The 144,179-nt window shown below is 43.1% G+C and overlaps 2 protein-coding genes, 2 non-coding genes and 1 pseudogene across 4 annotated transcripts; 2 read left to right on the top strand and 3 right to left on the bottom strand.

The window, feature by feature from the left end:
• The first annotated feature begins 42,500 nt into the window (after positions 1 to 42,500).
• Positions 42,501 to 42,573, top strand: TRNAT-UGU. Its single transcript has one exon. It is a non-coding gene; the product is annotated as a tRNA-Thr (tRNA).
• A 4,015-nt stretch (positions 42,574 to 46,588) lies between these two features.
• On the bottom strand, positions 46,589 to 73,312 carry HHIPL2 (HHIP like 2). The gene is made up of 10 exons (XM_035010082.1): positions 72,821 to 73,312; positions 67,779 to 68,431; positions 66,762 to 66,905; positions 63,832 to 64,163; positions 62,399 to 62,525; positions 56,140 to 56,285; positions 51,281 to 51,362; positions 48,169 to 48,251; positions 46,965 to 47,226; positions 46,589 to 46,764 (listed from the first exon to the last, which is right to left on the bottom strand). The coding sequence occupies exons 1-10, from the start codon at positions 73,199 to 73,201 to the stop codon at positions 46,749 to 46,751; spliced, it is 2,226 nt and encodes a 741-aa protein (XP_034865973.1). The 5' UTR covers positions 73,202 to 73,312; the 3' UTR covers positions 46,589 to 46,748.
• On the bottom strand, positions 65,032 to 65,139 carry LOC118014595. The gene has a single exon (XR_004680307.1). It is a non-coding gene; the product is annotated as a U6 spliceosomal RNA (small nuclear RNA).
• A 10,694-nt stretch (positions 73,313 to 84,006) lies between the features above and the next one.
• TAF1A (TATA-box binding protein associated factor, RNA polymerase I subunit A) lies at positions 84,007 to 122,439 on the bottom strand. Its single transcript, XM_035010083.1, has 11 exons — positions 122,344 to 122,439; positions 121,026 to 121,158; positions 116,421 to 116,590; positions 105,643 to 105,756; positions 100,096 to 100,294; positions 94,832 to 94,962; positions 93,545 to 93,703; positions 90,599 to 90,665; positions 89,596 to 89,719; positions 86,765 to 86,919; positions 84,007 to 84,221 (listed from the first exon to the last, which is right to left on the bottom strand). Exons 2-11 carry the CDS (start codon positions 121,144 to 121,146, stop codon positions 84,109 to 84,111), a joined length of 1,353 nt encoding a protein of 450 aa, XP_034865974.1. The 5' UTR covers positions 121,147 to 121,158; positions 122,344 to 122,439; the 3' UTR covers positions 84,007 to 84,108.
• LOC118014062 lies at positions 87,177 to 87,716 on the top strand (annotated as a pseudogene).
• Positions 122,440 to 144,179: the final 21,740 nt, after the last annotated feature.

Genomic DNA, 144,179 nt, shown 5'->3' with positions numbered 1-144,179 from the left:
GTCAGCTCAAGAAAACCCCTACGGGGGCGCCTGGGTGGCTCAGCTGGTTCAGTGTCTGCCTTCGTCTCAGGTCGTGATCCCAGGATCCTGGGATCGAGCCGCATCGCGCTCCCTGCTCAGCGGGAAGCCTGCTTCTCCCTCCCCCACTCCCCCTGCTTGTGTTCCCTCTCTCGCTGTGTCTCTGTCAAATAAATAAATAAAATCTTTAAAAAAAAAAATTCCTCCGGTGCTAGAATACTTCTAGACTGTGTATTTAGAGGAAGGAAGCTGCTTCCAGCCTCCCAACTGCTTTCACATCTCCCTGACATCCCTTCCCCACAAACGCATACACAAATAGAAGGTTTCTGACAAATGTCTATTGGCCTCTGGAGGAACTATGACCCTGTCTGCAGCAGGGCAGAGGTACCATTTGCATTTTGAATTATTTCATCAGGGCAAGAATTTCTGAGTGTGGTGTGTGGCATACCCATATAAAATATCCCTTGCAAGCATTACCTCTATTGTACAGACCGTGCAGACTCATTTATGGAGGAGAGCACTAACAGAAGTAGTAATATCAGGAGTACTTCTAGCTAAAAGCTACCACTTATTGGCTGCCTCCTACGTCTTAGATACTGTTCTGAGCACTTCACCTACATAACTCCCAATCCTCACATCCATCCTTCGGCCTAAGTTTTTGCTGCTTCTTCCACTGATGCAGAAATGACAGCTCAGAGAAGCTTGGGCACACCCACCAGCGGGGCGACAGAGCCAGGACGCAGGCCCAGCTCCATTTTGGTCCAAAGCCTGGGCTCTTCACACTGTGCCACATCCAACCCCTTCTCACAGTCAGAACAAGGTGGAAAAAGGAACGTGGATTCCAAGTCCAACGTGTCAGTTAGCTAAATCTCCTTGGATATAATTTATGACCCAACGTACTTGGTTGAAATAGAGTTGGCTTCTTTTCTGACTTTTTTTTCCTTGCAGACCTTTTGGCTCTCTTCTCTGAGTGCTTTTACCTGTTCTTAATCCACATTTAGCATGTGAGCATTTGCACAGAGTAATAATGCCCCTCATATGCATATTACCAAGGCACAAGTCAAAACGCTCTTGGGTATATTATCTGTCTTCCGTTGCTTGCTCTCTGCTTTGCCACTTCCATGTCTTTCTTTCCCTTCTTCTTTTCCCAATTCAGTCATGTAGAATAAATCGTGCACTTGTTCTGTAATTGAATATTAATCCACAGACAGAGGGTTAAGTCATACCGAATGTCAGGAGCACGGGTCCTCAGGAACCCTTCATCTCCTTCTATTCACAGTATGTTATGCACGTGAAGGTGTGAAATGTAGCCCCCAGAAGTCTGAGTTTAAAACTTTTTTTAATTAAAAATAACAACATAAGGGCTACTGGAAGTGGAGATTACCAAGCTATACACTATGCTATTTAATAATAGGCTCTGCATCTCCAGATTATCTTTCATTTTACGAAGCGACACACTTTATAAAATATTGATCTATTTATCATCCTACTTCCCTCTACCTGGAGCAATCCTACCCTTTTCCCTGCCTTAATTTCCCCTCCTTTGGCTAACCTCACTCATTCTGGGGGGCTCATGTTAGCTATCACTTCTCCCAGAAGTCTGTCAGCTTCCCAGGGCTGGGTTAGGAGACCCTCCTATGAGTCCCCAAAGCACTGTGTGCTCCTCCCATCATGGCTCTTTGAGGCCTCATTCATGGTCCTTCCCATCTCTACTCCCACCCAAATCCCAGAGGATATGCATGTCCGTGAAGATAAACCACCCATCTGATAATCCCAACAATGTGATCTTGAAATTCATGGATCTCCCTAACTCTACTCAGTTACTGCCCTGCATTTGGACCACCCATCCTCGTAACACTCTCGGTTCTGTCACCACCCAGAAAGCCTAAACTCCAATATTCTAGTCTCTGGCCATATTCGCCTACCCTCTGAGTTTTCCCACTTACCTGTTCCTCCCATTTCACTTGCTTTCTGGCCTCACAGAGTGTTCCAGTTTCTTGGCTTCCCCATTTTTCGCCCAGCAATGCTTTCCCTTCCCTGCTGATCCTACATGCCCAAGTGGGTTGTCTGAACTCTCCTCTGTCTGCAACCTTGATTACCTTGCATCTCTCTGTCTCTACCACATTGCTCAGGAAAATCCCAACCCTGAATCAACTCTCCAACCCCCCTTCTCCATCCCTATAGCCACCCAACAGCTGCACACTGCTGACAAAAGCCAGGATGTTCTCAGAGTTGGCTCCGCTACATATCCACGGCTTCAAATTTCATCTGAGCCTCTAGCACGACCCACTAACGCTTTGACTTGTTCTTGGCTCCCTCTTCCCTTCCCCACAACAGTCATTCCAAATGGTTACTCTTCTACTTGTAGCCTCAAATTTCTCTCTTTCAGTGAATGATCTTTCCTCATCTTTCGTCAGTGAAACTGAAATTATAAAATGGAATCTCCCTCATCTTTTTGCATGCCTATCTATTAATTCATTTACAACCGTATCAGTTTCGATACATTCCTCCAACCTCAGAAGATGTGGTATCGTTCCTCTCATTAATGGTCAATCTTCGACCCTGGACCTTGCTCCTATCTCCCTGGACACTGTCTCCTCCAGAACCCTTCCCCATAAGATATCCCCATGTTCTATCTCTCTTCCATTGGGGAAAATGAAAGAAACACAAGGCATCATCCAAGCCTCCAAATAATTTAAAATCTGCTTAGAGAGACGAGATTAAGAGACTTTGGGCCAAATAATAAAGCAGATGGATAAAATCCTGAACCTAATATAGTCTCATGAATCTACCCAATCATAAAAAGCCAATACTGGAAGGGATCACAGGTCATCTGATACACCTGTCCGAGGCAGGCATCCAGCTAAATGAACCAAGAAAGATAATTGTCTCACTCCCATTAAAAACCTCCAGGGACAGAAACTCCAAGTTTCCATCCCAAATTGGCAGTTGCAGTGCCCTTAAGAGCATTCAGAAGGGATATATTTTGATGGTGAGCCAACCCTTTCAACTTTCTCCTTTTTCATAAAATGCCTCATTCAAAAAGACCACAAGGCAATCAACTAAAATTACTTTCTGGAAATGAATAATGTGAAACTCTGGGAAAGTACAGTCAGCCTCAAAACTATCAGAGTTATAATAGATCAATTTCTTCTTGGAGGATTTAACGGCCTTTGCGAGATAACCTAAAAGAGTAGGGTGACCTTTGCCTGGTAGCTGAGGGTAACCTGAGCATTTCTAGAAACACACACACACACGCACACACATACACACAAGATTATTGCCCCAACCAGAATCTCTGATGTCCCTCCCTCCCTCTGCTTTTTCATTTCTCCTGTGGAAGCTCAGCCTGAAGCCTTGAAATTTGCCTGCTTGGTGGAAGTCATCCAAACCTATCCAGTGACTGACAGAGGCTTTGCATCAAGGTCTTTAACCCTGGACGGTCAGCCAAACCCAGTGTAGGAATCACTAGGCTGATGCTTTCCATTGGCTATGAAGCAACTCCCTTTTCTTCTAGCCTCCAGCATCACAAATATCCACAGATACACCCTGGAGCTGCAGAGTGAGGACCACTGCACAGAGGCAGCCAGAATCCCCCAAAGGAGAATCCTTCCAACGAATGTGAGGCCTTCTGTAATAGTCATTAGCAGAATAGAGCCATGTTCTAGAGTTCCTACTTATAAATATTCTCCTATAATACAGCCAAACTTTATGTCCAAGATATATATCACCCAAATTTTCCCCTCCAAGATATACAACCTCCAGATTTTTCTTCTTGGAAGGATTTTAGTCACTGAATGTATGAAGGGTTTAAGCTATTGGAAAACAGTGCAGTGCTGTATTTTAAAGAGCAGGGAACCAAATTAAGAACAGGACTGAGAATCTAGACCTATCTCTACCACTAATAGTATGACAATAAGTAAGTCCGAGTCATCTGTAACCATGACTACAAAATAGAGAAAAATTAAAGAAGAACTAGGGACATGGTGTGGGAAATTAGAAATAAAGATTACATACATATATATGACATTATTACTGATGCATATTTATAAAATGGACTTTATTTTTAATGACAATTTATTCATTCCAAATCATTAGCTCCCCTCATCAACCTGAGAAACATCATGGCCTGGAAGAAAAGGTACACTATCATCTCATTTCAGCAAGAAATGCAAGGCCCAGAAAAGCTAAGTGTCTTATCTAAAATCTCATAGCTTTTAAGTGGCTGGGTCCAAATCCCAAACCAGGTCTTCTGATTCAAATAAGGTTCATTCTCTATAAAAGGAAAATGTTACAGGTTCTGCATACTTATCAGTCAGTCTCTCCAACTATTGTCCTCCTAGAATATTCTTCCAAATTACAATACCACATGCATCTCATTAGCAAACTCTACCTCAAATTTAAAGCCTCCCTAAAACCTTCCAAGCTCTACCTGCTCTATCGGGTCCAGTGCTGAATATATGTAATTCTATAAAATTATCTGCATATATCATAGCTACTCAAGGAGAATGGAACAGGCACACTTGCTGGTATAACAGGTGTAGTTTGGTGATTTTGCTGGTAGCTCAGTATCCTATTAGAAATCCATACTTTGCATTAGGTATGACAGCTTCAGCGTGGTCTTCAAGAAAAATGGCCACTTTTCTAGACTATAATGGTTAGTTCTCCATGGAAAGAGTTTCAGACAAAATACTTTCACACAGAGGGACACCTGGGTGGCTCAGTCGGTTGTGTCCAACTCTTGATTTGGGCTCAGGTCTTGATCTTGGGGTCATGGGATCAAGCCCTGGGTCACTGGGCTCCCACTCAGTGAGGAGTCGGCTTCTCTCTCCCCTCTCCCATGGCCCCTCCCCCCCACTCACACACTCTCTCTCTCTAAAATAAATAAATAAATCTTTTTAAAAAATACTTTCATACAGACAGAGATTACCAACTTACTAAAGCTTACGTGAAGTTCTTTGGAATATAATTACCTATTGAAAAAATGGGTTAGAGCAGTGTTGTCCAGTACAAACATAACACAAGTAATTTTAAATTTTCTGGTAGCCACAATTTTTTTTAATTTTTTATTGTTATGTTAATCACCATACATTACATCATTAGTTTTTGATGTAGTGTTCCATGATTCATTGTTTGTGCATAACACCCAGTGCTCCATGCAGAACGTGCCCTCTTTAATACCCATCACCAGGCAACCCGTTTCCGTAGTGTAGCGGTTATCACGTTCGCCTCACACCCATCACCAGGCTAATCCATCCTTCCACCCCCCTCCCCTCTAGAACTCTCAGTTTGTTTTTCAGAGTCCATCGTCTCTCATGGTTCATCACCCCTCTGATTTCCCCCCCCCTTCATTCTTCCCCTTCTGCTATCTTCTTTTTTTTTTCTCTTGACATATATTGCATTATTTGTTTCAGAGGTACAGATCTGTGATTCAACAGTCTTGCACAATTTACAGCGCTCACCATAGTACATACCCTCCCCAATGTCTATCACCCAGCCACCCCATCCCTCCCATTCCCCTCCCCACTCCAGCAGCCCTCAGTTTGTTTCCTGAGATTAAGAATTCCTCATATCAGTGAGGTCGTATGATACATGTCTTTCTCTGATTGACTTATTTCGCTCAGCATAACACCCTCCAGTTCCATCCATGTCGTTGCAAATGGCAAGATCTCATTCCTTTTGATGGCTGCATAATATTCCATTGTATATATATACCACCTCTTCTTTATCCATTCATCTGTCGATGGACATCTTGGCTCTTTCCACAGTTTGGCTATTGTGGACATTGCTGCTATAAACATTGGGGTGCACGTACCCCTTCGGATCCCTGCATTTGTATCTTTGGGGTAAATACCCAGTAGTGCAATTGCTGGATCGTATGGTAGCTCTATTTTCAACTTTTTGAGGAATCTCCATACTGTTTTCCAGAGTGGCTGCACCAGCTTGCATTCCCACCAACAGTGTAGGAGGGTTCCCCTTTCTCCGCATCCCTGCCAACAACTGTCGTTTCCTGACTTGTTAATTTTAGCCATTCTGACTGGTGTGAGGTGGTATCTCGTTGAGGTTTTGATTTGGATTTCCCTATGCCGAGCGATGTTGAGCACTTTTTCCTGTGTCTTTTGGACATCTGGATGTCTTCTTTGGAAAAATGTCTGTTCATGTCTTCTGCCCATTTCTTGATTGGATTATTTGTTCTTTGGGTGTTGAGTTTGATAAGTTCTTTATAAATTTTGGATACTAGCCCTTTATCTGATATGTCATTTGCAAATATCTTCTCCCATTCTGTCGGTTGTCTTTTGGTTTTGTTGACTGTTTCTTTTGCTGTGCAAAAGCTTTTTATCTTGAAGTGCCAATAGTTCATTTTTGTCCTTGCTTCCCTTGCCTTTGGTGATGTTTCTAGGAAGAAGTTGCTGTGGCTGAGGTCGAAGAGGTTCCTGCCTGTGTTCTCCTTTAGGATTTTGATGGACTCTTGTCTCACATTTAGGTCTTTCAACCATTTTGAGTCTATTTTTGTGTGTGGTGTAAGGAAATGGTCCAGTTTCATTCTTCTGCATGTGGCTATCCAATTTTCCCAACACCATTTGTTGAAGAGACTGTCTTTTTTCCATTGGACATTCTTTCCTGCTTTGTCAAAGAGTAGTTGCTCATAGAGTTGAGGGTCCATTTCTGGGCTCTCTATTCTCTTCCATTGATCGATGTGTCTGTTTTTGTGCCAGTACCACACTGTCTTGATGATGACAGCTTTGTAATAGAGCTTGAAGTCTAGAATTGTGATGCCGCCAGCTTTGCTTTTCTTTTTCAACATTCCTCTGGCTATTCAAGGTCTTTTCTGGTTCCATACAAATTTTAGGATTATTTGTTCCATTTCTTTGAAAAAAGTGGATGGTATTTTGATAGGGATTGCATTGAATGTGTAGATTGCTCTAGGTAGCATTGACATCTTCACAATATTTGTTCTTCCAATCCATGAGCATGGAACGTTTTTCCATTTCTTTGTGTCTTCCTCAATTTCTTTCATGAGTATTTTATAGTTTTCTGAGTACAGATCCTTTGCCTCTTTTGTTATATTTATTCCTAGGTATTTTATGGTTTTGGGTGCAATTGTAAATGGGATCAACTCCTTAATTTCTCTTTCTTCTGTCTTGTTGTTGGTGTATAGGAATGCCACTGATTTCTGTGCATTGATTTCATATCCTGCCACTTGACTGAATTCCTGTATGAGTTCTAGCAGTTTTGGGGTGGAGTTTTTGGGTTTTCTACATAAAGTATCATATCATCTGCAAACAGTGAGAGTTTGACTTCTTCTTTGCTGATTTGGAGGCCTTTTATTTCTTTTTGTTGTCTGATTGCTGTGGCTAGGACTTCCAATACTATATTGAATAGCAGTGGTGATAGTGGACATCCCTGCCACGTTCCTGATCTTAGGGGGAAAGCTCTCAGTTTTTCCCCATTGAGAATGATATTCACTGTGGGTTTTTCATAGATGGCTTTTATGATATTGAGGTATGTAGCCTCTATCCCTGTACTCTGAAGAGTTTTGATCAAGAAAGGATGCTGTACTTTGTCAAATGCTTTTTCTGCATCTATTGAGAGGATCATATGATTCTTGTTCTTTCTTTTGTCAATGTATTGTATCACATTGATTGATTTGCAGATGTTGAACCAACCTTGCAGCCCAGGGATAAATCCCACTTGGTCATGGTGAATAATCCTTTTAATGTACTGTTGGATCCTGTTGGCTAGTATTTTGGTGAGAATTTTTGCATCCATGTTCATCAGGGATATTGGTCTGTAATTCTCCTTTTTGATGGGGTCTTTGTCTGGTTTGGGGATCAAGGTAATGGTGGCCTCATAAAACGAGTTTGGAAGTTTTCCTTCCATTTCTATTTTTTGGAACAGTTGCAGAAGAATAAGTATTAATTCTTCTTTAAATGTTTGGTAGAATTCCCCTGGGAAGCCATCTGGCCCTGGGCTTTTGTTTATTGGGAGATTTTTGATGACTGGTTCAATTTCCTTAGTGGTTATAGGTCTGTTCAAGGTTTTCTATTTCTTCCTGGTTCAGTTTTGGTAGTTGATACATCTCTAGGAATGCATCCATTTCTTCCAGATTATCTAATTTGTTGGCATATAGTTGCTTATAATATGTTCCTATAATTTTTTGTATTTCTTTGTTGTTGGTTGTGATCTCTCCTCTTTCATTCATGATTTTGCTGATTTGGGTCATTTCTCTTTTCTTTTTGGTAAGTGTGGCCAGGGGTTTATCAATCTTGTTAATTCAAAGAACCAGCTCCTAGTTTCGTTGATCTGTTCTACTGTTCTTTTGGTTTCTATTTCATTGATTTCTGCTCTGATCTTTATTATTTCTCTTCTCCTGCTGGGTTTAGGCTTTATTTGCTGTTTTTTCTCCAGCTCCTTTAGGTGTAGTATTTGAGACCTTTCTTGTTTCTTGAGAATGGCTTGTATTGCTATATACTTTCTTCTTAGGACTGCCTTTGCTGCATCCCTAAGATTTTGAACAGTTGGGTTTTCATTTTCATTGGTTTCCATGAATTTTTTGAATTCTTCTTTAATTTCCTGGTTGACTCATTCATTCTTTAGTAGGATGCTCTTTAGCTTCCATGTATTTGAGTTCTTTCAGACTTTCCTCTTGTGATTGAGTTCTAGTTTCAAAGCACTGTGGTCTGAAAATATGCAGGGAATGATCCCAGTCTTTTGGTACTGGTTGAGACCTGAATTGTGACCTAGGATGTGATCTATTCTGGAGAATGTTCTGTGGGCACTAGAGAAGAATGTGTATTCTGTTGCTTTGGGATGGAATGTTCTGAACATGTAGTGAAGTCCGTTTGGTCCAGTGTGTCATTTAAAGTCTTTATTTCCTTGTTGATCTTTTGCTTAGATGATCTGTCCATTTCAGTGAGGGGGGTGTTAAAGTCCCCCACTATTATTGTATTGTTGTCAATGTGTTTCTTTGCTTTTGTTATTATTTGGCTTATATAATTGGCTGCTCCCATGTTAGGGGCATAGATATTTACAATTGTTAGATCTTCTTGTTGGATAGACCCTTTAAGGGATATAGTGTCCTTTCTCATCTCTTATTACAGTCTTTCGATTAAAATCTAATTTGTCTGATCGAAGGATTGCCACCCCAGCTTTCTTTTGGTGTCCATTAGCATGGTAAATGGTTTTCCACCCCCTCACTTTCAATCTGGGGCGTGTTTGAGTCTAAAATGAGTCTCTTGCAGACAGCATATCAATGGGTCTTGTTTTTTAATCCTATCTGATAGCCTGTGTCTTTTGATTGGGGCATTTAGCCCATTTACATTCAGGGTAACTATTGAAAGATAGGAATTTAGTGCCATTGTATTGCCTGTCAGATGACTGTTATTGTATATTGTCTGTGTTCCTTTCTGGTCTATGTTGCTTTTAGGGTCTCTCTTTGCTTAGAGGACCCCTTTCAATATTTCTTGTAGGGCTGGTTTCGTGTTTGCAAATTCCTTTAGTTTTTGTTTGTCCTGGAAGCTTTTTATCTCTCCTTCTATTTTCAATGACAGCCTAGCTGGATATAGTATTCTTGGCTGCATATTTTTCTCATTTAGTGCTCTGAATATATCATGCCAGTCCTTTCTGGCCTGCCAGATCTCTGTGGATAGGTCTGTTGCCAATCTAATGTTTCTCCCATTGTAGGTTACAGATCTCTTCTGCTGAGCTGCTTTCAGGATTTTCTCTTTGTCTCTGAGACTCATAAGTTTTACTATTAGATGTTGGGGTGTTGACCTATTTTTATTGATTTTGAGAGGGGTTCTCTGTGCCTCCTGGATTTTGATGCCTGTTTCCTTCCCCAAATTAGGGAAGTTCTCTGCTATAATTTGCTCCAATATACCTTCTGCCCCTCTCTCTCTTTCTTCTTCTTCTTCTGGGATCCCAATTATTCTAATGTTGTTTCATCTTATGGTATTGCTTATCTCTCTAATTCTGCCCTCATGATCCAGTAGTTGTTTATCTCTCTTTTTCTCAGCTTCTTTATTTTCCATCATTTGGTCTTCTATATCACTGATTCTCTTTTCTGCCTCATTTATCCTAGCAGTTAGAGCCACCATTTTTTATTGCACCTCATTAATAGCCTTTTTGATTTTGGCTTGGTTAGATTTTAGTTATTTCTCCAGAAAGGGTTTCTCTAATAACCTCCATGCTTTTTTCAAGCCCAGCTAGTATCTTTAAAATCATGATTCTGAACTCTAGGTCCAACATCGTACTAATGTCCGTATTGAGTATGTCCCTGGCCGTTGGTACTACCTCTTGTTCTTTTTGTTGAGGTGATTTTTTCCACCTTGTCATTTTGTCCAGAGGAGAATAGGTGAATGAGAGGACAAAATGCTAACAGGGTAACAACATCCCCAGAAAATATACTCTAAACAAATCAGAAAAGACCTGAAACTGGGGGAAAAGAAAGGGAAAGAAAGAAAAAAGAAAAAGATAAAAACAAACAAAAACAGAACAAAACAAAAACAGAATATGATCAAATATGATCAGGCTGGTGCATAGATCAGTGCTACACACTAGATTTTGGGTGTATTTTGGTCTGTTAGAAGAAAGTGTCTCCCAAAATTTTAAAGAAAGAAAAACTTATATATGTACAAAAATAAGGGTTGATACAATGAAGGGATGGAATATGACTGTAAAGATGAAAATTATAAAAAAATTTATAAAAGGGGGCACCTGGGTGGCTCAGATGGTTAAGCATCTGCCTTCGGCTCAGGTCATGATCCCAGGGTCCTGGGATCGAGTCCCGCATCAGGCTCCCTGCTAGGCGGGGAGCCTGCTTCTCACTCTGCCTCTGCCTCTCTCTCTCTCTCTCTCTCTCTCTGACTCTCATGAATAAATAAATAAAACATTTAAAAAAAATTATAAAAGGAATTGATAAGAAGTTTGAAAAAAGAAAGAAGAGGATTTTTTTTAAAAAGGGGAGAGAATGTGATCAGGCAGGAGACTAGAACAAAGCCATACACTAGAGATTTAGGGTATATTTTGATCTGTTAGAAGAAACTGTATCTCAAAATTTTAAAGAGAGAACAACTTATATATATATGCCAAAAATAAAGGTAACTACTATGAAGGGATAGAATATGACTCTAAAAATGAAAAATAAAAATGTTTTTTAAAAAAGGGATTGATAAGATACTGGTTGAAAAAGGGAAAAAGAAAAATTCAAAGAAAAAAAAAAGACCGTTAAAAAAAATTAATTTTGAAAGACTAAAGAATCATGGTAAAAGAGCCATGGATTCTATGTGCAGTATTCCCCTAGCGCTGGCGTTCTGCCGTTCTCATTGATCAGTAAACTCGGTCTTGGCTGGCTGTTCTCGCTGATCTTCTGGGGAGGGGCCTGTTGCCGTGGTTTCCAAATGTCTCTGCCGGAGGCGGAAGTGCCCCGCCCTTGCCCCCTCCCGGCTAAGTCATCTGCTCGGGTTTGCTCTCCGGGGCTTTTGTTCCCTGCGAGCTTTCCGTACAGCTTTGGAGGCGGAGAGTGAAGATGGCGGCCTCCCAATCTCCGCCCCGGAGGAGCCGAGAACTCGGGGCCCGCTCCTCAGTGCGCCCCCAGAGAAAAGCCGTCCGTCACTCCCGTCTCCCCGGTCTCCGGCCGCACTCCGTGCTCACCCGGCCTGTGACCGCGCGTTTCTATCTCCGGCACCCGACCCAGTTTGGAGTCTCCAAACCCAGCAGATCCCTGCGGTGCCCTCCCGCGCGGCTCCTCCCGGGGGAGGAAGGTGAGTCTCCCCAGATCTGTCGCTTATTGGGTCCCTGCTGGAGGAGCAGTGGCCCGACTGTGCCGCGAGTCACGGTTTATGGCCACCCCGAGCTGAGAGCCCGCGCCTGGGCTCCGCCTCTGCAGCCGCCTTCCCCGCTCCGATCCCTGGGAGCTCTGCCGCCCTCAGGCACCCCCGGTCTTTCTGTGACCCCGAGGGTCCTGAGACCACACTGTCCCGGAGGGTTCCACCCCCCGCTTAGCCACCAGAGTGACGTCCCTCGGCGGAGCAGACTTTTAAAAGTTCCGATTTTGTGCCCCGCGGCTCTATCACTTGCCAGAAGTGGCTGACAGAGGCCCCCTCCCCCGCCGTCTATCCTCCCAAATATCGCCTTGATTTCACTTCTCCGCACGTCCTACCTTCCAGAAAGTGGTCGCTTTTCTGATGAGAGAGTTGTTGCTCTTCTTTTCTTCGATCTCCTGTTGAGTTCGTAGGTGTTCAGAATGGTTTGATCCCTATCCAGCTGAATTCCTGGGACCAGGCGAAATCCAGGTCTCCTGCTCCTCCGCCATCTTGCTCCGCCGGCCACAATTTTTTTTAAAGTATAAGGAAATAGACATGTCTGGCTGGCTCAGTCAGTAGAGCATAAGACTCGTGATCTCAGGGCTGTGAGTTTAAGCCCCATATTGGAGGTAGAGTTTACTTTAAAAGAAAATAAAAGGAAATAGGTGAAGTTAATTTTAGTAATATATGTTATTTAATTCAACATATCCAAAATATTGTCATTTCAAAATGTAATCAACATAAAAACTATTAACAAGATAGTTCACATTCTTTTTATTTTCATACTAAGCCCTAGAAATCTGGACTAGCCACATTTAAAGTGCTCAATAGGGGCACCTGGGTGGCTCGGTCATTAAGCGTCTGCCTTCAGCTCAGCTCTGGATCCCAGGGTCCTGGGATCGAGCCCTGCATCGGACTCCCTGCTCCGTGGGAAGCCTGCTTCTTCCTCTCCCACTCCCCCTGCTGTGTTCCCTCCCTTGCTGTGTCTCTCTCTGTCAAATAAATAAATAAAATCTTTTTAAAAAATAAATAAAGTGCTCAAAAGTCACACATTGCCAGTGGCTACTATACTAAACAGAGCAAGGTTAAAGATATCTACTCATCCAGAGGGATACTCATGGTGTGTTTTTAGGGGGGAAATGCAAGGAAGAGGATATTAGATAGTAAGAGCTCATGTTTGGGGGGAAAAAAACCTATGCATGTCAGGTATGTTTGTGGTGGCTTGTAGGAGCATGAGTTCATACAACAGGTTTTTAACACTGGTTATTTCAAAAGGATAGGATTTAAGGCAGCTGTGTTATAGACCAGCTGTTACTAGCCATTTTATATACATCTTTGTATTGTTTCACTATTACAATGATCCTATATTAATTTTGTGGTTTTTCCTTAATCTACTAAATAAATTAACAAAAGTTGGGGGGAGTATTTAAGAAGAGGAGAATCTTAGTTGATACAGCAATCAGATGGGAGACAAGCTTTCAGGTAAAAAGAAAATTAAAGAAAATTTATATTTGGGCGCCTGGGTGGCTCAGTTGGTTAAGTGACTGCCTTCGGCTCAGGTCATGATCCTGGAGTCCCGGGATCGAGTCCCGCATCGGGCTCCCTGCTCAGCGAGGAGCCTGCTTCTCCCTCTGACCTTCCCCCCTCTCATGTACTCTCTCTCATTCTCGCTCTCTCAAATAAATAAATAAATCTTTAAAAAAAAAAAAAAAGAAAGAGAATTTATATTTTACTCAACACACATAATGACAAAAACAAATCTGTTTGGAGATTGTGTAGAAAAATAGTAAGTTGTCATTTAAATCTTAGAATCAAAGAATATTAGGGAAGCAGAAGCCACCTCCTCCTCCTGCCGCATCAGAGGAACTCTCTTACCACACCCTGATAGGCGGACACTTGGTGTCTTTTGCCAGGAATCCCATTCCATCCCAACTGCCTACGCTCCTGACCAAGGTTCCACTCCACATTCAAATGAAAGCTCCAGAACTTAAAGAGTGAATTAATAACAGGGCAGAAGTAATAAGACAAAGTTCCAGTTAGACCAAGGCCACGGGATACTTTGAGGAATGGGAGGCAGACAGTAGGGTATCAGTATAGTTCTGAAGGTAGATGAGGATCACCAAGCCCAAGCCCATCCCAGTGGAGAGGGGCCAGGAACAGGCTAGAGAAAGGAGTTCAAGGAAGCCTCAGGATAGATCCTCAAGAATACCTTCACCACCACTCCTTGATAATTCTGCTGCCTTTTCCTGTAATTCACCAAATTATGGCATAATCTTTGCACAGTGTGAAGTGATGTGGAAAACTGTGTCAAGAATCCTGAAAATGCTGACAAAAATGTACCCTAAACACACAAATGATGACTCAGATGGTTCATGGAAACTAACTGGAAACAAGAATTGTCTAAATAACTGGTTCTTGATTCTACTTGTTTAGGAAAGCAGGCCCTTTAAAAACAGGATAGGATGTGAACCCTAAACTGCTCTAAAACAAATCTTAATTAAAAAAAAAAAAAAAAAGATAGCATGACAGCCCTTTTCTCACTCTGCTGAAATTCTTTTCCAAAGTCCTTTCTAGAAGATTATTCTCCATGTCCTGCTGTAATCAACCAAAGAGACTTCCACTTACAAATCAATTCATCCAGGGGCCATATCAAATGATGAGTTAATGTCTTTCACTTTGGCTGACTCTCGTACTAACATATGTAAAAGAAACTCCCCCCATGGTGAACTTGAGACTCAGTTTCAGAGTTCTGAAGGAAATAAATCAGCAGACACTGGTGATTTGTTTAAAATGTCAGCTGTATGGAATCAAGGTCTAAGGAAAAGAAGCATGGAGAGAGAAGCCCAACAGAAGATATGGATGAAGTATGACAGGTGGAAATGGGTAATGAGACATGTGACAGACATGTAGTTTGTTGTTTGAAATTAGTCAGAGCTCTCAGTGGCTATGTCTGTCTTCCAGAAAAAAAGAAAGAGAAATTGTACAAATAAAAACATTACTCAATATATATTATTTAAGACACCCACTTAGGGAAGAGCATTACTGTCATTGAGGTTTCATGACCCATGTCTTCCAGTATCCCCTTCTGGTAGTGTTATTGAGGCAATTTAAATCTTCCATGATGTCAAAACTTGATGGTAGCGTGATTAATTCCAAATAGCTCTTGATTCCCTTAGCAGCCCATTATGAATCCATCATACGTTAATCCATCCAAGGTCTTGAACATTTCTATAATCTCAGTCTGTGCTACATTTTAGAGAATAAAAACTCTAGAAAACAAACTCTATAAAGGCTTTGCTTGCATTTATCCTTAAACTGTCTATCTCAGGTTTTAAGGGTTGCCTCTAAATTCTGTTATTGTGAGACTTGTTATCAACTCCATGTTTGTTCCCTTTATAATTACTTTAACTTCTAGTGTACCGCCCTCAATCTGGATGTACAGGACAGCCAGAAAACCAGCCATACTGGACTGTTCTTCTGCCTAGAAGGTTTGCACAGTGGATGATTTTCTGTTAGAAAAGACTTCAAGAGTCTTAGCCTCAAGTTTCCATTTCATGTCAAGGTATGATGTCCATATGGAACTTCCAAGCAAGAATCAAAATAGAAGAGTGGTTACAAGAAACATAGCACCTATTCAACAAATTGCTTGCCAGACTAAGAGTATTAATCACCTGTCTCTAGCTCTTTATCTTCTTACCTCTCGGGTGGGGGGAGGGATTTTTTTCTCTATCCTTCTAGGTTCTGTTGGCTGGTCTATTAATTAAATTGGCATAAGACAGATTAATAGGAGAAAAACAAGTTTGATTATATATGTACAGGAGCCCCAAAAATATGAGACCCAAGGACAAGTCAGTCAGTTGAGAGTTATATGCCATCCTGAGCTAAGGAATGGGATAAGCACCTGGGTCTACAAAAGGAAGGAGAGTAATTCACAGGACAATAAGAAGATCAGATGTTTGCAGGGAAATCCAAATCAAAACCTCAATGAGATACCACCTCACACCAGTCAGAATGGCTAAAATTAACAAGTCAGGAAACGACAGATATTGGCGGGGATGCGGAGAAAGGGGAACCCTCCTACACTGTTGGTGGGAATGCAAGCTGGTGCAGCCACTCTGGAAAATAGTATGGAGATTCCTCAAAAAGTTGAAAATAGAGCTACCATACGATCCAGCAATTGCACTACTGGGTATTTACCCCAAAGATACAAAAGTAGGGATCCGAAAGGGTACGTGCACCCCGATGTTTATAGCAGCAATGTCCACAATAGCCAAACTGTGGAAAGAGCCAAGATGTCCATCGACAGATGAATGGATAAAGAAGAGGTGGTATATATATACAATGGAATATTATGCAGCCATCAAAAGGAATGAGATCTTGCCATTTGCAATGACGTGGATGGAACTGCAGGGTATTATGCTGAGCAAAATAAGTCAATCAGAGAAAGACGTGTATCATATGACCTCACTGATACAAGGAATTCTTAATCTCAGGAAACAAACAAAGGGTTGCTGGAGTGGTGGGGGGTGGGAGGGATGGGATGGCTGGGTGATGGACACTGGGGAGGGTATGTGCTATGGTGAGCGCTGTGAATTGTGTAAGACTGTTGAATCACAGACCTGTACCTCTGAAACAAATAATACATTATATGTTAAAAAAAAAAAGAAGAAGAAGAAGAAGAAGATAGCAGGAGAGGGGGTGGCGCCTGGGTGGCTCAGTTGGTTAAGGAACTGCCTTCAGCTCATGATCCTGGAGTCCAAAAATCGAGTCCCGCATTGGGCTCCCTGCTCAGCAGGGAGTCTGCTTCTCCCTCTGACCCTCCCCCCTCTCATGTGCTCTCTCTCTCTCATTCTCTCTCTCAAATAAATAAATAAAATCTTTAAAAAAAAAAAAGCATGAGGGGAAGAGTGAAGGGGGGGAAATCGGAGGGGGAGACAAACCATGAGAGACTATGGACTCTGAGAAACAAACAGGGTTCTAGAGGGGAGAGGGGTGGGGGGATGGGTTAGCCTTGTGATGGGTATTAAAGAGGGCATGTTCTGCATGGAGCACTGGGTGTTATACGCAAACAATGAATCATGGAACACATCAAAAACTAATGATGTAATGTATGGTGATCAACATAACATAATAATTTAAAAAAAAAAAAGAGATCAGACGTTTGGCAATTAGCTGTTTGCCCTGCCATACAGAGAGGTCTTTCAGATAAAAAGTTATCTTTGGTAATACTTCTCTTTCTGAGCCAAGCCTCTATATAATTTTTTTTTAGGTAGTTAAGGCAGTTAAAAGTTTTTCTTGAGTCTACCAGGTCTTGATTGCCTTCAGCTCAAAATAATCCATATGCCAAAGTGGCATATTTTGGGGTCATATTTTGCTCCCCCCACCTCCTACCCACCGTCTGGTTTAAGATGAGGTGTCACTTCCCCTAGAAAGCCCCATGAGCTCCCAGGTTTAGGTTGTATGCTCACATGGACCCCCCCTAGCAACTTCTCACTTGCTTTTTCATCACACCACATTATATTATAATTGCCTTTTGTTTATCTGTGGCATGTCCCCCAACCCAGATCAAAGTCCATGGCAGTCTTGTTCTTAGACATATGCCTGGTACCTAGCACAGTACCCCAGACAGACAGTGCAATAAATATATGAAGAATGCATGGATGAGCCACTTTATCATAAATAACAAACTTTTTACTTGCTGTAACAAAACTAGAAAATGTGCATCCTTTGTGGTTCTCTAAGCCATACGTGGCCACATCCCACGTGAACCTCCATTACAACTTCCACCCTTGCAGCACTTTAATACATCCCAGAAATTGATCAAATTTCAAAATGCATTAATGCAAATGAATACTTCACTGAAGATTTCATGGGAAGGCAGGGAAGAAAGTCTACATTTTCACAGCATAAGCAAAACTTTCTTTAAAATCTCCTGGATAGGGGCGCCGGACTGGCTCAGTTGAAAAAGCATACGACTCTTAATCTTTGGGTGGTGAGTTCAAGCCCAATGCCGGGTGTAGAGATTACTTAAAAAAAAAAAAAAAAAAAAAAACTTTAAAAAGTAAAATAACATCCCCTGGATACTTTTCTATTCTTTCCTATGAAATTCTCCTAGCACAGCCACTCTGCCCCCTTCTCTCCTCTCAGGCCACCTCTGCAGCTTCGGCAGCTCTACAGACAAGCCCGTCTCCTCACCCAGCCCTTCCTCAGTGTCCCTCCATCTCCATTTTTTAGGTGGAAAAGATTCGCTGTAATTTGCTTCTACTCCATCATCACCCAGCCCAACACAAAAACACTTCACCTTGGGATCCACCCTCATTAGAAAGCTGAACTAACTATACATAAAAATAAGTTATTTTTCCCTAAATCCTATTTTTTTAAGATTATTTATTTGAGAGAGAGAGGGCAGGGGGAGGGGCAGAGGGAGAGGGAGAGAAGCAAACTCCCCACTGAGCACAGAGCCCAACACAGAACTTGATCTCAGGACCCTGAGATCATGACCTGAGCTGAAATCAAGAGTGGGACACTCAACCAACTAAGCCACCCAGGTGCCCCCCTAAATCCTATTTTTAGATTACAAGCTTATACAGGGTTAGAGATCGTGTCCACTTAACCAGCCAGACCAATTCCATATCCAATCTACCTGATGCTGTCATCCAAGGGAAGGGTTCCTGCCTTCCCCTGGGGAAGCCTCAGCCCTCCTTTTAATGCCTTCCACCTGATTCAGTCAGACCCACCCAAGTGATCCAGCATAATCTTCCTTACTTAAAGTCACCTGACTAGGGTCATTAACTATGTCTGCAAAATACCTAGATCAGTGTTTGTTTTTTAAGTAATATCTACACCCAACATGGGACTCGAACTCACAACCCTAAAATCAAGCGTCACTCGTTCTACTGACTAAGCCAGCCAGGCCCCCCCCAGAAACACCTAGATCAGTGTCTGTTTGATTGCATGACTGGGGCCTAGAGCCTAGCCAAGCTGACACATCAGAGAAGCCATCAGGCCATAATAAAAATGAGATGGCAGCAGCTCTGTTGGCGTATTCCATGCTAAACACATATATTATCTCCTCTAACTTGTCCCCACCACCCAAAGGGATATTATCATCTTCATTTTACACACACTCTTCAAGGGATTATTGTTAAAATGCCATTGTAAGGCCGTGGCTTGTAGTTTGATTCATTTTACAGTTATTAGCTAACTGTTTTTATATCAGTACAGAGAGGAACGCGAATGACAGAGAGGAATCCTTCCGCCCGCATCTAGCGGGGGTGGACCTGGGAAAAGGCTCTCAGCAGGTACCTCAATATCCCTCCACCAGCAGCCAGGGGGCGCACCTCCCACCTCCCTATAAAAGCGCTCTTGCAGGGAGCTCAGAGGCAGAGAATTAGTGCAGAGACTTAGACTACCATTTCTTAGGAGCGGCAGTATTGACATTTGGGACCTGAGACCCTTGGTTGGGAGACTGTCCTGTGCACGAATATGATGTTTAGCAGTATCTCTGGCCTGTACCCTCTAAATGCCAGTAGCACCCCACCCCTCCAGTTGTGACAACCCAAAAATGTTTCCAGATGTTGCCAAATGTCTGGAATTGGGGGGGGGGGGGACAGCAAAATCCAGTTGAGAACCACTGGTGTAGACCAGCAATTCACACAGATGATGACTCCTATAAAGAAAGAGGCCAACTCAAAATAGAAGGCAGTAGTCTCTCTCTGGGAGAGCAGTCACCCTTTTGGAATACAGTGCTCTCTCTAGCATCCTTGGGCACCCTTCCCCTTTGCTGAGATAATATCCATTTATCCCTCAGACTCCCTGAGCCCGTGAAGTGTGGGAAGCCCTTCCACATGTCCCCTTTCTGAGGCATTCACTGCTTGGTTTCCTGGCCTGTGTCCCCACCTGACATATGTTCCACTCCAGCACTAGCTGTGTCTTACCCAGGACTCTAGATCTTCTCTGCCCATCATGGTGCCTAAGACTCGTGCTCAATTAATGCTCTTTTTCACATAAAACTAACTTCTAAATTTTATTGATTGTTTTTGCCCCGAGCCAGGCACAGGGTAAGTCTTTCTTAAGAAAGAATGAAAGGGGAATGACTGGGTGACTCATTCGGTTAAGTGTCTGCCTTGGCTCAGGTCATGATCCCAGGATCCTGGGATCGAGTCCTGCATCAGTCTCCTTGCTCAGCAGGGAGCCTGCTTCTCCCTCTACCTGAGACTCCCTCTGCTTGTGCTCTCTCTTTCTCGCTCTCTCTCTCTCTGACAAATAAATAAATAAAATCTTTAAAAAAAAAAAAAGAATGAATGAAAGAGTTAATTATAAATGAGGAATGAATGAGTGAATGTTGAATGGGAAATATAGAAGCTACACATTGTCAATCATGGTCAGAATTGTACTAATTATCTTAATACTGAGAGTATTCCTAAATACAATGTAAAGCCTAATAATTTCCAAAGAATTTGTACCCTAGTGTGATATTGTGACTTATAATAAATATATATTTTGGTCTTTGTCTATATAATAAATATAAATTTGGTTCCTTGTTCATAGATCCCAAAACACTTGGAATTTCCTGAGAAGAGCAATGGGAACATCTTTTTTTTAGAGAGAGAGAGAGCATGAGAGCATGGGGAGAGAGGGATGGGGTAAGGGCACAGCTAGAGAAAGAGAGAGAGAGAGAATCCCAAGCAGGCTCCACATCCAGCAGGAGCCTGTCGCAGGGCTTAATCTCACAACCCTGAGATTGTGACCTGAGCTGAAACCAAGAGTCGTATGCTTAACTGACTGAGACACTCAAGCACCAGAAGAGCATCTTTTGTTATATTTGGTCTTTTATCCTCAGTTCTTGAAATCCCTTCAGAGCCATAAAGGTAAAATGGGTGTCTTATTATTCACAACGAACCCCTTTCCACCATGACTGGGTTTATGTTAGTGAGGTGATTTTTGTTTTGGGGTTTTTTTTCTTTCAAATATTTATTTAAATTCTAGTTAGTTAACATACAGTGTAATAGGAATGTTGAAAAAGAAAACCAAAGCTGGTGGCATCACAATTCCAGACTTCACAAAAACAGACACAAAGATCAATGGAACAGAACAGAGAAGCAGAAATGGAGCCTCAACGCTATGGTCAACTAATCTTCGACAAAGCAGGAAAGAATATCCAAGGGAAAAAAGTCTCTTCAACAAATGGTGTTGGGAAAATTGAACAGCCACATGCAGAAGAATGAACCTGGGCCATTTTCTTATATCATACACAAAAATAGACTCAAAATGGATGAAAGAACTAAATGTGAGACAGGAATCCATCAAAATCCTAGAGGAGAACACAGGCAGCAACCACTGTGACCTCAGCCACAGCAACTTCTCGCTAGACACGTCTCCAAAAGCAAGGGAAGCAAAGGCAAAAATGAATTACTGGGACTTCATCAAGATAAAAAGCTTTTGCACAGCAAAGGAAACAGTCGACAAAACCAAAAGAAAACCCACAGAATGGGAGAAGATATTTGCAAATGACAAATCAGATAAAGGGCTAGTATCCAAAATCTATAAAGAATTTATCAAACTCAACACCCAAAGAACAAATAATCCAATCAAGAAATGGGCAGAAGACATGAACAGACATTTCTTCAAAGAAGACACACAAATGGCCAACAGACCCATGAAAAAATGCTCAACATCACTTGGCATAGGGAAATACAAATCAAAACCACAAAGACATACCACCTCACACCAGTCAGAATGGCTAAAATTAACAAGTCAGGAAACAACAGATGTTGGCAGGGATGCGGAGAAAGGGGAACCCTCCTACACTGTTGGTGGGAATGCAAGCTGGTGCAGCCGCTCTGGAAAACAGTATGGGGGTTCCTCAAAAAGTTGAAAATAGAGCTACCTTACAATGTAGAGATTGCACTACTAGGTATTTATTCAAAGGATACAAACGTAGTGATCCGAAGGGGCACCTGCACCCCAGTGTTTATAGCAGCAATGTCCACAATAGCCAAACTGTGGAAAGAGTCCAGATGTCCACTGACAGGTGAATGGATAAAGAAGATGTGATAGGGTGCCTGGGTGGCTCAGTCGTTAAGTGTCTGCCTTCGGCTCAGGTCATGATCCCAGGGTCCTGGGATCGAGTCCCACATCGGGCTTCCTTCTCAGTGGGAAGCCTGCTTCTCCCTCTCCCACTCCCCCTGCTTGTGTTCCCACTCTCGCTGTCTCTCTCTGTGTCAAATAAATAAATAAAATCTTTAAAAAAAAAAAAAAAAGAAGATGTGATATATATATATATATATATCACTACCTCTGAAACTAATAATACATTATATGTTAATTAATTGAATTTAAATAAATTTTAAAAATCATACAGTGTAATATTGGTCTGAGGGGTAGAATTCAGTTATATACAACACCCAGTGCTCATGATAACAAGTGCCCTACTGAATACCCATCACTCATCTAGCCCATCCCCCACCCGCCTCCCTCCATCAACCCTCAATTTGTTCTCTATCCTTAAGAGTCTCTTATGGTCTCTCTCTCTCTCCCTCTCTCTCTCTTAATGAAGTGACTTTTGGAACTAAGGATGGAGGCTGGTTGCCTGGGGAGCCAACCTGAGTAGAAGTTAGAACTTCCATTCTCACCTGCTGATTTCTGGGGAGGAGAGAGGGGCTGGAGGTTGAATCAATCACCAAAGACCAGTGACTTGCCTGGGTAACAAAGCCTCCATAAAAGCCCCCAAAAAAGGCCAGGATCCGAAGAGCTTCCAGGTTGGTGAATCAGAATGCTTCCATGTGCCATCATGCTGGGCCCAAATTCCGAAGGACAGAGGGTCATCCTGTCCTATGGATCTCTTCACCTGGCTGTTCATTCATATTTATGTCCTTTGTAATAAACTGCTAATCTAACGAGTACACTAGTGTCCTACGTCCCACGAGCTACTCTAGCAAAATAATCGGACCCATAGAGGGGGTCAGATGTACAGGGGACACCCCGGACCTGAGATGGTACCTGGAGTGGACGACTGAGCCTTTAACCTGTGGGATCTGACAGTATCTCCGGACAGATAGTTCCAGAATTGAGCTGAGCTGTAGGACACCCAGCTGGTGTCCCAGAGTTGCTTGGTGGTGTGGGGAAAGAACTCACACATTGCAATTGTCCCCAGAATTGGAACGACGAAATGCATCTTACATTAAAACTTCAGTGAACAAGATCTGTCCATCTGTAATGATACAAGGGGCCACTTCACGTATTTCATCTTGAGAAGTCATTATTAGGAATATCAATTACCACATTTCATTGATGGGGGAAGAGTCACTCAATATTCAGTCCTTGTTGATGGGATATCAGGTAAACAGCCTCTTCTGAGGCAAAGACATGGGTTCGACGCAAATTCAGTCACTTTTGAACACTTGAACCATAGCAAGAGGGTCACTGAATTTTCCCTCCCCCAAGAGTCAGTTCCTGTGGGCCCAAAGAGACCTTTTTATTTGGTACTTAGCCTGGCTTTTACACAAGGGACTAAAATGTTATATTATTTGGGCCAGATCCATCAAAACTAATGAGGCCTCTGAACTTTATGGCTCTTCTTCTCCATCATAGACTAGTATCGGTGACCTGTGAGTTCTCCCCTTCTGAGAGCTGCCCGGGGGCTCAGCCACGTAACTTGGGCATAACTGCCTCCCGGTCCCAAAACCAGCCCTGCCTTTCTGTGCAGATGGCCATGCTGAGAATCGATTCATCAGAAGGCTCCAAAGAGCTCAATACAATTAAGAATATGCAATCTGGAAAAGGCCCAAGCCCAGACAATGCACCCAGCGCTCTCTGTTCTGGCCTTCCAAAAGTAACTGGCTCAGCCCTGTCCCTCCAGTGGTACGAGGAGTGACCTAGAAGGAGAGGGACAAGCAGGCTCCTGTTCAGTACTCAGTGGCCATTTTGAAATTGCAGAAGGAGAGCAGATGGAGAAGTAACCTCAAATGAATATTCATAAGAAGAAAATCAATTATCCACCTTATGTGCCACCTGCCCTCTCAACCCAACTTAGCGCACAGCTGTGAGAGGCAGGGGGGCATATATGCAAATCACAGGCTCCACCTCGAAGGCATTCACAGAGTCCAAGGGTCCAATGCCAAACCTGGAATTTTGGCACATCTGACCTGAAAAGATGGAATATGCTGAGTTTGTGACCTTTAAAACAGGAACCAAAGCCATAGAAAGATGGCAGGGTATAATGGAAAGAACAAAGCTTTCCAAGTCAGACTAGCCTGGGCTCAAATCCCAGCGTTGACCCTTCTTAACTCCTGCCCTTCCGTTCTGACTCTACTGGACAGATTACCCAGACTCAGCCTCCCTGTCCTCACCTGCACAATAGGGAGAGACACCAACTCGTGTCGAGGGTGGCGAGACAGGGCAGAGGGACCTTGTGAGATGACAGATGCAAAGCACCCATGCGTGGCAGGACTGAGTAACTCATAGGTCCTCCTGCCCCAAGGACACCATGACATAGGAGATAGACTGGCTCCACAAACATCAAAACCATGAAAACAGATTGTCTAGTGATGGATGAAGATGTGTGATCCCTAGAAGTTCACGACTCCAACATAGGACTTTTTAGGGACCCAATACCTATTTAAAGGATTTGATATGAATATAAAATTCTTGACTATTTTCAGTTGTTATTTTAAATAACATAGCTCCCTTGCATAGATCCTTTATTCCTGCATCCAGAGCTATTATAAGGACAAGGCCACCGGGGTTTACCCAGCATTAAAAAATGTAAAGGACCTCAAAATCATAAACCGTGCTTTCAAAAGCATTTTACAAAGTAGCAGAAATGAAGGGAACCAGAGAGCCGAGGTCAAGGGCAGGGACCCCCATTTGCCCCAGGGCCCCTTTCTGAGGTCAGGGTCTACAGCCCCACACTCGCACCCCTGCCTCTGCCCACTCTCCGAGTGGGAGGCAAAGAATGGCCTCCATCAGCCCCAAGCAGCTGTTCCCTGGTAATACCCTATTCCTAACTCTCTCATGAAGCCATCACAAAGCCGACTCAGGCTTCCTACAATGAAAACTCCAGCTTTCAATATAATTCCCTTATTGTGGAAAGTGGGAGGTGGGGGGTGGCAGTTAAAAGAGGGTCTTATGAAGACAATTTCTATTCTTGAGTGCTTATGACTTGCCTCTAGGCTGGTTTTTTTTTTTTTCCTTGTTTTTTGTTTTCCCAGTTTGCTGATCTGAGTGTGTGTTTGAAAAAAGCAGAAGATGGAAGGAAGAAGAGAAAGGATTTGTGTGATTGATCACCCCACCAGATAAACACCCTGACCTCGTGATTCAGTAATGCCAAGAGAGAACTGAATCACTCTAATTCAGGACTACGGAGCAGCTTCCCTTCCCAAACCATAATAGGAAGCGAGTCATTGGAGGCACCTGGGTCCCTTCCTGCCTCTTAGACAGCCAGGTGGCCACTGCCTTGCTCCCTCTCCAGGTGGGAACAGATCGCCGCCAACCCAGAGCCTTCCATCACCTAGAATTCTGCCAGGACCTCAGAATGTCTCACCCTCTTCGCAGGAAGTGGGACAAAGCCTAACTCAGTGTCCCACATAGGCATCACCCTCTCCCAGCTTGTGCGTGATAGTCACATACCCCCCTCCGACGGCTGTGGCAGCCCCTCAGCTCCCCCCAGACAGAGGTGGACAGCTTGGAGGTGAAAAGGCAGCAAACAGGAGACCCCTCATCCATTCTCACCGCCTCGCCCACCTAACCAGAGGCGAGGAAGCGCACACACAGTCCAGCCCACACGTCAGAAGCTTTGCCCTGTACCTCGGCCCCAAACTCACGCAACCCCATGCTTGAGGCCGGGACAAAACGCAGAGTGCCCCTCCAACGGGAGTAGTGCGGGACTGCCAGAAAGGGCGGGGGACGCCTGGAAGGAGGGGGAAGGAAACAGGAGGAAAAGAAAAGGGTGGTTCATAAAACCCTGCTGTTTCAGGTCAAGCCCCCAGGCAGGCCTTTCCACAAGTTCAGGACCATCCTCCTCCTCCATAGCCTGACTTCTAAGGGCTTTGAGAAGGGCCTAGAAGGAAAAGTGTAACTCCTTTCCTGCACTTGGCTCTCTAGAAGCCCTCTCTTCATCTCGCCGCCCTGAGACCACACAGCCTGGCCTCTGGGCCTCGCCCATGATGTACATGTCCCCCTGCTCCTCTCCCTGAGCTTCTTGGCACCCAGGACCCTGCCTCTCTCCTGGCTTTTGTTTCTAGGTCCATATGTTTGTTGCGTCTGCTCACCCGGTCTGTCTCTCAACCTGTCTCACTCCCCAGTCCCGTGCACCAGAAACACCTGCAGAGTCTTGGTGAAGGGCCTCTATCCAGAGCATGAGAAGGAACCCAATAGGCCACTGAGCCAGCATGGGTCACCATCATTCCCCTGGTTCTCTTCCATGACATTCCCCGATGCTATTATTCCCTAGAAATCCTAAAGAAGGTCATTGGGGGTGATTAAGACAAAGAGGAAAAAAAGCAAGCAAAGTCCTCGTGCATCCTGTTCCAGGGAGGGCCTCGTGTGGCAGGCCGAGCTTCTCAGTGACCTGCAGGCTCAGCCCGGTGTTCATCAGCAGAGCCTGGCTCAGCTGCAGTGTCAATGGGAGACTGGAGAATTACATCAGGGAAGACGAATGTGTCCCCTGTGAGCAGGATGGAGGTCAGCAAGTCGCTTCGTCCAGCTTTAAATCTCTGAGGTGTGACATCTTGGTGGACATGGAGATCTCCTTTATTTTCTTTTTGATGGCAACTCTGGACATATTGCAGCCCGGGTCGCTGTATATATTCAGGCCCTGACAGCCCTGCAGAAGGCCTTTCCCCGCACAATGGGGGCATTCTCCGTGGCAGCCTGCACCCGAGGCTGGGACAGAGCTGCCATTCAGGCCCCAACAAGAAGGCCCTCCCACCACAGCCGGGAAAAGGGCCCGCTTGTCTGCCCCAAAGGTTTGGGAAGAAGGAAGGGTCCCGCCCTCACCTCCGTGCTGCGCGGGCGGGAGGTTGTTGAGGTGAAGGATCGGCTTCAGAAGCTGGCACTGGCTTTGTGAAAGGCTGGACAAGGACCTCATCATCTCTTCCCCGACGGTCTCTCCTGAAGACGAGATAGAGGAGATGTTAAGTCCTGTGCCCCACACACGAAACCAAGCCAGCGATTCTCTTGCAAACATAATGTGATTGTCCATACAATGACTCGGCAGAGCATCTACTGCACTGAAAGTACTGGAACACGATCTTCTACCCCGCACCCTTGAACTGTGGTCTTTCTTTCTCCTCTTTCCCTCCCCTCCACACCTGGATCCAGAGCTAGTGCTTTCTACCCAGGGGAAGTTCATCCCCCACCTTCACTGCTTGTGGAAACCTCTTTTTTTTTTTTTTTTAATTTATTTGACAGAGAGAGAGCGCACACATGTGCGTGCACGCAAGCAGGGGGAGCAGCAGAGGGAGAAGCAGACTTCCCACCGAGCAAGGAGCCCAATGCAGGACTCGATCCCAGGACCCTGGGATCATGACCAGAGCCAAAGGCAGACACTAACCTACTGAGCCACCCAGGCACCCTTTGTGGAAACCTCTTATTCTCTTGCCCACGCTGTAACCTCTGCCTGGAATGCCCTCCCCTCCCTCCCTGCCCTTTTGTCCAAGAAGAAATTCTCACTTCCAAGCTGAGCTTCTCAGACCTCCAGTCCCGGGCTCGCTGACCACTCCCTGCCCCCACGGTGTAAGTCCCTCCCCTAACGGGCTATTTTTTTTTTGCCATTCCTTGTTTACCTGTGTCCTCCCAGGGGTGGTTTATTTTCATTCATCTTTACTGTCTTCATCTCTATGCCCCAGTCAGCACAATAAGCGTTTTATTTTTTTTTTTTGAAGATTTTTTTTATTTATTTGAGAGAGAGCACAAGCAGTGTGGAGGGCTTCATCCAACATCTTTTCCCTCCTTCCCTTCTGTTGGCACACTGTCACAGAACTGGGGGCACATTTCGCAGCCCACAGAGTTTCAGCAGGTGGGAAAGGAAAGCAGCTTGGCGAAAGAATGACTTGAAATGGGAGGATCCTTATAAAGGCTTCGGTTGGTCCGTCTGCACTCCCAGCCCAAGGGTAGCTGTCTCTTCTTCCCAGTGATCCCTCGGTCTGTGGGACCTGGCCACCCCTCAACCATTGCTCGTGGCGGAAAGAGATTCCTACAAGGTGGAAGATCCTAAATGTATCCACAAGGAAGACAAAACAAGCCAAACCTGGACCTGACTGACCCCTAAGTCCTTTACTGTTTCCATCTACCTCTTTCTGCCTCCTTGGTTAGAAAGGCGAGAGGCGTTATAAAGAGTTACCAGGTTAAAAAAAAAAAAAAATGTCATCTGGAGTGACATGGCTCAGGGTTCAAATCTCAGCTCCACTGTTCCCTAGCTGTGTCACTGTGAGCAAGCTCCTTGCCTTGCTAAACCTCGGTTTCTTCATCTGTAAAATGGAAATGAAAATATGCAGCTCAGAAGGCTAATAGGCGACATAAGACAATGTCTATGAAACATCTGACATGTTTCCTGAGAAAGAAAAACTCAGGAAATGCTACTCCCTTCACTTTAATCCCAGTTCCCAAAGTGTAGGTGTTACACATGTAAAATAGATTTCGTACTCAAATAAGTTTGTGAAGTGCTTGGTGAAACAAATTAACACTCTTTTCTTCTCTGCGGGACTTCTCAGATCCTTTAACCTGCCAACATGAGCTGTGAATTTCCAAGAGGCACTGTAGTCTGCAGGCTTCCCTGGGCCCCTGTGACCACAAAGCCCTCTTCCTGGAACATCACTCCTAGGCTTGCTATTTAGGAAACAATAAAGAAAATACAGCAATTAAAGGTCACACGGTACAGATTACACCTTCTTCTGGAATCTGTAAATGGCCTCCGTTTCCCTTCAGGGAAGCCATCACCAAAGAAGAGAACCCAAACTAGGCTTTCTTCCCCCACACTGCTGCATAAAATGACTGTTCCTAACTTTTTCCTAGACGCGGTACCCACTGTCTCAGCCTTCGCTACTCATGTCTCTGCTGATGTTCCTAGCACTTACGTCTAAGGAAGGAATTGGGGCCAAAAGGGAAAGGAGAGGGGTGAACGGTTAAGCATATTTTTCAGGTTTTTGTCTCATTTTATGCCTTACATACCAATTTACTCTTCATAGAGATTTTTGAGCCCATTTGTAGCCGCAGAGAAATTTCCAGGCCATTTCTCCACTTCACACACCTCTGTAGAGGCAGCAGGGGAAGGACTCCCATGGCCACCTGGCAGAGTTAGAAACAGCCACCCAGAGCAGTTCAGCCAGAGAGCAAACCACCCTGCGAAGAGGGCACGGCCTCCCCGAGGCCATAGGGGAGCCCGAAAAGCGTATTCTGTGATCACAATCGCTTCCACGCACCAGCGATAGACGCTGGCATGTTGCGAAACCAGCCGGTACTGCTCAAAAGTGGATTTCATTTTGCAGAAACAGGGAATTAATATGCACGCTCAGTCTTTCCACACTGTCTTTCAGGTATGGAGCCGCTCTAGACACTTCGGTCCAATAAAGCTCTGCCTAGAGACCTGCCTGATAGCTTTACACTTTAGTTTGTGGATTAGATTCAAGGACAGTTTATCCCGTCATGCAGATGAGAATGTCACACGGCTCACCTTCACCGCTGTCCCCTGAATCTGGTGGCACACTTAATCCCGCCAAGTCAAACGCAAAGTACAGTCGTATCAGCTGGGGGGAGGTAGATGAATTGGAGAAAAGAGCTTTGAAAATAAGGATTAATGCTACCAAGTTTCAGTCTCAAAATCCTCATCCCCCCACACTCCACCCCCAGCTGCGTTCCTCCAAGCTTAGTAATATCCCCACGTGTAGGTCAGTGCCTGGCTCCAGGGAAGCACACACTCATCTCTGCAGAATGAAGACCCATCTGTTGAGCACTTAGGCTGAGAAGCCCCGTGTGGGGATCTCATCCTCATGCTAGCTTGGCAAAATAGACAACTCTTCCCATTTAACAGATGGTAACATCAAGACTCACAAAGGTTCGGGACGCCTGGATAGCTCAGTTGGTTAAGCGTCTGCCTTCCGCTCAGGTCATGATCCCAGGGTTCTGGGATCGAGCCCCACATTGGGCTCCCTGCTCAGCAGGGAGCCTGCTTCTCCCTCTCCCTCTGCCGCTGCCCCCTGCCTGTGTTCTCCTGCTCTCTCTCTGTCAAATAAATAAATAAAGTCTTAAAAAAAAAAAAAAAAAAGACTCACAAAGGTTCAAAACATACCCAGGGAGGCTCTCACAGCATCTAAATCACAGACAAGGCTAGCGATGGTGAAGGAAATGGACCGCCAAACTCCCTACATTTGAAATGCAGGGAGTCCGCCTCCCTCATTGTTGGGCTGCCATTTCAGAGTCTTTGAATATCATTGAAAATGGGAAATGTCGTACTGATTCCTGTTGTTCTCTCCCAACAATAATTACTCTCCTGCATCTAGGGCTTTCTCTTTTCCAGGAATTATTCTACATAATTTATTTATGTTACCTACCTCATCCTCACGACAACCCAGTCGACCAGGTCTGAGTCTTGTCCCCCATTTTACAGAGAAGGAAACCAAGGTCCCTCAAGGTCAAATGCCTTTTCAAAAGTTTAAGAGCCAGAACTCAAATCCAGACAAGACGGGCTGGCTGCAGAGCCCACACAAACTCTAAGCCGTCAGTTTTTACCACCTGCCCTTCTGTGCTTTCCCAGAAGGTGGACTTTTTCCCCATTAGACTGATAGTTCCTCCAGTGTGGTAACCAAATTCCATTCATCTTGTATATATATGTGTGGGTATAAACACACACACACACACACACACATACCCTAAGCACTATGCATGGCACATAAAAAGTACTTAATAAATTTTTAATTTCTTCCATCAATTAACCCCACTCATTTTGCTCTTGTAATGTCTCATCTTATAGGTGAGAAGTTATGTATTATTTTGGTCCCATTGTATAGGAAAGAGGTTACCTCATCTCTGCAAAGAGCTTCCAGAACTCATTAAAAAATAAAAAGCATGTTCACTTGGAAAAAGATGTCAGAAGTTGTATCTGAGAAGAAGATCTTCTGAACCCAACACTTCAAACCCTCAGGAGGAAGTCTGGGGAAAAAATTGGGGAAATCTATTTAAGACCATCTCCCCAATGATCACCCACAAACTGCCTGCTGAAAGCCCAAGTCTAGGGAGATTCTCTCTTGCGAGGTTTTGACAAGAACTTCTTTCAATCCTAATGCCACTAGAACCACCTGGGAAACATTAAAAATACACGATGCCCAGGCCCCATTCCTGACACTGATCCTGTCGGTCCAGGGAGGGCTCCAGCTCATCAGCATCTTTTCAAAGCTCCCAGGTGGTTCTAACCATTAACCAGACCTGAGCCCCAATAAACTGCCCTCAAAGCAGGAAGGATTTGTCAGTAGAGAGACTAAAAGAACATTCCCAATCCACAGCCCAAAAGACTGAGCCTCACCTGGGAATGGGGTGTCGTGTTCTTATTAAGGCTCTCAGAGCGCCTTCACAAACAGAAGGTGTATTGGTGGGTGGCTGATGTCTGAGCCCTGAGAAGGCAGAGAGGTAAGTCCATGGCAGAGAGAAGCAGCCGCAGGTGAAGACCCCCCAGAAAATCACAGTTCACCAGCTGAGAGGTCATCCTGGCAGTCACCGGCCGCCCCATGGAAAGGGCTTCTGCTCCCAGTCCCTCTCTAGAGGACCTGGGAACAGCCCACAGCGGGAAGCGCAGGGCACACTCACAAGACAGCAACAATGTCTGCATCATCCATCACTGGACACCCAGTGCCTCCCTGGCACATTATAGGCTCTCGACAAACATTTGTCATTCGAGTAAAGACACTGGAAAGCCTACAGGCAAAGATGGTCATTGTAAAGCCAATAGGAGGAGAATAACTCAGATGCTGAGGCCGTGGATACTCTGAAAGCACTTGTACTTGTTTCAAACAGCAAGCATTTCGTGAGAGCAACCAAGAGCTAACCGAGCTATGCATTTTATTCATGCGGACCAGGACTGTATAAAATGGTTTTAGGCGCAACCCAACCTAAGCTTCAGAGTAACCCTAAAAAGCAGAAACTGGTATTAATTTGAATTTTACAGATGAGGAGACTCATAGAGCAATTCGGCCAAGGTCAAACAGCAAGTAAATGATACGGCTGCTTGATACAGAGTCTGTGCACCCCCACTCCACTGCCCCCTGGGTTCGCTGTAAGAGACACAAGCCACAGGGAGAATTGGGAGAAAGAGAGCACAGACGTCCACAGACTAGACCCTCTGCCCCCAGGTACGGGGAGTTGCAGGCAACAACATGACCTTTCCGTGGTTTGAGGGAGAGACTTGTAAATCCTACCAGTCCTCCTAGATTTGGGAGACCAAGATGGGGTCATCGAGGTCATCCAGTTGATTCTCCTTCTCCAGGGAACCCCCAGCCATTCTGGGGATGTGGGAACCAAGCTCTAAACAAGGCTCTAGGGAGAAGGGTCTCAGCCACCTCTCCATCAGAGGAATCCACACCGCTGAGACCACTGAACACTGGGTCCGTGGAACACACCCTGTGAACTCCACTTGGAATTGGCCCAATCTGGCTCCACCCAAATCTTATGCAAATTTCAAGAAGGAACACATTTCCCACTTTCTTCATGAACTTTCACTGACCACCCACGTGTCTCTCCCTTGAGTGAACATTTCATCTCTTCTTACTGGGTATTTGTGATACTTGATATTACTCATTAACCTCTGTCCGTGTAAGTCTTCCTCCCACGCTGTGCTGTAATTCTCCGAGGGCAGGAACTGGCCCACATGTCTTTGCATTGCTCAAGGTTACCTAGAACAGTATTTCCTGCAGAAAAGATACTTAAATAAATATGTGTTGGTTAAGGCATAAACTTCAATACACTGCACTGGAAGGAACTCAGATCTGAGCTTTAAATCCAAGTACATTTGCAAGCTGCCTACTTAGAAACAAGGTCATCTTTAAAGACATTTCTAAATCATGGCTAATTGCAGTGATACTATTTATATACATAAATCAATGTATATAAAACACCCAATAAGTACCTGAAACATAGAGTTCCCTCAATAAATGTTAGTTCCCTTTCCGAAAGCACCCTACCTGAAACTGATGATACCGAATGTACCAGCATATAAGGCAAAGTTGGCCAATGTACTTCACACTGCAAAGCCCAGAGATCCTGGTCCCAGCGGCTCAACTCTTAGACAAAGTATGAAAGACCAGGTGATCTTTGGCTCTAAAGGGACCTGAAATGAAGTTTGGGAGACGGTGAGATGCTAACCACCTGGAAATCAGACTTATCTCAAGAATCACTTCCAACCCAAAGGTTTGACCTCAGAAGGGTGCTGGAGACAGCTATCACTTCGTCACTGCTGGAAGGTGAGTGTTCAACGCTGAGGCATCACTGGCCCACACGGCCCTGGTTTAACATCCCAGGGCTAGGGGTCTGGCCTGTTCTAAACCAAATGGGAGCGGAAAGGGGCCACTCTGTCGGGCCTGGACCAGCCGGCTCACGTGCCCTTTACATGTTGGCGAATTTCTTAACTGGCCATGAGGACAGCTACCCTGCAGGACACCCAGTTGAGTCCATGGCTGTTTATAACACAATGAATGCGTGCGACTTGGAATAAAAATGAAGCTCTGCATCTATGGGAAAGAGGGTATGTGCGTGTGTATGTCCTTTGAAGTATCGTTAATGACTGAACAAGAACTCACAGCATATTCTTTCCAGAGCAGCTTCGAGACACTTTATAATCTGAGGAAAAAGGCAGAACCTCTGCTTCTCATATGCGGCAGCTGAGTTTTGTGCCCACCTGCTTTCTCCGACGGACCGGAATTAGCCTCCAGACTCTCCTGCCCACCGGTCAGAGGACTGTCCACAGGACTCACTGGCATCTCCTCGGGTGTTGACACTTGCTTTGCAGGTACGTGCGCACCTTGAACTGAGGGGGTAACTGTTCCTAAAGTCCTCACATGCTATGCCCGCCGCTCCGACCGTGACAGCTACGGTTCCCTTATTAGAGGTCAAGAAACCCAAGAACGGGAGAATAAACTAACAATTTATTAAGCATGGGTAGGGACCAAGGCTAGGCAGCCACAAGCAAAAATGAAGAGCTAAAAGTGTCGAAAAGGGCATTTGCCCATGTCCGTTCGAGGTCCCTCCTCTGGGAGTAACACTTCTTCCAGTGACACATGGGGCTCTCTGGCCCCTTTATTTGCAAGTCTTCCCAGTTTCCGACTGCTGTGAGCTCATCTGGAGCAGTTCTTGCAAGCTTCCTGCCCATTTATCCACCTTTTACAGATTACCTTTTCACCAAGGCTTGAGTGAAATGACATTTCCAAGGTCAAAGAGCTAGTTGGTGGCGGAGTTGGAATGCAGGACTATTGGGCCCCAAACCACCCTCTCGGGCCTGTTGCTCCCACCCTTCCTAAAGCACAGCCAACCTGAGACTCCACGGAGAGGGCTACAAGAGTGTGGGCAGGTCAAGATGATTGTGAACTTGCCTCGGATCCAGGGAGTCCGAATCCCCCCACAGTGGAGTTAGACTGCCCGAGGAGACCACTCTGGCCCCCCTGAGCAGGTGGATGGCCCGTCACCATGACAACACTCAGACTGCGCCTCCCCCTTCTCACGGCCACCCACCGCCTCCTGTGATCTTCACTTGGCTTACCTTCTAACATAGGTAACGAACGTGATCCCCGTCCCAACCGGTGAACACGAAGGCCGGCAAAGGTGGCACCTAAGCGAGGGGCCAGCCCTCTCCTCGTTGGGGAAGAGCCAACCAGACAATGAAAAGAGTCTCCACGTGACAATGCGCATTTACACAACGGTCATTAGGGAGGAACGTCGGTGCCAGATCCCAGACCTATCGGTCCTCGTTCCCTTCTGAGGCCGGGCCTGCTGCGTGGTTTCATTTAATTGTGTATTTTTATCGTTTGATATCTGTAGCCAGATGCCTGTAGGCAGTTAATGCCCTTTTCCACCAGTTCAAGCAAGAAAATGTACCTGCCACGCAGTATGTGCTTCACTGGGCTGCTGACTTATTTTAAGAACTAGATCTTTCCCGTTACTGTATTTTTCACTCTGGGGTGTACGCGCTCCATCACCGACATTCATACCGTGCGTCCAGGGGAGAGCTCGCCTCTGCCGTGAGAGCGTAGCGCCACCTAGTGCCCGCGCTCTCCACTGCAGCCGAAGTCAATCACCGCGATAACCTTGACCGTTTCGTGCTCTTCGGGAGAATTTTTACACGCGTTCTTCCCTCCTCACGTAACAGAGCTGGCCTGGCAGTGTTCTGCTTATCTTCTCTTTAAGATAAATAAGGTAAGGCACAAGGCTCCGGCGAGAAAGCTGAGTAAATTTTCCACTTGCCAACTCGGTGTCATACTTTCCAAGTTTGGTGGCTGTCATTTATAAATGATGAGCTCATGAGAGAGGGGAGACCTCATCCAAGTCCCAGGTGCCCAGAACACAACCGTGGAGAAAGACAGCCCTCCCGTGGGACCTGATGCAATCGTCTTGGCGTTATTTAAGCCTTTCGTACCAGCATCCCCAAGCTCTAGGTGCAGGATTATCCTCACAGCACCTCTCAGCGGTCTAAACACCAGTGTCATTACCGCCAGCAGGTTACTACAGGGACTCATATGCCAAGAAGTAGAAAGTCCATCCTCCGTGGGGACTGAAAGTAGAGATGGAGCTGCTCACTGTCCCCTAAACTCGCCGTCCCCCCGCCTCCTCATCAGCGCAAGAACCAAGAACTGTCAAATAAATAAATAATCTTTAAAAAAAAGAAAGTAAATAAATAAATAAATAAATAAATAAATAAATAAATAAAAGTAAATGGAAAAAAAAAAAAAAAAAGAACCAAGAACTGTCATCCTAATACCACCCAATAGCTCTGGCCTTCAAAATCCCAACTCTTTTCAGATACCTACAGCAGGGTTTTTTGTGTTTTTGTGGGTTTTTTTAAGATTTTTATTTATTTATTTATTTGACAGAGAGAGAGATAGCAAGAGCAGGAACACAAGCAGGGGGAGTGGGAGAGCGAGAAGCAGGCCTCCTGCCGAGCAGGGAGCCCGATGTGGGACTCGATCCCAGGACCCTGGGATCATGACCTGAGCCGAAGGCAGACGCTTAACGACTGAGCCACCCAGGCGCCCTACAGCAGGGTTTTTTATCCTTGGTACCACTAGGTTAGACAACTCGACGGGGGGGGGGGGGGGGGGTGAGGACCTGTCCTACACACTGGAAATGTTTATAGCATCTCTGACCAGTACCCACTAAATGTCAGTAGCATCCCTCTCCCCACCCATTATGACAATCAACCTATCTCTAGATGTTGCCCAGTGCTCCCTGGGGATGCAAAATCACCCTGCTTGAGAGTCACTGTTCTAGAAGGCAAGTACACCGGAATAACAATAATACTAATAACAACAACTGCTATGACTGCTACCACTTAAAAGGCACAAATTGTATGCCAACGGCCTTATGACAATATTCTATCTAATCTTTGCGGTCAAGAAACCAATCGGTGTTGACTCTCTAAGGAAATATTTACATTGCAGATAAGGAAACTGAAGCTCAGAGAGGTTAAGTAAAGTGGCCAAGGTCACACAGATGGTAGTGGAAGAGTTACCGTTTAAAACCAGGCTTTTGTGACTCCGAAACCTGAGCCTGTCACCATCTCCAGATCCTGGGACCATAGATCACAGATGTTTCCGGAACAGTCTCCATTCTCAACAGTCCTCCTAGAGTATGCTAACACTGTTCGAATACTAGGTCTGGATTCATGTTTGCAGCCATAAATATTGTAGCTATTCTCTCTAGGAACACCAATCCTGAGTGTTGGTGCTGAGGAGATGTTGCTATAGGCTAATGGAGAGAGCCCTGGGTCTGAGTTCAGACCCTGGGGCCAATAACTGACTGTAAGGTCTTTATTTGGGGTCAATTATTTAAGCTCTCAAAGTCCATTTGTTCATCTACAAGACAAAAAGGATTGGTTCGATCAGGTTCTCAGCTGTGGCTACACACTGAAATCACGTGGAGAGCATTGAACAAGGAATGCCTAGGCCTCACCCCAAGCCAATTAAACCAGAATTTCTGGGGCTTGGGTAATGACATTTTTTTAAGCCCCAAGATAACTAATGTGCAGCCAGAATTGAGACCCATGGGGCTGGATGAACTCTAAGACTCTCAAGTTCTGTCTTTCTGCCTTTGGGCCCAACTCCCCTTAGGCTGGATGCTTTCTTTTCTCCCTTCCCACCAGGATCATAGGACATATAAGAGCTCTTTGGGGGAGTTTCCTGGTCTCATAAGACTGCCCCAAAAGCCTTGAACAATTTCCTGAGAGGCTCTCAGTGTCTCAACTGCCATCCAGTCCCTGAATTAACCATCTCCAGTATCATTCTGCCCACCAAAACTATGGACCCCCACCCCACTGTCCTGTGGTAGCTGGGGGTTGGAAACTCCTCCAAAGGACTGCAGGGGGCAGGGAAAATGACAGAAGACGCTGCGTCATCTGAAAGACTATCCTCTTCCTGGCCTCGTTGAGTGCTTGCCCTGTCTGACTTGAATAAGGTTAATTCTAATCCGCGGTCTTTCAAGAGGTGAGAGAATCTCCCCTTTCTGGGTATGACTCACCAACTCCTATGTCAGCTCCCAAAGGAGAGTAACAACGTCTCACTCAGCAGGTGCCCGAGAGGAGCTCTGGCTACAGAACAGGGGCTTTGGGCCCTCTGAGCCCCATGCTCTTCATCCCCTCCTCCACCTCCTGCCATCCAGCCTTCTGTGAATGACCCTCTCACAACAGGGGGGTTTCACACACTACTTCTAGGTACAACTGGTCATAAAAGCAATGTGTATCCATGAAGTACTCCCCAGATGCCAAGTTCATCTATTTTCATCTACTTTCATCTATTTTTCCCAAGTACCCACATGAGAGGCTATTAGTGTTCACATTATTTTTGTAATCATCATCATCATCATCACCATCATCATCATCCCGTTTTACATGTGAGGAAACCGAGCTGTCTGTATTCACTGTTCACTGTTCCCGTTCCCCCGCGGTGGTCTCTGTGATTGCACCAGTTATCCAAATGACGGTGGCTTCCCCCGTTGGCGCATGAGCTCTGCAAGGGCAGAGACCACCTCTGGGTTGGCTCACCACTGCCTCCCAAACGGGCGGAGACGCACCACAACTCCCATGCAGGAGGCTGGCCCCTGCGCACCCTTCCCCTTGCCCCAGGGAAGGGAGGGCTGCAAAGACGGCTGACAAGCAGCTTCCTGGGAAGTGGGCGGACTCAGGAGTGTGGGCCCTAAGGGACACAGAAAAGAGTCTTTAGGGAGGAGAAAGTGGACAGTGGGAACAAACGCCGCCAAAACACCAAGGTTCATCCACGCAGACCTGGGGGGGGCGGGGAGGTATAGAAGACAGAGGACAAGTGGAGTGGGTGGGAGGTGAGGAACGAGGGAACCCGTGCAGACAACTCATTGGAGTGGAGGGCTTTATGTCCTTTTCTTTCATCTGATACTTTCTGATGCTTTTCTTTCATCTGATGCTTTCCCAGGGCTCTCTCCATAAAGCTGATGGGAAGGGTCCAGTGCAGAGTGAGAGGCCGGATGTTTCAGGGATCAAGGGCAGAGCGGGGATGGCGGGGTTGCCGAAGAGCACAGAAGGGAGGGGAGGACGGCTTTCTCCGGGGCCAGGGAGAGCTCGTCCGTCGCAACCGGAGGGAAGGCAAGAAAGCGGACGGGGCCGCGCACGTCCAGGTGGGCAGTACCTGGAGGGGAGGCGGGGCCGCCCCGCTGACCGCCTTACAGCCGCGTCCACCCTGGGCAGCACCACCCTTCAGCCCCTCGGCCCCCGCGAAGAACCCGAGCCTTGAGAGTACGGTGACTCCGGTGCCGCCAGCAGGGGGCAGAACTGGGCCAGGAACCAGGTCCCTCTGCCGCTCCTGCCCGAGCTCACCCCAGGGGCAGCCTGTCACCCTCTGCAATTCAGCGGAAGGTGGCCGGGACCCGGTGTCTCCGCGAGTCCCCGATTCGAACTGACCCCAAAGCCCAAGATCTTTCCCCTGCCCGCCGGCCCCCTGCGTTTGATCTGGAAGGGAAGAGACGCAAGGCTGGCGGGGAGCCCACTAAACGGGACTTTGAGCTAGTAAATTCGTCCTGCAAACCAGGTATCTTGGTGGTGGGGTTAGGATGCATTTTCTTCATCCTTCTCTTCAGTCCTCACCCCACCAGACTCCTCCATCCCAGAACAACCTAAACATCACCGGTAGCCCCCGTCGTATTGCCAAGTGGCCGAGCACCTGACCCAATGCCATCTCTGCACGGCTGGTGCACATTATCTCCAGACTCAAAATTGCAGTCCTTCCATGGAGTCCACCCAAAAGCCCAGCAATCTAATTAAAAACCTACCCAAGAGAAGGCTACTTGGTGTGGGATAGGATCAATATCCAGGAGATGAATTTGTTACAATGATTTTAATAAGTGAGTGCATTCCATTGGGCCCGCAGAAGTCTGGCAGGCATTCACTACTGAGCTGCCCACCCACTTTCTGAGCTGTCTACCCTAAGACTTTTCCATCTAGGATGGTGAGAAGGGTTGTGTGTCCTCAGTTATTGTGGAGGATGCTACAGCCCCTCCCACCAAGGATCCAGGCAAATGGGAGGAGAGGGTCAGCTGGGACCAGAGCCCCTGACCCCAGCATCCCAGGTTTACTAAAGCCCTCCTGTTTGTGCCCTGGGCTCCTGCTGGCCTCCCCATTCAACTGGGGGAAAGGGGCTTGGCGGGGAGTGGGGTAGAAGAGCTCAGACGCCTGGGCCAGGTGGCCAGCTTCATGTAAATCTGTGTTGGGTTTATAAAGCAACAAGAACAGCATCCTGCTTCCTTCCCCCTCTCCTTCTTTAGCTTTGTTCTTCCCTCCCTCTGGGTTTCTGCTGGCCCTGGGGATCCTATCCCCCACCTTCCACCTCTAGCTGGGTTGTGGGTGGGTATAAGGAAGGACCAGATCAGAGGGAGGACCCTCCACCTTCTTCCCTCCTTCCCTGTCCTGACCCACCACCACCACCACCACCCCTGGGGTCTGCACTAAAGAGCCTACTTTATCTTGGACAAATTCAGAAAGCCGCTTTGCCCTCTCTTTTGGGTGGTGGGTTGGTTGGCTAGGTTACATACGTGTTTGCGCTTAGTTTGCTTTGTCTTTTGTTTTGTTTTTTAACTTTCTTTGACCAGCCTTCACAGTAGGAAACAAAAACCATGGGGAGTCTCAAACCCCACAACTGCAGTGTGCCTTCTGCCAACCATTGTACTACACGATGTGGCAAGCCCCTCCCCCTCCTGGGCCAATGCTTCCCTGTCTTCAAAATGAACCGGGGCTAGATGAGCTTGGAAGTCCCTCCTAGCCCTGGCACCCTCATACCCTCTGACCTTGAGTTTGACTTTGGGGACATAGATGGCCTCCTCCCAGGAGGAGAGGATGTGGGACAGTGATCCCAAGGAGAGGGAGAGAGAGGGTGGGAGCCCCTGCCCCAAGCCAATGGGAGGAGCTATCCCTCCTGCTTACTCCAGCCCTAGACTCATCTGGAGAGAATGAGGGCAGGGGTGAGCAAAGGAAACTGTCACCTTAAAACAAAAAGAACATAGAACAGCCAAGGGATGCTGCTGAGACTTCTATTTTCCATCTCATCCTCTCCCTCCACCCAAACTGGACCCTAGGATGCCTTCCCTCCCTATCATGTTTGTTTCTGGCACTTCACAATTTCCTAGCACTTTCAAGTTCATTGTTGGGTTGAATCCCCCAAACTGCTCTGAGATAGAGCCAAAATGATCACCTCCATTTCACAGGTGGTGAATGCGTACGTGGGCTATAAAGCCCCATCAGGAGGGATGGGGAGGAGGAGGGGGCATAAGATTTGGTGGAAAGGCCTCCCAGACTTTTTCTTCTAAGACCATGCTACACAAAAGCAGACTGAAGTCTTTATAGGATGTCCACCCTCCTTAGCTTTCCTTCACCTTGTCCTTTATCTTTATAGCCTTTATCCTACAGATCACAAGTTAGAACTGAGATAAGGAGAGGCTCTATTTTTCTATCACATCTCTCCTCCTGCTGAGACGTGCTGGGGATTCATCATTTGGTCTGGGGAAGAGGTGGGGGGAAAGCAAGTGAAAATCGCTGGTGCGGTCTGCTAACCAGAGGCAGACAGGGTCAAGGGAATGAAGGAGGCCTTGCTTCTGCCTTAACTGAAAGCCTGACTGCATTTGTTACTGAGAAATTGTGTCCCCTCAAAATTCTTGGGTGCAAGCCCTAGCCCCCAGTACCTCGGAGTGTGACCGATGTGAAGACAGAGTCTTCCCAGAGGTGATCAAGTTAAAGCGAGGTGGGCCCTAATCCAATAGGACTGGTGTCCTTATAAAGAGGGGGAATTTGAAATGACACGCACAGAGGGAAGAGGATGTTGAGAAACACAGGGAGAAGCCGGCCATCTACAAGTGCCAAGGAGAGAGGCTGGGGTGGGTCCTTCCCTCAGAGCCCTCCAAAAGGAAACAACCCTGCCCATGTCTTGAACTGGACTTGTAGCCTCCAGAACCATGAGACAATGCAAAGGGTGTAAACAAAATTCCAGCTTGGATGGAGAGGCAGTGGAAGTGGAATTGAGATGAGAAACCTTCTCCCCAAGCACCTCCCCGATTTCTCCTGGCTTACAGAATGAACACAGATGTCAGTCATTCCGCATTACTGAGCACCTACTGTGTGTTACACACAAAACCCTTAGGGCTCAAAGAGCTGACACTCTTAACAGGGAGAGACCAAAAAAAGACCAATAAAGCACATTAATAGGAAAGAAGGTTCACATAGTACGGGGTAAAAGGGACGGGGTAAGGACTACGGTGCATTCAAATAGAGGGTCAGGAAAGGTTCTGTTGAGCAAGTGAACGTGAGCAGACAGTGGTAGGAGGTAAGGGAGAGAGGCCCGCAGACCACTGGGCAGCATGACCTTCATTCTGTCCTTTCTGCGGGAATGGGTCATGCTGTGACCATAACTTCATTCCCTCAATAAACAGTTCTTTAAGCAAAAAAGAATGAGGCATAGTTCGTGATCCCAGACAGAGCTTTACTTATCCACCCTATCTCCAAAGTCTAGAGCAATGCAAGTACTCAATAAATACTGTTAAATCAATTAACTCATCCATAATCAATAACTTATTTAGTGTATGAGAAGCAGAGACACCCCCTCATAACTTCCCAGTAAGTACTAAACTTGATACAATGTGTCCTATAAACAATGGCTCGGAGGCTTTTTTCACATGTAAAAGAACCACTCAGAGAATACGATCAGAACACGATTTCAGTTTTGCGTTTTCCCTTCCAGCCCCATCTGTACACATAACTTACGCAGGTAAGATTTAGTGTTTTGTAATCATAAACATAGGAGTTTGACATAAGGGGGCCTTTTTTAATGCTTGTCATATTGTAGGCATTTTTCTCTAACATTTCATAGTCTTTCCGATTATAACTGATAATGGATGCATGAGGTCAGCTTTCAGACTGCCAGCCAAAGCAATATTGCTTCCAATGTCCCTGAATTAAGACAAGCCAGGTAACGGGTAGGCTCCATAGCTCAGTGGTTAGAGCACTGGTCTTGTAAACCAGGGGTCGCGAGTTCGATCCTCGCTGGGGCCTCTTGCTCGCTCGCCTCTGCCTTTTTTTTCTTTTTTAATTCCTCCCTTCACGGAACAGAAATTCCAAAATAGAAAAGCGATTTCTGAAAACGCTAGTTCTGGCAGGAGTAAAAATTACTCCTCCTGAAATGCAAATGATGGGCGTCCTTCTAGTGAGTTAGAGGTGACCCGGAAGAGAAAATCCTGGACCGACACAAAGAGCAGGAAAAAGAAGGAAAGCCGTCCTCGGCGACCCCAGCGCTACCGGGACGTGGGACGCGGTCCTCGACAAAGGAGAGAGACGCAGGGCTCGTTTTCAACGCCCTGCAAGTCGAGCCCCAAGCCCGCAGTAGGAGAAGCTCGGGGGCGTCGGCGGCGGGTTCCCGGGGCGGCGGGCGGGGCGGGCCTAGGGCGCTGCCGGGGGGCGGGGCCGGCGCTGCGCCTGCAGTGACGCCGCGCGGCCGGCGGGCGGCGCTGTCGCGCCGGCTCCCACTCGCCTCCCGGGAGGCCGGCGAGCGCGCGTCCCGCCGCCCGCCCTGCCCGGGCCCGAGCGCGGCCAGCGTGGCCGGGGCGGAAGCCGCGCGGTGGCCGCCACGTGGCAGCCGCGCCCCCGCGCCCAGCCCCGCTCGGAGCGCCTGCCCCTGCAGAGGGAGGAGGAGCGGCTCCCGAAAGTAAACAGCCCCCGGCTGCTGGGAAGCCAGTGTGTGCAGCCGCTCCCCTTCCTCCGTGGTTCCCTGGATTCCAGAACGCCCGGGACTGCCGCCACCAGTCTTTTTCAGACTAGGCGGATTTTCCCCACCCTGGATTTCTTTTCCCGTATTTCAGGGCCAGGGGCTGATAGCGGGCTATCTGCAAAGTAGCCGCTAGCCTCCGCGCCACTGAGGGTCTGAAATGGGGCTAATCTGGGTTGGGCTGTGTGCAAGAGTTACAACACATCGGATCTAGAAAATACAGTACCAAAAAGAGAACGTAAACTCTCCCCCATTAGTAATTTTTAATTGACCACGTGCTGAAATAGTGTTGTAGATACAGTGGATTAAATAAAATATGTAGTTACATTAATCTTACCTATTTTTTTAATGTGGCTACTGGAAAACTTAACATCACATCCATGGCTCCCCTTTGCAACACTCCTATTTCCGTGGGATAGTGTAGCTTTAGAGAGCCTGAGTCCTGTGACCTTGAGTTCAAGTTAATTCTTAACCTGTGCTCACATCAAGTAAACCGGTGGGCAGTCTCCTTCATGCGTGAGTTTCCCAGAGTCAGTACTGTATTTGCAGATAAGTATGGCATTGGTTGAAGTGAAATTAAATATCTTCCCAACATAATCTTAAATTCCACAGGAGAAGGCAAGGTCTTCCTTCCTTACCTTTTTCTTTCTCTTTTGCTTTCTTTCTTCCTTTCTCTCTCTTTTCTTTTTTCTTTCTTTCTTTTAATTCTGCTCTGAGTATAGCTGACAGTTGCATTCACGTGTACAACATAGTGATTCACCTTCTCTATGCTGTGCTCAGCACAAGTGTATCTACCACCTGTCACCATACAACCCTATTACAACATCATTGACTATATTCCCTAAGCTGTGTCTTTTAGTCCCGTCATTTATTCAATAACTGGAAACCCGTACCTCCCACCCATCTTCACCCATTTTGCCCCTGCCCCCTCCCCCCCTTCTGGCCACCACCACTTTGTTCTCTGTATTTATAGGTCTGATTCTGCTTTTTGTTTATTCATTTGTTTTTTAGATCCCACATCTGAGTGAAATCATATGGTATTTGTCTTAAGAGAATGTATTTCTTAAGCTGAGTTAGCTTTGGGAAGGATGGAACTGTCAGACGTTCTATCTTGGCTTGTAAGATGCTGGCTCTGGAAACACACACTCCTACTTTTGTTGGTTACTAGCCCTTCTGTGGTCAGGATAGCTGCTGCTAGGGATGCTGTGGAGGTGAAATGCTCAGAGTGCCCCGACGAAATAGGCCCCACTGGTGCAAAAACAAGATCCATAGTGATCACAGAAGGGTCAGCACTTCACGGACCCTGAATGCCTTTTTGCAAAACCATTTCGGATCCTCAAATAACGTAATACCGAGACTGCTTGCTTTGAGTTACTTGGTCATCAAGTAACAGAGTTAGTAGGAAAAAGATGCCTTTGAAGCATCCCAGTTCTCTCCCTCTGGCAGGACCTGTTCCTTGCAGCCCCTCCCCTAGCCCTCTCCCCCAGCAGGCCTCTAAAAAGAGCAAGCACAAGCGTGTGCGCCTTTTTCTGGACTTCTCAACACCTTCGCCTCTGAGGAAGCCAAAAACATCTAGGCTATGACCTAAATGATTGTTCTTTCAGTACTGGCCCCTTCGTGACAGCTCACGGGCCTTGCCAGCCAATTTCCAGAAAAGAAAGCCACTTTGCCAGAGGGGAATACGCCGCCTCTCCCCCCCCCCCCCCCCCCCCCCCCCGCCCCAGCTTCCTGGCATTTCAGGGAGACCTGTTCATTTCCCTTCCCTAGACCCGCCACCCTCCTATTCAAAACCTGTGTGCGGAAGCCTAGAACCTGAAGGACACGGTCCTTTGATGCACGAATTCTGAGCACCTTCCCCCCAGGGCTCAAAACACTTCCAGGCCAGACCCTATTTGTGCCACATGTCTTAGAAGAAAGATTGTACAGGGGGCGCCTGGGTGGCTCAGTCGGTTAAGCGGCTGCCTTTGGCTCAGGTCATGATCCCAGGGTTCTGGGATCAAGCCCCACATTGGGGTCTTTCCTCAGCTAGGAGCCTGCTTCTCCCTCTCCCACTGTTTGCCACTCCACCTGCTTGTGCTCTCCCTCTCTCTATCTCTATCAAATAAATAAAATCTTAAAAAAAAAAACAAAGGAAGATTGTACAGAAAAAAATGAGACAAGTGAGTTCAAATACTTGTTCAAGAGGTCAGTCCAATCTCTCCAAACTGACCTGGATGTCCAGCCATCTTTTGACAATGGATCCAGGGTAGAATTCCTCCCGCCTTTATGTTGGTGTCTTCATCTGAGAAGACGCTACAAGTGTAAAAGATCAGGGCTGATTCGATCCTGAAGTTCATGCCTATCCTAGAGAGTGTTCATACGCATTACAAAGGTAGGCAAAAAGTAAAGAAAAACAAAAGCCATGAGATAGGGCAAAGGAAGCAGCTAAAAAATTTATCTAAAAATGATCTGCAGACAATGATGACTAGTGTTTTTTGCAGCACTCTTAAAGGCAGAACAAGAGAAAAGAATCAAAAAGAGGCCTGATGTATTTAGGTTAAGTTAGGTTAGCCTGCAAATGAAGATTGCTAAAGAAAAAAACAGAATCTGCTTCTTCGGAAAACTAAAAAAAAACTCTGTGCAGGGTTTGGCCACCGTATGGAAAGCAGGGATTACATGACCTCTGAAGGTCCTCGACAACCCTGGCATTTCATGTTTTTGTTCTTAAACCAAATTGCCTACACCATTCTGGATGATTTGCAGGATTTGGAGAACTTCCTAAAGACGGGGATCACTTCCTCTCTTAGCCCTTTTATTCCTCAAATACCTGGTTAAAAGCCACCGACCCTCACCGAGGGCCCTGCAGGGGGGCAGGTGCACGGGACATCGACGGGGGCGTTGGTTCAAGTCCAGCTGTCCCCTCCCTGCTGCGGTCTAGGGCGTGAAGACTCATTTGCCTTCTCTTCAACAGAGGTTACTTGGCAACACATATAAGCAGCAAGGTTGTGAGGTTGCAGGTAATTTATACAATCTTGGCACATAAGAAGTACTCAAAATGTAGTTACGTCCATTATGCTACTGGCCAAGGCAAGTTAGTGGGCACTGGAGTTACAGACCAGGACCTGCCTCTAGTCAGTGAGCTACAGCCTGGGGCAAAGGAGAGAACCATTTTTAGAGGGGCTTGCCTGGAAACATGTCCCTACGGGCCTCCTCCTGGACCTGGGATGAGGCAGGAGAGGGAAGTAGGGTTCTTAGGCAAATGGATGAAGCACACCAGATTTCTGAATGCCAGACAAACATCCCAGAGATCAAAGGGTACAGGCCTGATTGAGCAAGTACTGATTTATTACCTTAGGTTGGAGGCACTTATGAAACAAGAGAGATGCGCAGTGGGATTCCAAGGCTTACCACCGCACAAGGTTAGCCGGGGCCCTGGCCACGTGGGCTCTGGTGTCTCCACGGAAGCAGAGAACGAGCATCCGTCCATTCAGAGAGCAAAATTCCTGCGGAGAGGACAACCGCGCTGGCCCTAAGTCAGGTTCCCTCTGCCCACCCCCACCTCCAGCCCCGGCTCCCATACAGCTAAAGCCCACATTCGGCAGCGGCATGAGCAGCTTCCCGGCGGCAAGGTGGTTCTCCCCTGGCACGTCCCCTGGTCAGCCACCTTGACAGAAGAGGCCGAGGGAGACTTTGGCCAGCTCACCTCGGCTGTGCTGACTGCCGGTCCCTGCCCCTGGGGGGTTTCGGGCTCAGCTTCCTCTTGCCCTGGAGGCCTGGGGACAACACTCTGGCTCTCTTCTTCACACCAGGCCTTTGAAATGCCTTCCTGCTGCTTGTGGGAAAAGCTGGCTTCTTGGAGGGGCCTTTCTGAGATGAGGTCCGGTCGGGGCTGGAGGCTAAAGTTGCACTGGGTAATTTTCTAGCAGCTTTCTCCGACTGCTTCTTCAGCAAGTCCAAAACTGTCTCTGGGAAACAAATATTTATTTAGTGAGAAACAGAAATCCTGGAAAAGTAACCCTAAGGGAAACACCACCCAGGATACCTATGACTACAGGAGGGTTAATATAAATTCTTTTCAGGGGCGCCTGGCTGGCTCAGTGGTAGAGTATGGGACTCTTGATCTTGGGGTTATAAGCTCAAGCCTCGTGACTGGCCTTGATCTAAATATATTACTTTTTGGGGGCGCCTGGGTGGCTCAGTCGTTAAGCGTCTGCCTTCGGCTCAGGTCATGATCCCAGGGTCCTGGGATCGAGCCCCGCATCGGGCTCCCTGCTCGGCGGGAAGCCTGCTTCTCCTTCTCCCACTCCCCCTGCTTGTGTTCCCTCTCTCGCTGTGTCTCTCTCTGTCAAATAAATAAATAAAATCTTTAAAATAAATAAATAAATAAATTACTTTTTTAAGAGGGTCACTCCAGTGATCCATGGCTCTGGAACAGTTAGTTTCCCTCCTCAATCAGCCCTTCCTGAATCCCCACCCTGCCTCTGCTCACTCTAGAGGCCCCTCGGTCCCCTGGGCATCCTTCTCTCCCAGAGCCTCGGTGCTGTATTTATTTCTTCATTTGCCTGCACTACATGTGACTCTGAGCTCCTACAGGTCAGGTTCACTGCTATAGCCCCAGGGATTAGCACAGTGGCCACTGCAATCTCAGGGCTAAATGAACAGTGCCCAGTGAAGAACTGATGGACGGACAGAGGACAACGGGTCTCTGCAGAAGCACATGTGCATACTCCAGTATACGGAGATGTACAGACCGAGCCACAGTTACTACAGTCCTCATCCAGAGCATAGGCCTTCGGCGAGAAACAGAGCTCCCACCATGGGAGGACTGGAGCACGTCTGCAGTGGGCGCCGTGCCAGTGCCTCGATGCCAGGGCCTGAGCCTGAGCCTGAGACAGAGACGGACTCACGGGCGAGCGGCCTGAACTGGACCCGCTTGCTCTTGGTTTTCACCGGCACTGGCTTGTACTTGCACTTGCCGGGGGGTGCTCGCCTAAAAATAGAGAGAAAAAGTGAGGACACAAGATTCTGAGGATGGGACCAGGAAGTCAAGGTCACCCATTTGCAAGAATTGGATTCAGCTCTCCTTTATCCATGGGGATGAGAGAGATGGGAGTAGGAAATAGGAGAAAGAACAGGGAAACTACAAGCTCTTGGGACAAACTGTAGTGAGGGGGTCAGGGGCACGGGCGTGGTGACAGAATTGGGTTCAAACTCTGGGGACCAGGGGCAACTAAACCTTGCTAAGCATCAATTTCCACATCGATAAAATAGAAAAAGTAATTGTACCCATCCTCGCAGGAATAAATAAGAGCTGTGAGGGGCGCCTGGCTGGCTCATTCGGTTGAGTGGCCAACTCTTGATTTCAGCTCAGGTCATGATCTCAGGGTCTTAGGATCAAGCCCCGAGTCAGGCTCACTGCTCAGCAGGGAGTCTGCTCCAGGATTTTCTCGCTCCCTCTCCCTCTGCCCCTCCCCCCACACGCATGCATGAGCACCCTCTCTCTCTCTCAAATAAATGAATCTTTTAAAAAAATTAAAATAAAAATAAGAGCTGTGTACTTCACATACCATAAGTGACTGATAAGTCACTTCTAAAATTATTTTTTAAGGAGATTTAAAAAACAACACTTGGAACAGCACCCAACACATAACAACTGCCCCACAGATGAAGATGATGATGATGATGATGACAATGATGGAGGTGATTCCCTTTAAAGAGAATCCCGTCAAGAACTCATGGCACAGCCCCTGAAGGATTGCCAGTCTCTCTGCCTATCAGAATAAGAATTCCATAACTGCTGTCTCCTGGGTGCATCTTCTGAAATAAAAGGGACCCTGGAGACAAGGAGCACTCGTTACTCAGAGCAGACGTGGAATTTTCCAGCGAGTCCCTGCTGCCTCCTCCTCTGCCTTCCTCGCTCCAGCTCTGTCTCTCCTTCCTATCGCCCTCATTCCAGGTGGGAAAAAAAGTAATTTTCTTTATTTAACAGACACCTCGTGCTTAGGCGCTGCACAAATCCTTCATAAATATAACTCAATGAAACCTCCTAATAACCCTATGATCCCCATTTTACAGAGGGGAAACTGAGGCACCCAAAGATTAAGACACAGATGCAAGATCACACAGCTAGTCGGTAGCAAAGTCAAGTTTCAAACCCAGGCTCCAGGGTCTATAACTCTCAAGGAAGGGCAAGAAGAAAAGATGGAAGGAAAGAAAAAAAGAAAAAAATCACACGGAAATAAATCTTTTGCTCCTCAGAAAGCTGTCATAGGTGCATTCAGTGCAAGACAGGCTGACTAGGTAAGCAGAGCAGAATCTGGATCCACTGCTGGAGAAGCTTTGAAAGTCTGTCCAACTCCACATGATGATGGCCGAAGTGAATGAGAGATGCTAAAATGACTCTGACCCTCGGTGTCCCTATCCTGGGCCCCCTCTTGCTAGCTGTCCCTCGGGCAAGTAAGTTCACTTGGCCAAGCTCAGCTAGCTTCCTTGTAGAGTGACGGGTGTGAGCCTGTCTCCCTGGGATTCCGTCCACACTAAATGACAGCCCACCTGCTCAGCACCCAGCACAGTGCCTGGCAGACAGCGACAACCAGTGAGTGTCAACCTGAGAGACAGGTGAGCCCGGAGGGATGTCTTCCGTGTGGACAGGCTTTACGGTTGTTTTATGGCTGCTCTTAGGAGAGTGGGGAGCTTGATTACCCCTAGCCAAACGAGGACACTGTCAAAGGAAAGACCAAGTGATTCACACAGGAAACCTCTGAGTGGAAAGAGCAGAACTCCGACCCAGCTATTATCTGCCACCTGAGGCACTCGAACTGGGTGCTGGGTTTGCTCCCCACAAGCACAGGAAATACGAAGCCAGCCCTGTACCTAATTCGGCCCTTAGCAACCCCACAGGTGCCATTCGGAGAGCACCCCAGGCACAGCCTCAGGGACTGAGCTTCTTCCAGGAACTCCCGAGAACACAGAGACTGAGACCCTGCTGCCAAATGGAGCTGCGCGGGGCCTGGCTCCTGATCCTGAGCCCCAATCTACACGCAGCTGCCGAATGTCGTCTGAGCACCACCCCACAGAGGAGCAATGTAGCCTCACAGAGAAGTTTTCCTCTGCGGGTCTGTCTTCAAGCTGATTTGTGGGGGAGACTAGCTTGCTTTGGGGCAGAATCCTGTGATAAATCCATGCACTGCCCCAGGCCCTCAGGCTGGATACGTTGCATCACCTCCCAGGAGGGTACAAACCACACGCTTGACACCCTCAGATGGGACGCTGTCCTGTGGCCTTTGGGCAGTTGCTTAGCCTCTGAGAGAGGTCGGCAAAAGAGCAGAAGTAAACAGTACGGAATCCACCAAGTGAATAAATATTGCCACTGAATTCCAGAAAGGGTCAGGTGGAGACACTAAGAAATCAGTTTAAGGGGCGCCTGGGTGTAAGACTGATGAATCACTGAACTCCACCTCTGAAACTAATAATATACTATGTGTTAATTAATTGAATTTAAATTAAAAATATTTTAAAAATTAAAAAATAAATAAACTGTCCCAGATTTGGCCAGTAGGAGCCCTTCAAAAGTAGCTCCTGCAGAAAATAATAATAATAATATAGATAAATAAATATTTGCCTAGGATCTTGAGACCTCAACCAAACCCAGGGGAGAGGGCAACAGTACTTACTCAGGTGGTCAGAACTATACACCCATTGTCAGATGATCCCAGACAGAAGTTTCCAGAAGCATAATTAAAAAAAAATAAAACAGGAGCCACAAGTCTAGACTAATCATCCAAGAAAGGCTCAAGATCCTCATTTCCCACCACAAAGAGACCAGTTCCTGAATATTTCATAATTCCTAGACACATTGCCCTACATTTATTTGCCCCATCTGCTTTTTATCTAAAGCAAAGATTTGCTTCATTGATAATTTCTGGTAACTTCTGGGGAGTCAGGACTGTTTTTATGATCTGCCATGAAGATAAGGGCTGATAGGGATGCACCTAAGAAGAAAATGAGACCAAAACTCACCTTGATGGGTCAACAAATTTGTAAATTGATCCGTGTGGTGCATAGGCGCTGGGGTAGGCGGTGGCCAGGAAATAGAGCTCCCCTGAGGAAACAGGGACAGGTGATCGGATAGCATGGCTGAGACAGAGCTGGATGCACAGAAAACCCTCGACCTGGGGTTAGAACCCTGAAATGCAGTGAGCCCCAGGAAGGGAACCCCGGAGCCCTGGCCGACAGCTTGGCATTCACTGGACTGTGAGCTCATCAAGAAGAAAGCCCTTCTCTGACCCCCAAAGAATAGCTCAGAGTGCACCCCAACAGACGTGCGTTTCTATTTACGTTCAATGAACAAACCAGCTTCATCTCTCTGCTCTCAGAAACTTCGCCTTAACGATTCACCATGTCCTTTCCCACCTCTTTACTACTACTAAGAATTCTCTGAGAAACCCTGAAATAGCCATTTACCGGTTAAGGACCATTTATCCATCACTTTTTTTTTTTTTAAAGATTTTATTTAATTATTTGAGAGAGAGAGAGAGAGAGCTCTCGCACTCAAGAGGAGGGAGAAGCGGAGGGAGAGGGAGAAGCACACTCCCCTGCTGAGCATGGAGCCCGGCGTGAGGCTCGATCCCAGGACCCTGGGATCATGACTTGAGCTGAAGGCAGACGCTTAACTGACTGAGCCTCCCAGGCGCCCTATCCGTCACCTTCTGTTGCCCCTTCTTGAGTCCACTGGCACCAATCCCCACTGCCCCCGCCTCACTTCTCCCTCCATTTGTACCTTCCTTCCTTGGTCCTTGGGTCCCTTGTTTTCCCTGGCCCTCCCACTCTTCAGGCTCTCCTGGCCTTCTCCACATCTCCCAGAAATCACCTCTACCCACAGTCTCCTTCACCTCCTTGAGGAGCCCCTGCTCCTACCACTTCCCTCTGTTTGAATACTCTCTGCTCATGGTCACTACCTCATTCCACCTCTTCTCACGGTTACCTGTGAGGGACAGGATAGGATGGGTTGACGAGTCCGACTTCGGAGCTGGATCAGCTGACTTGGAATCCTGACAACACCAGTTGCTGTGTTATCTCGGGCAACCTCTCACCCTGTGTAACCCTAACGTTATTTGTTAATCATTTGTCAAATGGGACTGATAATACTTCACACGATTATTAGGGATTAAATTAGAAAGTGATGGGGCACCTGGGTGGCTCAGTCAGTTAGTTAAGTGTCCAACTTGGTTTCGGTTCAGGTCATGATCTCAGGGTCCTGAGATCGAGCCCCACGTCAGGCTCCGCACTCAGCGGCGAGTCTAATTAAGGATTCTCTCCCTCTGCTCCTCCCCCACATCTCTCAAATAAATAAATGTTTTGTTTTAAGATTTTATTTATTTATTTGACAGAGAGAGAGCAGGAGAGCACAAGCAGGGGGAGCGGCCAACAGAGAGGGAGAAGCAGGCTCCCTGCCGAGCAGGGAGCCCAACGCGGGGCTCAATCCCAGGACCCTGGGATCATGACCAACTGAGCCACCCAGGTGCACCTAAATAGATGTTTTAAAAAATTAGAAAGTGATGATCAGCCGTTACTCTTACCTTCTTATCTCTTTACACCTTCTAACATTTGTGCCACTGCACTGACCTGAGCTCGCTTGTTGTATGCTCTCTCTCAACCTCATGGAAGTAAATGTCTACTAAACTGCTAATCGGAAAAGCCTAGAACTTCAGACAGCTCTGAGTTATTTCCACAACCTTCTTCCTTGAATTTGTGGAGGACGTGGACCAACGTTTGTCCCGTGCCGAATGTGAGGCCTCCGGTCTTCATGGAGCCCCCACGCACAGCTGCCTAATAAACTCTGGACTTTGTGTACTCACAAACTATATTGTCATCTTGCCCTGTAAGGGGTCTGAGACATTAGGACGCACCCCACCCTAGAGCCAGTTTGCCTCCTCTGACTGGAAACCCAGGCACTGTCCGTTAGATAAAACAAGGGGTCTACGAAGTGTCTGCACGTACCCGGGGTGCCATCACGCAGGAGCCCCCCTAGACCATGAAAATAATTCCCGCTCTAATTGAAAACCCCACATTGTGGCACAGTCCCTACACAACACCAGTTTATGTATATTATATGTCTTAAACATGCCATAGACTTCCCACTGTATTTTTAGGGGAAAACGATGCTAGAAGCAAATTTCCTCTGTCATGCCCAACTGACAATTTTAAAAATACATTTTAGGACCAAAAAAGACTACCTAAAAAACTGTAACATGCCATGTAAAACAAAACGCATGAGATGTAAATTTAGTGCAAACATTAGTACTTTGACCAGCCCTCTAGAGAATGTGCCTGATTCAGAAATCCAACCCATCGGGACCCACCCAGCAATGGCCAGCCCCACGCCCACCCCTCCCTCCAAAGTCACTTATTTATGGCAGCTCTCAGCTAGAAAAACCTGGAAATACACCGCAGCAGTACTGGAGGTTCAACCAAAAAGGAGATGTCTACGGCTGATGATGGATAATAAAATAATGAAATACTCAGATCTAAAAATATGTCCATAAGTGGGAAAGGCTAGGATGTGAGCAGAAAATCCGAATCACTCCATGCCAACACACAAGAGCAAGCACCTCGGGAAGAAAATAACTTGCCCTGGGACGCCTGGGTGGCTCAGTCAGTTGAGCTTCTGCTTCAGCTCAGGTCATGATCCCGGGGTCCTGGGATGGAGCTTCTCCCTCTCCCACTCTCTCCCACTCCCCCTGCTTGTGCTCTCTGTCACTATCTGTCTCTCTCAAATAAATCAACAAAATCTTTAAAAAAGCAAGGAAGGAAGAAAATAACTTGCCTCGAAACAGCTTTCCTGGCTTTAGGGCCATTTTGGGCAAAGTCTGGCTTGGGAACACCCTGGCAAGTCCACTCGATAAAATTCAGCCAAGGACACTTAGTTTTGTTGGCCAGATGTACTGACTGGTATTTAAAAGCTGCCTGTTTTCTCCTCCGAGTGGCCTCACAGGCACGGCAAACCAAACCACCCAAGCCAGGGTTTCGGAGGCCTTCTGAGGAGCAAGCTGCAGAAGACAGAGCAGCCCAGGATCCCAGGGCAGACCCGCCTCCGGGGCTCCAGCCTCCGGGGAGAGCGAGCTCCAGCCTTGAGGACTCCAGCCTCCCTGGGGCACCAGCCTAGAGGGGCTCCGCCAGGGCAGAGACCCCACCAGGCCTGTGGCTTCCACATCATCCTCCTTCCATGGAGCATCATCCTGCCAGCCTGTGGTTTCTCTCCTTTTTTTATATGTTTGGACTTCCAGTTTGGAACGCACTTAGACTTTCTCTATTAAGAATGCTTGAATTCTCAAAAAAAAAAAAGAATGCTTGAATTCTCTAAAATAGCCTCTGCTCCTCTAAAATATTCATCTCAAACTATAAGCTAGGAAAAGGTCCAGGAGCTGACTCGATTTCCGTACGCCTTGTTCAAGTGAAGGTCTGGCACGGCCACCCCATGACTCAGAGCGGAAAGAAACCCAGTTTGAGGAAACCTTCAAGGCTCTGGTTCACACTCACAGAGAAGCCCAGGTCTGGAAGGGGCCCTGAGAGGCCATTTTATTCCCTTGTGAGACTCCAAGCATGGCTAGATGCAGTGCCACATACCAAAGAGATCACAGGCCCTGTCCTCCTCACAAAATAAAATTTTATCTTTCAAATGTAACATAACTTACGTAAAGCTGAAATTAAAACTCCATTTTCTGATTACAGAATTTGAGGCAATTTAGTAGAGTGGAGTCTCTGTCTCTCTACGTGCACACATGCTTTGCTTTGCTGATGCCCTTAATAACTACCTCATCTGTCTAGCGAATAGCCTCCTAACGAGCTGTCTACCCTTTTACCAAGATCTCTCAGGAAGGAAATTCTCCCTGGATCACTCACAGCCTCACAGACTCCTGGTAGGGTCAGGAAGGAGAACAGCCCAGTCAGGGGCTGATCAGGGGCTCTCCCTCCCAGGCAGCACCAGGAGGATAAACACCAGTGTCCACCCACCACGTCTGCCCCCCTACTGGCCCTGTCCACCTTCCTGTGATTGCAGATTAGAATCAAATCAGGTAGGAGAACATGAATCTCCTCCATGGTCAAAAGACCAAAAGACCAAAGTGTAAACCCTGACTTGCCCCACACAGTGAGGTGTGGGCCTCACCCAAGAAGACGTAGGTTGGCATATTCGATCTGTTGCCTCACTGGCAAAATAAGCATAATCATTACATCATAGGGGTGTTGTAATTATTAAATAACATAAAAAAATGTAAAGCGCTTAGAATAGTATCCAGTACAATATAAAAGTTGACTATGGGGCGCCTGGGTGGCTTAGTCACTTAGGCATCCGACTCTTGACTTTGGCTCAGGTCATGATCTCAGGGTCATGGGACTGGACCCCGACTTGGACTCCATGCTGAGCACGGAGCCTGCTTAAGATTGTCTCTCTCTCTCTCCCCTCTCCCTCTACCCCTCCCGCCACCGCACATTTTCCCTCTCTCTCTAAAAAAAAACAGTTGACGGGCGCCTGGGTGGCTCAGTTGGTTAAGCGACTGCCTTCGGCTCAGGTCATGATCCTAGAGTCCCGGGATCGAGTCCCGCATCGGGCTCTCTGCTCGGCAGGGAGTCTGCTTCTCCCTCTGACCCTCCCCCCTCTCACGCTCTCTCTCTCATTCTCTCTCTCAAATAAATAAATAAAATCTTTAAAAAAAAAAAAAAGTTGACTAAATGGTAGTGAAAACAGAAGTGTAGTTGCTCTTTAAATAATAATAATAATAACAGTAATAACAATGATTATAACAAATGTTTAGTTCACGATGCCTGTGATGATTTAAGTTCCAATAAGCAGAAACAGAATAACCCTATATATCTGTCACCTGCTTCATCTTCAGCAAAAGAGATGATAAATTTGCTGTAGGTGCTGATCAGCCCTGGGAAGGCACAGAACGCAGCGTTGCCCAGGCAAATGTCCCGTTTCTTCCATTTCTTGGTTTTTCTATCTTCCTGCAAAGCCATAAGTCGACTAGAGGAAAAAGAAAACCTTTATTATAGGAATCCATATTTTCACCCTGCAGGATATTCTTCCTCCTCCCTTAGGAGATCAACACCTAGCCTCTCCCAGGAATCAAAAAGCTGCTTCAGAGATACCTCAGTCGGGGCGCCTGGGTGGCTCAGTTGGTTAAGCGACTGCCTTCGGCTCAGGTCATGATCCTGGAGTCCCGGGATCGAGTCCCGCATCGGGCTCCCTGCTCAGCAGGGAGTCTGCTTCTCCCTCTGACTCTCCCCCCTCTCATGCTCTCTCTATCTCATTCTCTCTCTCAAATAAATAAATAAAATCTTTAAAAAAAAAAGAGATACCTCAGTCAGCTGCTGGCCCTAGACGGAGAAGCTCATCTTCCATTATAGGAGGAGTCTGGTGCCCTCTGAAGGTTGCACCACTACAGAAGACTAATCTAGTTTCTGTTGGTTTGTGCCCTTTGGCTCGGTGCTCAACTGGCTACACCTCAGTTCTCTCATCTGTAAAATGAATTTCCCACGGACAAAAGTCGCAAAGGTTAAGTAAGGTAATATACATGAATAGCTCCCCGGCGTGCCTGGCACAAATAGTAAGGGCTCAAAAACTGGTAGCTATTTGTGTCATTATTATGTCTATGTAGTAGCAGGTCGATGCTTCACATCCCTTCGTCTTCTATCTGACCTCAAAGCAGGTTTTTAGAATAAAAAGAAAAGGAAGATGGGTCAACTCATGTGTCATATGAAATCTTTTTTTCACATGAAACATTTCATAGAAATAGAGATGCTCAATCCCAGTGATTTTGGTGCATGTGCTTTGACTAAGAATCACTGAATATCAACCAAGTGATATGTAAGGAGATGGAATTGTGGGAAAAACAAAGAACAACTAAATCCCAAAGATCTAACGAGTGATGATAAAGGAACTGACCAATTACTAGCTCTACCCTGTCTCTGAAACCAAGAATTGCAGTATGAAAATATTACTAACTTTTTTAACAAAAATGGGGTAACGGGAGCCAGATTTACCCTCATACCTTAAACAGTCAAAAACCTAGACAAAATAGAATGATAATTTTTAAAAGACAACTGGAAATCAGACAATGAAGGACTACATTCCCTAAGAGATGGGAAACAAACAAGGTAAGCCCTAAAATTGTCCCAGCTTACTACCCTGATAAAGTTTCTAGCACGAGGAAGGAAAACACAGGCAGAGCCAGCAGACTCCTTAAGTTGAAAAGACAGAGATGAGAGTCAGAAAGACCTATGCAGAACAATCTACAGGACAGATATTGGAGAGAAGAGGGGGGTACAGAGAATAGGCCCCAGAGATCTGCGAAGTGTCTCCTTTGAATATCCATCACTATACTTAACAGCACATACATGTGAGGAAAACTTCTAAATCAGAGGAAAGAATTAGAAAGAAAAGTACTTGGCACTTACTCAGGGTCAGGCATAGTGTAAGTATAATTCACAGAGCATTAGGAAGAGTTTCTAGGAAAGTCCCTCCTCAATATTGAGGAATCGATAGTTCTAGAATAAGCACCACATTGGTCCTACATGACAAATATTAACAGCAAGACCTGAAAGGATCAAACTATTTCCAAGTAACTTATTTAGAGAGATACAACAATATTCAGCACCCACAGTGTTAAATTTACAATGTCTGGCATCCAGTAAAAAATTATAAGGCAGTAAAGAAGAAGGAAAATACAAACGAATATAAAGAGAAACAATAATAAAGAGAAAAATCAATCAAAACTGACAAAGAAATGACAGATGTTCACTTCAGCAGAGAAGAACATTAAAACGGTGACTTTTTACTCTGATTCCATATGTTCAAAAAGCTAAGTAGACACATGGGAAATATACAAAAGACCCCAATCAGGTTTCTAGAGATGAAATATACAGTGCTTGAGATTTAGAAACAAACACTGGATGGAACGAATGGCACATTAGACACTGCAGAAGAAAAGATTCATGAACTGAAGACATAGCAATAGGAACTACCCCAAATTAAACACAGAGAAATAAAACTTAAACACAAATAGATCATCAGCGAGCTGCAGGAAACTTTAAGTAGCCTAATATACACATAATTCAAGTATCCAAACGAGAAGGAAAGAGAGGGTGGGGCAACAAAAACTATTTGAAATAAATTACAGCCAAAATTTTTCCAGATTTGATGTAAGCTATAAACTCACAAATCCAATTAGTGCAACCAAATCCAAGCACAAGAAATATGAATAAAACTACACCAATATATATCATAATGAAATTGCACAAAACCAATGATAAAATCTCAAAAGCTGCCAGAGAAAACATGACATGTTAAATATGGAGGAACAAGTATAAGGATGACAGCAGATTTCTCATTGGAATTAAGGCCAAGCAGAAGATAATGGACAACATTTTTAAAGAATTAAAGAAAGAATATGTTGTCATAGACTTCTATATTTAGCGAAAATATTTTTCAAAAAGGAAGGGGGAAAAAAGACAGCAAAAGCAGAAAGAATTCATCACCAATGGACCCATTTTTCAAAAAATGTTAAAGGAACTTCTTCAAGCATTAAAAAAAATGACATCCCCAGAAGGAAATACGCACAAATTAATGAGGAGTATTGAAAATGGTAACTATATTTGTTTCCTACCACCACTGTAATACATCATCACAACCTGGTGGCTTGAAACAACCCACACTTATTCTCTTACAGTTTCGGAGGAATGGTGCTGAAATGGATTCCACTGGGCCAAAATCAAGGTGTTGGCAGGGCTGTGCTCCCTTCAGAGGCTCTAGAGGAGAGTCAATTTCCTTGCCTTTTCCAGCTTCCAATGGTTGTCCTCAAGTCTTGACTCATGGGCTCATCACACTGCTTCTGTTGTTACACTGACTTCTATCTCTTCTGTCTTCAAATTTCCCTTTACCTCCTTCTTCCAATGATACATTTAGGACCCACCTAGATAATCCAGGGTAATCTTCCAAATCAAATACAGTCTCTTTGTGACCACAATCAAACTAAATTATAAATCAATAGCACAAAGACCTCAGGAAAACTTCAGATATTTGGAAATTAACGCACTTCAAACTAACTTGTGAGAAGATGAGTCAAAGGGAAATCAGAAAATATATATATATATTTTTAAAGATTTTATTTATTTATTTGAGAGAGAGAGGATGAGAGACAGAGAGCACGAGAGGGAAGAGGATCAGAGGGAGAAGCAGACCCCCCCCTCGCCAAGCAGGGAGCCCGACGCGGGACTCGATCCCTGGACTCCAGGATTGACCCGAGCCGAAAATATTTTTAACTGAATGAAAATGAAAACACAATGTATCAAAATTGATGGGACACCATTAAAGCAGGACTTGAGGGGAAGTTTAGAGCACTAAACATATGTATTAGAAAAAATGATAGTCTCAAGGCACCTGGATCGCTCAGTTGGTTGGGCATCCAACTCTTGCTTTCAGCTCAGGTCATGATCTTCTAAGTTGTGGGATCAAGGTTGGGCTCCGCAGGGAGTCTGCTTAAAAGATTCTCTTCCTCTGCCCCTCCCCCAACTCCCACTTGCTCGCTCTCTCTAAAATAAATAAATAAATCTTTTTTTTAAAAAGTAAAGAAAAAATGACAGTCTCAACTCAGTGACCTCAGTTTCTATCCTGAAGTGGCATAATGTTACTTGAATGTGGACTCATTAGTTGTAAATGTATATTGCAAACTCTAGGCAACCACTGAAAAAGAAAAAAAAAGTATAATTGATGTGCTAAGAAAGGGGAGAAAATGGAACTCTATAGAATGCTCAGTTAAATCCACAAAAGGCAGAAAAAGAGTCAAAGACAAAAACAGAACAAAGAGGGCGCCTGAGTGGCTCAGTTGGTTAAGCCACTGCCTTCGGCTCAGGTCATGATCCTGGAGTCCCGGGATCGAGTCCCGCATCGGGCTCCCTGCTCGGCAGGGAGTCTGCTTCTCCCTCTGATCCTCCCCCATCTCATGCTCTCTCTCTCTGTCTCATTCTCTCTCTCAAATAAATAAATAAAATCTTTAAAAAAAAAAAAAACAGAACAAAGAACAAGAGCAACAAATAGAAAGCAATAATAAATATGGTAGATATTAATCCAACTGTGTCCATAACCACTTTGAATGTTAATGGTCTAAATGCACCAATTAGAAGACAGAAGAAATAACGGGGGTGCCAGAGTGGCTCATTTGGTTAAGCCTCGACTGATTTTGTCTCAGGTCATGATCTCAGGGTCCTGAGATCGAGCCCCACGTCGGCCTAAACACAGCATCGAGTCTGCTTGTCCCTCTCCCTCTTCTCCTTCCCCTGCTTTCTCTCTCTCACTCTCTCCCTCTCTCTCTAATAAATGAATAAATAAAATCTTTAACAAAAAAAGACAGAAAAAATCGCCAGACAAGACACAACTATACGTTGTCTACAAGAAAACTTTAAACCTGGATGGCTTCACCTGGAAGAAACATATAAAGAAATAATACCTATTTTATACAAACTCTTTCGGACAATTGAAGAAAAGGAGATACTCTCCCAACTCATTCTATTAAAGCCTGCATTATCCTAGGGGCGCCTGGGTGGCTCATCTGAGCGTTAAGGTTAAGCGTCTGCCTTCCGCTCAGGTCATGATCCCAGGGTCCTGGGATCTAGCCCCACATCAGGCTCCCTACTCAGCGGGAAGTCTGCTTCTCCCTCTCCCTCTACTGTTCCCCTACTTGTGCTCTCTTGCTCTGTCAAATAAATAAATAAAATCTTAAAAAAATAAAATAAAGCCTGCATTATCCTGATGCCAAAATCTGGCAAAGATATTCCAAGAAAGAAATCCCTTTCATGAACACAGATGCAAAATTTTCCAACATGTTAGCAAATCCAATCCAACAATGTATTAAAAGGAAAATACATCATGACCAAGTGGTGTTTATTCCAGAAATGCAAGATTGCTTCAATGATAAAAGAAAATCAATATAATTCACTATATTAAAAACTAAAAATGAGAAAACCACATGATTCTCTCACTAGATGCACAGATGCATTTGACAAAACATAACATCCATACTCAATACAAACTCTCGGTGAACTAGGAATGGAAGGAAAACTTCACCTGGTAGAGGGCATGTACAAATATCTACAACTGACATCATACTCATTGGTGAAAATGGAAGCCTTCTATCCAACATTGTACGGACGTTTAAGATGAAGCAATAAGTCAAGAGAATAACAATAAAAGCTTTGCAATTCAGGAAAAGAAAAAGTAAATGTATCTATATTCACAGACAAAATGGTCTTCTACACAGAAAATCCAACAGAATCTACACACACATACACACACGCCAATAGAGTTAATAAGAGTTAGACAAGGTTGCTGGATATAAGCTCAATACACACACACACACACACACTGAAATATACGTAACAAATATATAATAAATATGTAGTAAAAAACTGGAAATAGGGCGCCTGGGTGGCTCAGTCGTTAAGCGTCTGCCTTCGGCTCAGGTCATGATCCCAGGCTCCTGGGATCGAGTCCCACATCGGACTCCCTGCTCCGCGGGAAGCCTGCTTCTCCCTCTCCCACTCCCCCTGCTTGTGTTCCTGCTCTCGCTATCTCCGTCTCTGTCAAATAAATAAATAAATAAAATCTTTAAAAAAAAAAAAAAAACTGGAAATAGCCAAAACAGGAGAATACATGAATAACTGGTGTTATATTCATGCACTTGAATATTACAAAGCAGTAAGAGAAAAACTGACACGTGACAACAGTGATGAATTTCACTGATGTTATTGAATGAAGAAGCCATATATGTACAAAAAAATACATATGTATGATTCCATTTATATTAAGTTCCAGAAACAAAATTAATGTGATGGGAGTGGTTACCTCTGGCTGATGTGCTGGTGTGTGAGTGTGAGAAAGAAAGGGGTGGTACTGACAGGCTAATAGGCAAGAAGGAACCTTCCAGAGTGATGGAAATGTTCTGCATCTTAACATAGTTCCAAGTGTATATATTGTAAAACTTTATCCAACTGTGCTCTTAGAGACTGTATCTCACCACATGTAATTTATATCTCCATAAAAATGCTGAAATAAAAAAAAAGGAGACATCAATCCTTTCTTACCCACTCATGAAGTCCCCAAAGATGTAGAGGCCATTGAGATTTGGGGATTCACACCCACGGTAGACATATCCTCCAGTGACTGACTTCCCCACTGCATGGCCATAAGCATAGATTGGTAGAGTGTCACCTGTCCAGGAACAAAAAGTGTCATAGCTGAAAACTGCGACCTTCGGGTGCCTGGGTGGCTCAGTCGGTTAAGCATCTGACTCTTGATTTCGGCTTAGGTTATGATCTCGGGGTTGTGAGATCGAGCCCCCTGTCAGACTACACTGAGCCCGGAGCCTATTTGGGATCCTTCTCCCTCTCCTGCTGCCCTCCACACACACACACACACACACCCCCGCCCCGCAACACTGCTCATGCATGCACACACACTTTCTCTCTCTCTTAAAAAAAAAAAAATTGAGCTTCAAGGAGGAAGACGGGGACTTTCAAATGTAGTTGCCTGATTGGGTGGAGAACGGTTTCTCTCTTGATCTTTGGTAGCACAGGCAGCCAAAAGAATCAGGTTTATTTTTCTCAACAGACCAGCCACAATATTTGTGAGCTTCCCATCTGCCTGGTCTCTGCAGGCAGAAAGGGAGCCAAAAACTCCCCCACCTGTGAGGCAGTGACCTGGGAATCCACACACCTACGTTTATCCCCTAGGCTGACATGGCAGATACTCAGGCTTAAGGATTTAAAAAACTTGTGAGGGTCTCTAAGACTCCTTTGTAACTTAGAGAACCCAAAAAGATGAAGCACCTGTGATAAAATATGCCTGAAAAGCACATCTTTTTTTTTTTTAAGATTTTATTTATTTATTGACAGAGAGAGACACAGCGAGAGAGGGAGCTGGAAATAGGGCGCCTGGGTGGCTCAGTCGTGGGAGTGGGAGAGGGAGAAGCAGGCTTCCTGCTGAGCGGGGAGCCCGATGTGGGGCTCGATCCCAGGACCCTGGGACCATGACCCGAGCCGAAGGCAGACGCTTAACGACTGAGCCACCCAGGTACCCCAGAAAAGCACATCTTGATTACTGACATTTAGGGTTTGTATATGGAATATGTCACCTGACTGCATATGGGATGTCGTTTCAGTGGGCTGTGCCAAATAGGAATAAATTAAAAACACAGAGCCACCAATTCTCCTCTACTAGTGGTTCTCGAAATAGCATGCCTAAAAATCATGTGGGCAATTTATCTAAAATATAGATTCCTCGGTCAATCCCAGTTCCTGAATCCACCCAGGATTCAAATGCATCAGGTCAACAAGCACTACCCAGCGTGTTTCTGGTCCAGCGGCTGGAGCGCCAACCTGAGAACACAATCCCACAGGACATAAAGGAAGACCCCCGAGCCATCTGCAGGGCACAACACTCTCAGGTCGTATCCCCCCACCTCCACGTCCGCCCCCTCAATTCACTCAAGAAATCACCCGGAGAACTTCTGACTTACCCAAAGAGGCATTGTGACAAAGCTTTCTGTCGTAACATTCAAACCCTTCCTTGGCCCTCCAGCCATAGTTCCCGCCTTTCACAATGATGTCGACTTCTTCAAACCTATTTTGTCCCACGTCCCCACAGAATATCCGGCCTCGGCCCCGGCGCGTGACAGGGTCCCCTCGGTCCACGGCACAGCGCCACATGTTTCTGACCCCATAGGCATAGACCGCAGGATGGGCCCCTGGTTCAGCCACAAACGGATTGTCCGGGGGCACTCGGTACCGCTTGCCGTCTGAGCCTGCCCTGTTCACATCGATCCTTAACACTTTCCCCAGCAGGGAACTTCTGAAAGAAAGGGGGCCGGGAAACAGGCGCAGGATAAGTACCCCGAAATGGGATTGCCGGCTCATTGGCTAGTTTTATATGTTTTTAATGTTTTCGCAGCCTCTCCATACTGTTTTCCAGAGCGGCTGCACTATTTTGCATTCCCACCAACAGTGTACAAAGTTCTCCGCATCTTCAGCAACACTTGCTGTCTTTTGTGTTTGGTTCCTTTGAGGGTTGGGGGGAGGTAGAGAGCCATCCTAATAGATAGGAGGTGGTATCTCATTGCGGTTTTGATTTGCATTTCCCTGATGATGAGTGACACTGAGCATCGTTTCATACACCTGTTGGACATTTGTTTACAAGATGAGTAAGTTCTAGAGATCTGCTGTACGTTTGTCCCTATCATTAACAATACTGTATTTACACTTACAATTTTTTTTACACTTAAATTTTTTTAAGAGGGTAGATTTGGTGTTAAGTATTCAAAATTTAAAACTAAATAAAATAAAAACTAACTAAAACTAAATAGAAGATAAAATAAAATGGCACCAGACCAGAGACTGCCCAGGAGGACCTACTGATGGTCAATGACAAAACAACTACTAAGAATCACATGGGAAGACATGATTTTTTACAGATATATACAAGATATATACATAAAGTCATGTCTATATGATATATATAGATAGATAGGTTAGATAGGTATATAGATCTATGCAAAATGTTAAGACTTGCCAAGTTTTGGCTCAAGGAGAACTAGTAGGCAAAAGTTTGATGGGGTCCTGGCCCATAAGACCCTGAGCAAGCCAGCTACAGCTTCAATTTTTAAAAATGTTTTTGATGAGGTGGTTTCTCTCAGGTTTGGTTTAACACTATGAATTTTTTTTTTAGTATGAAACTTTTCATGAATGTGTGCATCACTCTTGCAGAGAGACCATGCTAACCTTCTCTGTAGTGTTCTGATTTTAGTGATATTTGCTGCTGAAGTGGCCACTAATACTATGCATTTTAAAAGGAGTTGGCTTCTTCTTCCTCATAGAGCACTGTGGTCATAGAAAAAGATCAGAGCTTTTTGCGAGGCTCTGCCAGTGACTGTGGCCTCTGGGCCTCAGTTTCCTCATTTGTAAAGCAGGAGAGAGAAACATTACCTCGAAGTGTGGTTGTGGTTGTAAGGGTTAAGTGAGTTACCTTCCGTGTAGCAGGTGAAACAATTCACAACAGTAGGCATTTGACAAATGTTAGCTCTTGATTATTTTTTTTAAAGATTTATTTATTTATGGGCCCCTGGGTGGCTCAGTTGGTTAAGCGTCTGCCTTCGGCTCAGGTCATAACCCCAGGGTCCTGGGATCGAGTCCCACATTGGGCTCCTTGCTCGGCGGGGGGAGTCTGCTTCTCCCTCTACCCTTTCCCCCCTGCTCGTGATCTCTCTCACACACTCTCTCTCTCTCAAATAAATAAATAAAATCTTTAAAAAAAAAAAAAGACTTATTTATTTGAGAGAGAGAGAGAGAGTGGAGGAAGGGGCAGAGGGAGAGAGGCAAGCAGACTCCCCACCTGAGCCAAAATCAGGAGTCGGCCACTTAACCTACTGAGCCACCCAGGCACCCCTGTTAGCTCTTGATTATTATAACTTCAATATTTTAATACCAGGGATAATGGCATTCAAGTGCTTGCTGGTACAAAGGGCGGAAGGATCATGTGACTTTTATGTCAGTCCGGCCCTCACTGAGCTCTTGCACCAGCTTGCTCCAAGTTTGAATTTTGGTTCTGCCACTTACTTGCTGTATGGCCTTAAACAAGTTACTTTACTTCTCTGCCTCTATTTTCCCATCGGTGAAATAACTATCATAATACCTACACTTCATAGGAGACGTCCATTCCATAAGTATTTCTGAAGTGACTCCCATGCCAGGCACTATTCGAGGTGTTAGGGATACATCAATTAACAAATGGATAAAAATTCCTGCCCTTGTGCGATGTTAGGGTACCTGGGTGGCCCAGTCAGTTAAGTGTCCAACTCTTGGTTTAAGCTCAGATAGTGAGACTGAGCCCCACATCAGGCTCCATGCTCAGCACAGAGTCTGCTGGAGTTTCTCTCTCCCTCTGCCCCTCCCGCTTTTGCTCTCTCTCTCTCCCTCTCTCTCAAATAAATAAATAAATAGAATTGCATTCTTAAAGACACACAAGGTATTCAGAACAATACCTGATACACAGTAAGCATTCAATACATACCGCTTATTAACTAGCCTTCTCACATGTCTCCAGGGTCTAGCACAGTGCCTGAACCACAGTGTTCAATAATATCGCTGAGTTGAACTGAAATGGGTAAAATCTTGGTGTGGTAAATAAAGTCCCCCTAATATACATTGAACACTCTGAATTCGTGTCTCCGTAGCACTGAGAGTTACACTGAGCATCCATAGTATTACTTACTAAAATACACTGTGCCTAAAATTTATAGGACAGAAAACCAAATGTTCCTCCCACTTGCCTCAACAGAGGGGGCTACATCTTGAAGTAAGTGGTTTGGGTTTCACCCTCCGTAGACTCCATCTCAGCAAAAACATACCAAGGGCTCACCCTAAAGGGACAGGGGCCCAGATCCACCCTGCTTACTTGTTCTGAGCATTTCCAAACTTGCCGAAGGGATCCCCAGCCTGTCCTCCATCCCCAGTGAATATGTACATGTAGCCATCCACACCAAAAAGAAGTTGTCCGCCATTATGATTTGAGGCTGGTTCTTCTATCTCCAAGATGACTCTGGAAGGAAAAGAAACCATGCATTAGGCTTTGATATAAGCTAAAACTGCATCCTCTTCAGACACCCAGAGATGACTGGTCCAAGCCAGCCAAGACCTGCTTCGGAGTTTCCAAGAATCACAAAGCTTGGAGTGCTAAGACACCCCTTATTTCCCAGTATGACTCCTTCATGGATCATTTTTCTTTCCTACCATGATTTCATGAGCCGTAGACAGAGCCAGGGTAACAATCACTCTTTTCTGGGCCTTACTTTCTGCTCTACCAGAATTCTTAATCCCTTCCTTTGGGCAAACCAGCAGGGGTAAATCTATCAGTTAGTTCTCCATGATCTTTTCAATCCCCCAACCTGGCTATTTGGGAAAAGAGAGACAAGGCAGAAAGAACAAGAAGGAAAAAAGACAGAATGGTGGAGTGGAAAGACCATGAGCTTGGAGGGACAGAATTAAGTCCTTCATCAGACCATGCATCCACAGCTCTATGGCCTTGGGTCACAGCCTCCTGTGAGGATGATTCCCTTGTTCAAGGCCAAAGGCCTGGAATCCAATGGCCACATAATAATCAGAGGGCACTATTATATTTAATATATTGATATTATCTACAATCATTTCTCAAACCTTTGTGGCTGCTGGCCATTGCTTACATTCCATAAAAACAAGCAAGTATGGCTCTGATTAGGTAACTATAGGGTGATGGCTACACCCCATGAAGAACCCCGACTCAAAAGTCTAACTTGTCTGTCCTCATTATTCAACGATGACTCCTTGGTCAGCGTTATAAGCTAGGGGCTCTAAAACCAGAAACATTTCCCTTTATCATCTTAGAGGATGGACTGACACTATTCTGGAGCATAGTACAGAGTTGAGCATGTCTCACCTTTCTGATTTGGGGTCAGCTTTGTTGGGATCAGCCCGAGAAACCTTCATCTCACTAATCCGGATCTTTTCTACCTTCTTCTTGCCCAGACATGAATAATAAATATAGAACTTGCGGTTGCGGTGGAATCTGGGATGAAAAGCCAACCCCAAGAAGCCTCTCTCATCCCCTACCCAGGGAGTAGTCAACACGATATTCTTGAGGTCCAAAAAGGGTTGTTCCAGGCGACTCCCATCAGGCAGATAGACCCACACCACCCCCACCTGCTCGGCCACAAAGAAGCGATGGGTGCCGTCCCCAGCGTGGACCATGGAGACAGGGTTCCTCAACCCATTGGCCACCTCAGTCAGGCAGAGCTGCAGACAGCCCTGGTGGTCCTCGGCCACCACACCCAGGTTGCGGTTGAGATGGTCATTCCTCAGGACATTGGGGAAGCAATAGTCCTTGTCGGGAAGGTTGAGGAGGTGGCAGAAATGGGCGCCATCCTTTTCATGTGACCCCTGGAGGCGAAGGTCATTGGTCAGTAGGGAGATGGCAGAGTGGCATTTAGAATGGAATGCAGAGCAGTAGTCAGAGCAGAGGCCAGGAAGGTTCCGGAGGGGTGTCTGAGGGTTCTCAGCATCGTAGAGATGAGCTGCATAGGGCGAGCACTCCTAGGAAAGAAAGGGAAGCTTGATTAGTAGTCAGACTGGCCACAGTGGGGCTGGTCCCAATTTTTGAGCACGCAGAAGGAAAAATGGTCTAGGAAAGAATCAGAATCTGGAGTTTCTATGACCAACTACTGGTAAAGCTCTTTTCTGGGACCCCAATTTTCTAGCCAGTTAGTGCTCTTGGAAGGCAAAAAGGGGGAGAAATCTTTCATGTTCACTATACCTTCTTTAGCATTTTAACTTAGTTCTTAACACTTAAAAGTTTTAATAAGCGAATTTTTTTTAAAGGGTACTAATTTCGGGGCGGCTGGGGGGCTCAGCTGGTTAAGCATCTGCCTTGGGCTCAGGTCATGATTCCAGGGTCCTGGGATCGAGCCCCACATTGGGCTCCTTGCTCAGCGGGGAGCCTGCTTCTCCCTCTCCCCCTGCCCCCACCGCCCCCCACTCAGGCACTCGCTCTCTTTCATATAAATAAATAAAATCTTTAAAAAAAAAAAAAGGACTAATTTCTCCACCTTTCCCTTTATTATAAATGCTGTATCTATAAGATTTTATTTCTTTATCCAAATCTGAAGCAAAGTGGCAAAAGTTTCACATTTGTTAAATCTGGGTATTGGATACATGGTGTTAATTATTGAATTTTCTGTGCTTTTTGTATGTTTGAAATAGTTTATGATTAAAAAATAAAATTACCAAACTGGACATGCAATGTATCACTCCCAGAGATTAGGCATCTAGTCATTTCTTCACTTACTTATTAAAAATATTAAAGTGCTAGGCGCCTGGGTGGCTCAGTTGGTTAAGCAACTGCCTTCGGCTCAGGTCATGATCCTGGAGTCCCGGGATCGAGTCCCACATCGGGCTCCCTGCTCAGAAGGGGGTCTGCTTCTCCCTCTGACCCTCCCCCTCTCATGCTCTCTCTCTCCCATTCTCTCTCTCAGATAAATAAATAAAATCTTTAAAAAAAATATTTAAGTGCTTCATATATACAAAGCACCACGCTGGGAGTTACACAAATCTGAACTGTGGCTATGGGGCCACACTGCTCTTTACACAAACACACAAGACCTGCGTGCCAAGTACCTGCTACTCGGGGCTCCGTAAACTGTAGCATTTTTTTAGGAGGAAAACAGAATATTGTGGGCAGACAACCAGCTCCCAAAAGTAATGAAAAACGGGTAACTGGGAGTTAAGTAAGAAAGGCCAGTTTTTGGGCGCCTGGGTGGCTCAGTTGGTTAAGCGACTGCCTTCGGCTCAGGTCATGATCCTGGAGTCCCAGGATCAAGTCCCACATCAGGCTCCCTGCTCGACAGGGAGTCTGCTTCTCCCTCTGACCCTCCCCCCTCTCATGTACTCGCTCTCTCTCATTCTCTCTCTCTCAAATAAATAAATAAAATCTTAAAAAAAAAAAAAAAAGGCCAGTTTAAAGGGTGCACTTCGGGGCCTTGCATAGAGCCCACTGGCCCAAGAACCCCTTCTGATCACTGACCGCTCGCTCTCCCAGCAGCCGCCGGGGCCAGACCATCCAAGTTCACCTGTGTTCCCCGCCATCTAATGAAGGGACAGCATCATTTCTCAGATGTGCTTGACTTCTCCGTTCACTCTTTTTTTTTTAATTTTATTATGTTAGTCACCATATATTACATCATTAGTTTTTGACGTAGTGTTCCATGATTCATTGTTTGCGTATAACACCCAGTGCTCCTTGCAGAACATGCCCTCTTTAATACCCATCACCAGACTGACCAATCCCCCACCCCCCTCCCCTCTAGAACCCTCAGTTTGTTTCTCAGAGTCCATCATCTCTCATGGTTCGTCTCCCCCTCCGATTTCCCCCCTTCACTTTTCCCCTCCTGCTTTTTTTTTTTTAACATATAATGTATTGTTTCAGAGATACAGATCTGTGATTCATCAGTCTTACACAATTCACAGTGCTCACCACAGCACATACCTTCCCCAATGTCTATCACCCAGCCACCCATGCCTCCCACCCCCCACCACTCCAGCAACCCCCAGTTTGTTTCCTGAGATTAAGAATTCCTCATATCAGTGAGATCATATGATAATTATCTTTCTCTGATTGACTTATTTCGCTCAGCATAATACCCTCTAGTTCCATCCACGTCGTTGCAAATGGCAAGATCTCATTCCTTTTGGTGGCTGCATAATATTCCATTGTATATATATACCACATCTTCTTTATCCATTCATCTGTTGATGGACATCTAGGCTCTTTCCACAGTTTGGCTATTGTGGACATTGCTGCTATAAACATCGGGGTGCACGTTCCCCCTCGGATCACTACATTTGTATCTTTGGGGTAAATACCCAGTAGTGTAATTGCTGGGTTGTAGGGTAGCTCTATTTTCAGCTTTTTGAGGAACCTCCATACTGTTTTCCAGAGTGGCTGCACCAGCTTGCATTCCCACCAACAGTGTAGGAGGGTTCCCCTTTCTCCGCATCCCCGTCAACATCTGTCGTTTCCTGACTTGTTAATTTTAACCGTTCTGACTGGTGTGAGGTGGTATCTCATTGAGTTCCCCGTTCACTCTTATTTCAACCCTGATGGCAGGTTGCAGAGCAAGCTCCTGGCTATTGGAAAGAGGAGAAGAAAGAGTCCTTCTAGAAGATTCAGTGTCTCTCCTTGGGTGGTAAGTTTCAGTTCAGGAAACCTGTCAGAGCTGCCGACAAGAAGCAAAAGGAACTGCTCTGAGTCTGACCCACTGGCCTGTCCACTCTGGAGGAGTGGTAAGAAGCGGGGAGACAGAAATAAGGATGAGCTACCAGGGAACAGAGGGGGCCATGGAAATATAACCATCATGGCACAGTCTTAGGCAGAAACTTAGAGTCTGCACAGTTGCTTCGACTCAGTTATCTCAGAATATCATTTCTCTATCTAAGGAAAGTAAGGCCCAGGAAGAGTCTCCCCTGTGGTGTCAGACTCTGTTCTTTGCACCGAGGACAGGGAGCAAGATGCACCAGGGCTCTGTTCTAATGGGACGTACACTTCGCCCAGGTCAGAAAACCACGAAGTAAATGGGTTGGTGCTGCTGGGACTCAGTCTTGGCGAGGTATGATCCAAAGGGCAGAAGACTTGGAGGTAAGCCTCTAGATTTGTGCCCCGGCACCGTCTGATCTTAGACAAGTTCTTTAAAGCTCCTGACTCCTAATCAGTAAAATCAGGATCCTAATAACTTCCTGCACAATCACTGCTGGGAATACACTACATGTGTGTGGAAAGAGAGAGGAGGGACTTGAGAGTTTTAATAAATAGACTCATGTAGGTTATTCTGATTCCTCAAATCCCTAAAACAGGACAGCTGCCTAATTTGGCTTTCAGAAACTTCTCCCAACAGGGAAAGTGGGAGGGAGGGCAGAGGGAGGGTGGAGACATTTTTACCAGGGGGCATCTCGGAAATTCAGTCTTAGTGTTGCTCAGAAGAGCGCAGCTTCCGCCCTACGGGGTTATCCCATAGTTAATTCTCCTGTTAACAGCTGAGGGGTGGTGCCTGAGGTAGGCGAGTACAGCCCCGGGGAGATGGCACCCAGGTGGCTGGCTGCTGTGTGGGGATCTGCGGTGTGCCCTGCAGGCGGGGAGATGGGGCGCCTCGTGAGCTCGGGAACGGCGGCAGCCCGAGAGCCCGGGAGCTGCGCTGACATGCCCAGGAGGGTCTCAGATCACAGGTCTGCCTGGACCTCCTGCCTCCTCGCCCCCAACACCTCATTAGCGCACCCCTCCCCTTGGCAGCCTCTCTCAGCGGCTCTCCTCCAATGCGACTCTCCCCTGCACCCTGAACACCTCTTCCCGGAGTCGGTGATGGAGGATGCCTGCCAGGGATGTGGATTTTGGCCCTTGGAGAGCCAGGAGAAGCAGAACCTCTGTAAGTCAGCGGCTTGAAGCCCTTTCAGCCCAGCTCCAGAATGCTGGGGAGAGCCCCCCCACCGCCGCCACCACCGTCATCACACCAGAGACTCCCCCGGCACCAAGGACCCAGACGAGGATGGGCCCCAGCAGGTGCCGCCACTCCCCCCAAGCCCTCGGTAACCACCACAGCTGTGCACTGCAGGGGGACCCCGACAGCGCTGCTCTGAGAGCTCCGTGGAGGACACCCATCTCCGCCTTCTGCCTGAGAAAGCACAAGGACCAGCAGACCCCAGGGCGAGACCTTTGGGTCTCTCAGTGGAAAGCAAACGCAGCACCCGCTCGCCTCCGTGTGCCCGTCCAGGGACCAGAGCTCTAAGGTGAGGCAGCTGCCAGGGGAGCTTCTAAAGGGCCGGGTGCCCAAGGAGCCCTCCCGCCCCCCGCCCCAGGACCCCCGCCACCAAGCCCAGCACCCCGCACTCTGCTAAGCTGGGTCCCTCGCTGCCCTGCAGGGTTACGCTCAAGCCTACCTGGCAGAGGATGTCCTTAATGTAGCCCCCACACAGCTCATGGCCCCCGAGGTCAAAGTAATCCATGATGTCCCTGTACCGAGCAGCGAGGCGGCGGTCCCTGTGCTGGTCACAGCAGCCGAAGGACTCATAGGCTGAGCAAAACTCGAGGTGCAGCGGGGGCTGGAAGGGGGGCCCGTAATCCAGGCACTGGGGGTGTCCCTGCAGCAAGCCCACCTGGCCCAACCAGAATGTGAGGCAGAGGTGGAAAATGCCAGAAGAGGTAGGGAGTCTGGGGGCCCAGCAGCTGAGACCACCCCCGGGAATGGATGTCCTCAGCATTTTGGGCTCGGAAAGACTCCGGCCGCTGTGTTTGCTCAGGTTGGCTCCCCTGCTGTGCATTAGGTCCCTCCCCGCCCCCACCCCACACTCTCTACCCCCAGGGTGTTTTCTTCCTTCCCTCTGTCCCCGCCCCCACCAAGTTCCCTGAGGTGGTTTCTGAGCAGTGTCCCTTCTGCGGTCTGGGTAGTTAAGTGTCTCATATGGAAACAATGAGAGATGTCCCTGTCCCCTCCAATCCCGTCTAAACATGAAGCTGGTGCAAGTTCTGACCCCTACTGCTGAGTTATTGGGGTGCATGGCTGCTTAGGAAAAGGTACAGTGGTGTCAATGGCAGGCCTGCTGTGATTCATTAAAACTGCCAAGAATTCCTGGGGGTGGGGGGCAGGAAATTCACACTTTGTTTGCCGTTTCTTCACAAGCCTGAGCTGCCCAGAGTCCCCCGCAGAGAAGTCTCCGGGAGAGAAGACCGCGTATTACGTAGTCCCAGACATTGGAGTGTGCAAGGGCAAGATGCGGGCGTTCCTGTGGTGCTGAATGGCACCAACGGGACTCCAGGGTGGGGGCGGGGAGACAGGGGGAGGCAGGGGGCGCTGTATGGTCCCTGTGATCTGGAAAGTCTATCCTTGCAGTGGTAGGAAGAGAAGACAGGCCATGAATCTTGCATCCACAGCAGGAGGAAGAAGAAAGGAGGGAGTGTGGCCTGGTGGAAACAAGGAGTCAGCAAAGGGCTATTGGAACAGGGTCATCAGGAAGCACCGAACATCTGGGGTCTTTGGTTTTTTTTTTTTTTAAGATTTTATTTATTTATTTGAGAGAGAGAGAAGGAGAGAGCACATGAGAGGGGTTAGGGTCAGAGGGAGAAGCAGACTCTCTGCTGAGCAGGGAGCCCGATGCGGGACTTGATCCAGGGACTCCAGGATCACGACCTGAGCCGAAGGCAGTCGCTTAACCAACTGAGCCACTCAGGCGCCCCTGGGGTCTTTGTTTTTGCCAAATCTGCACTTGCTCTCAGGGCACACCTCCTCACTTTGTGTATATTTCAACATTAGCATTTAAGAATGCGTTTCACTTTATACAGGTTCCTTGCACATAACAGGCCTTTGATAAATATTTCTTAAAAAAGGAGCGCCTGGGTGACTCAGTGGCTTAAGTGTAGACTCCTGATTTTGGCCCAGGTCATGATCTCAGGGTTGTGAGATTCAGCCAGGCTTGGTGCTGGGCGTGGAGTCTGCGTGAGATTCTCCCTCTCCCTCTGCCCCTCCCCCTCCCTCTGCCCCTCCCCCTCCCCCAAGTGTGCTCCCTCTCTTTCTCTCTCTCTCTCAAAAAATAAATTTTAAAAATGTATATATATATTTCTTGGATAAGTGGATGAAGGACATGGGGGTCCCAAACTCACGCAACCCCAAACCCAGACAGAGGCATGAACCTGGGCACAAGTCTGCAGAGGCATCAGGTACCTGAGTTCACTCTCCTTCTGGTACATTCCATGGTTCTACTCCACCCTGAAATTTCCTTACGGGCAAAAAGTGCCCTTTGAAATGCAGATGAAATCAAAGATTCTTCTCAGCCTGGAGGGGCTTCTATGGAGGGCTTCCGCTCACCACCCCAAATAGCCTTTCCAGGGTGTCATCAAGAGGGCACAAGGAGCCTCAGTCTAGTCAAGTGTGTGCTCACAATGCTGTGGATGATGAAGGCCCCAGATGGCACTTGAAATACAAACAAACAACATTTTTATAACTAAGGGAAAAGTCAGGAGGAGGGAGTAGTTAAGAATAATCGACAACGCATCCCTACTTTCCCGTTTGTACTGTTCAATATCAGCCCTAGTTGAATATTGCTTTTTTTTTTTAAGATTTTATTTATTCATTTGAGACACAGAGATACAGAGAGCATGAGCAGGGAGAGAGGCAGAGGGAGAGGGAGAGGGAGAAGCAGGCTCCCCACTGAGCCAGGAGTCCGATGCGGGGCTCGATCCCAGGACCCTGGGATCATGACCTGAGCCGAAGGCAGACGCTTAACCATCGGAGCCACCCAGGTGCCCCAAATATTGCTTTTTAAAACATAGTACAGCACCATGATTCACTGGTGACTGTGCTGTTTCCATGGGGTTGTTTGCTGAAAAGTTAGATAATGTCATCGCTCTGGAAGCCTTGGGCGGGTGGAATGAGAAACACGTGGACCAACTTCAGCCCCCAGATTCACGCACCACGGCCTTCTCAGAAATGGGAGGTAACAGTCTGACCCCATGAGGCGTAAGAATGAGTGCATTCTCTCATTCCATGTGGGACCTGAAACTGCTTTTAGATCTTTGACATTTATGTCTCAGTTTTCCCTTTGCCACGAAAAATACTGAGTTCAAAAGGAATGCCTCCTTCTTGGAAAATAATTCTTAATGACTGTATTTAAAGAATTATAGCACAGGGGTGCCTGGGTGGCTCAGTCGGTTGAGCACCCGACTCACGGTTTCAGCCCATGTCATGATCTCCTGGGTCGTGGGATTGAGCCCCGAGTCCCACGAGTCCTGTTCCCAGCTCCACGGGGAATCTGCTTGTCTTCCTTTCTCCCTCTGCCCCTACCCCCACTCGTGCGCTCCCTCTCTCTCTCTCAAATAAAATTAAATAAAAAAAAAAAAACGGATCCTTTAAAAAAAATTATAGCACAGTGCTAAAAAAAAAAAAAAAGAAAAACAACAAAAACCTTGGACATAATAATTCCTGTCCACCCAGGACATGTAAATTCAAATCAGACCTAACTGTTTTAGGCAGAGGGATTTCAAAATTAGTGGGAACAGATCAGCTAGCAGGTCCCATCAGACATAGTTACAGCATAAATTTCTGATTATTAAAAGATGCAATATTTCAGGGGCGCCTGGGTGGCTCAGTTGTTAAGCGTCTGCCTTCAGTTCAGGTCATGATCCCAGGGTTCTGGGATGGAGCTACATAGGGTTCCTGCTCAGCGGGAAGTCTGCTTCTCTCTCTCCCACTCCCCCTGCTTATGTTCCCTCTCTCCCTGTGTCTCTCTGTCAAATAAAATCTTAAAAAAAAAAAAATGCAATATTTCAGATGGGACTACATAATATTTTCGATGTAATTACACAATACATGTGATTATATAATAATTATGCAGTTACTATTTTATCATTATGCTATTATCATGCACAAAACATTATGCTGAAAGAGGAATGTTTAACAGAAAACGGATGCACAAAGGAGGGTTTTTTTTTCCCAAGGAGTTTATGCTCTGAGAAGAAAGGTTAAAATAAGAGTCCAAATAATACTAGGCAGATGATATTAAGGTATCAATGAGGAACAAACTTGCCACTAGGAATCCCCAGGAGGGAGAGAGGGCATCAGGCTAGGGTGGCTAAGAAAATCCTCATGAGGGTTGACCAGGGTGTTCAGACGAGGTAGAGGTGGAGAAGACCAGGAAACAAGTTTGACTGTTAGGTGAGCTTAGGAGGTAAGTTTGAATACAAGCTGGGACCAACTGGGTATCTGAAATCACCTGAGCTCCAACCTTTGAAGCAAACAGAGCATTTTTAAAAATATTCTATTAGTTTGCTAACAGAGCATTTTTAAAAATATTGTATTAGTTTGCTAGGGCTGCTGTAACAAAGTATCACAAACTACGCTGCATAAACAGCAGGTGTCTCACACTCTGAAGGCTAGAAGACAGAGTGATGTCAAGGTGTCAGCAGGGTTGGTTCCTCTCAGGGCCAGGAAGAATCTGTTTACCGGCAAACTTGTACATTCCTCAGCCAGAGGATACATCACCCCAACTTCTGTCTTTGTGTTCACATGGACTTCTCCGTGTGCGTGTCTGTGTCCAAACTTTCCCTTTTATGAGGACACCGGTCATTTTGGATTAGGCCCATCCTAATGACCTTACTTTGACTTATCTCTGTAAAGACCCTATTTCCAAACAAGGTCACTATTATGAAAGACTGGGGCTTAGGACTTCACCATATCTTTTTGGGGATACACAATTCAACCCATAGCAGACACACACACATACACACACACACACTCTTTCTCTCTCATACAGCAAGGGCCCTTTTTTTTTTAGTAAGCTCTACACCCAACGTGGGGCTCAAACTCACGACCCTGAGATCAAGAGTTGCATGCTCTTCCAACTGAGCCAGCCAGGTGCCCGTGGCAAGTGCCTTTCAAAAATAATGTTGAAGAGGTTCAGGTCTGGTGTTTATTCTAGCATCATGTCATGGAATAGAACAGAAAAAATAGAAAAAGAAATGTTCTAGCTCAGTCCCTTCCCGTATAGTTTATGGTTTACTCTCACAGTTTATCTGCCTTCTCACCGTATAAAAATGAACAGGTGTGTTTGAGATTAGGGAATGTATTAATAACTCTTCATTTGTATTACAGTTTACAAAGTATTTTCTCATCTCATTTGATCTTCACAAAAATTCTCCAAGGTAAGCTATATTCCCAACATATAGACATGTGAATTAAGTCTCAGAGTGGCTCCATGAAATGCTTAGGGAGATGCTTTGGGTGAATGGGAAAAATGGCAATAAAATTTAGGTGTTCTGGGACACCTAGGTGGCTCAGTCGGTTAAACATCCGACTCTTGACTTCGGCTAAGGTCGTGGGATCGAGCCCCACATCAGGCTCCACACTGAGCACAGAGTCTGCTTGTCCCTCTCCCTCTGCTCCTCCCCTTGCTTGCATGCTCTCTCACTCTCTCTCTCTCTAAAATAAATAAAATCTTTAAAAAAATAAAAATTAAAAAATTAAATTTAGTTGTTCTGGATTATGGCCCAGATCCTGTTCATTCCATCATGATGTATCAAAACATGAAAGTACAGCAATCACTTTTACTTGTTTATCTTCATTTAGAAAAGATGTGTGCCAGATGCAGCCAGCCAACTGAAGAGTATGTTGACTGAATGAAGATCCAGGCATGTTGACAAGATTATGTAAATTCTTGGTATCGGCATAATGGGAGATTTAAGCAGACAACTGGCAACTACCATTGTGGGGCTGACAGGACAGAAATTCAAGATCTGCCTCTATTCACTGAGTTAAAGACTACATCTCTATCTGCATGGAGAAGGTTCTTTGTAGGACTGAAGAGGAGTGGACTTCTTTTGGTGCCTGATTGTTTCTTTTGGCAGCATGAATCTTGGATGGAGGAAGAGTTTCAAACAAATTAATTTTTAAACTTTTTTTTTTCTTAAGTCAACTCCACACCCAACATGGGGCTCAAACTCACAATCCTGAGATAGGGAGTCACATGCTCTGCCGACTGAGCCAGCCAGGCACCCCAAATAGATTTTTTAAAAATTAACTTAGTCAGATTTTAGTCATAGGATTTGTAGCCCACATCCATCAAGGGTCTGCTATTTCCTTTTGAAATATTTCAATCCAGCAGAAAAAGCCCTTGTGCTTATAAACATGGATAAATAGCTAGATCCAAAAAGGCCACACTTACTCTTTTATTAAAGAATGGTTGTGTTCAGGGCACCTGGGTGGCTCAGTTGGTTAAGCGAAGTTAAGCGACTGCCTTCGGCTCAGGTCATGAGCCGAAGGGTCCCGGGATCGAGTCCCACATCGGGCTCCCTGCTCAGTGGGGAGTCTGCTTCTCCCTCTCCCTCTCCCACATGCCCCTCTTGTGCTCTCTCTCTCTCTCTCAAATAAAATAAATAAAATCTTTAAAAAAAAAAAGAATGGTTGTGTTCATTTTTTAGTTTCTTTTCCTTTTTTTGGTTCATAATATTACCATTTACTGAGAAAAAAATACATCAAGACTCATGCTAAACATTTCTCAGATCGCCCCATTTTACAGAATAAACCTGAGGCTCAGTTCGGTGAGGTGCTTTGTTGAATCCAGAACTTTCTGACTCCATAAAGCTTGATTTTTTGGTTTTGTTTCTTTTTGCTAAGTGTCACTGATAAGATTCACACACCATATAATAAACTCGTTTACGGTGTACAATTAACATGCTTTTTAGTATATTCAACAGAGTGAATTGTGCAACCATCACCCCAAATTGAGGATATTTTCATCACCCCAAAGAAACCCTGTGCCCTTTGACTATCACTCTCACCTCATCTTCCCATCTACTGCCCCTTCCCCTGCCCTAGGCAATCTCTAATCTACTTTCTTCCATTTCTGTAGACTCGCTTATTCTGGACATTTCATATAAATTATATTATATGGTCCTTTTCATTGTTTAAAATAACCTGTGCACCAAATGGGATAAATCGCAATCCTTGGCTCATAATACACTGTCAACATTAGTCCATGTAGAGCCTGCCACTTAATTAAAAAACTAGACCATTAATAGTAATTCAAATCCTTTACTGTGCTTTTCCTCCATCCTATCACTCTGCCTCTCCCATCCAGAGGTAACCACTTGTGTTTACCCTTCTCTTGTGTTTTTATATGTAGTTTCATCACAATCTATATGCATTTACAAACATTTTAGTCATTAGTTTGCACTTTATAATAAAGTTTGAACTCCATGTAGTCATAGAGTAGTAAGTGGGACTCATTTCTTTTACCCGGTATGTTACTGAGACCCACCTATGTTGGTGTATAAAGCTACAGCTTATTCATTTTTCTTTACATGACTCTACCACAATTTATCCAGTCTCATGCCAATGGCATTTGTGGGGTTTTTCTAGTTTTTCTGCTATTATGAACTGTGCTATTGTCTCTTGGCTTACGTGTACAAGCATTTCTCAAGTAAACACTCGAGGATAGTCTTAGTAAATGGTAAAGCAACTGTTTCCTAAAATGACTGCAATATTTTACACCCCATCAGCTATGTGCAAGAGACCCTGTGGATCCACATCCTCTTCAACCTCAGTATCGTAATTTTTGCTAATTGAACGGGTCTGAACTGGTATTCCACTACACTCTTGTTTTGCATTTCCCTGACTTATGTGTTTATGGTCCATGTTTACCCTCTTCTGTGAAATACTTGTTCATGTGCTTGGCCCATTTTTTTCTATTGGGTTCTTTGTCCTGCTTATTGATTTGAATTTATTTTAATCTTTTGTCAGTTCATGTGTTGCAAATACATATACATATAAACATTTTAGTCATTCTAATGACTAATGTATATGTTGAATGTATATGTTTATGTTTTTCTCAGTAAGACTTTTTTTTTTTTTAAAGACAACCCAGAGATCAAAAGTCGCATGCTCTACCAACTGAACCAGCCAGGTGCCCCACAAATACTTCTTTTAATAGACTGTATTTAATTTTCTTAAAGGTATCATTTGGTAGGCAAAAGGCCCTAATTTAATTTAGTTAGTTTACACATTATTTAATCTAGATAAAATATATGAGACAACTGTTTTCAAAGTAGTGGGCAACAGACAACACAAGACTGGGATTACTGAAGTGAAACTCATAAAGTAAATTCTACAATAGTCTAACCTCTCTATCTCAGGACAACTTCTCGTGAGCAGTGCATTGGGCCACAGTCCAAGCAAAGCATGGGAGTCCCACTAAGCTGATGAGCCAGAGATCAGAGATTGGGGCAGCTGAGCAAGGAGGAACTGTGTGGACTGAATGATCTCAAGTGTGTGTGAAGCCCTCAAGTCCATGGTTGATGGCTGGATGGTACATAGCTTGAAAGATAGGTGTATTTTAGTGGGAAGCATAACTCAACTATTACACAATTTCTGTATTTCAGAGGTTTCTAAGAGAAAACAAGACTTTTTTAAAAAAAAGATTTTATTTATTTGAGAGAGAGAGAGATTAGGAGAGGGGGAAGGGTCAGAGGGAGAAGCAGACTCCCTGCTGAGCAGGAAGCCCGATGCCATACTCAATCCTGGGACTGCAGGATCATGACCGGAGCCGAAGGCAGTTGCTCAACCAAACTGAGCTACCCAGGCGCCCCAAGAAAACAAGACTTTAAATTATCCTTATTTAGTGCCTGTTATTTAGTGTCTAAAACCATCATGATGGATGGTCACTTACTTAAGATATGCTAAGTATTAATTATTATCCTAGGCATTCACTGTATTTTTCATTTTTCATAGCAATCCGATGAGATAAATCCTCCTGTCTCTCATCTACAGGTAAAGGAACTATGAAAGCTCAGTAACCTGCCCAAGAAGTCACAGAACTACCTAACGATAAACGCAGAATTCAAGCCGAACAGTCTCCGGAGGCTTCACACTTGGGAGAGGCACCCCAAGATGGGACTCCCTACGGTACAGGCACACCAGCTCCATAACTCTCACTAATTTCCATTCAGTTCTACTCAGTATTTAATGAGCTAGAAATTGTTAGGGGCTGACAATAGGAGATTATTAAGCCCAAATAATATACCATCAAGAAAGACAGATGTGCAAAGACAATGTAACAATGCAGTGATTTGATAAGAGGCTGTATAGGAAGGGACCAGGAAGGACACAGAGAGGGAACCTACCAAGTAGCCTGGCAGAGAGGACAGGTTTTGCTGGAGCTGATAGGCTCTGGGTTATGAATCCCCTCTGTTCTTCACCTTGCTACCTAGCTCAGTGCTCTGCAGGTTATAAACACTGACTCAACTGGGAGGCAGTACAGACAGGACAGACAGAGTGTGATCTTTAGAACCACACTAGTCAGGTCAAGGTCCTGGTGCCAACACCTACCAGCTCTGACCTTGTGCAGGTCAATCTGTGAGACCTCACTTTTTTTCTAGGTAAAACAGGGATAAGTCTTAGGATTCTGGTGACAGTAAGATAAAATGTAAAGCCCGAAGTGCTTGATAAATTTTAGCCATAATTCATGAAACTGACTTTAGTGGACCTAAAATAATTTCACAGTTGATTCGCACTGCTCTTACTGCCTAATGTGATACGAACATTTGATATAAAAGTTCTAGAAAACTAAGCTTTGTGTGGAAACCAAGAACCGTTATCTACTCATTTCTCTTTCATTCCCACCTCCATTTGCCAGAGATCATGAGAACTCATCAATCCTGTTGAACAGCTTTTGACTAAAGGTTTCAAGGAGCAGATGCCGTGACAATCCCAGCCTATGCTTTGAGATTTTGTCTGTGTCATCTGGGGATTTCATTCCTATAGTGTTGTTCTTCTGCAGAATTCCTACACAACCCACTCACCAACTCCCAGAAGTAAAACTGGCCCTACTCATGTGGTAGCTTGAACTTGGTTCACGTTGGTCTGTGGGGCACCTACTTGTTTCATATGTATATTATAAGGATGAGTAGTTATTTGATAGTCATCTCACTAAGTATAAAATATTGAATCAAATTATTGACAAAGCATAATTTGTCCCCCAATTTTCTTGCAGATTTTTTTTTTTTAAAGATTTTATTTATTTGAGAAAGAGAGAGCAGAGAGAGAGAGAGCAGGAACAGGGGGAGGGGCAGAGGGAGAAGGAGAAGCAGAGACTCTCCCTGAGCAGGGAGCCTGATGCAGGGGTTGGATCCCTGGACCCCGAGATCATGACCCGAGCTGAGCCGAAGGCAGACGCTTAACCAACTGAGCCACCCAGGCGCCCCTCTTGCAGATGGTTTTAAATTAGTAGGAGCATAAGCCATGGGGAAAATGTGTGGTTTGCCATCTAAATACTGGAGGTGCTCTAAAGTTAGTGGGTCTTCCTGGAACTCAAAAACAAGTTACCTGAACCATAAGGGTGTAAGAGCCGAGCCAGTCTGGAAGAAGCACTTGCTCTACTAGTTACCACAACATATTATGAAGTTCCAACTCCTGCTCCAGGAAAGCTGTTCCTGGCTTCTGCACCACGCTTTCCCACTGGGCTGACTGGGTGACGCTGGGACACTATTTCACTGGCAGATTCTCTTCCACTGTCCAGCTGCCAACTGCCACATCCCAGGTTCCAAGAGAAAGGTGAGGGACACAGGAATTCCGAAGCATGTCTTAGATGATTGCTGTGTCCGGCAAACAGCAACAAACTAGAGCCCTCTGAGTTAGGCCACCCCTCTACCTTCTCTGACCCAAACTAGTCTTCTAGAGTCAAAGGTAGCTCTATGTCAGGTCAGTTAGCCCCAGACTGACATGTCTTAATATCAAAAAAGAAAGAGGATTCCTTTCCTAAATCCTTCTCTGTTTCCAAAATTCTTCAACAGACCTCATGACCAATATATTCTTTTTTTTTTTAAGGATTTATTTATTTGAGAGAGAGAGAGAGAGAGAGAACATGCACGCACATGCTTCCAAGCACATGGGAGCAGGAGAAGGGGCAGAGGGAGAGAAGCAGACACCCCCACTGAGTGTGGAGCCCAATGAGGGGCTTGATCTCATGACCCTGAGATCATGACCTGAGCCAAAATCAAGAGCTGGACACTCAAGCGACAGAACCGCCCAGGCGCCCCTCTAATATATTCTTTATGATGGTAAACCTACCATGGATCATTGAGAATCTTAAAGAAGAATATAAATTCACTTCACAATACTACAAGTTATGCTTTATTATACAACAGAAGCAAATTATTTGCAAATGGCAATAACTGCTATACAATTGTATTCTCTGATTAAACAAATGTATTTCTTACGTGGAGATTATTCTGTAATAAATATTGTATTTCACAGTACAAAAAAGGAAAAATATGTATTTACAAAGAACAAAGGCAGTGAGACTGTTTCTTTAGCTATAATTATAATAAAAGAAAATATAAAAAAATATAAGAATGACTTTTTTGGGGCGCCTGGGTGGCTCAGTTGGTTAAGCGACTGCCTTCGGCTCAGGTCATGATCCTGGAGTCCCGGGATCGAGTCCCGCACCAGGCTCCCTGCTCGGCAGGGAGTCTGCTTCTCCCTCTGACCCTCCCCCCTCTCATGGGCTCTCTCTCATTCTCTCTCTCTCAAATAAATAAATAAAATCTTAAAAAAAAAAAAAGAATGACTTTTTTGCAGCCATATAAACTACCTCCTAGAAACACCAAATAAATAATACATTCAATGATTACCCACCGAACTACTATTCTGCAGCTACTCATCTGAAATAACTGATATTCAATATCAGAGTCCTGGATTTACAATACTGTGTTTTTTCACTGACTTCTTTATCCGCTTAATTTTTTTCCTTAAGACTTGATCATCTTGTTTGGAGATAAACCGAAAATATCTGCAACCTAAAAAAACAAAACAGAGAGTTTTAATACTTATCAATTCTTCAAGTATATTTCTACATTTTTAAAGTTTTGCCTCAGCTCTGACGTACTAGTGATTATGAAATGGGGGGGGTCTGTATGATGTGTACCAGTGTGAACACATTCTAAGGGCCATTACCAATGAAATGTACGTTTCCTACACACGAAAACATCTCTGATCCATCATAATCAGACCACGTACTTCAACTGGTTTCTCACCCTGCCTTCCAAGCTCTAGTTAAGGTGACATGTGTATTATACACATATTTATATCTTAAATGTGCCTTCTCCAAAAGTAAATTACAGCTTCCCTTTCAATGTTAGCTTGTAAAACAGCCCAAGAGGCACCTGTAACAATAGGAAAGTTCTCTGTAAGAAAACTCTGAGGTGAGGATTAGAATAAACAACTCACAGGTCAGAAGAGATGAGAACTTAGCTAGTCATTCCAGCACCTAGCGAGCAGCCAGATGGTGACTGTGCAGCTCTGAGAAAGGAGCCTCGTGCTCATGAGAAGTTCCTTCTACCTGCTTTTCATAGTCTTACAATGCTAAGCAGATCACTGGTTAAGTATTTCAGACATGAATCAAACTTCTGTAAAAAAAAAAATGTAAACTGGGGTGTCTGGGTGGCTCAGTTGGTTAGGCGACTGCCTTCGGCTCAGGTCATGATCCTGGAGTCCCAGGATCGAGTCCCGCATCGGGTTCCCTGCTCGGCAGGGAGTCTGCTTCTCTCTCTGAACCTCCCTCCTCTCATGCTCTCTATCTCATTCTCTCTCTCAAAAAAAAAATGTAAACTGGATATTACAAGAGATTTTTTTTTATATATATTTGATAAATGAGCGAGACCATCAATCACCTAAGAAAAACTAACTTCATTATACTCTCAGCACGTACCTATCCATCCATCTTCTCTAGGAAACTGCTAGGATATATATTGTACCTACAGTAACCATTTTATTATCCCTGAAAACAGTACGGCAGAATTACTAATATTTTATTAGCTGGGAAGCAGTGGTGTCTGTGGTGTTAATGTAATAACCTGTATTTCTAAACACACCTACCACTTTAGCAAAACCAAAATACTTTGTACACAGACCTCTGCTTCTATCTAGAATACAGAAAGATGGAGAGTTTTGCTTCCACCCTAACACAGAGAAAAAGCCAAATAAACTACAAGCTCCCACCTCCTCATGAGCCACCGGATGTGGAGTCACGAGGGGCAAGGGCCGGGCTTGCCTTAGCAGAGCAGGGGAAGAAGGGCAGCTACCATACCCTACTCTAAGCATGAAGCAAAGGCAGACCAGAATTGAATCCTGTGATATAATGAGGGTCACCCGAGCACGGACCAAACCCAGTTCGACTCCTGAACAGATTGACTGAACCCCAACACTAAGGCCCGAAAGAAGAGATGGAAAGCTTTTCAGGCATGATTATGCCTAATATTCATAGAGTACTTCTGAATGTATAAAGCACTTCAATGTGATGCTCACTTGACGCTTACAACCATCCTGTAAGCAACACAGACAGGTGTTAACAAAGCCCACTCACACGGAAGTCTCCCAAAGGTTAACTGCTGGACCTAAGTGACAGGGAAAGGTGACAAAACTGGAAAATCAGCCCAGGTTTTCAGACTTTGCTCAAACAGACACCTTTAGGTAACTGTACCAGATGCCTCTATGCTCATAAGCAGTAGAAAATCACAGTCTGAAGCACATTTCTGTTCCTTGACGTGTGTTGAGAAATCTTACAATTGCTTTCATATTTACTTGTCCCCTTCCTCTGAGAAACTGGCATTTTATTAACCTTAGTAACCATCTGAAACACTCACTGAGAATACTAATTCCAAACAGTATCAACCATATCTAAAACCAAGCTGAAGAAGCTCTTTAGGATACTCTGAATTCTCTAGCAACAGACTGCTTATGTTCGCTTCATCTCTGAACAGACCCAGCGGCGGTGGCACAAAGCAGAGAGTCTTCACAGCCAAGAGAGTCCACAGAGAAAAGGTCAATTTCCCTTTCTTTTAAGAGGATTTTTAAATAAGTTATAGGAGGTATAGGGGAGAAATGTTTCATCCTTATAGGAACAGATAGGTAAATATAATAGCAATTATACAACAATGAGGTCAGCGAAGAATATTTTTCTCTCTTTTAATTATTTTTATTTACTTTTTCTTTCTAATACTGCAAGGTAGACAGGATCAGTAAACTTTCTATACAGTTGCTGTGAAAACAGTCTGCATCCTCTATCTTAACTGGCCCCTAAAGATACTCAAGTTACAGCCTAAAAACCCACCACCACAATCAACAAGATGGAATCGCTGCTTCTAGTCCATGGACAGCCCCAACAAGCAGATCACCTGGCCCCAACTCAACATTCACTTTCCCATCTGCCAGTTATTTCTCCAGCCTCTGATGTCCTTGGGCAATTACCCAGTAAGCTGTGGCATGAATGAATGGTCACCCTTTGTAATTTCAAAATCATCCAAAAGCTATGTCTAGATAAGAAGAAAATAAAACCTTGTACCTTTTCCTAACAATATTCCAGCTACCAAAGCTTTCTCACAAGCCAATGCTTTATCCTCTTTCCAATTGCTTTTTGCCCAAAAGGAGCTGAAGTGAAAGCTTGGCCACCAGTTTTTCCTGGAGTTCCACTCTTCTTGAACCCAGGCAAGGTGATTCCTAGAAAAGAAAAATGTCAAAAGGGAAGGTCAGTGATGGAGGTGGACCTATACTGCCAGAATTTGAACTTAAGAAGAGTCTGTGGGTAGGGCGCCTGGGTGGCTCAGTTGGTTAAGCGACTGCCTTCGGCTCAGGTCATGATCCTGGAGTCCCCGGATCGAGTCCCGCATCGGGCTCCCTGCTCGGCAGGGGGTCTGCTTCTCCCTCTGACCCTCCCCCCTCTCATGTGCTCTCTCTCTCATTCTGTCTGTCTCAAATGAATAAATAAAATCTTAAAAAAAAAGAAGAGTCTGTGGCGTCCCTTTTCAGGCAGCCGGGAAGATGGCGGACATTCAGACTGAGGCTGTCTACCAAAGCAGCCAACCATCTCTCGAAATGAGAAGAGGGTCCTGCTTGGAGGAACAGACAAGGAGAAGCTCCTGCAATATTATAAAAACATCGGTCTGGGCTTCAAGATGCCCAAGGAGGCCACTGAGGGCACCTACACTGATAATAAATGCCCCTTTACTGGTAACATCTCCATCCGCGGGCAGATTCTGTCTAGTGTGGTGACCAACCAAGATGAAGTTGCAGAGGACCACTGTCATCTGCTGAGACTACCTCCACTACATCCAAAAGTACAACTGCTTCAAGAATCGCCACAAGAACATGTCCGTGCACCTGTCCCCCTGCTTCAGGGATGTCCAGATCGGTGACATGGTCACAGTGGGCAAGTACCAGCCCTCGAGCAAGACGGCTTCAACATGCTCCAAGTCACGAAGGCCACCGGCACCAAGAAATAATCCCAGGAATTCTGAGACATCTGTCCACACCCCCCCGCCAAATAGTTATTTTCCCAGTCGGGAAAAAAAAAAGTCTGTGGCAAGATGACAAGGAAGATGTTCTAATTTCTGAGTGTGACCATCCATGGTATAGCACACGCATGAAAGCAAATCCTTTTAGGTTCTTTGATTTCTGCTTTCCATTTCATTAAAAAGCCAGTTCCATACACACGGCAGTTAAGAGCACACACCCTGAACTCAAAATTCTGGATCTGAATCTCAGATCTTCCATTTATTATCTATGTGATCCTGGGCAAGTTCCTTAACCTCTCTGAGCCTCAATCTCTGTGAAGCTATTAACGGTCCCCATCTCACACATCATTATTAGATTAAACAGGCCCAGGAATATAGCGGTCTCATATAAAGCTCTTTGCATGTTGTCTGGTACTTAGTAAAAGTTCAATAAATGTCAGCTATGATGATTATCACTTAAAAATTACTTTAAAAACCTTACTTCATATGCTACAAAGAATTACTACTCAAATTAAGATGCCATTATTATACAAATACGTGAACACACAGGTCTGACAGTTGAACCCAGACAATGCTAAGTGTTTGTCAATAATTTAATTGAGCAAATACTTATTATTATTAGCACCCATGTGTCCCTGTGGCAGAACTTCTAAAGGTTTAAAAAACTGAATAGTACATTTCTCTGCCTTCATGAATCTTGCAATTAGTTGGGGTTTACATGCTGCTGTAGATGTGGAAAGTGGTTTATAGTTATCACACCAAAACCATTTTATAATCGGCCCTCTTCCATCTCCAAGGTCAAGTCAGATCTGAAGCCTGACACAAGTTCCCATCGATGATGAAGCTTCTAACCAATTAAGATGGATAGGATAAATAAATGAAACTTAACTTTGTCACAAAGTTAATCCCTTCCTCTCACAAAGTAAAAATGACCAGGACCACTCCTGCTGTCACTCGAAATGTGGCACTAATGATATCATGATCACAGGGGTATAGTTTCAGATATCCAGCTCACAACGGACTTAACAAATATGTGCTATGATGATCTTATGAGGCCCTCAAAGCCCCACTGAAAATTACTGAAAAACAGCTGGAAGAAAAGCTGCTTCCTATGTGATCTTACAAGATGATGACACACAGATTATCAAGAGCTCTACAAAGAGTCTAGTGAAGAGTGGGAATGCCATTATTTCCAACTTGAAAATGTATAACTTTCCGAATACTGCAGTGGTAAGGCACAGTACTTATTCTGACAGCATAAAAAATCTTTTTTTTTTTTTAATTTTTTTATTTTATTCATGAAAGTCAGAGAGAGAGAGAGAGAGGCAGAGGCAGAGGGAGAGAAGCAGGCTCCCCGCCGAGCCAGGAGCCCGGTGTGGGACTCGATCCCAGGACCCTGGGATCGTGACCCAAGCCGAAGGCAGACGCTTAACCATCTGAGCCACCCAGGCTCCCCTACAGCATAAAAAATCTTAACACAGGCGCCTGGGTGGCTCAGATGGTTAAGCGTCTGCCTTCGGCTTGGGTCATGATCCCAGGGTCCTGGGATCGAGTCCCACACCGGGCTCCCGGCTCGGCGGGGAGCCTGCTTCTCCCTCTGACCCTCTCCCCTCTCATGCTGTTTCTCTCTCGCTCGCTCTCTAAAAAAATAAATAAAATCTTTAAAAAAAAAAATCTTAACAGAATTTTTGCATGTTTTACTTGGGACTGTATTTTCGTGCTTCTGATGTACTCAGAAGAGCTGAGGACACAGTTCAAGAAATCAAAAAAAAAAAAAACAAAAAACATAAGAACTTTGTTTAAACACTGAGAGATATCAGCTAAAATACTGGGAAATTTTACTGATGCTGATCCAGTAATAAACACTGTGTCCTTTACTTACCCCACTAATGTCTGTCTCAGATATTTTCCCAAATATTTCCAAGCAGTTATATTTTTAGTGCATCCAGCAAAATCTAAGACTCCAAATAATACCTCCAACCCCAGTTTATGGTGGTCTTCTTTTTCTGCAATGGGCACAACAATCAGAACTTACACAAAGTACTGAAGTACACAAGGCTAAAAAAATATATATTCTATTGATAAAATACTACTGAGTTGTAAGTCTTCTAGTTTGGTTAACAGTTTAAAATAACTCATTATGCTTATACTCTCCTGTGATAAATCTGTCCTGGCTAATGAAGTCAGAGTGGTGGGTCTGATTTCTTTCTTTCTTTTTTTTTTTTTAAGATTTTATTTGACAGAGAGAGACACAGCGAGAAAGGGAACACAAGAAGAGGGAGTGGCAGAGGGAGAAGCAGGCTTCTCGCTGAGCAGGGAGCCTGATGTGGGGCTCGATCCCAGGACCCTGGGATCACGACCTGAGCCGAAGTGGCTCAGTCATTACCCGTCTGCCTTCGGTGGGTCTGATTTCTAAATGGGCTACATTCTACTGAGAGAGGACATTATTTAAAGAACCTGCTCTCTCTTCTAACATGAGAGGACTGACGCAGCCCTAGTACCTAATGGACTTAAGCTGACTTCCTTCTATGAAGAACTATGTTCTTTTCTATACCGAGCTGAAATGCAGTAGAGATTAAAACGAGGTGAATTATACAAATTGAAGCCATTTCACTTGTGCTACTACTACCTAATATTCTACAGCAGAGGTCAGCAAACTTTTCCTATGAAGGGACACATAGTAAATAGTTAAGCTTTGTGAGCCATATAGTCTTTGTCACAACTACGCAACTCTGCTGTTGTAGCGCAAAAGCCACAGACAACACAAAAATGCTCCAAGAGAACTTGATTTATAAAAACAGGGGAGGAGTGGATTTGGCCATGGGCCACAGTTTGCCAGTCTATAGCTTGTCTGCACAAAGAGATACAAAACAAAAACTATTTACCTGATTTCCTCAGTAACCTATGGAATTCTAACATCAGTTTATGAGATGGTACAATCTGATACAAAATCTGAAAGAAAAAATAATCTTGTAATTTTTATACATTTCAAAGGCATTTCTCAAATTTAATTTTCCTTTTTTTTTTAAAAGATTTTATTTATTTATTTGACAGAGAGACAGCGAGAGAGGGAACACAAGCAGGGGGAGTGGGAGAGGGAGAAGCTGGCTTCCTGCTGAGCGGGGAGCCCTATGCGGGGCTCGATCCCAGGACTCTGGGATCATGACCTGAGCCGAAGGCAGATGCTTAACGACTGAGCCACCCAGGCGCCCCTAATTTTACTTTCAAAAATAAAGTTCTTACTGTCTAATAATCCCTCAGTAAATGAATCAAGGATTTAAAAGATACTTTACTTTCATCCAGTTACAATTTGGGTATAGAAAGGTGTTCTATGTAAAGCTTACTTTAAAAAATCCCTGTTAGGGGTGCCTATGGCTCAGTTGGTTAAGTGTCTGCCTTCGGCTGGGGTCATGATCTCAGGGACCTGGGATGGAGCCGCAAGTCAGGCTCCATGCTCAGTGGGGAGTCTGCTTCTCCCTCTCCCTCTCTGATCTCTCTTGCTCTCTCTCTCAAATAAATAAATAAAATCTTAAAAAAAAAAAATCCCTGTTAATAACAAGATAGTCAGGGGGGAGGGGAGGAGAAATACATAAGAACTTTTTATTTACTCCTTATATATTTTTATATTGTTTACCACACTTAAAAACTTAATTTCTTTTCAGAAGCCAGGAAAAAAAAAAAGCATCAAAATCACACACAAAAAAAGACAATAAATATTTACATAAATCAAAAAGCCCAAAAGGGCAGGGGTGGCTATTTTGGAAGATTGTGTTCAGGGACACAGTACAGTAAGAGTACTCAAGAAAATATTTTTACCATTTTACCATTTTACACACTAGGGAGAAATTAAAGGTTTTTAATTCCTTCTTACTCATTTAAGAATAAGAAAGACTATTTTTATGAATATGTAAAACATAGGATTTAAAGTAAAATTATATTTTTCATTTCAATATACTTCACATTAGAAATCAATTTATTCTGTCTGCTCATTGGGGTCCTTTTGACCTTACACTGAAATTATTTCCTACAAAATGAAAAGTAAATATTATTAATTACTCTTAGTGGTTTTAATAGTTTTTTTAAGTGGAGATCAATCACAATCAATATACCAATATCAGAGTATTTTTAAAACTTGGTTCCTATGAAATCACATTTGTCTTCTGATTTAAGGAATTCTGCAAATGGCTCAATTCACCTAGGTTTTTAAAAACTTTTTATTGAAATACATGTAACAGAAATGTATACAAATCATGAGTGTGCCATTCAACACATTCTTACAAAGTTATATGCACTCATATATTCAGCACCCAGATCAAAAGTTAGAACGTTATCAGAACCGTAGTAGTCTTTAGTGCGTCTTGGAGAATTCTTAGCCATTAACCCTTCAAATACTAGTTTTGTTTGTTTACCTGCTTTTGCCCTGTTCTCTCCCTGGAATTCCAATCACAAGTATGTCGGACCTTAACTGAGTCCTCTGTATATCCTTTCATCCTTTCTGCTTTCTGTGCTTTAGCCTGTTTTCTATACAGTTCATTAACCTTCTTCTGCTATGTTCAATCAGCTATCAAACCCATCTATTGAGTTCTTAATTTCAAACACTGCATTTTTCAACAGGAAAACAGAATTTCCCTAAATCCATTTTGTCTTGAACATAATTAAGTGTTCAACATAGTTATTTTCTGTTACTTTTTTTTAAGATTTTATTTTTAATTAATCTCTACACCAACATGGGGCTTGAACCCACAACCCTGAAGTCAACAGTTGCATGCTCTACCGACCGAGTCAGCCAAGGGCCCCTGTTACATTTTTTAAAGTATTTTCAAAAAGACCATTAGTGATTGACAATCTAAGTGAAGTCACCAACTTGCTTTTGATATAACTATCCTTAATATTTTGTTGTACAAATGGATAAAAAGAAATCTTGAATAAAATACCAACTTTAAAAATACTTTGCATTGAAATAAAGCCTGCTGAAAACTTTAAAATGTACAGTTTCCACATATCAAGTTTTGATAGTGTCAATTTTGATAAACACCTAAGTATAGATTAGAGTTAATGGGCTTTTTTTTTTAAGATTTTACTTTTAAGAAATCTCTACACCCAATGTGGGGCTTGAACTCACAACTCCAAGATCAAGAGTCGCACACACCACCAACTGAGCCAGCCAGGTGCCCCAGCGAATGTACTTTTTAAAAGAAGATTAATAGGTAAGAATTTTTCTTGGGGCCCTGTCAGCTAAGCGCCTGACTCCTGATTTCGGCTCAGTCATGATCTCAGGGTTGTGAGATCGAGCCCCGCATCAGGCTCCACACAGGGAGAGATCCTCTCTCTCCCCACCCCCACCCCTCTAAATAAATAAATATCTAAAAAAAAAATTTTAATGCATTCAAGTGTATACTTAAAATAAGTGTTTTACTATATGTAAATTAAATTTCAATAAAGCTGATTTTCAAAAAATATCAAAGTAGAACTTTCCCACAAGGGTGGGATTTCCAAAATACTGATCCTCTGCCCTCAGCCTAACTTGGGCAGGGTGGTGGGGGAATGGCAGTGGAGGGGTCACCCAGAGCCTGCAACCTTGTATGTCCACCTCAGGGCACACACAGTCATTTGCTATGACTGCTAGAATTTGAAGTTGGAATGGATGACCTAAAGATGTTTCAAAATTTACTTTTTTTTTTTAGTAATCTCTACACCCAACACAGGGCTTGAACTCATGACCCTGAGATCAAGAGTTGCATGCTCCACCAACTGAGCTGGCCAGACACCCCTAAGAATGTTTTAAAGTAGATCCCCAACCTGGTTCAAGCATTGAAGTAAACATTTTATACCTTAAGCACACTTATCAGTTTCTCTCTCGGTGCCTTCTCTCTCTTTAGAAAGTTGTATAAGTAGATATGAGCATTTGGATTTGATGGGAACTTTTCATCATAGGCATAATTGGTGAGTACCTCTCGGGCTCCATCTTGATCCCCATAGAATTCCAACATCTATATAAAATAAGTCATAATGTCTTAGCTAAATTCTGTAGGATAGCTGTATGAAAGATAATGCACAACTTAACTCTGTTGATGGGTACAAAAATTCATTAAAATGACAAATAGCACTTACTGTAATGCCAGTTTTCGCTTTCACCAGCATATGTCACAACTCTATGGAACACAGATCACTTACAACAAAGGCTTACATGGGTTTCCATTCTTCCTTATCACATATTTGTTATGAAAAATGCAGCAACTTCAACCTAGGAGCTATTCCTATAAGAAACAAAGTCCTCAAGAAGAGCATACTAACAAAGGAAAGAGACCATATGAAGCAACTAACCTCAGTGCCCAACACAACTTCATCCACAAAAGGGGTACATGGGAACCAGAATTCCTTTCCTTTCATTCCCACCCATACATGGGAATTCCCAGATTCACTGGCATGTGGTTTCAGAGATTATCTTTTGACAACATAATGATCATGTTAGCATCCAGGAAACTTTCAAAAAGCTAGTTATTTTGAAGATTTATTCCTAGTGCCCATGCCAAGGCTCCCTGTCCTTTCACACTGATCTGAGATGAGCTGGCACGGCACCCTAATAAACTTCCTAAATGCCATTAGTCTTCATCCCACGTACTGTGACCCACTTTCAGATTTTTGTCCCCTGGTCTTCTCTATCACCACCAAATTGTAAGATATCGCTCTTCTTTTCTTCTAAGATCAGTAAGAATAATATAGAATTAACATTTATGAACTATATTGATACTTATTTTATAAATATTTGACCATGACACGTTATCCAGTAGCAAAGAAAAAAAAAAAAACAGTAACATTTACAGTGTATTAGTAAAATAAAAATTATCCAGACCAAAAAGACATATTCTCTCTTTTCAATTTTTAAAAAAATTGTGTTTATTTATTTTAAGATTTTATCTTAAGTAATCTCTATACCCAACGTGGGGCTCAAACTCACAACCCGGAGATCAAGAGTTGCATGCTCCACTGACTGAGCCAGCCAGGCACCCCTCTTTTTTTAAAACAATTTTCTCCATTTAGTTGCCTTCTGATCAATAAAGACTTTTAAGGCTTATAACAAAATGAAACTAATAAAACTTTATGAGAAGGCTACTTGCCTCTACATAACTCTTCACAAAAGGGTCCCAAACTCCAGGAGTTTGAATCAATGCACAAAGGTTTACAGATGTCTTCCAGCTGTGGTTGAGCATATTCTGGGATGCTGTGTTGTAAGCATAATCATCTTCATCTGTCCAAAGATAAAAGATTCTTAAAAGTCATTCAGTATTGAGGACTTTGCTGATAGTAATAGCAATCAACAAACTATCCACAAGAAAAGTTCAGGCCCTAATGGCTTTGACAGTAAATTCTAACAAAGAATTTTAAAGAATAATTTATATTTAAATTATTTATTATTAAATATTAAAAATTTAAAGAATAATACTAATTCTTCACAAACTCTCCGTGCCCCCCACCCCCACACAAGACAGAATGGGAGGAAGTGCACACATGGGGAACCTTAAGAATGAATCTAGGTGGTAGCTACATGGATATTTGTTTTAAATTATTGATTTTATCACACATTTGTTTTACACACTTTTTCTGCATGTTGTATTTCACAATCTTAAAGGTCTAAAAAGAAAGTCAGTCCTTCAAAAAAGACAGCTAATAGAAACAAAATACTTTTTATTTTTGGCCACTTTTGGGGCAAAAAAACCAAGCTCTCCCCTCACCCCAAAAGGCATTGGTATTCTCTTTCCAGAGGACCAGCTAAATAAATATCAATATGGATAAAGGGAAAGTAGGTAAGAAACTATATAGAAAGAAATTTTAAAAGAAAAAAAAGCAGACCTGAGTCAGAATAAATTGAGTGTGAATCTGCCATGGAAGGGGGTTTCCAGTCAGCAAGTACATCAAACCCAACCAGGACAGGTCACAGCAAATGAGACAAATCCCAAGCCAACACTGAGCATACAATGCATGTGTTATGTTCTCATGAGTTTGGTTATCAGAACTAGTCCTAACCTTTTTTTTTCTTATTAAACAGACATTCAAGGTTAAAGATCATCTAAAGAGCTCCACATATTACCCCATCTTTATCTCTTCTTGCTACAGAACAGAATGTCAGCTGCAGAAAGGTACTGAATCATCTACCCAGTGTAAATGCCAGGTTCCAACTGCTTTAATCATCAATGTTTGCTTGAGTTCTACCCAATCAGGTGTAAGAAAAAGGTAAATATTGACTTTAAAACTCATTTAATCGGGCGCCTGGGTGGCTCAGATGGTTAAGCGTCTGCCTTCAGCTCAGGTCATGATCCCAGGGTCCTGGGATCGAGTCCCACATCGGGCTCCCTGCTCCTTGGGAGCCTGCTTCTCCCTCTGCCTCTCTCTCTCTCTCTCTCTGTCTCTCATGAATAAATAAATAAAATCTTTAAAAAAATAAAAAATAAAAAAAAATAAAACTCATTTAATCAATATCAACAAGCCTTTTTAATTTATTTTTATTTATTTTTTTAAAGATTTTATTTATTTGTCAGAGAGAGAGAGCACAAGTAGGGGGAGTGGCAGGCAGAGGGAGAAGCAGACTCCCTGCTGAGCAAGGAGCCCAATGCAGGACTCAATCCCAGCACTCTGGGATCATGACCTGAGCTGAAGGCAGATGCTTAACTGACTGAGCCACCCAGGCGTCCCTCAAGAAGCCTTTTTTAAAAGAAATATTATACCAGGCACTATGGCAAGACTAACAAAAGACATAAGAGAGGTATGTGACCTCAGAAGACCAATTAGTCTAGAAGAAGAGATACAACATAAAATGGACATGAAAAAACTTAGGACAATTGAAAAGCAAGTGATAAAGAGCTGAACGATATAGGCTGAACATGCAGCTAACATATAAGGGTTGTGGCATGGGAATGACCCGTCTAATGAGTCTTGCAGGGCAGATGGCATTCTAGATGGGGGGGGGGGCAAACATCATGATGAAGACAGTATTTCTGAAGTGTCCTGGGAGAGATCCTACTCAGAAAGAGGGAAAGGAATTTTAGGATTAGTGAACCTCCATGCCCATGAGACAAAGGAAATACTACTTCCCACATCAGGATAATAAGGAATCACTGCTTATACTTATGAGCCAATATATGCAGGGACTGAGATTTGGATGGGGGATGAGAAAATTAAAAGGGTTAATCCTAGAGAAGCTATGAAGAAAAACTATACAAGGTAAGGAAGATGCAGAGAATCAAACAAAAATCTGTGGGGAGGAGAGGATACCACCACCACTGGAAGTAAGAGAGGGAACTGGGAAGTAAGGACACACAGACAATTTCTGGTGTGGTCAATCAAGAAGACTTATCTGTTCTGATCTTTGTACAGAAATAAAACAATTTTACCTTGCCCTATTCTCTAAACATATTATTCTGATGAATAATATTATAAAACAGGGGTGCCTGGCTGGCTCAGTCAGAAAAGCATGCAACTCTTGATCTCAGGGTCGTGGGTTCAAACCCCACATTGAGTGTAGAGATTACTTAAAAATAAATAAATAAATGTCTTAAAAAAATTAGAAAACAAACTAAACTCCATTCTAAACACACAGGAAGAAATACTTATTATAGGCAATAATGTCCACTGAAAAAAATTTGTAACCCTTCTTAGAAGTATTTTAAAAAGCAATAAATCTAAGATGGTCATGGACTTAATTTACAAATCATCTAATTTATATCTGAAAAGTTTGATAAAAACAGAAATATTACAAAGGATGATCAAAAAGTTTACATCAATAGAAATGTCTGCTCTTTGAAGTATCTAGGAAGAACTGGGCTTGGAAGTAAGGGAATGAGGTTACTCCTTAAGATTCAGAGTGTCTCTTGCCCACTATTACCACTGTTGTTCAACATAGTACTAGAAGTCCTAGCCTCAGCAATCAGACAACAAAAGGAAATAAAAGGCATCTGAATCAGCAAAGAAGTCAAACTCTTACTCTTGGCAAATGACATGACAGTCTATGTGGAAAACCCAAAAGACTCCACCCCAAATTGCTAGAACTCATACAGGAATTCAGGAAAGTGGCAGGATATAAAATCAATGCATAGAAATCAGCTGCATTTCTATACACGAACAATGAGACAGACGAAAGCAAAATCAAGGAGTTGATCCCATTTACAATTGCACCAAAAACTGTAAGATACCTAGGAATAAACCTAACCAAAGAGGCAAAGGATCTATACTCTGAAAACTATAGAACATTCATGAAAGAAGTTGAGGAAGACACAAAGAAATGGAAAAACAGGGGCGCCTGGGTGGCTCAGTCAGTTAAGCGTCTGCCTTCGGCTCAGGTCATGATCCCAGGGTCCTGGGATCGAGCCCCACATCGGGCTCCCCGCTCCGCGGGAAGCCTGCTTCTCCCTCTCCCGCTCCCCCTGCTTGTGTTCCTTCTCTCGCTGTCTCTCTCTGTCAAATAAATAAATAAAATCTTTAAAAAAAAAGAAATGGAAAAACGTTCCATGCTCATGGACTGGAAGAACAAATATTGTGAAGATATCAATGCTACCTAGAGCAATCTACACATTCAATTCAATGCCTATCAAAATACCATCAACTTTTTTCAAAGAAAGGGAACAAATAATCCTAAAATTTGTGTGGAACCAGAAAAGACCCCACATAGCCAGAGGAATGTTGAAAAAGAAAGGCAAAGCTGGTGGCATCACAATTTCGGACTTCAAGTTCTATTACAAAGCTGTCATCATCAAGACAGTATGGTACTGGCACAAAAACAGACATATAGATCAATGGAACAGAATAGAGAGCCCAGAAATGGACCCTCAACTCTACGGTCAACTAATCTTTGACAAAGCAGGAAAGAATGTCCAATGGAAAAAAGACAGTCTGTTCAACAAATGGTGTTGGGAAAATTGGACAGTCACATGCAGAAGAATGAAACTAGACCATTTCCTTATGCCATACACAAAAATAGACTCAAAATGGATGAAAGACCTAAATGTGACACAGGAATCCATCCAAATCTTAGAGGAGAACACAGGCAGCAACCTGTGACCTCGGCCACAGCAACTTCTTGCCAGACATGTCTCCAAAGACAAGGGAAGCAAGGGCAAAATGAACTATTGGGACTTCATCAAGATAAAAAGCTTTTGCAGAGCAAAGGAAACAGTCGATAAAACCAAAAGACAACCGACAAAATGGGAGAAGATATTTGCAAATGACATATCAGATAAAGGGCTAAGTACCCAAAATCTATAAAGAACTTATCAAACTCAACACCCAAAGAACAAATGATCCAATCAAGAAATGGGCAGAAGACATGAACAGACATTTCTCCAAAGAAGACATACAAATGGCCAACAGATACATGAAAAAAATGCTCGACATCACTAGGCATCAGGGAAATACAAATCAAAACCGCAATGAGATACCACCTCACACCAGTCAGAATGGCTAAAATTAACAAGTCAGGAAACGACAGATGTTAGCGGGGATGTGGAGAAAGGGGAACCCTCCTACACTGGTGGGAATGCAAGCTGGTGCAGCCACTCTGGAAAACAGTATGGAGGTTCCTCAAGAAGTTGAAAATAGGGCGCCTGGGTGGCTCAGATGGTTAAGCGTCTGCCTTCAGCTCAGGTCATGATCCCAGGGTCCTGGGATCGAGTCCCACAACGGGCTCCTGGCTCAGCAGGGAGTCTGCTTCTCCCTCTCTCTCTGCCTCTCCCACTGCTCATGCTCTCTCTCTGTATCTCTGTGCCTCAAATGAATAAATAAAATCTTTAAAAAAAAAAAGTTGAAAATAGAGCTACCCTATGACCCAGCAATTGCTCTACTGGGTATTTACCCCAAAGATACAAATGTAGGGATCCGAAGGGGCACCTGCTCCCCAATGTTTATAGCAGCAATGTCCACAATAACCAAACTATGGAAAGAGCCCAGATGTCCATCAACAGATGAATGGATAAAAAAGATGTGGTCTATATATACAATGGAATATTACTCAGCCATCAAAAAAAAAATGAAATCTTACCATTTGCAATGACGTGCACAGAACTAGAGGATATTATGCTAAGCGAAATAAGTCAATCAGAGAAAGACAATTATCATATGATCTCACTCATATGGAATTTAAGAAACAAAACAGAGGATAATAGGGGAAGGAAGGGAAAAATAAAACAAGATGAAATCAGAGAGGGAGACAAACCAAAAGAGACTCTTAATCATAGGAAACAAACTGAGGGTTGCTGGAGGGGATGGCGGTGAGGGAATGGGGTAACTGGATGATATACTATATGTTAATTAATTGAATTTAAGTTAAAAAAAAAGATCTTGACTGTCCCTGTGATTCAGTCTCATCGACACAAGTACAGTCCTCCTCACTCACCAAGCGTAGACAATTTCATCTTCTTTTTAGACCAAGTATAATACTGCAAAAGCCCTTTATAGGCCTGAATAAGGTTGATTAACACTTCCTGGGAAGACGATTTTTCACCATATCTCCATGTCTCTGCATGACTGAGATTTCTGTTTGCATCTTCAAGCATTCCATGATGCAGAAGGTATAATGCATGTTGTAAGGAGATCTGCAACAATAAGAAAAAGCCAAGACAAATAGGTCATTAGATATCCATTAATCCAAAAACTCAGTGAATATATACACTGGGCTAAGACCTTAGTAGGACACAGATGATGTAACAACATTGTCTCTGTCATCAAAAATGTCAATTTAGCAGAGGAAAGATACATGAAATAATTAACATTATGTAAATGAGCTAAATTATATAAACTCAATGCAACAAATGGGCTTTCAAGACAGATAGTCCTGGTTCAGATGCTACCTAAAGCTACAGAAAGCTGAGTATGTTACTTGCCCTTTGTGAGTCTTATGGGCTATATGGAACAATTATTAACCCTTCAGAAGGCTGTTATGAGGATTAAATGAGATAATATTTGCATACCACCTAGTGCCTACTTTGGCCCATAGCAGGTGATCAGTGTATTATTTTACATATGTCATATAAGCCCAGAGAAAACATCTTAAGAAGGAGTACTAAAGAATGGTATTGGTTCAGATGGAAAAGTGAATGCCTGATACAGAAGCTGTAAGAAAAAATACACAAAGAATGAGCATCCCAAGTAGGGAGGACTAAGGAGGGGAATAATGGGAAGTACAGTTAATCATGTGAGTAGAGTCAGAGTTCAAGGCCTTCATCACAAACAATCACAACAATTTTTCAACTGGTCTCTCCAGTCCTGCCCCCACTACAATCCACCTTCCATGTGGCTGCCAAAGATATCTCATTTGTGTAAAACCCCTCAATGGGTCCCAGTGCCTACAGAATAAAATCTAAGTTCCTTGGGGATGGCACAGAGGGCCCGGCCGACTTCCCCTGGCTTCTACCCAAGTAACTTTTAGATGAAAAGCACTGGATACAGGGCTATCAAACTCTCATCAACCCTGCCATTCCTGTCCACCCTCTCCCCTAATACGCCCAGTGAACACCCACTCGCTTTTGCAGACTCATCTGAAGCATCACTTCTTTCCCTGACTCCCCTACTCATTTACTCCCAACACTCTCCGATTCCAGAGAGCTGACCATTCCCCTCCTTTGCCTTCTCACTGTATCTGGCGTTTCTACTCTGGTACCCATAATAATGTATGTTCCTGTCTCCCTCTATGGCAGGGTCTAGGTCTAGCACATTATTTGGAAAATAGCAGTAAGTGGTTTTTAATTATCAACAAGAAATGTTTTACTGCCTATCTTAATTATTACCCTCAGACTCTGGAGTGTGAAATAAGATTTCTTTCAGGTTTCTTCACTTCAACTGAATAGATTCAACGGGCTTAAAAAACCCCAAACAATAATTTAGTTAAAATTCGACCTTCCCTCCCCAATCAAATGGCTACCCAGTTTCTTCTTGAAAGAAGAGAAAGGAGCACACACTGAGACAGGACACTCTTTTTTCCAACTGTTCAGTTGGAAAGTTCTTCCTTATGCAGAACCATAAGCTGCTTCCATTTAAATTTCACTCATAGTAGACCTGGGCTACCAGAGAATAAGATCCTAAGAGAGCACGTGGCACATAAATAGAAACTCAGAAAATTTTTTCTAATAAGAATCCTAAACTGGGGAAAATCTTTTTTTTTTTTTTTCAAAATAAGAAAGCAGTGAGAATGTAAAAGAATGCAAATTTAAATGTAGAGTTATCTTTGTACATTTTATATTTACTTATATATACATTTTTATCATTTTATACGTATAAAACATTACCCAACAATTCTACTCCTAGGTATATACTGAAAGGAATTCAAAACAGGGACTCAAACAGATACTTGTAGACCAATGTTCACTGTGGCATTATTCAAAAGAGCCAAAAGGTGGAAACAACCTAACAACAGATGCGTAAACAAAATGTGATAGGTACATACAACAGAATACTAATGAGTCATAAAAAGCCATAAAAAGTTCTAATACATGCCACGATATAAATATATCTTGAAAACATTTTGATAAGTGAAATAAGCTAGACACAATGGATCTTAATACCATGTGACTCCACTTACATAAAATACCTAGAATAGGTAAATTCATAGAACAGAGAATAGATTAGGTTACCAGGGGCTGGGAAGATGGAATGGGGAGTAATTGCTTAATGGGTAAAGAGCTTACATTTGGGATGATGAAAAAGTTTTGGAAATGCTGGTGATGGTTGCACAACACTGTGAATGTTATTAACGCCATTGAATTGTACACTTACACTGGTTAAAATAACGTATTTTATGTTATATATATTTTACCACGATAAAAAAATTAGAAAAAAGGAAAAAACAAAACAGGGGCGCCTGGGTGGCTCAGTCGTTAAGTGTCTGCCTTCAGCTCAGGTCATGATCCCAGGGTCCTGGGATCAAGCCCTACATCGGGCTCCCTGCTCTGCGGGAAGCCTGCTTCTCCCTCTCCCACTCCCTCTGCTTGTGTTCCCTCTCTCGCTGTCTCTCTCTCTGTCAAATAAATAAATAAAATCTTTAAAAACAAAACAAAAAAACAACCACAGAGTAAATATTTTAGTTTTGCAGGCCATATGGTCTCTGTCACAACTACTCAACTCTGTCATCTGTCACACTGAAAGCAGCAGCTGTGACAATGAAATGAATGGGTGTGGCTGTGTTTCAATAACTTTATTTAGAGATATTGAAAAAAAATTAAAAAGCATTTTAAAATTTATTGAAAAACTCCTCTTTCAGTCAAATATATACCACAGAGAGGGAGATACCTAACATTCTGGAAACATCTCAATGTTTATGGATGAGACTTTAATAAAAAAACACCTGGAGAGGGGCGCCTGGGTGGCTCAGTCGTTAAGCGTCTGCCTTCGGCTCAGGTCATGATCCCAGGGTCCTGGGATCGAGACCTGCATCGGGCTCCCTGCTCAGTGGGAAGCCTGCTTCTTCCTCTCCCACTCCCCCTGCTTGTGTTCCCTCTCTCGCTGTCTCTCTCTCTCTCTAACAAACAAACAAACAAATAAATAAATAAAACACCTGGAGAGGAAGTTCCACCTACACATTAGGAATATTAACACATTTTTACGAATGGATTAGAGAGTTAATATTGCTAAAATGTCCATACTACCCAAAGCCATCTATAAAGTCAATGTAATCCTGTCAACATTCCAGTGGCATTTTTCACAAAAACAGAAAAAAACAATCCTAAAATTTGTATGGAATCACAAAAGACCCCAAATAGCCAAAGCCATCCTGAGAAAGAACAAAGCTGGAGGCATCACACTTCCTGATTCAAACTATATTATAAAGCTATAGTAATTAAAGCAGTATGGTGCTGGCATAAAAACAGATACAGAGATCAATGGAACAGAATCAAAAGCCCAGAAATAAAACCACACATCTATGGTCAACTTAACATTTGACTAGGAAGCCAAGAATATTCAAGAGAGAAAAAACAGTCTCTTCAATAAAAGGTGCTGGGAAAATTGGATATTCTCAAAATAATGAAATTGGTCCTCTATCTTATATTACTCACAAAAACTAACTCAAAATGAATTAAAGACTTAAATGTTAAGACATGAAACCATAAAACTCCAAGAAGAAAACATAGGAAAAAAGGTCCTTGACATTGGTCTTGGCAATGATTTTTTTAATGACACCAAAAGCACAAGCAACAAAAGCAAAAATCAACAACTGGGACCATATTAACCTAAAAGGCTTCTGTATAGCAAGAGAAACAATCAACAAAATGAAAAGGTAGTCTATGGAATGGGAGAAAATATTTGCAAGTCAGATATCTGATATGGGATTAATATCCAAAATAAATAAAGAACTCATACAATTCCATAGCAAAAAAACCCAGGAGTCAGTGGAGCATGCAACTCTTGATCTCAGGGTGGTGAGTTTGAGGCCCACGCTGGGTGTAGAGATTACTTAAATAAATAAAACTAAAAAATATATATTTTTTAAAACATCCAATTACAAAAATGGTCAGAAGACATGAATAGACATTTCTCCAAAGACACACAATTGGCCAACAAGTACATAAAAAGGTGTTCCACATCACCAGCCATTAGAGAAATGCAAATCAAAAACAGAATGAGCGACCATCTCGCATTTATCAGAATGGCTATTATCAAAACAAGAGATAACAAATGCTGGCTAAGATGTGGAGAAAATGGAACCGTGTACCCTGTTGATGAGAATATAAATACAGCCACTATGGCAAAAAACTAAAAGGAGAACTACATATGACCCAGCAATTCCACTCCTGGGTCTATATCCAAAGGAAATGAAGTCACTATCTTAGAGATTTCTATACTCCCACATTCACTGCAGCATTATTCACAATATCCAAGACTTGGAAACAGCTATGTGTCCATCTAATGGATGAATACATAAAATGTCATATATGTCTACATATACACATATGTACAATGGAAAGATTATTCAATAATAAAAAAATAAGGAAATCCTGCCATTTTGGTTAACACGGATGGACTCTGAGGGCATTATGTTAAGTGAAATAAGTCAGAGAAAGACAAATATTGTATGATCTCACCACTTACCTGTGGAATCTAAAACCATCAAACTCAGAGAGAGTAGAATGGTGGCTGAGGGGTGGAGGAAATGGGGATGTAGGTCAAAGGGCACAAACTTTCAATGAGAAGATGAGTAAGTTCCAGGGATCCGATGTATAGGATGGTAACCATAATCAGTAACACTGGATTGGATACTTGAAAGTTGCTATGAGAGTAGAGCTTTAATGTTCTCACCATAGCAACAACAACAAAGCGGTACTACTATGTGAGGTGAAGGATGTGTTAACTAACCTTATGTGGTAAACATTTCACAATATATACATGGATCAAATCATCACACTGTATGCCTTAAACTCACACAATGTTATATGTTGATTATTATCTTAATAAGGCTGGGGAAAAAACCCATTTTCACATATTCAAATTCCCAATTTGTTTTTGCTCTTTCCTTTTTCCCCATAAGCACCAATTCCTAGAGAATGACTTCAGCAAATGACTGAAATGACTTAAGCAAAAATGTTAGAATTTGGCCCATCATCATCAAGAAGCACAAGGGCCATCACTCGAGGACTGGTTTTGGCAGCCAGAAATATACAAAGAGAGGGTATTTTGTCTCAGAGAACTAGGGAGGTAGCAGGAAATGGAGAAGCAAATGGTTTTCACAACACAACTTCCTTTCAGCCTCTTTTATCTATCCAGGTGTCCCACCCTTTTCCATACCTTTTACGTTATTACCTACCTTATTACTGAGACAAACAATTTCTTTAAAAAATGAACATTGCTTTCATCTAAAACTAATGATGTAATGTATGGGGATTAATATAAGAATAAAAAAAAAAAAGAAAAAATGAACACTGCAAATGTAAATTCACAAAACCTGCATTCTCACCTTTAAGTAATTCATGACACCAATATTTTTCATCCTGTCAGCAAAGGTATTGAAAGTCTCCACATTGCTTTTGGGATGATAAAACAGAATTTCACTTCCGAGCTTCCAAATAATCTGTCAAAACAGAAATTACTAATAAAAATGTAAAACCCTGGGGTGCCTGGGTGGCTCAGTTGTTAAGCATCTGCCTTCGGCTCAGGTCATGATCCCAGGGTCCTGGGATCGAGCCCCGCATCGGGCTCCCTGCTCAGCAGGAAGCCTGCTTCTCCCTCTCCCGCTCCCCCTGCTTGTGTTCCCTCTCTCGCTGTGTCTCTGTCAAATAAATAAATAAAATCTTTAAAAAAAAAAAAATGTAAAACCCTTGCCTTAAGAAATTTCTAAGAATGCTATTTTTTTTCTTACAACCTGTAATTCATTTTCCTAGATACCACTACTGTCAACATTTTGTGTTTCTCATTTCACCCAGTAAAACTAAATATTACATCATATGCGATAAAGTTTTTTCCATCCATTAAATGAAAATACCAGATGGCTGTACTAATGCCATGTTAAAGTTTGTAGTACAAAGAAGGTAGGAAGTTAAGATCCGTATTGAAGATAGAATTTTTAATTAGTATATGGGCAAATATATTAAAGTCAGAAAACTGGGTTTCTATTAACACTGGCTTCTTCACTGTTCTTGTCTAATCTTTATTATCCACAAAATGACAGCAATGGACTAGATGCTTCCTGAGATCCATCAAGCTCGATAACTCTTGACTATATTTAATCTGTATTTAGAACTCCAACTTAAAATTTGTTTTCAACTACAGTCAAATTTTAATATATTTTCTCCCCAGAGCACCGAAACTTTGGTGACAGAACTTGGAGCCTTTCTTTTTCATGGGACTGAACCTATTTCTCTCACCCCAATTTAAAGTATTTCATTTTTTTAAAGATTTTATTTATTTATTTGACAGAGAGAGAGAAAATGAGAGAGCACAAGCAGGGGGAGGGGCAGAGGCAGAGGGAGAAGCAGGCTCCCTGCTCAGCAGGGAGCCCGATGTGGAGCTCATCTCAAGACCCTGGGATCATGACCTGAGCTGAAGGCAGATGCTTAACCAACTGAGCCACCAAGGTGTCCCAAGAATCTATATTTTCAAAAAGCCCTAGCTAATTCAAAAAGAGGCAGACAGGGGCGCCTGGGTGGCTCAGTTGGTTAAGTGGCTGACTTCGGCTCAGGTCGTGGTCTCGGGGTCCTGGGATGGAGCCCCCTGTCGGACTCCACACTCAGCGGGGAGTCAGCTTCTCCCTCTCCCTCTGCCCCGACCCCCATTTGTGCTCTCTCCCTCTTTCTCTTTCTCAAATAAATAAATAAAATCTTTAAATAAAAGGCAGACAAGTGTCTGAAAACCAAGGATTCAAATCCTTCATTTTACAAATTTTGAACAGAAAGAACATAACTTGTCCAGTGTTTTATAGATGCACATAGCTTTGTCCATAAACTAATATTTCAACCAATAGTTAAATATTCTTCACTCAGATTTTTTTTTCTGGGCTCTACTAAATATCAAATAGTACAATGCTTATTCATGTGAAGTTATTTATGGATAAACTGTATTTTACTGAACAAATATAAAAGTATATGCCAGGCCCTGTTCTAGATCCCTCCCCTCATGAAATTTACATTCTATTATAGAGAGACAGACAATAACCAAGAAACAAAATAATTAAATTGCAAGTATCATGGGAAAAGAATGGACCAGGCGAAGGGGATCAGGAGTGACAGCTGGAAAGCGAAGGGGGGTGGTATGGAGTTGCAATTTTAAACAGTCACCGTAGGCCTCAATGAAAATGAGACTTAGTGGATAACCACAGTGATATCTGAAGAAAGATCTTTCCAAGTAAGGCAAAGGCTATCAAGCAAAAGTACATATGGCCCATTCAAGCAAGAACAAAGAGCTAGTGAGGTTGGAGGAAAAAACCAAAACAAGTATCTGAGTAATAGAAAATGAGGTTAGAGAGGTCAAAGGGGAAAAGGGAGTGAGCAGACCATACAGAACTTGCAGGCAATCATAAGGACGTTGGCTGTTACTCTGAGTGAAATGGGAAGTCATTACAGCTTTCAGCACAGAAGTGACATGATCTGACCTCTGTTTTAAAAGGATCATGCTGCATCCTTAGTCACTGGGGAAATACAAATCAAAACCACAATGAGATACCACTCCATAACCACTAGGACAGCTACAATCAGAAAGACAGACAATAACAAAAGTTGACAAGGATGTGGAAAAATCGGAACCCTCACAGATTGCTGGTGGGAATGTAATAGGGTGCAGCCACTTTGGAAAACAATCTGGTAGTTCCTTAAGAGGTTAAATACAGTTACCATATGACCCAGCCCTCCACTCCTAGGTACATAACCAAGAGAAATTTCAACAAATATCCCTAATAAAAACACGTACATGAATGTTCATAGCAGCATTATTCATAATAACCAAAAAGGGCAAACAACCCAATGTGCAACAACTGAGGTAGTGATACATAAAATGTGATGAAATATTACTTTGCAATAAAAAGGAATGAAGTACTCGGGCACCTGGGTGGCTCAGTCAGTTGAGCCTCCTACCCCTGGTTTCTGCTCAGGTCATGACCTCAGGGTCATGAAGTTGAGCCATGCATTGGGCTCTGTGCTCAGTACGGAGTCTGCTTGTCTCTCTTCTTTCCCCCTTTGCCCCTCCCCCTTGCGCACACATGTGCTCTCTCGCTCTCTCAGAAATAAATTAAAAAAAAAAAAAAGGAATGAAGTACTAATACATACTGCAATAAGGCTAAACTTGAAAACATTCTGTGTGGAGGAAAGAAGTCATGCACAAAGGTCATATATGGAAAAATTCACTTATATGGAATATCCATAATAGAAAGTAGATTAGTGGTTGCCAGGGGCTGGGGAGTGAGGTGAGAAGGGGTGGAACAGCAAGTGACTTTAAGTGGGCACAAGGCTGTTTTGGGGGCGGGGGAGCAAAAATGTTTGAAATTTAGATTGTGGTAATGGCTGCACATCTCTGTGCATATGTGCAAAAATACTGAATTGTACAATTTAAATATGTGAACTGTATGGTGTGTTAATTATAAAACTATTTTTTTAAAGGATCACCCTGGTCACTATGTTGAAAAGAGACTAGGGGTGCAGGAGGGAAAACAGACATCTAAGTGAGGGGACAGTGGCTTGGATCAACATGCAGCAAAGCAGGTGGTAAGAGGTATTCAGACTGAAATTTTTTTTTTTTTAAGATTTATTTGAGAAAGAGAGCGAGAGAGAGAGTGTGTGCATGAGTTGGGGGGGGCAGAGGGAAAGGGACAAGCCAAGCAGGGAGCCCAACGTGTGGCTCAATCCCAGATCCCCAGGATCATGACGTGAGCTGAAGTGAGATGCTTAACTGACCAAACCAGCCAGGCGCCCCTCAGACTGATTTTCAAATCAGTCAGACACGGGTTATGAAAGAAAGAGAACTTCAGAGTCTGGCCCCAGATTTAGATAATAAAATAACCGTCACCTCGGGGCGCCTGGGTGGCTCAAATGGTTAAGCGTCTGCCTTCGGCTCAGGTCATGATCCCAGGGTCCTGGGATCGAGTCCCGCATCGGGCTCTCTGCTCCTTGGGAGCCTGCTTCTCCCTCTGCCTCTCTCTCTCTCTGTCTCTCGTGAATAAATAAATAAAAATCTTTAAAAAAAAAAAAAAAAGAAAAGAACCGTCACCTCGATTATAAAGATAATAGCTGGGCTTGAAAAAAGATATTAGAGAAAGATATTAGAGAAACCCTTTCTGGAGAAATGAAAGATATTAGAGAAACCCTTTCTGGAGAAATAAAAGAACTAAAATCTAAACAAGTCGAAATCAAAAAGTCTATTAATGAAGTGCAATCAAAAATGGAGGCTCTAACTGCTAGGATAAATGAGGCAGAAGAGAGAATCAGTGAGATAGAAGACCAAATGATGGAAAATAAAGAAGCTCAGAAAAAGAGAGATAAACAACTACTGGATCACGAGGGCAGAATTCGAGAGATAAGTGATACCATAAGACGAAACAATATTAGAATAATTGGGATCCCAGAAGAAGAAGGAAGAGAGAGAGGGGCAGAAGGTATATTGGAGCAAACTATAGCAGAGAACTTCCCTAATTTGGGGAAGGAAACAGGCATCAAAATCCAGGAGGCACAGAGAACCCCTCTCAAAATCAATAAAAATAGGTCAACACCCCAACATCTAATAGTAAAACTTATGAGTCTCAGAGACAAAAGAGAAAATCCTGAAAGCAGCTCAGCAGAGGAGATCTGTAACCTACAATGGGAGAAACATTAGATTGGCAACAGACCTATCCACAGAGACTGGCAGGCCAGAAAGAACTGGCATGATATATTCAGGGCACTAAATGAGAAAAATATGCAGCCAAGAATACGATATCCAGGGCGCCTGGGTGGCTCAGTTGGTTAAGCGACTGCCTTTGGCTCAGGTCATGATCCTGGAGTCCTGGGATCAAGTCCCGCGTCGGGCTCCCTGCTCAGCAGGGAGTCTGCTTCTCTCTCTGACCCTCCCCCCCTCTCATGCTGTCTATCTCATTCTCTCTCTCAAATAAATAAATAAAATCTTTAAAAAAATAAAAAAATTAAAAAAAAAGAATACTATATCCAGCTAAGCTGTCATTGAAAATAGAAGGAGAGATAAAAACCTTCCAGAACAAACAAAAACTAAAGGAATTTGCAAACACGAAACCAGCCCTACAAGAAATATTGAAAGGGGTCCTCTAAGCAAAGAGAGAGCCTAAAAGTAACATAGACCAGAAAGGAACACAGACAATATACAGCAACAGTCACCTTACAGGCAATACAGTGGCACTAAATTCCTATCTTTCAATAGTTACCCTGAATGTAAATGGGCTAAATGCCCCAGTCAAAAGACACAGGCTATCAGATTGGATTAAAAAATAAGACCGATCGATATGCTGTCTGCAAGAGACTCATTTTAGACCCAAAGACACCCCCAGACTGAAAGTGAGGGGGTGGAAAACCATTTACCATGCTAATGGACACCAAAAGAAAGCTGGGGTGGCAATCCTTGTATCAGACAAATTAGATTTTAAACCAAAGACTGTAATAAGAGATGAGGAAGGACACTATATCCTACTTAAAGGGTCTATCCAACAAGAAGATCTAACAATTCTAAGTATTTATGCCCCTAACATGGGAGCAGCCAATTATAAAAGCCAATTAATAATAAAATCAAAGAAACACAGACAACAATACAGTAACAGTGGGGGACTTTAACACCCCCCTCACTGAAATGGACAGGTCATCTAAGCAAAAGATCAATAAGGAAATAAAGACTTTAAATGACACACTGGACCAAACGGACTTCACAGATATATTCAGAACATTCCATCCCAAAGCAACAGAATACACATTCTTCTCTAGTGCCCATGGAACATTCTCCAGAATAGATCACATCCTAGCTCACAAATCAGGTCTCAACCGGTACCAAAAGACTGGGATCATTCCCTGCATATTTTTGGACCACAGTGCTTTGAAACTAGAACTCAATCACAAGAGAAAAGTCGGAAAGAACTCAAATACATGGAGGCTAAAGAGCATCCTACTAAAGAATGAATGGGTCAACCACGAAATTAAAGAAGAATTCAAAAAATTCATGGAAACCAATGAAAATGAAAACCTAACTGTTCAAAATCTTTGGGATGCAGCAAAGGCAGTCCTAAGAGGAAAGTATACAGCAATACAAGCCTTTCTCAAGAAACAAAGAAAGGTCTCAAATACACAACATAACCCTACACCCAAAGGAGTTGGAGAAAGAACAGCAAATAAAGCCTAAATCCAGCAGGAGAAGAAAAATAATAAAGATCAGAGCAGAAATCAATGAAATAGAAACCAAAAGAACAGTAGAACAGATCAACAAAACTAGGAGCTGGTTCTTTGAAAGAATTAATAAGATTGATAAACCCCTGGCCAGACTTACTAAAAAGAAAAGAGAAATGATCCAAAAAATAAAATCATGAATGAAAGAGGAGAGATCAACCAAAGAAATACAAATCATTATAAGAACATATTATGAGCAACTATATGCCAGCAAATTAGATAATCTGGAAAAAATGGATGCATTCCTAGAGATGTATCAACTACCAAAACTGAACCAGGAAGAAAGAGAAAACCTGAACAGACATATAACCACTAAGGAAATTGAAGCAGTCATCAAAAATCTCCCAACAAACAAGACCGCAGGGCCAGATGGCTTCCCAGGGGAATTCTACCAAACATTTAAAGAAGAATTAATACCTCTTCTTCTGAAACTGTTCCAAGAAACAGAAATGGAAAGAAAACTTCCCAACTCATTTTATGAGGCCACCATTCCCTTGATCCCAAAACCAAAGACCCCATCAAAAAGGAGAATTACAGACCAATATCCCTGATCAACATGGATGCAAAAATTCTCACCAAAATACTAGCCAACAGGATCCAACAGTACTTTAAAAGGATTATTCACCACGACCAAGTGGGATTTATCCCTGGGCTGCAAGGTTGGTCCAACATCCGCAAATTAATCAATGTGATACATTAATAAAATAAAGAACAAGAACCATATGATCCTCTCAATAGATGCAGAAAAAGCATTTGAAAAAGTACAGCATCCTTCCTTGATTAAAACCCTCAGAGTACAGTGATAGAGGGTACGTACCTCAATATCATAAAAGCCATCTATGAAAAACCCACAGCGAATATCATTCTCAATAGGGAAAAACTGAGAGCTGTCCCCCTAAGGTCAGGAACACAGCAGGGAGGTCCACTATCACCACTGCTATTCAACAAAGTATTAGAAGTCCTAGCCTCAGCAATCAGACAACAAAAAGAAATAAAAGGCATCCAAATCAGCAAAGAAGAAGTCAAACTCTGTTTGCAGATGATATGATACTTCATGTGGAAAACCCAAAAGACTTCACCCCAAAACTGCTAGAACTCAAACAGGAATTCAGTCAAGTGGCAGGATATAAAATCAATGCACAGAAATAAGTGGCATTCCTATACACCAACAACAAGACAGAAAAAAGAGAAATTAAGGAGTCGATCCCATTTACAACTATACCCAAAACCGTAAGATACTTAGGAATAAATCTAACCAAAGAGGCAATGTGTACTCAGGAAACTATAAAATACTCGCGAAAGAAATTGAGGAAGACACAAAGAAATGGAAAAACGTTCCATGCTCATGGACTGGAAGAACAAATATTGTGAAGATGTCAATGCTACCTAGAGCAATCTACACATTCAATGCAATCCCTATCAAAATACCATCCACTTTTTTCAAAGAAATGGAACAAATAATCCTAAAATTTGTGTGGAACCAGAAAAGACCTCGAATAGCCAGAGGAATATTGAAAAAGAAAAGCAAAGCTGGCGGCATCACAGTTCCAGACTTTAAGCTCTATTACAAACCTGTAATCATCAAGACAGTACGGTACTGGTACAAAAACAGACACATAGATCAGTGGAACATAATAGAGAGCCCAGAAACGGACCCTCAACTCTATGGTCAACTAACCTTTGACAAAGCAGGAAAGAATGTCCAATGGAAAAAAGACAGTCTGTTCAACAAATGGTGTTGGGAAAATTGGACAGCCACATGCAGAAGAATGAAACTGGACCATTTCCTTACACCACACACAAAAATAGACTCAAAATGATTGAAAGACCTAAATGTGAGACAGGAGTCCATCAAAATCCTAAAGGAGAACACAGGCAGCAACCTCTTCGACCTCAGCCGCAGCAACTTCTTCCTAGAAACATCGCCAAAGGCAAGGGAAGCAAGGACAAAAATGAACTACTGGGATTTCATTGAGATAAGAAGCTTTTGCACAGCAAAAGAAACAGTCAACAAAACCAAAAGAAAACCGACAGAATGGGAGAAGATATTTGCAAATGACATATCAGATAAAGGGCTAGTATCCAAAATCTATAAAGAACTTATCAAACTCAACACCCAAAGAACAAATGATCCAATCAAGAAATGGGCAGAAGACATGAACAGACATTTTTCCAAAGAAGACATCCAGATGTCCAAAAGACACATGAAAAAGTGCTCAACATCTCTCGGCATCAGGGAAATACAAATCAAAACCGCAATGAGATACCACCTCACACCAGTCAGAATGGCTAAAATTAACAAGTCAGGAAATGACAGATGTTGGTGGGGATGTGAAGAAAGGGGAACCCTCCTACACTGTTGGTGGGAATGCAAGCTGGTGCAGCCACTCTGGAAAACAGTATGGAGGTTCCTCAAAAAGTTGAAAATAAAGCTACCATACGACCCCACAATTGCACTACTGGGTATTTGCCCCAAAGATACAAATGTAGGGATCCGAAGGGGTACATGCACCCCAATGTTTATAGCAGCAATGTCCACAAAAGCCAAACTATGGAAAGAGCCAAGATGTCCATCGACAGATGAATGGATAAAGAAGATGTGGTATATATACAAAATGGAATATTGTGCAGCCATCAAAAAGAATGAAATCTTGCCATTTGCAATGACATGGATGGAACTGGAGGATATTATGTTGAGCAAAATAAGTCAATCAGACAAAGACATGTATCATATGATCTCACTGATATGAGGAATTCTTAATCGCAGGAAACAAACTGAGGGTTGCTGGAGTGTTGGGGGGTGGGAGGGATGGGGTGGCTGGGTGACAGACATTGGGGAGGGTATGTGCTATGGTGAGTGCTGTGAATTGTGTAAGACTGTTGAATCACAGACCTGTACCTCTGAAATAAATAACACATTATATGTTAAAAAAAAAAAAGAAGATAGTAAAAAGGGTAAAATGAAGGGGGGGAAATCGTAGGGGGAGATGAACCATGAGAGACTATGGACTCTGAGAAACAAACTGAGGGTTCTAGGGGGGAGGAGGGTGGGGGATGGGTTAGCCTGGTGATGGGTATTAAAGAGGGCACATATTGAATAAAGCACTGGGTGTTTTGTTTTTTTTTTAAAGAGTTTATTTACTTATTTGACAGAGAGAGACACAGTGAGAGAGGGAACACAAACAGGGGGAGTGGAAGAGGGAGAAGCAGGCTTCCCGCTGAGCAGGGAGCCCGATGCAGGGCTCGATCCCAGCACCCTGGGATCATGACCTGAGCTGAAGGCAGATGCTTAATGACCGAGCCACCCAGGCACCCCTATTTTTTTTTTTTTAAGATTTTATTTATTCATTTGATAGAGCAAGAGAGCACAAGTAGGCAGAGTGGCAGGCAGAGGGTGAGAGAGAAGCAGGCTCTCCGCTGAGCAGGGAGCCGGATGCAGGGCTCGATCCCAGGACCCCAGGATCATGACCTGAGCCAAAGGCAGCTTCCCAACCGACTGAGCCACCCAGGTGCTCAGCACTGGGTGTTATAAGCAAACAATGAATCATGGAACACTACATCAAAAACTAATGATGTAATGTATGGTGATTAACATAACATAATAAAATTTTAAAAAATTTAAAAAAATAAGAAATAAAGTAAAATAAAAATAAAAATAAAAAAATAAAAAAAATAACCGTCACCTGAGATGAGGACAATTAGGTTTGATGGTAAAGATCAGAAGATCCATTTTATTTATTTTTTTTTTAAGATTTTATTTACTTATTTGACAGAGAGAGAAAGATCACAAGAAAGATCACAAGCAGGCAGAGAGAGAGGGAGAAGCAGGCTCCCCGCTGAGCAGGGAGCCCGATGCAGGACTCGATCCCAGGACCCTGGGATCATGACCTGAGCCGAAGGCAGACCCTTAACCAACTGAGCCACCCAGGCGCCCTAGAAGATCCATTTTAGATATGTTAGTGTGAGAGGGCTGTTAGATACCCAAGCGGTGATGTGGAACAGACAGCTGGATACAGGAACGCAGATGAGAAGCGATGTCAGGGCCACAGATATACAAATGGGAATCATCCATTATAGAGACTAAATTTAAGGCCATGAAACTGAATGGGCTCATCAGGAGTGAGTTCAGATAAAGACGAGGACTAAGAACTGAGTTCTGGGGAACTGCCAAGTCAAAAGGCCAGGGAGAAGAGGAGCTTTCACAGAAGGAGGCTGCAGGAAGGCCAGTGAGGCGAGAGAAAACCCAGAGAGTGTAGTGTCCCGGAAGCCAGATGAAGACAGTTTATCACACAGGAGGCAGTGATCTACTGTCTCAAATCCTGCTGACAGAGCAAGTTATACGAGCACTGAGAACTGAGCACCGTTGACCTTGACAAAGTAATTTGGAAGAAATGGTGATGCAGGGGAGCCTAACTGGAGAGGGTTTAGAGAGAACGAGTATACACACTCTTTCAAGTACTTTTGCTGAAAGCGGAAGTGGAAAACTGGGACACACCTGTGGAGGAAGTGGGGGTCAAGAGACGATTTTGAGATGGAAGAAATAACATGTTTGTAGGATAGGAAACATCCTATAGAGAGGGGAAAATAATGACATGGAAGAAAAAGGAAGAATTATTGGAAGGAAGGCAGGAAGGAAGGAAGGAATAGTGGGGACTCCAAGAGTTCAAACTATTTTGAGTTTCCTCTAAAATCCTAATAAGTAAAAAGAAGTGCGAGAAACAACGTCCCAATACAAACTCTCCACCCAAAACTACTTTTAGTAGCTTTTAGAAAATCACTTTGAGATTCTGCAAAAGCTGTTTAGGGTGGAGCTCCACAGGCAGAAACGCTCCTCTATCTGTGATGGCCTCCAGCAGACTTGCCTGCCACTTACCTCGGGCGCAGCCTGCCTCTTGTGGCTATCCGAATCTTCCAAGATCTGGAAGTAACTGTGCATGAATTCGGCAGCCTTCTGCCATCGGTGCTTCAGCAGCGCTTCTTGGATAAAACTCAAACAAGCATTTGTTGTCTGAGCAAAATCCTTCTCCTTCTTCCCTCCAGTTGCTATAGATTAAAGAGAAGAATCTTTACCCATAGTGATCGCAATTCAAGTTTAAAAAACTGATTTCTGATAAGCACTTTTTTTTTTAGAGTTCTTTCCCTTGTTATTTCCAGTAGTCTTTTTTCTCCCCCAAAGATTTAATTTATTTATTTCACAGAGAGAAAGAGAGAGAGAGAGAGAACATGCAGGAGGAGAGAGCGTGCATAGGAGCAGGGCGCGAGGGGCAGGGGGAGAGGAAGAAGCAGGCTCCCCACTGAGCAGGGAGCCCAAGGATGCAGGGCTCCAATGCAGGGATCAATCCCTGGACCCCAAGATCATGACCTGGGCCAAAGGCATTTGCTTAACCCACTGAGCCACTTAACCCACTGAGCCACCCAGGCACCCTGATAAGCAGAAGTTTTAAGGAGTGGAACAGGAGTTATTACTTAACCCAGCCCATCCCAATATCAAAGCTAGCTTCACTTGAAACAAACGCTTCCATGTCCAGCTCTGCGCTCAGCGGGGAGTCGGCTTGGGATTCTCTCTATCTCCCTCCTTCCCCCTACCGCAGCTTACACACGCTCTCTCTCTCAATAAATAAATCTTTAAAAAAAAAAGTGTGGAAGGCCCTAATAATTCTTTATAATAGATCACTATGCAGTTTCTTCATGAGTGACTCAAGAATTCAAAAACCTGATACATTGCTATAATTAAACTCTATCCGGTGTCATCTACTTACTTATATAACTAAGGTTTCTCAAAATTACATCACAATGAAAACAAAACAGAACTGAAGCTAAATCTTTTCTCATTCTGGAAATATATAACATTCCTTCACAGATGTATCAAATAAGTTGAAAAAGTGATAACCTTATTTATTTTATTAAAGAATAAAAATTTACAGGCGCCTGGGTAGCTCAGTTGGTTAAGCGACTGCCTCCGGCTCAGGTCATGATCCTGGAGTCCCGGATCAAGTCCCGCATCAGGCTCCCTGCTCAGCAGGGAGTCTGCTTCTCCCTCTGATCCTCCCCCCTCTCATGTGCTCTCTCTCATTCTCTCTCTCTCAAATAAATAAAATCTTTAAAAAAAAAAAGAATAAAAATTTACTTTTAATTAAATTTTAACACAACTTTTAATACTTATGTTATTTTCATCAGCTGTGTAAAACTGTTAATTATGATGTCTCACTCCAGAGAGAATTTTAATAAAGCCTTTCAGAATATTAACAAAAAAATAACAATGTAGATACAGTTTTATTGCAAAGATAAAAGTATGAAAGGAAAATAACAGTATAAAGTCTCCATCAATTAAGATCTTTTTCAGAAATATTTTTAAATGGATGATGAAAGGCGTATCACATTCCTATGCTATTTAGATTCCACTGGATATATTTGTAAAAGTAATAAACTAATTTCATTTAAAAATGCCAACCTCTGTTGGAATTATATCTTTTGCAACTATTAAACTTCCAATACAATTTTTAGGAAGGCATCTTAAAACCATGTAAGGCAATACATAATTAAAAAAACAACAACAAAAAAGGGAAAGTGAGCAAAACAAGTTTGAAGACTACTGCTCTACACTAGTCTTCTCAAAGTAAAACTAAAAAATACATACAGATCACCTGGGGATCCTGATCCTTGCTATTCAGTATGGTCCTGGAAACAAAAGCCTTTAGGATCACTGCAGATCTTATCAGGAATGCAGAATACTATGCCCACCCCCCACCCCCCAGCTCTCTGAATAAGAAGCTGCATTTAGCAAGATTTACAACAAGCTGCCCAGGACCAGCAGCAACACCAGGGAGGTAGTCTGGAAAACGGACGAAACACCTCTTCTCTAACACCTCATTTATTCACATAAAGGAGGACTGAACTCAGGCCAAGCTCCCACCTATCTCAAGTTTTCACTGCTCAGACTGGAAATTGGACTTTAGACTACTGTCCTTAAATCCTTGTAAAATTCCCCTTCTGTCTTCCAACTTAGCCTAGTTACCTCAGGAATATCTCTCACTTCATTCTTTTATGAGCAAAAGATCATCTTATTTGTTGCTGATACACTTTCAAAAATAATTGCCTAGGAAAAGGAATTTTGACGTGGAATGAGGTAAAATAAAGAACCAGTGCCACCAACCCATCTCTAATGCCCTTGAAAGAATTTGGAAACTTGTCAGTCAACAAATATATATATTTTTTAAGATTTTACTTATTTATTTGACAGAGAGAGTGAGCGAGCACAAGCAGGGGGAGCAGCAGAGAGAGAAGCAGGCTCCCCACTGAGCAGGAGCCCAATGTGGGGCTCAATCCCAGGACCCTGGAATCATGACCTGAGCCGAAGGCAGACACTTAACTGACTGAGCCACCCAGGCACCCTCAACAAATATTTTTTGAGCACTATTTTGAGCCAAGTACTATTTTAGGTACTCAACATACAGTTTTAATCCAGATTGGCCCCTGACTTCAAAGTTTTTATTCTAGGGGGTATACCCTTCAGAACCCTGAAAGATATCTACTAGGAAAAAAAAAATTGCTAGGCAATTTTGTTTTCCTATTATGGTTATTTATTACTACAATGTCAATATTACCTGAAATTATTTTCTCATTGCAGACGTGAAGTATTGTGGGTTTAACAGGCTACCCATAACTTACGAAACATTTGTAAGCATGTAAATTCTGGTCTTATACCTATCTGCTTTCAGACTGAACAAGCTCTCTATAGAACACTGATGACAGAAACTTGCCCAAGCATGTCTTAGCTAGCAGGAACTTTAGTTACTAGTTCCCTACAATGGGGGGAAATAGCACACCCTCTGAAGTGCCATCCATTCAAACCATGTTTAAACCATGTGCATTCGATAGCAAAAATAAAATGAGAGGAAAGAAACTCATTTTTGCAACACTTGCTATGCATGACGCTCTGTGCTAGGCACTTCACATAGATTATCTCATTTTTAAAAATATATTTCAGTTATTGGAAGTATAAGCTTTGAGATCCGACAGACCTGGGTTTAACTCCTAATACCAACCCTTAGAGTTTAATTTCTTTGAAATTCATTTCCCTCATCTCTAAAACGCCCAGCACATGGATTTGAGGATTAATTGCTGAGATGATTAAATAAGATAATATTTAGACTCAAAGATAAAGAAATAGGAGCAAGTTCTAGGAGCCAAAGAATCTCAGTCAAGGGGAAAGATGGCTAGGTTAAGAGAGATGTAAAAAAAAGAAAAAAAAAAAAAGAAGGGCGCCTGGGTGGCTCAGTCGGTTGAGCGACTGCCTTCGGCTCAGGTCATGATCCTGGAGTCCCGGGATCGAGTCCCGCGTCGGGCTCCCTGCTCGGCGGGGAGTCTGCTTCTCCCTCTGACCCTCCCCCCTCTCATGCTCTCTGTCTCTCATTCTCTCTGTCTCAAATAAATAAACAAAATCTTTAAAAAAAAAAAAATAGGTTAAGAGAGATGTATTTGAAGGCAATAAGTGTCAGTTCTAATATATTCCCAGAACTACACCATCCAACATGCCCATTTACAGATAACCACTTCTTTTATATATTCTTACAGGAAATATATCCCACAGAAATTCTTGCTTATATTTATTTGCTTATATTTATATGTATATGGGGAAAATACTCTTTTTTTTGAAATCTATTACAGATCAATTCTATTAGGAATAATTTCAATGCGGGGCACCTGGGTGGCTCAGTCGGTTAAGCGTCTGCTTTCGGCTCGGGTCATGATCCCAGCATCCTGGGATTGAGCCCCGCATCGGGCTCTGTGCTCAGCAGAGAGCCTGCTTCTCCCTCTCCCTCTGCCTGCCTATCTGCCTACTTGTGCTCTCTCTCTCCCTCTGTCAGATAAATAAATAAAATCTTAAAAAAAAAAGAAGAATTTCAATGCAATTCAATATAAATAACTTTTGTTTTTTAAGATTTTATTTATTTATTTGTCAGAGAGAGAGCAAGAGAGAGCACAAACAGGGGGAGCGGCAAGCAGAGGGAGAAGCAGGCTTCCTGCTGAGCAAGGAGCCCTGTGAGGGACTCAATCCCAGGACCCTGGGATCATGACCTGAGCCGAAGGCAGACGCTTAACTGACTGCACCACCCAGGCACCCTCAACAGAAACTTCTTAAAAACACTTCCTACATATGTACTCCTCAATGGCCACATTTTCTTCACCTATGTATCCCCAATATTTAGCCAATGCTAGGCATATAAGTGCCTAGTAAGTATTGCTAGAGGAAAAAAGAAGTGTATCTACCACAATACAGACTGTTATTAGTTCAAACGAAAAGTAGCAAAAAAGATGTATTCTTTTTATGATTTTTTTGCTTACAGCCTCAAAAACCCTCATATAGTCCCATTTTGAAAACTGAATAAATCAGCTTGGTTATTCACTCTGTATCCATACTGAATCCTATCATCTCCTTGCATTAGAGTTAAAATGGCTGGGTCATTATTTTACTTACCCACAGTCCCTATATACTTTTGGAGCCAAGGAAAAGACATTCCTGTACCAGAGAATACAGATGATTCCTCCTGGTCATCCTCTGTCTTGGACCTTATCAATTCTTCACTGAAATCACTCATACCTGCTTCAAACTGAGAATATCAGTTACTTTCTGTACATCTTATCTCACAGTCTTCTTAGTTATACAGAAAAACTGCCATCTTTTTATCTAGTAAATAACATCCGATCATTAAAATCAATTCTATTAGGTAGCTCCTTTAAAGTAAGAAATAAAATTATGTCAGCAGCAGCCAAAATAAATGATGCATTCAAAAAAAATTTTTAATCTTTACTCCTATGTTACAATAACATACAAAGATAGATAAGATAATGCTCCTTAAAAAAAACACACAACTCAAGTCTAGAGGAAGAAACAGCAAAATGACACATAATAATAAAGCAATACAAGCACAATAATAGGAGCAATACTAAATATATATTGGTCCCTTTCTATACACCAAGCATATAAATTATCTCATTTAATCCTTATAAAAATCCTGAGGAAAGTACTATTATTTTCTTCCATTTTCATGTTGAAAAAACTGAGGGACTTAATTAAATTATATAACCTGACGCAACGTCATAAGAAAGGTGAAGACAATATTCTAGGAACTAGAACATCAAACTACTCGGCATGAATAGAGTCTTGGGTCTGCGTGGAGTAGGGGGTCGGAAGACAGAACTGACGACGGGAAAAGAATCTAGAAAGAGAGCCATATACCCAGGTAAGTGTGGACTTAATCCTCAAGATGCTCAGGGCCCTTTCCCTCTTTCCCCATATCCAGTCAATCATTAGGTCCTGCTGATACTACCTGCTGGAATTTCTCCAATTTTCCCTGTTCTCCGCAGTCCTACACCACTACCCTAGCTCAGGACACCTTCAAACTGTCTCCATCACTGAATTAGCTTTCCAACTAGTTAACCCGCCTCAAATTCTGCTATTCCACGTTATAGCCAGAGTACACCTTTTAAAATCAAATGCTGTGGTTTAGGAGCATGGGTTTGAAGTTAACACCTAAATCTGCATCCGACGCACCATTTAAAGAGCCCTTATAGAAGAAGCTCTCCCTTCCCAAATTCTCAAAAACTAAGTCGGTGCTATGCAGTTGCCACGGTAACCACCATAGCTTCCCACCCCTTCCGCCTCTTTCCCAGAAATAAAGGTTTCAGAACATCAGGAGAAAATATCAGCAGAACATGGGTGAATCCTAGCACAGCCCTTCAAGTTCTACTTCGAACGCTGGCAATGACTGATGAACAGGAGAAGCGGCACTTACCTGCCCAACGCCCAATCTTTCTGCGACCCTAAACGCAGCCTCCCGACTGGGGAACAACGCGAGCGAAGCGCCACCGGAAGCGGAGTTAGAGACGCCTTCGTACGAGCATGCGCAAAGTCCGCCTGCGCTTTCAGGCGGCACGCAGACGCGGCTCCGCCCCTAACTCCTCCTTCCGCGGCGGAGGCGTCGCCATCCACCGCTCGACCCCGGAAGTGGCGGCGGGCCGCTGCCCTCCTTTTGGGTTAGTCCTAGTTTTACGCCTTAGTCTGTCGTAGTGGAAAATGCGAGACTTTAAATGCAGCTGGTGGCTGGGACGAGGGGATGGTGGCTGGATGAGGTGAGCAGTCAAAAAAGCAGAATGTCACTTTACCCTAGTAATTCACTGTACCAAAACCTTAAAATTTTTGCTTGGCTCAAGGGCGCACTGGGCGAGCCTCAGAGGCGTGGCTGGTGGTCCTGACCAAGATAAATCTGCTTAACCTCTTAATTGCTTCCTCGAAATCTTTTTTCTCTCTCTTTTTTTTTTAAGATTTTATTTATTTATTCATGAGAGACAGAGAGAGAGAGGCAGAGGGAGAAGCAGGCTCCCAAGGAGCAGAGAGCCCGATGCGGGACTCGATCCCAGGACCCTGGGATCATGACCTGAGCTGATGGTAGTCGCTTAACCAACTGAGCCACCCAGGCGCCCTCTTTTTTCTCTTTGATTAAAGTTTTAGCTTTGAATTTAAGGAGACATCCCCACCCCACCAAAAAAAATTGGGCAAGAATGTCTTTTTCCCTCACAGCAGAGATGGCTCTGGGGACACATCTGGGGTCACTTTTCATGAGGAACATTGATGGACTTACATGAAAGAGGGGTCAAAAGTAAGATGATTGAATGTGAAATGAGGGGGGTGCCTGGGTGGCTCAATCGTTAAGCACCTGCCTTCGGCACCCCCTGCTTGTGTTGCCTCTCTTGCTGTGTCTCTCTCTGTCAAGTAAATAAATAAATAAAATCTAAAAAAAAAAAAATGAAATGAGGGAAAGTTGAGTTCTGGAGAAGATGACTCTGAATAAGCAAAGACTCACGGGAACACAATATGTATCTCCGCAATTTGGAGGTTTGATCTGTTAAAGAAGGGTCAGACCATTTTTCCATTGCATCAGAGAACAAAACTAGGACTAAGGAGTAAAAGTTAAAATGAGGTAGCTTTAAAGTCATTACAGAGATTTTGTTCATACCTAAGGCTGCACAAATAATGGCATAGTCTCCCACAGGAGTCTTTGGGTTTTCCCCACACTGAAAGTGAACCATTTGAACAGAATCAGAGTATTGTAGAATTGATTAAAGGATGTAGTAAGAATTTCTACAGGAATTCCTTAAAATGCCAGAAATACTTGATTCTGCGTTTTCCTCATGAACACCATGCAGGAACTATGGGCTTGCAAGAAAGCTCCGGGAGTGCTTGGCTGGCTCAGCTGGTAGAGCATTCAACTCTTGATCTTAGGGTGGTGAGTTTGAGCCCCACCTTGGGCATACAGATTACTTAAAAAAAAAAAAAAAAGGAAAGAAAGAAAAGTTCCTATGGCTGTTCCTTGTGTTGTAACCCGTTTGCCTCACTCAAGCCTGTGCGCTACAGCAAGGCTGATCTGAATGATGATGTGGTCCAGCAAGGCGCACAAACGAAATAACAGGGCCATATTCTATTCTAGAGACTTGATCTGGCTACATTTCTCCTTTGCTATGAGGTTGTTGATCTTGAAAGTAAAAGAGCTTATTATTTTACCAGCAATTGTGTTTATTCAGGAATTGCAATTTGGGACAAAAGAGCTATAGCAAAAGCCATAGACAAGTCCAGAGAACAAAGGAGAGTACCACTCTTCTATATAGGAAAGGGGAGAGTTGGGAGGAGCTGTTATAAACAAGAAGTCCATTGGAGTAAACGGGCTTTGAAGTGTAGTAGCTTTTCATTGGCTGAGTTGTGACAGTTTTTCATTGGCTGGGCCTTTACTGGGCAAGGAGAAAATCCTTTTTCCTACTGGGATAGTGAAGTAGGTTTCTTCCTATTGGGAATGCAAGATCATCTCTTCCTTTTGGGTCTGCAAAGGGTTGCAGCGGGGCCTGAGAGCTCCCCTTTCTGGCCTCCCAGCTCCGTCTAAAAGAGGTTTCCTTTCTTGAATTTCACAAGGTATAATTTCACTCAAACCAACCCAGAACTGATTTTGTAAAACTACAAATCTATTCTCCCACAAAAGTGGGGAAGAAATCTTTTATTTACTTTAACATTCTCAGACAACCTGAGGTAACTGTAGATAAAAGAAAGTAAGAATGAATCTTTTTTAAAAAGATATATTTCTTTATTTTAGAGAGAGAGAGCAGGAGTGCGTGTGTGAGAGAGGGGAGGGGCAGATAACTTTTAAAAGTTTCACTTATACACTGACATTCCTTTTTTTTTTAAAGGACACATATAGGGGCGCCTGGGTGGCTCAGTCGGTTAAGCGACTGCCTTCGGCTCAGGTCATGACCCTGGAGTCCCGGGATCGAGTCCCGGGATCGAGTCCCGCATCGGGCTCTCTGCTCAGCGAGGGGTCTGCTTCTCCCTCTGACCCTCCTCCCTCTCGTGCTCTCTGTCTCTCATTCTCTCTCGCAAATAAATAAATAAAATCTTATAAAAATAAAAAATAAAGGACACATATATTTATTTATCAAAGTTTAACAGTTATACACACAGGTATAGTTAGAACACCTTAAATTTTTTTTTCTTTTCCTCTTTTTTTGGGGGAGGGGCCTTCCCCATAACAAATAAGAGCCCTTTACCAGAATTGGAGGTTTGTTTATCAGCATTGTATGCATGGCCATAATATTGGGTCCAGTGAAGCACTCCACATATTTCAGAATCTCAGGGAGAGTGCAGTATCTGAAGAGTTCCTTGTCTTCTTGGAAATCTTGGACCTTTGAAACTGTCTTTTCACTTGGCATATATTCTGATTTTGCAATGGACACATCTCTCATTATCATCATTTGCTGTGGTTTCACCTCCCCTTGGCAGATCCTTTCAAACTCACTCCTAAAGCATTTAATATCAGCATCAGATACCAAATTTTTAATGGCAAGAAACCCATTTTCTTCATAAAATTGTCTCTGTTCTAGGCTTAGAACATTATTATCCCGAGTATACTGGAATTGTGGAGGATGGAAACTGTTAGGAGAAACAGCCCCTGAAGTGGGGTGAGTTACGCCGGCCCCAGCCAAATGCTGGCCGAGGTGTCCCAGCACGATGCTCAGGCGGGAGCCAGCACGGGACTGGTTCATGGCTCCGGCGAGGAGACAGTCGACCAGGCCTCAGTCCTGTCTCTGGGCAGCAGGCGGGGCAATGAGCATAGGCCGAGGAGCCCTGGCTGAGCGTGCAGAACTCCTGGGATTCCGTGTTGGGCGGAGATGCACTGAGCCTCCCGGGTCCCTGCACTGGGCCACCGTACAGTGAGGACTTCCTGCCCACACACCCAGCTCCTCAGTGATCACAGAGATCCTCCCCTAAACTGACATTCCTTATCTGTTCATTCATTATGACTATGTCTTCCTTTAAGTCCTTGAAAATATTTATGAATGTTATTTAATTTTTTTTCCTAATCCCCAAATCTGGGTCATCTCACAGAAATTTTTTTATAGACTACTTCTATCTTCTGGTTCACATTTTCCTATCTCTTTGTATGTTTGATAATAAATAATTGTATGTTAGGTAATTGTAGGTAATACATTATAGGGAGTCTGGATTATGTTGTCTTCCTTTAAAGGGTATGACATCTGTGCATCATGCAAATTAATTACTGGTGGGTCCTTTTGTTAGGTTAGCCTTGGGACTATTATTAGCAGCATGTGTCCATTTTGGTTTTATACTCAGCCCTAGCATGTGCCTCTCACTTTTTTGTATGGTTCTTTCTCTTAGGGCTTGATTCTGGATTCTCAATTAAGTGCCCAAGGTATTAGCGAAGTTGCTGTTCTTGGGCTGGCTGGAAATCCAATGTCTCTTAGCACGGCATGATTTTTAGTATCACTCTTCAGCCTTCCTCCTGCAGCAGGCAAACTTGCCTGGCATACTTGTGTCCCTCCACCCGAACACATGCACATGCATGCACGCATGCGCGCACGCACACACACACACACTATAGCTCAGGTATTCTAACCCGCAAAATTCCAGCCACTTCAGTAACTTTGACCTCTGATAACACTATCCTCATCTCAGAAAGGCCACTACTTTACTTGAGTTTCACCTCCCTAATTATGGAGTTTACCTTGTGTGTTTTGTTCTCAAGTATGACAATCATGTGCTGCTTATTTATTGATGCCTGAAAATAGTTGCTCTAAGTAGTTTGTCTAGTTTTATACTCTTCTGTGGCAGAAAGGCAAGTCTAATGCAGTTACTCTATCCTGATTCAAAGTAAAAATACTGCATTCCTTATATCCTTGTCCATCATAGTGATAGACACCCACTTAGGCCAAATTACATAGAAACCTTGTAAAGTCTCTCAGATTGGACAATTTCATTGTTGATGGAGTCCAAAATCATCTTAAAAAGTACATTTCAAAATAGTCTTTGAAAAACTGGCCAAAACTTGCAAGGCAATCATACTGAACTGACCATATATTTTACTCAGAGCTTTATGAGTACGAGAAAAGGGCGCCTGGGTGGCTCAGTCGTTGAGCGTCTGCCTTCGGCTCAGGTCATGATCCCAGGGTCCTGGGATCGAGCCCCATATCGGGCTCCCTGCTCCGCGGGAAGCCTGCTTCTCCCTCTCCCACTCCCCCCTGCTTGTGTTCCCTCTCTTGCTGTGTCTCTATCTGTCAAATAAATAAAAATCTTTAAAAAAAGAAAAAAAGAAAAATTATTTGCACATATTTTCTGCTGACTTTTAACTTTTAATCTATGGCAGGGGTCAGCAACTTTTTCTGTAAAAAGATAATACATATTTTAGGCTTTTCAGGTGATATGGTTTCCATCACCACTATTCAGCTGAGCTATTGCAGCACAAAAGCAGCCATAGATGAATGTAAACAAATTAGCATATCTGTGTTCTAGTAAAACCTTATTCACAAAAACGGGTGGCAGACTGGGTTTGGCCTGTGGGTCACAGTTTGCCGACCGTTGCTCTAGAGTACTAATTAAAGTTTAGTCTCACAACAGAGCTTTGCTTGTGATATATATACACGTGCATACACTTATAAAAATACATAAGCGTACTGTGATAATTTTTGCATCCAAAAAGAGATCTACTAAAAAATAATTACTGAGGGGCACCTGGGTGGCTCAGATGGTTAAGCGTCTGCCTTCAGCTCAGGTCATGATCCCAGGGTCCTGGGATCGAGTCCCACATCGGGCTCCTGGCTCAGCAGGGAGCCTGCTTCTCCCTCTGCCTCTCTCCCTGCTCATGCTCGCTCTCTCTCTCTCTGTATCTCTGTGTCTCAAATGAATAAATAAAATCTTTAAAAAAAATAAAAATAAAAAATAATTACTGATATCATCATACAGCTCAGTCCTTGACTGTCACTGACTACATAGTTAGTGCTTCACCTGAGTACTCAAACATACAGTCAGTAGATGTTAATGCTGAGAAGTAATTTTACTGTTCTATTGTAGAGAAACCTGATTATAATTGGGTAAATGACATCAGCCATCACAAAGATGATATCCATTTATTACAATTATTATCCTAATACACCTATGTATGGCATCTGAACCTATATTCCCCTACATTTTAATTAAAAAGCATGTTCTTGGGGTGCCTGGGTGGCTCAGTTGGTTAAGTATCTGACTCTTGGTTTTCGCTCAGGTTGTGATCTCAAGTCCTGGGATTGAGGCCTGCATCAGGCTTCACACTCAGTGGGGAGTCTGCTTCCACCCTTTCTCTCTCTCCCTCTGCCCCTCCCCCCAGCTAATGCACTCTCTCTCTCTCTCTCAAATAAATAAATACAATCTTAAAAAAAAAAAAGAAAAGAAACATGTTCTTTCATTAAGAAAAAAACCTTCTACATCCATTCCAAATAATTCAAAATGTGCCCATGATTTGATTAACACAAAGAAAAACAATAAAATGTATTCAGATCTAAATTTAAATGTGAGAAGGTGGAAATAGAGCAATACACAACCCTTCTTGGAAGAAAAAAAATACAAATTCAGAAATGTGAGATGTCCATTAAGGTGGTATTAGCTTTAATGACAAACAAACAAACTATAAAGTCATTTGGATCTATAGGGACTCTTTTTTTTTTTAGGTTGATGTTATAATCTTTCTTTTAGCTGATGAGAGAAACTACAAAATACAGAATATAGAATATTTATAAACATGGATGCATTTTTTTTTAATTTTATTTTTAAGTCATCTCTACACCCAGTGTGGAGCTCAAACTCACAACCTCAAGATCAAGAGTCACATACTCCACCAATTGAGCCAGCCAAGTGCCTCAAACATAGGTGCTTTTTAACTGATCAGATTTTAACAAAAGTCTCAAGCAGTGCATCTCAACTAGGAGAGTGGTACCATTCTTACCAAGGGGAGTTTGGGAGTGCATGGGGGCAATTTTTATTCTGTTGCTATGACTAAAAATGCTACTGAATTTCATGGCTAGGACCAAGGTTGTTGTATATCCTGCAATTGGTTGGACTGTCCCACCTAAAATGCCAATAGAGTCTAGCAAGAAACACTGCCTAAACTAGTAACATGCTCTGGTCCCTTATTTACCCATAATTGTGTTTTTCTACAATTTAACATGAAGGGATAAGGGCTCTTGTGTAGTCGCATTGTTGTATTACCCATATAAATGTCATTCTTGGTTTCTTTGTGTTTATCAAGAATGGTTAACATGTTTAAGATAATTATAAGAAATAAATAATAAAGAGGCACTGGGGTGACTCAAGTTGGACTCATGATTTTGGCTCAGATCATGATCTCATGGAACATGAGATCCAGCTCCATACTCAGTGGGGGGTCTGCTTAAGATTCTCCCTCGGGGCACCAGGTGGCTTAGTTGGTTAATTGTCTGCCTTTGGCTCAGGTCATGATCCCAGGGTCCTAGGATCGATCCCCGCATCGGGCTCCCTGTCTGCTTCCCCCTCTGCCCCTCACCCCGATCGTGTTCTCTCTCTCTCTGTCTCTCAAATAAATAAATAAAATCTTTAAAGGAAAAAGATTCTTTCTCTCTCTCTCCCTTTCCCCCCCACTCATGCTCTCTCTCTCTCTCTCTAAAATAAATAAATCTTTTTAAAAAAACAAATGATAAAAGCATGACTAGTATAGGAGCTTAATGATGACCATAGTTTATGCTTTTCATTAAAGATTTTAGATTCATCTGAAGAAGCAATGAAATTCTTAGATATTCCAACAAAAATCTCAACCTCTAATCACAAACAAACAAAATATTGGGGGTTTTGAGATAACCACCATCATTCTTTCTCTTTCTGCAGAAGCTCCAAAAGAGCTTGGCCAAAAATATTTTATATCCTGTAACAGAATTTTAAGCTTTGTTTTTCTTTAAGTGTATGCAAAATAGGGTTGCCTGGGTGGCTCAGTTGGGTAAGCATCTGCCTTTGGCTCAGGTCATGATCCCGGGGTCCTGGGATCAAGCCCCGCATCGGGCTCCCTGCTCAGCAGGAAGCCTGCTTCTCCCTCTCCCTCTGCCTGCTGCTCTGCTTACTTGTGCTCTCTCTCTGTGTCAAATAAATTAATAAATAATAGACAAATAAATAAAATTAAAAAAATAAATATGCAAAATAATGTACAATTACATGTATGGATTTAATGTTAATTTTTAATCCCTGCTTTCTCGACCCTGTGCTGTCTTTAAATGTACCTCGTCTGAATTGAGATGTGCTATAAGTATAAAATATACGCCAGATCTCAAAGATTTAATATGAAATTTAAAAAATGTAAAATGTCTCAATAATTTTTACATTGATTACAAATTAAAATGATAATAATTTGGATATACTGGTTTAAATAAAATGTATTATTAAAATTGATTTCATCTGTTTTGCTTTACCTTTCTAACGTGACTTGTAGAAATTTTAAATTATACTTGTAGCTGGCATCATATTGCTCCTGGACAGCATATTCTAGAGAATTCATGAGAAATAAGGGAAATATCAGATTATGTTTAGATTCTCTATTTAGTCACTCTGGTTTAATGTCATTCATTCATCCTCTTATGTATCCCATACCATTTCATATCCCATGTAGATTTAAATGGAATGAGCTTTCGTACTTGCAGGGAACTCTTACCCCTCCTATATGTAATTGCTCGGTATTCACACTTGAATAGTCTTCATAATGGTATTTATGTTCCTGTTCCTAATTTTATACTGCATGTATTATTTAAAATGCTGACAATTCAGGAGGTTTGCTTTGTCTTGGTGTGTGATCTGTATGTAACAGGTCGGCTGTAATTGTATGTTATCCCAAAGAATGTATTTTCTCCCGCTCAGTTTTTAAGGTCTCCTCCAGGAGGCGCTTTTGACCTGCCAAGCACAGCTTGGGAGGCTGTTACGTGCCTTGCTGATTTTTACTAAGAAGGGAAGTTTCTAGGAAAGGTAGTATCAAAAAAGGTCTCCTTTGTGACAGTCATTGATTTACGGAGACTCTTGTACCATTAATCATCTCTGTTGGCTGAGAGCCAGATATGTTGCTGTTTAATTATTTCAGCAACATGAAGGGGCCACCTTTTAATATATTATCTCATTTGCTTCTTAAAAAAACACTATGGTTTTAACATCAGCCCCAATTTTATAGGTGAAGAATCTAAGACTCAGAAAAATTGATGATTTGCCTAGGGTCACACAATTGGACCTCACTTACCTAGGTTAGTGCTTTTGATTGCTTCCCTTGCATCTGCTGTTGTCCTGGCAAGGAAGTAATTCATATCTGAAAACTGTAAATGGATAAAGCCCAACAGTCTACATGGTAGATATTGGGTTGTACAGGCCCCACCCTGGAATCTGTTCTACATTTGTTTCAAGACATCAAATATTTGACTTCTGGGAAAATGGTGCCAGGGTAAATTAGGCAGAACCGGAAACAGGAACTTCTGTATAAGTCTGTATACTAGCGGCCATTTCAGATGTTTGAGTTTCTCTCTTCGTACAATAGAAATTGGGATAATATTTGTCAGGACTGGACAAATAGTACATGCTGATAGATATAGTTGCCTTGTATATGACTCATTCCCAGTACAGTATACCCTTTGACATGGCTTTTTGATTGTGGGGAAGAATTAAACCCTACTGGCCATGCCCAACACAGAACTCCATCCTCCTTGGCTTTCAGAACAGGATATTTGCTTAAATTCCACTTCAGTTATGTGATCACTTTACTTAAAGTCTGGCAGCTTTCTGTCTCTTAACTCCATTAAGTCTAAATTCTTGCACTTGATTTTCAAGGGCATGTTTAATCTGACCTACTCTAGCTGCCTGAATTTATCTCCCACTACTCTTTACTAGGATTAGATCCCCTTACTGTCCTTTAAACATTCTGCTCTCTTTTCTCTTATGTCACTTTCTTCACCTGCCCTTTCCTTTCTTTTTAGAATATAAATCCTACCTACTCACCAAGACCTAACTCAAATTCCACCACTATCATTTACGATCCTCCTTCTTTTAATTCTTTGGTGCTTAGAATTTGTACCTGTCTTGAATGTGAAAATGTGTTTTCATTTTAGCACTTATTGTGTGGCTGGTTCTGTGTCTGCCTCCCTTCCCCCACCCCATACTTACAAAGAAAAGTGACTGGCTTTAACAAGAGAAATTTGTTTATCTTTTAGGAGTTTCCACTCTGAAGAATATAATAGGATCCAGGGTCCTCCTGCACACTTGAATCCTCCTACACCCTTGAGGGTAGAAGCCAAGATTGGACCTCCATGGGCACAGGTATAACAAGTGGACCTATCTCCTAGATGCTGGCCACAAGAGATGACACTGGACACAAAAGAAGTCAGAAATCTGGAAAGAGAGACGATCTCAGGGTGCCCAGCAGGAAATGATACTATGCAAGCTGACCTGACAGAGTAAAACAAAAAGGTGTTTGTTGCTCTTCTGACTCACTATATTGTAACCAATCATAGTGTTTTCATGTTTAACTAAGACCTTTACTAGGATTTACCTGGTTTATGACTCTTCAGTTACCTTTAAGGATAACCATATTTTATCTCTTTCTTTCAATTATTATAAATTACTTTTCCCCATATAATTTTTTTTACTTTATTGAGATATAAATGCTATCTCAAAATAAATAAATAAATTCTATTTAAGTATTTAAATTATATAGTTTTCTGAGTTCTGACATATGCATATACACCTGAGACCATCACCGCAAGGGAGGGAACATAACCATCATCCTCAAGTTTCTTTGTGTTCCTTGCCTCCCTGTCCTGTTACCAAGCAACAATTGTCATTATAGATTAGTTTGAATTTTCTAAATTTTATATAAATAGAATTATAAGTGTGTATTTTTTTGGTCTGATTTAGTTCATTAAGAATCTCCTTGCCAGTATCAATAGCTCCTAATATTTTTTAGATGATTTTATTTATTTATTTAGAGAGAGCATGTGTGCAAGTAGTGGAGGAGGGTTAAAGGGAGAGGGAGAATCCCAAGCAGACTCCTCACTGAGCCTGGAACCTAACACCAGGCTGGATTCCGGGCCTGAGATCATGACCTGAGCCGAAATCAAGAGTAGGCTGCTTAACCGACTGAGCTACCCAGGCACCACAATAGCTCCTTATTGATGAACAATATTTCAAAATTTAATACCTATGTATCTGTCAATGGACACCTGGGTTTTTTGTTCATTTATTTGTTTGTTTTTACTATTACAAATGAAGCTAATATGAACATTTGTGAACAAGTCTTAGTGAGGAAATAACTTTTATTCCTCTTGAGTAAATACCCAAGAGTGGAAAAATTGAGTTCATATGGTAGATGTGGTTTAATTTTTAAAGAAACTGACTGCCTAATTGCTGGGCGCCTGGGTGGCTCAGTTGGTTAAGCGACTGCATTCGGCTCGGGTCATGATCCTGGAGTCCCGGGATTGAGTCCCGCATAGGGCTCCCTGCTCAGCGGGGGGTCTGCTTCTCCCTCTGAACCTCCCCCCTCTCATGCTCTCTCTATCTCATTCTCTCTCTCAAATAAATAAATAAAACTTTAAAAAAAAAAAAGAAAAGAAAAGAAACTGCCTAATTGCCAATTATAACCAGCAGTGTCATGAAAAACCCAATTGTCCTCATCTTTGTCAACACTTGTATGATTAGTCTTTTTTATTTTAGTAATTCTACTGGATATGCAATGATATTCATTGGGGTTTTTATTTTATTTTATTTTTTTAAAGATTTTATTTATTTATTTGAGACAGAGAGAATGAGAGAGAGAGCACATGAGAGGGGGGAGGGTCAGAGGCAGAAGCAGGCTCCCTGCCGAGCAAGGAGCCCGATGCGGGACTCGATCCAGGGACTCCAGGATCATGACCTGAGCCGAAGGCAGTTGCTTAACCAACTGAGCCACCCAGGCGCCCTATTCATTGGGGTTTTAATTTGCATTTTCCTAATGATTAATGGTGTTGAATATCTTTTCATATACATGTTTGCCATGTGTGTATCTTCTAAGGTGAAGTGTCTATTTAAATCTTTTGCTCACTTTTTTGAAATTGGGTTATCTTCTTATTTGTAAGTTGTAAGAGTTATTTATATATTCTAGGCTTAATTCTTTTGGATATATGTTTTGCAAAATTTTTTCCTAGTCTGCAGCTTACCTTCCCATTTTCATAACAGTGAATATAGAATTGAGAGCAAAAGCTTTTGTTTTGATGAAGTCCAATTTATTGATTTATTTTCTTTTGGAGTTTATGTTTTTCATGTGTATTTAGAAATTTGCCAAACCCGGGGCGCCTGGGTGGCTCAGTTGGTTAAGCGACTGCCTTCGGCTCAGGTCATGATCCTGGAGTCCCTGGATCGAGTCCCGCATCGGGCTTCCTGCTCGGCAGGGAGTCTGCATCTCCCTCTGACCCTCCCCTCTCTCATGTGCTCTCTCTCATTCTCTCTCTCTCAAATAAATAAATAAAATCTTAAAAAAAAAAAAAAGAAATTTGCCAAACCCAAGGTCAAGAACATAGGAAACATGGAAACATAGGAGAACTATGTTTTCTTCTAGAAGTTTTATAGCTTTAGTTCTTACATTTAGGTCTATGATATATTACCAGTCAATTTTTGTATGTTATCTGGTAAGGGTTGAGGTTAATGGGCTTTGTCCATTTCATCCTAGTTGTATCATTTATCGGCATAAAGTTGTTCAAAATAGTCCCTTGATATTTATTTATTTATTTATTTATTTATTTATTTATTTATTTATTTATTTATTTTAAAGAGAGACAGAGAGGGCGCCTGGATGGCTCAGTTGTTGAGCATCTGCCTTTGGTCAAGTCATGATCCCAGAGTCCTGGGATCAAGCCCCACATCGGGCTCCCTGCTCCGCGGGAAGCCTGCTTCTCCCTCTCCCACTCCCCCTGCTCGTGTTCCTGCTCTCTGCTGTCTCTCTCTCTGTCAAATTAAAAAAAAAAAATCTTTAAAAAAAGAGAGACAGGGTGCCTGGGTGGCTCAGTCATTAAGCGTCTGCCTTCGGCTCAGGTCATGATCCCAGGGTCCTGGGATCGAGTCCCACATTGGGCTCTCTGCTCGGCAGAAAACCTGCTTCTCCCTCTCCCACTCCCCCTGCTTGTGTTCCTGCTCTCGCTATCTCTCTCTCTGTCAAATAAATAATAAAATCTTTAAAAAAAAAATAAAAAAAGAGAGACAGAGAGAGAGGGAGGGAGGCAGAGGCAGAGGGAGAAGCAGGCTCCCCACGGAGCAGGGAGCCTGATGGGGCTCTATCCCAGGACCCTAGGATCATGACCTGAGCCCAAGGCAGATGCTTAGCCAACTGAGCCACCCAGGTGCACCCCTCCTTTGATATTTTAATGTCTGTATTATCTACAGTGATGTCTTCTCTCTCGTTTCTGGTATTGATAATTAGTGTCATCTCTCTTTTTATTTTTCTTCCTACTCAGTCTAACTAGAGGTTTATAAGTTTTCTTGAAATTCAGAGAATAAACTTTTGGGTTTCATTGATTTTCTCTACTTTATTTTGTTTTCTATTTTTTTGATTCCTGACCTTATCTTTATAATTTCCTTTCTTTTGCTTGGGTTTTAGTTTGCTCTTCTTTGTCTAGTTTCTTAATGTAGAAGCTGAAGTTGTTGATTAGAAACTTTTCTGGTTTCCTAATATAGACATTAAAGCTATAAGTTTCCCTCTAAAGAACTTTCATGGTGGAGCACCTGAGTGGCTCACTTGGTTGAGTGTCTGTCTTTGACTTGGGCCGTGATCCCGGGGTCCTGGGGTCAAGTCTCATGTTGGGCTTCGTGCTCAGTGGGGAGCGTGTTTCGCCCTCTCCTCCCTGCTCATGCTCTCTCTCACTATCTCTGTCTCTCTCAAATAAATAAATAAAAATCTAAAAAAAAATAATAACTTTCATGGTATCCCACAAATTTTGACATGCTGTGTTTTCACTTTCATTTACTATGAAATACTTCCTAATTTCCCATTTGATTTCTTCTTTGACTCATGGGTTATTTAAAAGTTTGTTACTTAGGGGTACCTAGGTGGCTCAGTTAGTTAAGTCTTGATTTTGGCTCATGTCATGATCTCAGGGTCGTGGGATCAAGCCTCGCTTTGGGCTTTGCACTCAGCAGAGTCTGCTTTCCCTCTCCCTCCCCCTGCTTGCACACACTCTCTCTCTCAAATAAATAAGTAAAATCTTTAAAAAAATAAATAAAAGTTTGTTACGTAATTCCCCAAATTTGGAGATGTTCCAGATTTTTTTTATTACTGATTTCTAATTTAATTCCATGTGGTCAGAAAACATACTTCACCTGTTTTGAAATTTTTTAAATGTATTGTTTTATGGTTCATGATCATGGTAAATAGTCAAAAAGAGTGAATATTCTGCTGTTGTTGGGTGGAGTGTTCTATAGACATCAGTTAAGTCAAGTCGACTGATGGTGTTTAAGTCTTCTATAACCTTATTGACTTTCTGTCTACTTGTTTTATCAATCATTGAGAAAGGGATATTGAAGTCTCCAACTATAATTGTGAATTTGTGCAGTTTTTGCTTCCTGTATTTTGAAGCTTTCCTAATAGGTATATAAACATTTAAAATTGTTATATTCTCTTGATGAATTGATTTCTTTAATATGAAATGTTTTTCTTTACCCTTGGTAAATATTCTTTGCTGTGAAATCTACTTTCTCTGGAAACAAAACAAATGAGCAAAGGGGAAGTAGAGAAGTGCCTATTAAAAGAGAGGGGGGGAGATAGAGAAATCAAGAAACAGAGTCTTAATTATAGAGAACAAACTGATGGTTTTGGAGGGGATGGGTTAAAAGGTGATGGAGATTTAGAAGTGCATTTGTGATGAGCACCTGGTGATGTATGGAATTGTTGAATCACTATATTGTACACTTGAAATCAATATAGCAATGTATGTTAACCAACTGGAATTAAAATAAAAACTTTTAAAAAAAGAAATCTACATTGTCTGATATTAATGACTATTCCAGCTTCCTTTTGATTAGTGTTAGCTTGGTTTACCTTTTTTATTTAAAGTGTGTTTTCATGTAGGAAGCATATAGTTGAGTTTTGCTTTTTTATTTTTTGTTTTTTTTTAAAGATTTATTTATTTTTGAGAGAGAGTGGGGAGGGGCAGAGGGCAAGGCAGAGAGCGAATTTCAAGCAGACTCCCCTCTGAGCACAGAGCCCAATGGGGGGCTCAATCTCATGCCCCTGAGATTATGACCTGAGTCAAAACCAAGAGTTGGATGCTTGACCGACTGAGCCACCAAAATGCCCCGAGGTTTGCTTTTTAAAAATTGAATCTGATAATCTATGCCTTTTAAAGAAATTTTTAGACCATTTAGATTTAATGTGATTAATGATATGATTATGTTTAAATTTGTGATCTTACCACTTTTCTTCCTGTTTGTATCTTCTGTTCTATGTTCCCCCTTTCCTCTTTTTCTGTCTCCCTTTGGATTAATTAAGCATGTGTTACCTCCTCTGTTGACTTACTAGCTCTAACTGTGATTTTGTTGTTTGTATTGCTATAGTGCCTTTAGTTTATACACACCTTTAGCTTATTACGGTATACCTTCATGCGATATTTTTATCACTTCCGTTACAGCTTTAGGTCTTTACAACAGTATACTTCCATTCTCCTCTTCTGCTTTTATGCAATTGTGGTCAGACATTTTACTTGTACATATGTTATGAACCTCACAATATGTTATTAATTTTCTTTAAATAGATAATTATCTTTTAAAGAGATTTTTTAAATAAGAAAAAAGTATTTTACATTATTTTATTTTCTGTACTTTAGATAGATATATGTTTCATATTTGCCCACATGTATACATTTCTTATATTCTTCTTTTGTTAGATTCAGATTTCCATCCAGTAATTTCTCTTTGCCTAAAGAGCTTCAACATTTCTTGCAGTATAGATATGGTAGTAATAAATTCCTTTAGCTTTTGTGTGTCTGAAAATATATTCTAACATCTTTTTGCTTTGTTTTGCATGTTTAGAAATTTGCTTTTTGTGATGGGAATCTTTTTTTTTTTTTTTTTGTAATAGTGTTACTGACATATAATTCACATAAGTAAACAATTCATCCATTTGAAGTATATAATTCCATCTTTTTCATATGTTTACAGAGTTCTGCATTGCCACATTCAATTTTAGAACATTTTTATCACCCCAAGAGAAATCCTGTACTCTTTATCTGTTTCCTTTTAATACTTCTATTTTTTTAGGCCCTAGACAACCAATAATCTACTTTCTGTCTCTATAGATTTAAATATTCTGGTCATTTCATATAAATGGAGCCATATAATATATGATCTTTTGTAGCTGACTTTTTCACTCAGCACAATGTTTTCAAGGGACATTTCTGTTTTAGCATATGTCAATATTTCATTCCTTTTTTATTGCTGTTGTATTGATATATCACATTTTATTTATTAACTTGATGGACATTTGGGTTGTTTATGGTTTGGGCTATTATGAGTAATGATGCTATGAATGTTTGTACATAATGTTTTGTGTGGAAAATTTTTTTAAGATTTTATTTATTTGAGAGAGAGAGAATGCATGCATGAGCCAGGAGAGGGGCAGTGAAACAGACTCCCTGCTGAGCAGGGAGCCCAATGTGGGACTTATCCCAGGACTCTGGGATCATGACTTGAGCCAAAGGGAGATGCTTAACTGACTGAGCCACCCAGATATCCGGATATATGTTTTTATTTCTATTGGTTATTCACCTAGGAGTGGAATTAATTGGTTATATGTTAACTCCATGTTTAACCTCTTGAGGAATTGCCAGGTTGTTTTCCAAGGTGGCTGTACGTTTTTACACTCCTGGCCATTGTATATTTTCTCTGGAGTTATGTCCATTCAAATACTTTGCCTTGGATTTAAAAAAAATTAGGTTAACTTGTCTTTTTATTATTGAATTTTAAGAGTTCTTTATATATTCTAGGTGCAAATCCCTTATGAGACATACAGATGACAGATATTTTCTTCCCTTCTGTGTGGTTATCTTTTCACTCTTCTGATCATATCCTTTGAAGCACAGAAGTTCTGAGTTTGATAGGGTCCAATTTATCTATTTTTCCTTTGGTTGCTGTATTTTTGATGTCATATCTAAGAAATCATTGCTTACTCCAAGATTTCTCCCTATGTTTTCTTCTAAGATTTTATAGTTTTAGCTCTTACATTTAGGTCTATGATCCATTTTGAGTTAATTTCTGTTTGTGGTATAACGTAGGGTTCAATTTCATTCTTTTGCATATGGATATCCAGGTGTCCCAGCATCATGTGTTGAAAAGACTTCACCTCATCTTTGAAAAATATTTTAACTTGGTATACAACTCCAGAGCATCCTTTTTCCACCAGCACTTTAAATATGTCAAACACCTGTTTTGTTTTGTTTTGTTTTTGCTTCCATTTTCCAATGAGAAGCCTTCTGTCATTTTATCTTTGCTCCTCTGTACATAGTGTATCTGTTTTCTCTAAATGAATTTCATTTTTTTATCATTATCATTGGTTTTAAGCAATTTAATATGCCTTGGTGTTGTTTCTTCATGTTTCTTGTGCTTGAGGTTTGTGGAGCTTCATGATCTGTGAGTTTTCAGCAAATTTGGAATGCTTTTATTATTTCTTCAAACATATTTTCTGTTCCCCACCTCCTTCAGAGACCCCATGCACATTGATGCCCTATTCATTTCTTTCAATCTCTTTCCTCTCCATTTCTTTTTGGAGAGTTTATATTGCCATGTCTTCAAGTTCAGTGATGTTTTCTTCTGCAGTGTCTAACCTGTTATTAATCCCATCCATTGTATTTTTCATCTCAACCATTTTTTTGCTCACCTAAGTTTAATTTGGATCATTTTTATATCCTCTATTTTGCATGCTTATGCTTTTCTATAGCATCTCTAATATATGGAATAGAACTGTGTTAATGTTCTTGTGTAATAATTTTTTCATCTGTGTCATTTGTGAAAGTTTCTGTTGACTGATTTTTCTTTACATTATGGGTTGTATTTTCCTGCTTCTTTGCATGCCTCATAATTTTTTACTGGACTCCAGACATTGTGAATTTACCTTGTTGGGTGCTGGCTTTAAATATTCTTCAGCTTTATTCTTGAATGCAGTTAATTTACTTGGAAACATTTTGAGATTTTCTTTTTAAAGCTTTATTTATTTATTTGAGAGAGAGAGAGAGAGAAAGCAAATGAGCAGAGGTAGTGGGAAAGGGAGAGAAGCAGATTCCCTGCTGAGTGCAGAGCCTGATGAGGGGCTGGATTTCACGACCCTGAGAAAATGACCCTAGGTGAAACCAAGATTCAGACGCTTAACCAACTGAGCCACCCAGGTTCCCCAAACATTTTAATATTTTCAAGGCTTATTTTAAAGCTTTGGTAGAGTAGCTTTCAATCTTAAGCTTACATTTTTCCCTTTTGCTGAGCACTCTACCCGATGCCCTGTTTATTATAGAGTTTCCACTCTGGCTGGTGGGAGCACAAACTATTCTTTACTCCAACAATTGTTCTTCCTACCCTCTCTGGTGGTTCTTTCACCAGCCTCAGGTAGTTCTTTACACACAGGTGCTTACCATTTTTCAGTTGAAGACTTGACAGAACCCTCTGCAGATCTCTGGAGCTCTGTCCATGCAGTTGTCTTTCCCATGCAGCTCTCTTCTGTCCTGTACTCCTCCCTGCAAATTCTAGCTGCCTTGACCTCCCCAAACCTTCAAATCTGTCTCCTCAATTCAAGGAGATTACCTGTTTGAGTGTCCCTTCTCTGGTTGTGGCCTGGAAACTTCATCCAGAGAGTAAGCTGAGGCAATCATAGCACTCCCCTCATTTGTTCCACTTTTCTTAGGGATCACTGTTTTTTACTGCTTGTTGTCCAATGTCTAAAAAATTATTGTTTCATATATTTTGCCCAATTTTTTCATATGTTTAACATGGGAGGGTAGATCTGGCCCCTGTTACTCCATCTCGCCTGGAAGCCATAGTCCTCAATAAATCCTTTACACCATTCTCTGAACTCTGAGTGGTTTCATCATTAGCAGTGGACTGCATTCTTTCTGGTAACTTTAGTATTAGACCTTCTAGAACTTCCTGGGCAGACACCATGGGAGGTTTACAATTGTATATGTTATTATTCTGTCTCCTCTTTGTTTCAAATGTATATGTCTTGTCTTCTCAGGCAGACTGCAAATTCTTTAAGGTCAGAAACCCTCCAAGTCTTACTTTTTATGTCCCCCCCCACCCCAACTAGACACATTTATTTTTTAACTCTTACTTAACCTTTACCCAGTGAAAATTCCATTTGAGGTGTTAACAAATAATATACTTGGGATTCGAATTTATGTTAAGCATCAGGGCCACATATTCAAATGCTATTAAAAATGAATGTTGATTCATCCACTATAATTATATATATATATATATATATATATATATATATATATATATATATATACTGTCAGAAAGAACCACCTTCATTGTGGTCAGCTGAGAATTTTTTTCTGTCCACTGAACTTGTTAATATCTCAAGGCAATAATAATAATAATGAATGCAGATAAATGAAAACCCTGGAAAACCAACAAACAGTTCTTCACCAACTGAGAGCTCTCATCCTTCATATAAAAGCGTATCTGAATATTAGTCAAAGTAAATATTAGTAAAGAATTATTGAATTAGATTAGATCATTTTGGAATTTTGCCTTTTCCACCAATGAATTGTCATTAATTCTACTCTAAATAGAAATAAGAAAAATTAGAATTACCTTTATCTGCCTTCTCTATTCTGGTAATACATAGGAAAAAAAACACTGCAATTTCATTCACTCCCTCCATAACAAATATGCCCTCAATCAACAATAAATGTATTCCAGATTCTGTTCCAGGTGTTGAGGGTGCTGCTGAGGGGAAGACACAAAATGCTTTGTTCTTATGGCATATTTCCTCTGTACTATTTACATATGGAGGCTCCATGTAGGTTAATGGCATAAAATATTTATCATCCCACAAATCATTTGTGGAGTACCTCATACATTCCAGATGCTTTCCTAGGTATTTATATTATTGCGATGAACAAAATAAATTCCTTGCTCCCCTGGAACTTATATTCATGGTATTCATGGAAGGAGCTCTATTTTATGTAGAGTGATAAAGGCCTCTCTAACAAGAAATGGTGTTGCTACAGACACTTGATGAAGTGAGGGAACTAGTTAGTCAGGTGGACTGTTTGGGGGAACTGTTCCAGGTTGATGAATTGCAAGTGCAAACGCTCTAATGCAAGAGTGGGGCTTGGTGAGTTTGAGTAGAACTAACAGAGTAAGAGGAGGGTCTTAGGAAGTGGGGGTAAAAGGGATGAGCGAGGTCAGTCAGATCAAATAAGACAGTGTAGTCCTTCATAAAGACAGTGTAGTCCATGCATTTTAATTGGAAATGGAAAGCTGTAGGAAGGTGTTTTTTTTGTTTTTGTTTTTGTTTTTTTGACAGACAGAGACAGGGAGAAAGGGAACACAAGCAGGGGGAGTGGGAGAGGGAGAAGCAGGCTTCCCCCTGATGCGGGGCTCAATCCTAGGCAGAGGCTTAAGACTAAGCCACCCAGGCGCCCCTGTAGGAAGGTTTTGAGTAGAGGTGAGACATGACCAAATTTATGTCATGAAATGATCACTGTAGTCGCTGTTGACACAGTAGACCTCAGGGAGGCAAAGGCAGAACAGTAAGAGGCTATTGTAACCTTCTAGGTGAGAGATGATGATGGCTTGGATAGGAGATGGTGAGAGTGGTCAGATTCTGGATGTATTTCCAATGCTTGCGCTGAGTGAACAAAGACAAAAAAAGAAGACATACTGTATGATTCCACTTATATCAAATTCTAGAAATTATAAATTAATCTATAGCAACAGAAGTTTGGAGACAGGCAGGAAAGGGGAGGGAAGGATTACAAAGGAGCACGAGGGCTCTTTTATTGGTGGTGGATATAGTTAAATATCTTGATTATAGTGATGGTTTCATGGGTCAAAACTTATCAAACTGTACACTTTAAATGTGTGCAGTTTATTATATGTAATATGCCAATTACCTTCCAATAAAGCTATTAAAATAAAGAGAGCCCAGGATTGTCTGATGGATTGGATTTGGGTGTGAGAGAAAGAGTTGCCAGGAATTAAGTTTTTTTTTTTTTAAGATTTTTTATTTATTTATTTGAGAGAGAGAGAATGAGAGACAGAGAGCATGAGAGGGAGGAGGGTCAGAGGGAGAAGCAGACTCCCTGCTGAGCAGGGAGCCCGATGCGGGACTCGATCCCGGGACTCCAGGATCATGACCTGAGCCGAAGGCAGTCGCTTAACCAACTGAGCCACCCAGGCGCCCCAGGAATTAAGTTTTTGACTTGAGCACCTGGAAGATGGGAATTAAAATGGCATTTATTGAGATATGGAAAGATCGACAAATGCACAGTGCTCCAACCAGCGCCAGAACATTGCCGCCACTCTTCTCTGGGCTGATTCGTGGGCTGTGGCCAGCCTGCCTGCCTGCCTTCCTTCCTTCCTTCCTTCCTTCCTCTCTCCCTTCCTTTCTTTCTTTCACACATATAGATAATTCAGTTATACTGTGATTTAAACAAGATTTTGCTTCCCCTAGTCAGAAAAAAGTACAAAAATTGCATGTTGCTTGATGGAGGCTTTACAGAATTTTGATTAAGAGGGAGGATATTCCCTGGGTTTGAATCTGAGCTCCATCTCTCACTAGATGTGTGAATGCCCCAATTTGCTCATCTCAAAAATGGAAGATAGCATCCTCTACTGTTGTGAAGATTCAACCAATCGATGCATATAAAGACCTCAGAATAACACCTGGGCCTAAAGAAAGAACTCAGTAAAAGTTAGCTGCCATTTATTAGCTTTTCCTTACCTGATATTTATTCTTTAGCTGTTTTTATATCAGTTGGTTTCCACTAAATTGTGGATTTCTTTAGACAAGGGCCAGATATCTTGTCTCATGACCTACATCTTTCCCCATGCCACCCTGGTGTCTGGCATGCATAAATGATAGCATAAAATGGAAGCTCAACACATTTGTGTTGAATTAAATTACTTCTTCCCTTAGCGATAAAGGCCCAAGAATCTGAAGATCTCAGCACTGGTACACATTGCCAACCCCTACTCCCCAAGGCTCAAAAAAAGACCAGGCTGGCCACCGGCTCTAATTTCCAT

The sequence above is a fragment of the Mirounga leonina genome, unplaced genomic scaffold (assembly GCF_011800145.1).
Source record: "Mirounga leonina isolate KUSES-001 unplaced genomic scaffold, KU_Mleo_1.0 Mir_154, whole genome shotgun sequence".
In the NCBI taxonomy this organism is placed as follows: domain Eukaryota; kingdom Metazoa; phylum Chordata; class Mammalia; order Carnivora; family Phocidae; genus Mirounga; species Mirounga leonina.
The sequence above is the reverse complement of the archived record's forward strand: the minus strand, read 5'-3'. Positions and strand labels throughout refer to the sequence as shown.

Bases quoted from the DNA above. Each gene is read 5' to 3' on its own strand.
- HHIPL2 (XM_035010082.1), bottom strand. From the start codon at position 73,201: ATGCACAGCAGGGGAGCCAACCTGAGCAAACACAGCGGCCGGAGTCTT. The intron at 64,164-66,761 runs GTAAGCAGGGTG...CCTTTCTTTCAG, and splicing joins TTTGGAAATGCTCAGAACAA to AAGTTCCCTGCTGGGGAAAG. The intron at 56,286-62,398 runs GTAAGAAAGGAT...TTTTTCCTCTAG, and splicing joins TTTGGGGACTTCATGAGTGG to TCGACTTATGGCTTTGCAGG.
- TAF1A (XM_035010083.1), bottom strand. From the start codon at position 121,146: ATGAGTGATTTCAGTGAAGAATTGATAAGGTCCAAGACAGAGGATGAC. The intron at 116,591-121,025 runs GTAAGTAAAATA...TTTAATCTATAG, and splicing joins AAAGTATATAGGGACTGTGG to CAACTGGAGGGAAGAAGGAG. The intron at 90,666-93,544 runs GTATAAAATGTT...TTTTTCTTTCAG, and splicing joins AACTGATAAGTGTGCTTAAG to ATTTTGTATCAGATTGTACC.